This window comes from Heterodontus francisci, chromosome 34, assembly GCF_036365525.1.
Source record: "Heterodontus francisci isolate sHetFra1 chromosome 34, sHetFra1.hap1, whole genome shotgun sequence".
NCBI classification, from domain to species: Eukaryota; Metazoa; Chordata; class Chondrichthyes; order Heterodontiformes; family Heterodontidae; genus Heterodontus; species Heterodontus francisci.
Genome location: NC_090404.1, coordinates 7484241 through 7623711, shown reverse-complemented (window position 1 = coordinate 7623711; position 139471 = coordinate 7484241). Strand labels below are relative to the sequence as shown.

The 139471-nt window shown below is 44.4% G+C and overlaps 3 protein-coding genes across 10 annotated transcripts; all 3 read left to right on the top strand.

Moving 5' to 3' along the window:
• Positions 1–10324: 10324 nt before the first annotated feature.
• On the top strand, positions 10325–17852 carry LOC137348480 (zinc finger protein 664-like). 3 transcript variants are annotated; one of them, XM_068013790.1, is made up of 3 exons: positions 10325–10452; positions 12944–13059; positions 16754–17852. In XM_068013790.1, exon 3 carries the CDS (start codon positions 16966–16968, stop codon positions 17404–17406), a length of 441 nt encoding a protein of 146 aa, XP_067869891.1. In that variant the 5' UTR covers positions 10325–10452; positions 12944–13059; positions 16754–16965; the 3' UTR covers positions 17407–17852. The 3 variants fall into 3 exon arrangements, with proteins under 3 accessions (XP_067869891.1, XP_067869890.1, XP_067869893.1); XM_068013789.1 differs by having other exon boundaries at positions 10325–10470; XM_068013792.1 differs by lacking the exon at positions 10325–10452 and adding an exon at positions 10478–10635.
• A 7139-nt stretch (positions 17853–24991) lies between these two features.
• On the top strand, positions 24992–103833 carry LOC137348994 (protein mono-ADP-ribosyltransferase PARP14-like). Of its 6 annotated transcripts, none has more exons than XM_068014240.1 (13): positions 24992–25558; positions 33394–35142; positions 53761–54006; positions 61052–61276; positions 61918–61984; positions 76604–76735; positions 77618–77677; positions 79572–79748; positions 83657–83863; positions 88233–88838; positions 94379–94515; positions 101038–101212; positions 102281–103833. In XM_068014240.1, the coding sequence occupies exons 2-13, from the start codon at positions 34540–34542 to the stop codon at positions 102565–102567; spliced, it is 2922 nt and encodes a 973-aa protein (XP_067870341.1). In that variant the 5' UTR covers positions 24992–25558; positions 33394–34539; the 3' UTR covers positions 102568–103833. The 6 variants fall into 6 exon arrangements, with proteins under 6 accessions (XP_067870341.1, XP_067870344.1, XP_067870345.1 ...); XM_068014242.1 differs by having other exon boundaries at positions 25271–25331; XM_068014241.1 differs by lacking the exon at positions 24992–25558 and adding an exon at positions 26043–26132.
• A 15964-nt stretch (positions 103834–119797) lies between these two features.
• LOC137348479 (zinc finger protein 229-like) lies at positions 119798–135745 on the top strand. The gene is made up of 2 exons (XM_068013788.1): positions 119798–120196; positions 133551–135745. Exon 2 carries the CDS (start codon positions 133687–133689, stop codon positions 134587–134589), a length of 903 nt encoding a protein of 300 aa, XP_067869889.1. The 5' UTR covers positions 119798–120196; positions 133551–133686; the 3' UTR covers positions 134590–135745.
• Positions 135746–139471: the final 3726 nt, after the last annotated feature.

Genomic DNA, 139471 nt, shown 5'->3' with positions numbered 1-139471 from the left:
GCAGGGATTGGTGCTGGGATCCTTGCTGTTTGTAGTGTACATTGATGATTTAGACATGAATATAAGAGGCATGATCAGTAAGCTCGCAGATGACACGGATATTGGTGGTGTTGTACATAGTGAGGAGGAAAGCCTTAGATTACAGGACGATATAGATGAGCTGGTAAGATGGGCAGAGCAGTGGCAAATGGAATTTAATCCTCAGAAGTGTGAGGTGATGCATTTTTGGAAGACTAACAAGACAAGGGAATATATAATGGATGGTAGGACCCTAGGAAGTGCAGGGGGTCAGAGGGACCTTGGCGTACTTGTCCATAGATCACTGAAGGCAGCAGCACAGATAGATAAGGTGGTTAGGAAAGCATGTGGGATACTTGCCTTTATTAGCCGAGGCATAGAATATAAGAGCAAGGAGGTTATGATGGAGCTGTATAAAACGCTAGTTAGGCACAGCTGGAGTACTGTATGCAGTTCTGGACACCACACTATAGGAAGGATGTGATTGCACTGGAGAAGGTGCAAAGCAGATTCACCAGGATGTTGCCTGGGCTGGAGCATTTCAACTATGAAGAGAGACTGAAGAGGCTGGGGTTGTTTTCCTTAGAGCAGAGAAGGCTGAGGAGGGATCTGATTGAGGTAAACAAAATTATGAGGGGCATTGATAGGTTAGATAGGAAGAAACTTTTTCCCTTAGTGGAAGGGTTAATAACCAGGAGGCATAAGGTAAAGTGCAGGAGGTTCAGAGGAGATTTGAGTAAAAATGTTTTCACCCAGAGAGTGGCTGGAATCTGGAACGCACAGCCTGAAGAGGTGGTAGAGGCAAGAACCCTCACAACATTTAAGAAGTATTTAGATGAGCACTTGAAGCACCATAGCATACAAGGCTACATGCCAAGTGCTGGAAAATGGGATTAGAATAGTTAGATGCTTGATGGCAGGCACAGACACGATGGGCCAAAGGGCCTGTTTCTATGCTGTATAATTCTATAACTCTATGAATGTATAACATAAAAGGGAATTCAAAAGTTTTCTATAATCATATAAATAATAAAAAGGGTGGTAAGTAGATAAAGAGAAACTGTTAGAGTATTTGGTAAGAGAAACAAAAGTGACATCAGGAAAAACTTATTCACACAGCAAGTCGTTAAGATCTGGAATGCGCTGCCTGAGAATATAGTGGAGGCAGGTTCAATTGAAGCATTCAAATGGGATTTGGACAGTTATGTGAAAAGGATGGCCGGTAATGACATGATGGGCCAAATGGCCTCCTTCTGGGCTATAATGATTCTGTAAAAAGGGGAGTGGGGCTGATTAGGAACCAAAAAGGAGATTTATGCATGGAGGCTGGGATGTTATTGAATGAATACTTTGCATCTGTCTTTACCAATGAAAAAGATGCTGCACAGGTCATGGTCAAAAAGGAGGTAGTCCAGACACTTGAAGGGTTTGAAATTGATAAGGAGGAGGTATTGGATAGGCTGTCTGTACCAGTTGAGAAGGCACCAGGACTGGATGAAATGCATCCTCGAACACTGAGTGAAATGAGAGTTGAAATTGCGGAGACACTGGCCATAATTTTGCAATCTTATTTTGACTCGGGTGGTGTCAGAGAACTGGAGAATAACAAGTGTAACACCCTTGTTCAAAAAGGCATGTAAAGATAAGCTCAGGAACTACAGGCCAGTCAGTTTAACATCAGTAGTAGGGAAGCTCCAGAAACAATAATTGGGGACAAAATTAATAGTTATTTGGACAAATGGGGGTTTATTAAGGAAAGCCAACATGGATTTCTTAAGGGCAAATCATGTTTAACTAACTTGCTTGAGTTTTTTTTGAAGAGGTAACAGAGAGGGTTGATGTGTACATGGACTTTCAAAAGGCATTTGATAAAGTGTCACACCACAGGTTTGTGAGCAAATTTATAGCTCATGGAATAAAAGTGACAGTGGCAACGTGGATACGAAATTGGCTGAGTGGCAGGAAACAGACTAGTGGTTAATGGATGTTTTTCAGGCTGGAGTATTGTTTATAGTGGAGTTCCTCAGGGGTTGGTGTTAGGACTTCTGCTCTTCCTGATTATATATTAATGACCTAGACCTTGATGTACAGGGCACAATGTCAAAATTTGCAGACAGTACAAAACTTGGAAGTATTGTGAACTGTGAGGAGGATAGTGTAGAACTTCAAAAGGACATAGTCAAGTTGGTGGAATGGGCAGACAGGTGGCAGATGAGGTTCAATGCGGAGAAATGTGAAGTGATTCATTTTGGTAGGAAGAACATGGTGAGGCAACATAAAATAAAGGGTGCAATTCTAAAGGAGGTGCAGGAGCAGAGAGACCTGGGTGTATATGTGTATAAATCATTGAAGGCAGCAGAACATGTTGAGAGTGCGGTTAACAGGCCATACATCATTCTAGGCTTTATCAATTGGGGGCATTGAGGCATAGGGACATAGAGGGAAAAAACAAGGAAGTTATGTGAAACTTGTAAAATACACTGGTTCAACCTCAACTGGAGTATTGCGCCAGTTCTGGGCACCAAATTTTAGGAAAGATGTGAAGGCATTAGAGGGGATGCAGAAAAGATTCACGAGAATGGTTCCAGGGATGAGGAACTTTGGTTATTGATTGGAGATGTTGGGACTGTTTTCCTTGGAGAAGAGAAGCTTAAGAGGAGGTTTGATAGTGATATTAGAGTCATAGAGTTAAACAGCACAGAAACAGGCCCTTTGGCCCATCGTATCTGTGCCGGCCATTCAAAATCATGAGGGGTTTGGACAGAGTAGATAGGGAGAAACTTCCCATTGGTCGAAGAATCGAGAACAAAAGGGCACAGTTTTAAGGTAACTGGAAATTTGGCGACATGAGGAAAAACTTTTTCATGCAGTGAGTGGTTAGGATCTGGAATGCATTGCCCGAGAGTGTGGTGGAGGTGGGTTTGATCAAAGCATTCAAGAGGGAATTGGATTGTTATCTGTAAAGGAAGGATGTGCAGGGTTATGGGGAGAAGCCACAGGAGTGGCACTAGGTAATTGCTCCTTCAGAGAGCCAGCACAGGCACGATGGGCCCAATGGCCTGCTTCTGTGCTGTAACCATTTGATGATTCTAGATTCAGCCCTGGTTTTAAACAACCTCACTGATGAAGATTTTGCTTCCTGTTGAATAATATTACTTAATAATAAATCATTAACATACACCACAAAAAGCAGAGGCCCCAGTACTGAGCCCTGCGGAACGCCACTGGAAACAGCCCTCCTGTCGCTAAAACAGCTGTCAATAATTACCCTTTGTTTCCTGCCACTGAGCTAATTTTGTATCCACCTTGCTGCTTTTCCCTGGATCCCATGGGGTTTTATTTTTTTAACCAGTCCGCCATGTGGGACCTTGTTAAAAGCCTTGCTAAAATCCATGTAGACCACATCAACTACACGACCCTCAGCTATCTTCCTTGTTACTTCTTCAAAAAATTCGATCAATTTGGTCAAACAAGATTTTCCCTGAACAAATCCATACTTACTATCCTTGATTAACCTGTGCTTTTCTAAGTGACAGTTTATCCTGTCTCAGAATAGATTCCAATAATGTGCCCACTACTGATGTTAGACTGACTAACTAGCCTGTAATCATTCGGTCTATCCTTCACTCCCTTTTTAAACAGAGGTACTACGTTAGCAATTCTCCAATCGTCTGGCACCACACCTATATCCAGTGAGGACTGGAAAATGATGGTCAGACCCTCTGCTATTTCCTCTCTTGCTTCTTTTAACAGCCTAGGATATATTTCATCTGGCCTAGTGATTTATCAACTTTCAAGGATGCTAATCCCATTAATACCACCTCTCTCCCTATGTTCATCACATCCAATACTTCACACTCTTCCTCCTTAACTACAATATCTGAACCGCTCCCTCTTTTGTGAAGATAGACGCCAAATATTCATTGAGAACCATACCAATATCTTCCACTCCTACACATAGGTTACCTTTTTGGTCTTTTATGGGCCCTACTCTTTCCTTCATTATCCTCTTTCCCTTAATGTATTGATAAAACATCTTTGGGTTCACCTTGATTTTGCTTGCCAATATTCTTTAATGCCCTCTCTTCACTTTCTTAATTTCCTAAAAAAAGAGAGGTGCTTAGGACACCAAGAATCTGCTGCAGCTGTTGTTAAATTTAAAAGGATTTTAGCCTCCTTCACATGAGAAGAAATGTTCATGAGGGATAAGTTCCCAGAAATTGGTTACTCCAGAGTTTCTCCAATGAAGCCCAAAGAAAGTTTCACTCTCTCGGGTATTCTGTCAATGCTGCTCAGAGGTTTAGTGTCCGGGATATAATCTGCCTGTGTTTCCCTGTGCTCAGTGTATGGGGAGGTTTGACCTGGGTTGTAGTATCTTGCATCTCAGGGATGGGCAGTAACCCGCTGATTGAGGCTGCAGTCGCCACTTTCTGCTGACAGCGAGTGATTGGAGAGTGTGGGCCTGGAATATTGCTACTTGTCTCTGTCTCACTGACTATGGAGCTGGGGAAGAGCCATCTGCTCTGTGTGTGGAAACAGATTCAATAATTCATCCAGCCTGCTGAGACACCGGCAAATTCACAAGTGACTGTAGGGGTTGGATTCTGCTGTTATTGCTGCTGTTAATCACATCCAGGACAGAACCATGTTCATTCTGACAGTTGATATCTATTTCTGCTGATGTTAATAATCCCTATAACTGGGCTGGAGTTTAATATTCTGGATAAATGTCAAATAAATCAGTTTTATTTCCAACATACAGTGTGTGGAGTATAATTCTCCAGGAAAAGAGAAGACTAATTGAAATTCTGCTGTTGACTGTTCCATTTTTGGGCCTTTTCTCCTCTGCTAAAGAAAGACTTGTATTTTTGTAGCTCCTTTCATGACTACAGGATGTCTCAAAATACTATACAGCCGATGAAGTTTAAAGGGAGCTTTACCCCAAATTGCCAAGTCCAACTCCTATTTCTTATGTTCTCCATATCTTACCCATTTCTTTAAGATGGCCTTTATACCCTAGGCCACATTTATATGCATTTTCAATAAATAACTTTATTTAAAAACAGAACTCAAATTAAAATAGCATTCTTTCCACCTGTGGTGCCCTCCAGCCCCTGCGGTGCCCACTGGTCATGGAAGGCCTCAGGCAAACCGGCGGACACCGCATACTCCTTTTCCAGGACATCGGGGCACGAACATGACCTCGAAAGAGGGGTAGGTGATCAGGGTGGATGGACCCCCCCGGTGGCCCGCAGCCTGGACCTGTGAATTGCCACCTTGGCCAGGCCCTGGAGCAGACCAACAAGGAGATCCTCCTCCTGGCTCACTTCCCCCTCCGCACTGGGTGCCGGAAGATCAGGATTGTGGGGCTGAAGTGCAATCAAAACGTGAGGAGCAGCCCCCGTAAATACTCAAAGAGGGGCTGAAACCTCGTACACTCTATATATACATGGAACATCGACTCATCCAGGTCACAGAAATTACAGACAGCCTGTGGGTCCTACTTAAAAGTCTATTGCACGGAACTGCCCTGTGCAGCACCCTCCACACCAGGTCTCCGATGTAAAGGGGGAGGACTCCCGCGTAGAGCGACCTCCACTGGGGAGGGGTATTCCCTCGCCACCAGATGGCATCATGGACCACCCGGCATATCCAGGTGGCAGACGAGGGCGAGGAAGTGGAGAGTGTACAGGAGCAGCCTGTACAGGAAACTGCTCGGTACAGTATTGAATGGCACGGAGGGCATTTCCGAGAGGTGGCTCAGGTTGTGTGGGACTGGCTGCCGAGGAGGGTTTCGGGGCCTGGGTCCAATGAGCAGTTCCGTTCAAGCGGGGGTCAGCTTGGCCTGGAGTGCTCCACACTCCTGAGTCCCCTTGACACCTGCAGTGAGGGTGCCCTGGAGGCTTCAGCTACTCTTCCACCTTTCAGTTCATCTCCAGAGTCAGTTGCCTGGACAGCCAGAGCCTCTCCTCCACTGGCACAGGGGAATGCCTGACTGGAGGCGACCATGTTCCAGACTCTGAATAGATTCCGGTGAACTCCCTCAGAGAGGTGTGGCCAGGGGTCGGCAACATGTCCAGACACAGACACCAGTTCTCTGTAGTACAGTTTTTGAGATCCGTGACTGGTAATTTCCGGGTTGAGAAATTTCCCATTGGCTTCTTCTTTCCGACCAGACTGGCTTTAAAAAAAATTGCAAGTGCCAGTTTCAGAGCTGACAGGTATTTAGAGCAGATACAGCACTTCCGAATCTCGGATAACTTCATAGTTTTCGGTGGGTTCTGATATTCTCCGAGTCGGGGAGACAGACCGGGGTGGGGGGGGGGGCGGGAACAGAGAGAGAGGGAGGACAGGGAGAGAGAGATGGGGACAGGGAGGGGGGATAGATAGGGCAAGAGAGAAAGGGGGTACAGGGAGGAGAGCAGAGAGATACAGAGAGAGCGAGTAAGAGGTGGGCAGACAGAGGGGGCAGCGAGAGGGGGAAACAACAGAGAGGGGGGGAACAAAGAAGGAGGCGGAGAGAGAGACACACAGAGTGAGAGAGGAGGGACAGCGTGAACAAGATCAGTCCTGGCAGATGGACATCTATCTGGAATACTCCACATCACTACAAGCATGTGGGCAAACATTGACTAATTGTGCAAGCAAAATAAATGCCAGGTATCTCATTAAATCAGTGTCCAACATAGTAACGAGAAAGTAAGTCAATAAATTAGTATTCTCATTTAAAGCTTCTTGACAATGATGCACATTTGTTGTTTTGATTAATGTGACATTAAATTTTAATCTCTTTATCTTTCTGAAATTGTCTCACTGGTTCCCTATGCAAGACAAAAAAATGTAATGTAGCCCCCAGGCGTAAAGGTTGGGCACTCCTGCTTCAACCTAGCAGCTAGGTTATTTTAAAACAAAAGTTTAAAGGCTTGTGTTATGTAAACTCATTTACAATGGAAAAGTCACTCAGGGAATGCCTCTTTCTACACTCCAGCATGCATTACTTTCACCTGGGACACAAGCTCAGTGACATGTTGAAAGTTGCTGTCCTTTTACTTCCATATAAATGTCACAATTCCGCTGCTATCCATTTGGAATCGCATTGTTCCAGAACTTGGATTGAGGGGGAAACAGGCAAGAAACTCAAAGGAATCTCCAGAAGTCAGCATTGTAAGTTCCTCATGAATACAACAGTATGGTGTAATGGAGCTGAGTGATATTAGCAAAAACAGGATGCTGCTGACCCATACACAATAGTTAGTAAATACAGTGTAATGGAGAACTTTAATAATGCTTAATCTATTATGAACTGGTACGATTCCTTAACAAAATTTATGCTGCATTTGCAGGTTTAAAAACTGTCAGGAAAGGCATAGTAAAAATGTATAATGTTTCAATCGCCATGTTAGTGATTAACTGATCTTGTTTGCTGTGAATTGGATTAATGAACAAGTTTTACAAGTATGTCAAAGATCAGTAACTGCAATGTGCATCATTTTACTATCCAGTTTGAGGGCAGATAACCTGAGTGTCCAACGTCATTTGAAAGTTGTCTGTATCATATAATTGCATTACAAGAAAATTGCACCTTTGCTAACAGGTAAGATATTTGGCTTGGACATAAATTGGTTAGTCTGGCGTACAATCTTACAGATAGTGACTAAACATTTTGGAACTGAATAATACATGCACTAACAACCGCTCAACCTCTTGTAGAAAAGCTTTTTGTTAGTAATTATCTTATCAGAGCTGAATGGGGAATGAGAATGATGGACTAAGATATAGACATATGAATTTAAGAGAATTGCTTTATTGGAAGAACTGAAGGGCACTCTTTATTTGTTATTGTTGTTACGACCAGGTGAGAAAGGTGTCTAGGGGTCTTTTACTGTCTTCACCTGGTCTTATTGTAACAGGATTTAATTTTAAACACTGTGTTTTGAGCTCCCCCTTGTGAATCCTTGTTCACGGCTTTCCAATTATAAGGCAAAGAAATAAGCACACCAGATTTTCTTAGGTTTAAAGAAGAAAAGTGAAATTTATTAAACTTACTTAAACTCTAATTTGGTTAACGCCTATGGATATACGATGCACCCACGCTAGCATGCACATGCGATACACACATGCAAATAGGGACAGGAAACAGCAGAAGAAAAATAAAGTAGAGAGGTTTGAGGCAGTCACTGAAGGGGGTTTCTTGCTACTGTTTCTGTGATTCCAGCTCGCCGTACAGTCTTTGATTGTAGACAGCTCTTACTTTTCGTTGGGGCCCAGTATTCTTCTTAAATCTTGTTCACGTAGGAGACTTGTCTCTCTTTGAGTTCACGTGTCATCAATGGGTCTTCCGTTCTGAGAGAAAGAGATGAGAGCAGACCGGAGAGAGGTGTTCTCAGTCCAGGAGAAAAGAGCTTTCTGAGTTTCTTTCTCTCAGCACGTTGAAATTCAAAAAACTGCAACAGTCAGTTAGTCATGTGACTAAAACTGGTCTGACCACTTCTTCTGTGTGCTGTGGAAGCAATGACTGGGTTCCTTGTTCCAACTCTGTCTGCCAGCATGCAAATGTCTTTCCGGTCAGGGGCTTGGAAATTCCTTGTGAACGGCCCTCTTTTCTTCCCAACCACAATTTTAGGTTTCAATGTTCATGTGGCGAAATAATGTGTGCCTCAGTCTTGGCAGGTGGGGGCCTGCATGACATTGTGTTTATCTAATTTTGTCACAAGCTTTGGTGAGCAAATGACATTTTATTGATGAGAGGTTCTGTTGTTTCTGTATTTTAGAATCCAGGACCTGGTTTCACAGCCTGTCTTGGCCACCTACCGTTAATCTCTCTGTCCCATCCTGTCCCACTCTGCTTTTCTGTTTTACATGACTCTTCTGAAGTACTATCTGCTTCACCCCATAAAACTCTCCTGATTTGGGGATCACTACCCTTTCGTTCGTTGCCCTGTTTTCAGATACAATTTACAAGCAGGTGGAGAAGTTGCACCATCAGAGACCATCATGAGTTAAATTGACTTGTGACAGCGACAGTGTGAGAAATGGTCCGTCTTCCTATTGCTGATTTTTCTACTGCCTCACCTCAATGACCACAATAACAATCCTCTCCTTGAGTATCATGGTTTATTGGATGCATTTGCACTCCTGACACAGTGTGAATCCACAGAGGTCATCCAATAAGGTCTATCTATCACCCTGTGATAATGTGCAGATAGCTCTATTCTGTCAATAAAAGTAATTCGCTTTGGCATTGCATACTATTTTGCTTGCTCAGGAGCTGATACAGTTCTGCTGCTCTCCATTGATGTTTGTATGGTTAGCTACTTTACTTATAGGGAGAAATGAGTTTTAAATAGGACTGTGTTTTGATGGCATTAGATTTGCAATAGACTTTATACACAGCTTAATTGCCCCATGTTTGTGGCTGAGACAATAATTTTGTCAAATGTCCGTGGTGCAACATATTGGTGCCTATCCCTGCTCTCAGCCGCTGTGAAAGCATCTCCAGCACTCACACAGCTCTGATCAAAGTGACACTGTGCAAGCTCCAGATACAGTCCAGCACCGCGCCTGTGCGCTGGTCTCCTGTAATGTGAAAAAGGTACATTAACGGGGAATGATCAGATATAGCTGCAGAATGGAAGATGGTCCATGACCAAGGACTTTCTGTATGGTGAGGTGGCCGGGGCCAGATGACCAGTGGGCGTCTAAGGCTCCGCTTCAAGGTTGCTTGCATGTGTGACATGAAGGTCAAATGCTTCACAACAGGCGCCAATGTCAAAAACAACAACTCACACAGTCACTCGGCAGCTTCACCTGCAGCACTTGTGGCAGAACCTGCTTCTTAAGGTTGGCCTTCACAGCATCAGCAAAGGTGAGCCAAGAGAAGACACCCCACTTCAATGGATTATTTGCTGCGAGTCCATCAATCTTTCTGTAGATGGAAGGATGTCAACCAACCCGCCATTGAAAACCCCAAAGGCAGGTTCAGAGATTTCAGACATCTTTGTAAAGAGAGACGAATGAGTACAAGTAAATCAATATCAAAATTAAAATAAACCTGCACCCGAGAAGAACTGAAAATAAGGTTCACCCTAGTTTGGAAAAGATAAATACTTTTTTTTTAACAAAACAAGCAATATTGTGAAATTTCCTTTTTTGGGAGTGACGCCCATCTTTCTCTGGGGCTGCGATGCTTCATTTCTCCTGGTTTGATCGCGCGTTCGTGCAGATTTCCCCGAACAAAGATGGCGACGATGGGGGTGGGGTTTCACATTTCACCCCAAGCGGAGCAGCTGCGCGTGCGCGAACTGCGAGGGGCGAATGTCGGGGGCGCGCGGCGGATTTTTTCCGCATGAGAAGTTTGAACGGGAAACGGTTGACAGACGCCGGCGTTGCCATGGCTGCGGGGGCGGGGCTTGGTAAAGGCGCGCGCCGGCACAGGTGGGCCATCAGCAGCAGGTGAGCGGCCAAGAGCAAGGCCGCGGGGAGAGCCTGGGGCTCGAGTGGCAGCCGGCAGGGCCCGGGTTGTCCTCTCCCCTGGGGAGGACACCACTTTGACTGGGGCCACCCAAAACACTGAAACACAGGATTTTAATGTCACAGCCTTTGAGGCGGAGGCAATAGGTGCGAGAAAACCTGGTTGATAAGGACTGAGCTTGGATGGGTTTTGGTGTCTCCAGTGGGTGGGCTTCAGATTTTCCACCAGTCCCTTTGAGGAAAGGACTGGCTGCAAGTTTTTACTAATTCATTCTTGGGATGTGGCCATCGTTGGCAAAGCTGGTATTTATTACCCTGTCCCTAGTCACCCCTTGAGAAGGTGCTGGGTTTTTTTTTGTTTCCAAAATATACTTTATTGAGAAAAATTTGCAAAAAATACATTACAAAACAGTTCCAAACAGCACCAAGTCAAAAAATACAAACAGTGCAAAGGAGGTCAGTTTCCTTCAATACAGGAATGAGTTGCCTCACAACCCTTCCATTTCATTTTTCATGCCATATACATTTTACAGCAAACAAAAATTTTCCCGATTAAAAGCAAAATACTGCGGATGCTGGAAATCTGAAACAAAAACAAGAAATGCTGGATTCACTCAGCAGGTCTGGCAGCATCTGTGGAAAGAGAAGCAGAGTTAACGTTTCGGGTCAGTGACCCTTCTGTCAGATCAGAAGGGGTGGGGTCAGAGGGAAGTGAAGCGGAAGGAGGATCTGGAGGGGCATTAGTCCCCATCAGCTGCTGGAGCTTCCAGGGCACCTTCCCTTGCAATCGCAGGAGGTGTAATACCTGCCCATTTACCTCCTCTCTCCTCACTGTCCCAGGCCCCAAACACTCCTTTCAGGTGAAGCAGCGATTTACTTGTACTTCTTTCAATGTAGTATACTGTATTCGCTGCTCACAGTGTGGTCTCCTCTACATTGGGGAGACCAAGCGCAGACTGGGTGACCGCTTTGCGGAACATCTCCGCTCAGTCCGCAAGCAGGACCCTGAGCTTCCGGTTGCTTGCCATTTCAACACTCCCCCCTGCTCTCATGCTCACATCTCTGTCCTGGGATTGCTGCAGTGTTCCAGTGAACATCAACGCAAGCTCGAGGAACAGCATCTCATCTACCGATTAGGCACACTACAGCCTGCCGGACTGAACATTGAGTTCAATAATTTCAGAGCATGACAGCCCCCCACTTTACTTTCATTTTTAGTCATTTTTAGTTATTTTTTCTTCCTTTTTTTTTGCATTCCTTTTTACATTTTTTACAATCTTTTTTTGCATTTATTTCATTTCATCTTAGTTTGTTCAGTTTGCTTACCCACTGTTTTTTTCAGGTTGTTTTTCTTCAGGTTTGCACTTGCTGATGTTCATTATTCAGTATATTCACACCTAATCTGTACTAATGCTTTGTCTTTCAACACACCATTAACATATTGTTTGCCTTTGCTCCGTGACCTTTTGGTCAGCTATGTGGCCAGGTCCAATCTGCACCTTCTCCTTTGTTATCTCTTGCCCAACCCCCACCTCACTTGCTTATAATCTGTGACTTTTCTAATATTTGTCAGTTCCGAAGAAGGGTCACTGACCCGAAACGTTAACTCTGCTTCTCTTTCCACAGATGCTGCCAGACCTGCTGAGTGAATCCAGCATTTCTTGTTTTTGTTAAAAATTTTCCCGATACAGTTCGAGGGGTTTTCCATGGATCCAGCCCTTCAGTTCACTTTGGTGGGGGGACCTTACACAGTGGTCTTTCCCCATTGAGCTTTTGCTGCGGCTGCCCCAAGCTTTAGTGCGTCCCTCAGCACGTAGTCCTGGACCTTGGAATGTGCCAGTCTGCAACATTCGGTCGTGGACAACTCTTTGCGCTGGAAGACCAGCAAGTTTCGGGCAGACCAAAGGGCGTCTTTCACTGAATTGATCGTCCTCCAGCAGCAGTTGATGTTTATCTCGGTGTGCGTCCCTGGGAACAGCCCGTAGAGCACAGACTCCTGTGTTACAGAGCTGCTTGGGATGGTGCTGGTGGTGGGCGGCCACCTCCTTGAACTGGTTTCATACAACTGAGTGGCTCGTTCAGCCACTTCAGGGGCAGTTAATAGTCACCCACGTTAATGTAAGACTTGAGTCACATATACAGGCCCAGACCGGGTAAGGACAGAGGTTTCCATCTCTGGAGGGGCATTAATGAACCAATTTTACACTAATTGGGAAAAAGTGGACTATCCAATCCTTTATCTCTTTGTTGTTTGTGGGATCTTGCTGTGCACAGCTTGGGCTGCCCACATTATCCTTCATTACAAGAGTGAGTACACATTTTAAAGGTGTTTAATTGACTGAAAAGTGCTTTGGAACACCCTGAGGCCAGGAAAGGTGCTGTATAAATGAACGTTCTTAGACAATCCAGCCGCTTCATGGTCACTTCTACTGACAACCAGCTTTTTTATTTCCAGATTTCGCCTTCCAATTCTCAAACTGCCATGACAGGATTTGAATTCACGGCCTCTGGATCAATGTAACAGAACCACGACTGCGTGCTGTGTGACAGAGTGCTTAATTTGGGAATTTGGTAAGTGTGGAAATTTTAAGGGTTGATCTGTTTCTAAAATCTAGTCAAATTTGCATTTAGCATTTCACTTGACTTTTAACATTAAATTGTAGTTCCTTTCAGTCTTAGTCATTGGTAAACAAACTGCCTGCTGGTGTCAGCTGTACAGTTAGTTACCTAGCTAGCTAGTTCACAGAATCGTTACAGTGCAGAAGGAGGCCATCCTGCCCATCATGTCCACACTGGCTCTCCAAAAGAACAATTCCCTCAGTTCCATTCCCCTGCCTTCTCCCCATACCTTCTCCCCATACCTCTGTGCATTATTCCTTTTCATATAACTGTTTATTTGCCTTTTGAATGCTTCAATTGAACCTGTCTCCACCACGTTCTCAAGCAGCGCATTCCAGATCTTAATCACTCGCTGCGTGTAAAAGTATTTCCTCTTGTCACTTTTGCTTCTCTTACCAAATACTTTAAATCTGTGCCCTCTCGTTCTTGATCTTTTCACGAGTGGGAACAGTTTCTCTCTATCTACTGTGTCCAGACCCCTCATGATTTTGAATGCCTCTATCAAATCACCTCTCAGCTTTCTCCACCAAGGAAAACAGTCCTAACTCCTCCCATCTATCTTCATAACTTAAGTACCTCGTCCTTGGAACCATTCTCATGAATCTTTTCTGTACTCTCTCCAGTGCCTTCACGTCTTTCCTAAAGTGCGGCGCTCAGAACTGGACTCAGTATTCCAGCTGAGGCCGAACTAGTGTCTTATACAAGTTCAACATAACTTTCTTGCTCTTGTACTCTATGCTCCTATTAATAAATTCCAGGATACTATATGCTTTATTAATTGCTCTCTCAATCTGTTCTGCCACCTGTAATGACATATGCACATATATACCTAGGTCCCTCTGCTCCTGCACCCCCTTTAGAATTGTATCCTTTATTATATATTGTCTCTCCATGTTCTTCCAACCAAAATGAATCACTTCACATTTCTCTGCATTAAACTTCACCTACCACCTGTCTGCCCATTCCACCAACTTGTCTATGTCCTTTTGAAATTCTATACTATCCTCTTCACAGTTCACAATGCTTCCAAATTTCATATCATCTGCAAACTTTGGAATTGTGCCCTTTACACCAAGGTCCAGGTCATTAATTTATAACAGGAAAAGCAAGGGTCCCAACACTGATCCCTGGGGAGATTCCACTACAAACCTTCCTCCAGCCCGATAAACATCCATTAATGTTTCCTGTCATTCAGCCAGTTTTGTATCCATGTTGCTACTGTCCCTTTTATTCCAAGAGCTACAAGTTTGCTCACAAGTCTGTTGTGTGGCACTGTATCAAACGCCTTTTGAAAGTCCATGTACACCACATCAACAACATTGCCCTCATCAACCCTCTCTGTTACCACCTCAAAAAACTCCAGCAAGTTAGTTAAACATGATTTTCCCTTAAGAAATCCTTACTGGCTTTCCTTAATTAACTCGCATTTGTCCGTGTGACTATTCATTTTGTCCCTAATTTTTTCTCGAGGTTTTCCCACCACCAAAGTTAAACTGACTGTCTGTAGTTGCTGGGCTTATCCTTACACGCTTTTTTGAACAAGGGTGTAACGTTTGCAATTCTCCAGTCCTCTGGCACCATCCTCGAGCGTAAGGAAGACTGAAAAGTTATGGCCAGTGCCTCTGTGATTTCTATCCTCACTTCCCTCAGTATTCTTGGATGCATCTCATCTGGTCCTGGTGCTTTATCCATTTTAAGTACGGACAGCCTGTCGAATACTTCCTCTTTATCAATTTTAAACCCCTCCAGTGTCTGACTTACCTCCTCTTTCACCATTGCCTGAGTTGTATCTTCTTCCTTGGTAAAGAACAAATGCAAAGTATTCATTTAATACCTTAACTATGCCTCTGCCTTAATGTGTAAATCCCCTTTCTGGTCCCTAATCAGCCCCACTCCTCCTTTTACCACCATTCCACTATTATATGCCTATAGAAAACTTTGGGATTTCCTTTCATGCTAGCTGCCAGTCTCTCTTCATGTGCTCTCTTTGCTTCTCATATTTGCTTTTTCATTTCCTCTCTGGACCTTTTATATTCAGCCTGGGTCTCAATAGTATTTTCTACCGGGCATCTGTCATAAGCATACTTTTTCTTCTTTATCGTAATTTCTACCTGTTTGGTCATCCAGGGAGCTCTGGATCTGTTTGCCCTACTTTTCCCCTTCAAGGGATCATACCTCGATTGTGACCGAACTATCTCTTCTTTGAGCCTCTACCGGTTTCCTACTAGCTTTTGACTCCAATTTATTCGCCCAGCTCCATTCTTACCCCATTGAAGTTGGCCTTCCCCCAGTTAATTATTCTTACCCTGGATTGCTCTTTGTCCTTTTCCATAGTCAGCCTAAACCTTATGATGCAATGATCACTGTCCCCTAAATGCTCTCCTCCTGATACTTGATCCACTTGGCCCATCTCATTACCAAGAACCAGGTCTAGCAGTGCCTCCTTTCTTGATGGACTGGCAACATACTGTTGTAAACATTTTCCTGAACACACTCTCGGAACTCTTGCCCCTCACTGCCCTTTACACTGCTATTATCCCAGTCTGTGTTTGGATAATTAAAGTCCCCCATTATAACTACCCTATAATTTTTGTACCTCTCTGTAATTTCCTTACAAATTTGTTCCTCCACGCCCTTCCCACTAGCTGGTGGCCTATAGACAACACCGAGCAATGTAACCGCACCTTTTTTGTTCCTTAGCTCTAGCCAAATTGATTCTGTCTTCGACCCCTTTGGGACATCCTTTTTCTCCAGCACTGCAATGCTCTCCTTAATCAATACCACCACCCCTCCCCCATTTTTCCCTTTCCTATCTTTCCTGAACACCTTGTATCCAGGAATATTTAACACCCAGTTCTGCCCTTCTTTGAGCCAGGTCTCTGTTATAGCCACAACATCATATTTCCACATGGCAATCTGCGCCTGTACCTCACCAATCTTATTCACCACACTCTGTGCATTCACATACATGCACATTAACCTTGATTCAGACTTCATTACTTTCTCCCTTACTCTGACCCCACCTAATAATTTACTATTCCCTACACTCGTGCTATCTATCTCCCCCAGTATTCTGTGCACCTTGATATTCCTCTCTTGATACTTGCTCCTGGTTCCCACATTCCTGACAGGTTACCAGTTTTGCTTCCCAGCAATCTGAGCTCCCTCTCAGGTTCCCACTCCCCTGACAATTCAGTTTAAACCCTCCCCAGCAGCTCTAGCAAATCTCCCTGCGAGGATATTCGTCCCAGTCCTGCTAAGATGCAATCCGTCCATCTTGTGCAGGTCCCACCTGCCCCAGAACCGGTCCCAATGTATCAGAAATCTGATGTCCTCCCCCCTACACCGGTTCTCCAGCCACTTGTTCAATCGCTCAATTCTCCTATTCCTTTGCTCACTTGCATGTGAGACTGGGAGTAATCCTGAGATCACTGCTTTTGAGGTCCACTCCTCCCCCACCCTTCTCTCTCTCTCTCCTCCCATAGAGGCTGGAGTCTTGTGTAGGCCTGAAGGACATGGGTGAACCTGTTGGGTTTTTACGACAATCTGGTAGCTTTGATAGTCACTTTTTCCAAGTGCAGCCCCCAAAAAATACCAGATTGATTCAGCTCAGTTTCACAACCTGCTTTTGTATTTTTGCTAATAGATGGGAAACTCACACCAACCTTCACATCAAGATCTGAAAGAGTCACTCAATTTATCGTAACCTGAATATCGTCGGCCTTTGAACATGGAAGCAAAAAGCACTGCTCACAGCTGGGAGAAACCGCACACGTGTTCTGTATGTGGACAGGGTTTCAACCAATCAACCGGCCTGTCGAGACACAAGAGCAGCCACACCAGGGAGAAACCGTGTGAATGTGGGAAGGGATTCCAATGTCTGAGCTGGAAATTCACCGACGCACTCACACTGGAGAAAGGCCATTCACCTGCTCGGACTGTGGGAAGGGATTCACTCGGTCATCCAGCCTCCATACACACCAGCGAACTCATACTGAAGAAAGAGTGTTTAAATGCTCAAGCTGCAACAAAAGCTTAAAAAGTGCATATTCATTGAGGGAGCACCAGCGCATTCACACCAGTTCCACACCGTTCAGCTGCTCTCACTGTGGGAAGATGTTCAGGCGATTGTTCACTGTTCTGCAGCACCAGCAGGTTCACACCCAGGAGAGGCCATTCAACTGCTCTGTGTGTGGGAAGGGATTTACTCAGTCATCCCACCTTACTACACATCAACGTGTTCACACTAATAAGAGACTTTTTAAATGTTCTGACTGTGAGAGGAGATCTAAAAGCTAAAGCAACGTGTGAATTCACATTGGGGAGAGGCCATTTACTTGCTGTTTGTATGGAAAGGGATTCATTGAGTCATCCAACCTGCTGAGGCACCAGCGTGTTCACACTAGGGAAAGGCTGTTCACCTGCACCGAGTGTGGGACGGGATTCACTGAGTTATCTGACCTACAGAAACACCAGTGAGTTCACAAGTGACTGCAGGGGTTAGATTCTGCTGTTATTGCTGCTGTTAATCACATCCTGCACTAACCATGTTCATTCTGACAGTTGAAATTTGTTTCTGCTGATGTTAATAACTCCAATAATTGGGCTGGAGTTTAATATTCTGGGTAAATGCCAAATAAATCAGCTTTGGTTTGAACGCATTGTTGTAGAATTTTGTCTTTCCCACCTGAGTGTTTAGCATTACCAGGCTGGAGCTCAGAAAGGACAATCTGGGGGAGGATCGTAGGGCAGGAACAGAACTTCAGCCTGGACCCAGTCCTTCAGGGCAACACTGAGAGGGACAAACGGCACTTTGGTCTTTCTCGTCTCTCTTCACTGACAGCAAAGTCCCCGTGTGGTTTAAGCCTGAGCCTTCTGTTCCGTGCCTAAGAGCTCTGAACAATGGAAGAGAGCGGTTGGGGCACATTTCTTACAAGCCTCACACTCCTGACCACACGCTGCTGGGTTACCAACTTTATCTTCCACAGTACCTTTCATGGCCAGAATTGTTTTTCCTGTGTTATAGTCCATTTCTCTTCCACTTCTGAGCTTATGTTGGCCATCAAATTCTGCACCATCTTTATTCCCCACAATTCATTCTGCATACCCTGAAATGTTAACTCTGTTTCTCTCTCCACATATACTGCCTGACCTGCTTATTTATTTCCAGCATTTGTTCCTCTTCATTTCAGATTTCCAGCATCCACAGTATTTTACTTTTGTTTCATTGCAACCTTTGCTCCCAGAACCAAGTCTAGAAACACAGACAGACCAATTAAGAGCTGGTTTGTACTGGGTTGCATATTGGATTTTGAAGTCAGTGTATGTCTGTGTGTCTTTTTGCAGCATCAGTTTGAGCTGGAGTGAAGATCGAGGAGAAGCTGCTGGGTTTGAGCCCAGTTGGGCCCAATAATGGTCGACGTGGGACTGTCAAGGGAGGTAGGTTCCAAAGTTGCTAAACGGACATTGTCAGTAGAGTGTAAAGGTAATTGTTTAAGGAATAAACATTTCTGTAGAGGCTTTTAATCCATTTTACACATGCAGATTCTTTTACTTCATTCTCGGGATATGGACGTCACGAGCATTAGATCAAAGGAAGTGGCTTATAAGATTGCGAGAAAAAGTGGTAAGCCCAAGGATTGGGACAATTTAGAATTCAGCAAAGGGTGACCAAGAAACTGATAAAGAAAAGGAAAAGAGTGTAGCGAGAAACATAAAAGCAGACTGTAATAGCTTCTTTAGGTTTTTGAAAAGGAAAGATTAGCAATGACAAATGTGTGTCCATTACAAGTGGAGAAAGGAGAATTTATAATTGAGAATAGTGAAATGGTGGATAAACTAAACAATTACTGTGTCTGTCTTCACAGAGGAAGATACAGAAAATCTCCCAGAAATACTAGCGAACCAAGGGAATTGTGAAAATGCGGAACTGAAAGAAATTAGTATTAATAAAGAGGTAGTACTCAAAATATTAACTGGATTGAAGGTTGATAAATCCCCTGGACCAGATGAGCTACATCCCAGAGTATTGAAGGAGGTGGCTATAGAGATAGTGGTTGCATTGGTTGTTATCTTTCAAAATTCTATAGATTCTGGAAAAGTTCCTGCAGACTGGAATGTAGCAAATGTAGCCCCACTATTTAAGAAAGGATGGAGAGAGAAAACAGGGAACTACAGGCTTGTTAGTTTGATGTCAGTAGTAGCGAAAATGTTAGAATCTGTTATAAAGGACGTGATAACGAGACACTTAGAAAATAATGATCTGATTGGGCAGAGTCAACATGGATTTATTGAGGGGGAATGATGTTCGACAAACCTGTTGGGGTTTTATGTGGCTATTACTTGTAGCATAGATAAAGGAGAACCAGTGGATGTGGTGTATTTGGTTTTTCAGAAGGCTTTTGATAAGGTTCTACACAGGTTAGTGAACAAAATTAGACAACATGGGATTGGGAATATTCTGCAATGGATTGAGAATTGCTTAACAGATAGCAGAGCGTTGGAATAAATGGGCTATTCTCAGGATGGCAGTCTGTTACTAGTGGTGTACCACAAGGATCAGTGCTTGGGCCACAGCTGTTCACAAGCTATGTAAATGATTTGTGTATGGGGACCAATTGTAATATTTCCAAATTTGCTGATGACACAAAACTAGGTGGGAATGTAAGTTTTGAGGAGGATGCAAGGAGGCTTCAAGGAGATTTGGACAGGCTAAGTGAATGGGCAAGAACATGGCAGATGGAATATAATGCGAATAAGTGCTAAGTTATCCACTTTGGTAGAAAAAAGAGAAGACAGTGTTTTCTAAATGGTGATACCTTGGAAAGTGTTGATGTATGAAGGGACCTGGGTGTCCTTGTTCATGAGTCAGTTAAAGCTAGCATGCAGGTGCAGCAAGCAACTAGGAAGGCAAATGGTATTGCGATGACCATGCAGGACAAAGCCCCCAATTAAAATATATGATTCTGATCGCGGTGGGCGCAAAGCATTGTTAATTCAGTCCCATCACTCCACACGTCACAGCATATTTCTTTAAGCTTTCAAAATAGGAAAAAAGCAGCCAAATTGAACAACCAAATGAAGTGGATATCAACAAATTAACCATTTATTTAAAAACTAAAATCTTAAACACTAAGATTTTTTTTTAATCACTCATGGGATGTGGGTGTCGCTGGCTAGGCCAGCCTTTATTGCCCATCCCTAATTGAGAAGGCGGTGGTGAGCTGCCTCCTTGAACTGCTGCAGTCCATGGGAGGTAGGTACACCCACAGTGCTGTTAGGAAGGGAGTTCCAGGATTTTGAACTAGGAACATTGAAGGAACGGCGGCGATATAGTTCCAAGTCAGGATGCTGTGTGACTTGGAGGGAAACTTGCAGCTGGTGGTCTTTCCATGCATTTGCTGCCCTTGTCCTTCTAGTCGGTCGAGGTCGCAGGTTTGAAAGGTATTGTCGAAGGGTCCTTGGTGAGTCGCTGCAATGCATCTTGTAGATGGCATACACTGCTGCCAATGTGTGTCATTGTGCAGGGTGTGAACGTTTGTGGATGGGGTGCCAATCAAGCGGGCTGCTTTGTCCTGGATGGTGTCAAGCTTCTTGAGTGTTGTTGGAGCTGCACCCATCCAGGCAAGTGAAGAGTATTCCATCACACTCCTGACTTGTGCCTTGTAGATGGTGGACAGGCTTTGGGGAGTCAGGAGGTGAGTTACTCACTGCAGGCTTCCTGCCCTCTGACCTGCTCTTGTAGCCACAGTATTTATATGGCTACTCCAGTTCAGTTTCTGGTCAATGGTAACCCCTAGGATCTTGATAGTGGGGGATTCAGTGATCATAATGCCATTGAATGTCGAAGGGAGATGGTTCGATTCTCTCTTCTTGGAGATGGTCATTGCCTGGTACTTGTGTGGCGCGAATGTTACTTGCTACTTATCAGCCCAAGCCTGGATATTGTCCAGGCCTTGCTGTATTTCTACATGGACTGCTTCAGTATCTAAGTAGTCACGAATGGTGCTGAGCATTGTGCAATCATCAGCGAATATCCTCACTTCTGACCTTATGATTGAAGGAAAGTCATTGATGAAGCAGCTGAAGGTGGTTGGGCCTAGCAAGCCACTCAGTTGTATCTAACTGCTACGACGTCAATAAAACAGAAGGAAATGGGACGGACCACCCGGCATTGACCTAGGCACTGGAGATGACAACGGCAAACCCAGCCCTGTCGATCCTGCAAAGTCCTCCTTAGTAACATCAGGGGGCTTGTGCCAAAGTTGGGAGAGCTGTCCCACAGATCAGTCAAGCAACAGTCTGACATAGTTATACTCACGGAATCATACCTTACAGACAATGTCCCAGACACTGCCATCACCATCCCTGGGTATGTCCTGTCCCACTGGCAGGACAGACCCAGCAGAGGTGGCAGCACAGTGGTATACAGTCGAGAGGGAGTTGTCCTGGGAGTCCTCAACATCGATTCTGGACCCCATGAAGTCTCATGGCATCAGGTCAAACATGGGCAAGGAAATCTGCTGCTTACCACCTACTGCCCTCCCTCAGCTGATGAGTCAGTACTCCTCCCCATTGAACACCCCTTGGAGGAAGCACTGAGGGTGGGATGGGTACAGAATGTACTCTGTGTGGGACACTTCAATGTCCATCACCAACAGTGGCTCGGTAGCACCACTACTCACCAGGCTGACCGAGTCCTAAAGGGCATAGCTGCTAGATTGGGTATGCAGCAGGTAGTGAGGGAAAAACATACTTGACCTCGTCCTCACCAATCTATCGCAGATGCATCTGTCCATGAAAGTATTGGTGGGAGTGACCACCACACAGTCCTTGTGGAGACGAAGTCCCACCTTCACATTGAGGGCACTCTCCATCGTGTTGTATGGCACTACCACTGTGCTAAATGGGATAGATTTGGAACAGATCTAGCAATGCAAAACTGGCCATGCATGAGGTGCTGTGGGCCATCAGCAGCAGCAGAATTGTACTCAACCACAATCTGTAACCTCATGGCCCGGCATATTCCCCAATCTACAGTTGCCATCAAGCCAGGAGACCAACCCTGATTTAATGAAGAGTGCAGGCGGGCATGCCATGAGCAGCACCGGGCATAGCTCAAAATGAGGTGTTAACCTGGTGAAGCTATAACACAGGACAATCTGCGTGCCAAACTGCGTAAGCAGCATGCAATAGACAAAACTGAGCAATTCCATAACCAGCAGATCAGATCTAAGCTCTGCAGTCCCGCCACATCCAGCCATGAATGGTGGTGGACAATTGAACAACTAACTGGAGGAGGTGGCTGCACAAATATCCCCATCCTCAATGATGGGGGAGCCCAGCATATCAGTGTGAGAGATAAGGCTGAAGCATTTGCAACAATCTTCAGCCAGAAGTGCCGAGTTGATGATCCATCTCAGCCTCCTCCTGAAGTCCCCAGCATCACAGATGCCAGACTTCAGCCAATTCGATTCACTCCGTGTGATATCAAGAAACGGCTGAAGGCGCTGGATGCTGCAAAAGCTATGGGTCCTGACAATATTCCGGCAATAGTACTGAAGAACTGTGTTCCAGAACTTGCCGTGCCCCTAGCCAAGCTGTTCCAGTATAGCAACAACATTGGCATCTACCCGCAATGTGGAAAATTGCCCAGGTATGTTCTGTACACAAAGAAAAGCAGGACAAGTCCAACCCGACCAATTACCGCCCCATCAGTCTACTCTCAATCATCAGTAAAGTGATGGAAGGTGTCATCGACAGTGCTATCAAGTGGCACTTGCTTAGCAATAACCTGCTCAGTGACACTTAGTTTGGGTTCCGTCAGGGCCACTCATCTCCTGACCTAATTACAGCCTTGGTTCAAACATGGACAAAAGAGCTGAACTCAAGAGGTGAAGTGAGAGTGACTCCCTTGACATCAAGACAACATTTGACTGAGTATGGCATCAAGGAGCTCGAGCAAAATTGAAGTCAATAGGAATCAGGGGGAAAACTCTCCACTGGTTGGAGTCATACCTAGCGCAAAGGCTAAGATAACTCAATATCTAAAGACCTTATAACTACTTATTTAAAATTCTAACTCCTGCATTCGCATACATATACTCAAACTCAAAAGTTTGTTTTTTAATCAGTTGACCAAAAAAAAGTGTGCAATTTACATTCCCGATTAATGGAGTCTTCCAATGTAGAAACAGTCCAAGGTCACTTGACGACTTCATAGTCATCCTTTGGGAAAAGGAAGGTCCTTCAAAGATGGGAATTTAGCAGTTCGGCTGTTGTAGCCTGAACTGTCCCTTCAGTAATGAATACAGCACTGCCAATACTTTAAGAAAGAAAAGCTTTTCTTATTTTCTTAGGGAATTAATTCGGTTTGTTGCTTTGTAGAATCTTCTTCAGAGAAAGAGAAATAAAACTGCTTCCTTCAGTTGCTGGAACAGTCTGAGAACTCTCTGCTTAAAACCATTTTTTGCCAGCTAGTTTCAAAAGACAAATTGCAACATTGAATCACGTGACCTCTCTCTTGCTGCTGTTGCTTGGCAATCAGAATGCACTCTGGCTGACTAAGTCTCCCGAACTTTCTGTCTTAAAGGTGCACTGATCTTTTTACAGTTTTAAAGGCACACACAATATTTCCAAGGACTGGCATTATGTTGGCCTTCATCACAAGAGGTTTTGAGTACAGGAGTAAAGATGTCTTGCTCCAATTGTAAACAGCCTTGGTGAGATTGCACCTGGAGTATTGTGTACAGTTTTGGTCACCACATCAAAGGAAAGATCTACTTGCCTTCGAGGGAGTGCAACAGTGGTTCACCAGATTCATCCCTGGGATAGCGGGATTGTCTTGTGAGGAGAGATTTAACAAACTGGGCCTGTATTCTCTAGAGTTTCAAAGAATGAGTGGTGAATTCATTGAAACTTACAAAATTCTTACAAGGTGTGAGAGCGTGGATGGAGATAGGATATTTCCCCTGGCTGGTGAGTCTAGAGCCAGAGGACGTAGTCTCAGAGTAAGAGGTAGGCCATTTAAGTGTGAGATGAGGAGGAATTCCTTCACTCAGAGGGTGGTGAATATTTGGAATTCTCTACCCCAGGGGGCTGTGGGAGCTCAATCATTGAGCATGTTCAAGATAGAAATTGATAGATTTCTGGATACTAATGATATCAAAGGATATGGGGATGGTGTGGGAAAGTGGCATTGAGGCAGATGATCAGCCATGATCTAACTGAATGGTGGAGAAGGCTCAACGGGTGAATGGCCTACTCCTATATTTCTAAGTTCCTATGTTCCTAAGGTCAGAGAAACCCATCATTCTCTCCTCTGGACACAGATCCGGAGGGACAGTGAGTGTCCTGAACATTTTTGTACAGTCTGCTCGATATTTCATCCCTGGATTTGAGTTTGATGTCCTCTAGTTACTGACTCACCAACTACTGGAACTGGTTTTTCTTCATTTACCTGATGAAGTTTTGGACCTCTCCCTCAGATCTCCAATGATCCTTTGTTCTATAGAAAAGAGCCCCAGTTTCCCAATCTCTCCCATAACTAAAGCCTCTCTTCCTTGGTCTCATCACTGCACAAAAAGCAAAGTACTGCAGATGCTGGAAATCTGAAATAAAAACAGAAAGTGCCAGAAAAATTCAGCAGATCTGGCAGCAGAGTTAACGTTTCAGTTCCAGCATTTTCTGTTTTTGTTTCAGATTTCCCGCATTGGGAGTATTTTGCTTTTGTGACAGGAAGGTCAGAATGGGTGCAAGGTGGAGAATTGAAATGACAAGTGAGAGGAAGCTCCGGGTCGCGCTTGTGGACTGAATGGAGGTGTTCTGCAAAGCATTCACCCAGTCTGTGTTTAGTCTCCCCAGTGTAGAGGACTTTTGAATAGTTCTGGTAATGACCTGGAACTTGCTGCCCACGAGGGTGGTGGAAGCGGAGAGTATGATTTCAAAAGGAAATTGGATGGGCTCTTGAAGGAAATAAACTTGCAGGGCTAAGGGGAGTGGGACTGACTGAATTGCTCCACAGAGAGCCAGCATGGAGTTGATGGGCCGAATGGCTTCCTTCTGTACCATAATGACTCTATGCTTGTTTTTATTGCGGTGATTTCCCAACTGTTTTTGGCCGCCATCTAAGTAGATGCGGAATACTTTCAACAGTCAGAGTGCAGGACAGAGAAAAAAAAAGCGACAGAAGGCGCCGTCCATTAAAGTGGGAACTTTTCACAAAGGTAACCAGAGTGTGTATGAAGAGTGTTCTAATGTCAGGCTACAATTATTGGCACTCTTGAATCAGAAAAAACGGCAGCAGTCAGGAAGAGAACGCGAACAGAGCAAACCAGGAAGTTTAGAGAGAAACAGGGTATCAGGAGAGTCAGCACCCAGGGAATTTCCATCCGTGTCCTTTTGAAATCAGCAGATCAAACACAGTTACAGATCACCCACGCCTCGCTGAAAGGTAAGACGGAGTTTTCATCGTCTCGCTCGTTCTCCTGTATCTTGCAGCAAACAAAATCAATTTTGCAAAGCCCCGAAAACAGTTCATTCATTTTGCTTTGTATCAGATGTTCTGTGGCCTTTGGAGGTTTTTTAAAAAAAAAATACAGTCTCGGGATGTGGCAGTCGCAGGTCAGGCCAGAGTTCATGTCCCAAATTGCCGCCGCCTTCAAATGCGGGTTTGTGCATTTGAAAGCAAACCGTGCCGTACTCACAATGTACCCAAATCGGGATAAAAAGACGTTTGAAAACTTAGTGAGGCAGGAAAACGAAAATAAAACGTTTGCCTTTGGCTGACTTAGAAATTGAAACTGAAAGCGGCAACTGGCGTGATAGTCGATAAAATAACATGGGGAGGCGGGGGTGGGTTGGAAACTCCACCGAACATGAGCCCATTTTCCAAGGCGATGACAGTCTGATAAATACACAGAGGGCAATTCCGAGCGGTTTCCCTGTCTCCGAGTGAGAAGCTATGAGAATTCCCGAGAAAGCCCCAGTGCAGCGTCAGAAAGCAACACATTTACTGGTGGCAAATGGTAAAATTGGACATTTTTTATTCTGTATTGGGTTAATGATAAGACGGGAAATAAGAACAAGAGAAATAGGAGCAGGAGTAGGCCACTCGGCCCCTCGAGCCTGCTCCACCATTCAATAAGTTCATGGCTGAACTGATTACTCCACATTTCCACCGATCTCCGATAACCTTCCACCCCCTTGCTTATCACGAATTTATCCACCTCTGCCTTAAAAATATTCAAAGACTCTGCTTCCACCACCTTTTGAGGAAGAGAATTACAAAGGCTCAGGACCCTCTGAGAGAAAAAAATTCTCCTCATCTCTGTTTTAAATCGGCGACCCCTTATTTTTAATCAGTGACTCCCGAGTTCTAAATTTTCCCACAAGGAGAAACATCATTTCCACATCCACCCTGTCAGGACCCCTCAGGATCTTATATGTTTCAATCAAGTCACCTCTTACTCTTCTAAATTCCAGTGGATACAAGCCCAGCCTGTCCAATCTTTCCTCATAAGACAGTCCGCCCATTCCAGGTATCAGTCTAGTAAACCTTCTCAGACCTGCTTTCAACGCATTTACACCCTTCTTTAAATAAGGAGACCACAACTGTACACAGTACTCCAGATGTGGTCTCACGAATGTCCTGTACAGCTGAAGCATAACTTCCCTACTTTTGTATTCAATTCCCCTCGCGATAAATTATAACATTCTATTAGCTTTCCTAATTATGTGCTGTACCTGCATAGTAACCTTTTGCGATTCATGCACTGAAACAGTGTCCTGTGTTCTAGATTCCACAGCCAGGGGCAACAACCTCTCAGTGTCAAACCCCTTAAGAATCTTGTATATTTCAATAAGATCACCTCTCATTCTTCTAAACCCGAGAGTATAGATCCAATTTACTCAGCCTCTCATCATAAGACAACCCCCTCATCCCAGGGTCAACCTTCACTGTACTGCCTCCAAAGCAAGTATTTCCTTCCTTACTACACGCAATATTCCAGGTGTGGTCTCACCAAAACTCTGTACAATTGTAGCAAGACTTCCTTATTCTTGCACTCCAGGCCCCTTGCAATAAAGGCCAACGTCTTATTTACCTTCATAATAGTCTGCTGTACCTGCATGCTAACTTTCTACGTTCCTTCTACAAGTGCCAGTCTCTCTGAACATCAACATTTACAAGTTTCAAACCTTGAAAAAATTCTGCTCTTCTATTCTTACGACCAAAGTGAATAACCTCACACATCCCCACATTATAATCCACCTGCCACCTTGTTGCCCACACAATTAACCTGTCTATATCCCTTTGCAGCCACTCCGTCTCCGCCGCACAGTTTGCATTTCAACCTGCATTTTTATCATCAGCAAATTTAGCTACATTACTCTTTGTCTCTTCATCTAAGTCATTAATATAGATTGTAAATATTTGAAGCCCCAGCACTGATCATTGTAGCACTCCACTAGTCACAGACTGCAAGTTGAAAGTGCCCTTTTTCTGCCTACTCTTTCCTTCCTGACCATTAACCAATCCCCTATCCATGCTAATATGTTACCCTCAACTCCATGAACCCCTTTCTTCCTTATTAACCTTTTGTGTGGCACCTTATCGAATGCCTTTTGGAAATCCAAGTACATCCACTTTATCTACCCTACCCTACATCCTCAAGAATACTCTGATGAATTTGTCAAACACGGTTTTCCCTTTTGTAAAACCGTGTTGAATTTGTCTGATCATATAATGACTTTCAAAGTGCATTGTTAAGACTTCCTTAATATAGATTGCAGCATATCCCCGATGACTGATGTCAGGCTAACTGGCCTGCAGTTATCTGTTCACTCTCTTCATCCTTTCTTGAATAGTGGTGTACATGTGCTAACTTACCAACTGCTGGGACCGTTCTAAAATCTAGGGAATTGTGGAAAATCATGACTAATGCATCCTTTTTTCATTGGGATGTTCATGGAGTGTGTGGGCGTCGCTGGCTAGGCCAGCATTTATTGCCCATCACCAACTGCCCTGGAGAAGTTGGTGGTAAGCCGCCTTCTTGAAATGCAGCAGTCCACGTGCTGTAGGTACCCCACAGTGCTGTTCGGAAGGGAGTTCCAGGATTTTGACCCCGCAACAGTGAAGAAATGGCGATATAGTTCCAAGTCAGGTATGTGGCTTGGAGGAGAATTTACAGGTTAGGGTTAACCCTAACCCTAACGTGGTGTTCCCATCCATCTGCTGCCCTTGTCCTCTGAGGTGGTAGTGGTCATGGGTTTGGAAGGTGCTGTCAAAGGAGGCTTGTAGAGTTGCTGCAGGGCATCATGTAGATGGTACACACTGCTGCCACTGTGCATCGGTGGTGAAGGCAGTGAATGTTTGTGGATGGGGGTGCCAATCAAGCGGGCTGATTTGTCCTGTATGGTGTCGAGCTCCCCAAGTGTTCATGGAACTGCACTCATCAAGGCAAGTGGAGAATATTCCATCACACTCCTGACTTGTGCCTTGTAGATGGTGGACAGGCATTGGGGAGTCAGGAGATGAGTTACTCGCTGCAAATTCCCAGCCTCTGACCTGCTCTTGTAGCTACAGTATTTATGTTGCTGGTCCAGTTAAGTTTCTGACCAATGGGGACCCCAAGGATGTTGTTGATGGGGAATTCAGCAATGGTAATGTCATTAAACGTCAAGGGGAGATGATTCGATTCTCTCTTGTTGGAGATGGTCATTGCCTGGCACTTGTGTGGCGCAAATGTTACTTGCCACTTATCAGCCCAAGCTGAATGTTGCCCAGCTCTTGCTGCATATGGAAAAGGACTGCTTCAGTATCTGAGGAGTTGGGTATTGTGCTGAACATTGTGCAGTCATCAGCAAACATCCCCACTTCTGACCTTATGATGGAGGGAAGGTCATTGATGATGCAGCTTCAGATGGTTGGTCCTAATTTACTACCCTAAAGAATTCCTGCAGTGATGTCCTGAAGCTGAGATGAGTGGCCTTAAACAACCACAACCACAACCATCTTCCTTTGCGCTAGGTATGACTCCAACCAGAGAATTGTTTCCCCACGATTCCCAATGACTTCAATTTTGCTAAGGGCTCCTTGATGCCATTATCTCCATCCCCACTGTCTCTCTTTTAGAACCATATGTCCTGGGGAGTTGTCGGCTTTTCATCCCTTAAGTTTCTCCAATTCTTTTTTCTCGGCTGATAGTAATTACCTTAATTTCCTCACTCTTATTAGCCCCTAGGTTACCCTCTATTTCTGGTATGTAATTTGTGCTTTCTACTTTGAAGACAGACACAAAATATTTGTTCAACATCTCTGCCATTTCCTTATTCCCCATATTAATTTCTCCTGTCTCGGCATCGAAGGGACCAATGTTTACTTTAGCTACTCTCTCCTTTTTGTATACTTATAAAAACTCTTCTGATCTTGTACGATCTACTGGATAGTTTGCTCTCATTCTATTTTCCCCCTTCTAATCAACGTTTTGGTTGCCCTTTGCTGGTTTCTAAAACAGTCACAATCCTTAGGCTTACTACTAAACTTTGAACACAAGAATTAGAAGCAGAAATAGACCATTCAGCCCTTTGCCATTTGGTAAGATCTGATTGCGGCCTCAATTCCACTTTCCTGTCTGCCCCCCCCCCCCCCCCCCGCCCCCCCACCCCCCCACCACTCCCATAACCCTTGACTCCCTTGTCGATCTAAATATATCCAACTCAGCCTTGAATATATTCAATGACGCAGCCTCCACTGCTCTCTGGGAAGAGAATTCCAAAGACTAGTGACCCTTTGAGTGAAATACTTTCTCCTCATCTCAGTCTTAAATGGGAGAACTCTTATTTTTAAACTGATTCCCCTAGTTCTAGACTCCCCCACAAGGGGAAACATCCTCTCAGCATCCACCCTGTCAAGTACCTTCTGGCTCTTATATGTTTCAATAAGTTCATCCCTCATTCTTCTAAATTTAACCCAACTCGCTCAACATTTGCTCATAAGAAAATATCTTCATCCCAGGAATCAGTCGAGTGAACCTTCTCAGAATTGCTTCTAAAGCAATTATATCCTTTCTTAAGTAAGAAGACTAAAACTGTACACAGTACTGCAGATGGAGTCTCACTAAGACCCTGTACAGTTGTAGCAACACTTGTCAATTTTATACTCCATTCCCCTTGCACTAAACACCAATGTGCCTCCAAAAGCACTTGCTGTACCTCTATATTGACCTTTTGTAATTCCTGTACCAGGACACCCAGATCCCTCTGTACCATCGACTTCAGCAGTCTCTCTCCATTTAAGTAATACAAATTTATTCTTCGTGCCAAAGTGGACAACCCCACATTTTCCCACATTATAGTCCATCTGCCAGATTTTTGCCCACTCACCTAACCTACCTAAATTCATATGTAGACTCTTTATATCCTCTAGACAACTTACTTTCCTACCTACTTTTGTGTCAATCAGCAAATTTAGCAACGTTTTTGGTCCCTTCATCCAAGTCATTTATATAAATTGTAAAAAGTTGAGGCCCCAGCACTGATCCCTGTGGCATACCACGAGTCACATCCTGCCAACCAGAAAATGATCCATTTATGCTTGCTGTCTGTTTCCTGTTAGCTAGCCAATCATCTGTCCGTGCCAAAATGCTATCCCCTACACCATGAGCTTTTATTTTGTGTAGTAACCTTTGATGTGGCACCTTATCGAATGCATTTTGGAAATCCGAGTGCAGCACACCTACAGGTTATTATATTGTATACGACATACTATATAATTGAAAGCAAAATACTGCGAATGCTGGAAATCTGAAATAAAAACAAGAAATGCTGGAAATACTCAGCAGGTCTGGCAGCATCTGTGGAGAGAGAAGCAGAGTTAACGTTTCTGGTCAGTGACCCTTCTTCAGAACTGGCAAATATTAGAAATGTAAAAGGTTATAAGCAAGTAAAGTGGGGGTGGGGAAAGAGATAACAAAGGAGAAGGTGTAGATAGGTCGAGGTCACAGAATAGCTGACCAGAAGGTCATGGAACAAGGAAATGTTAATAGTGTGTTGAAAGACAAAGCATTCGTACAGAAAGGGTGTTAACGGACTGCAAATTGAACAGCCACAAGTACAAACATGAAAGAGAGTGGGTAAGCAAACTGAACAAACTAAGATGGAATAAAATAAAATAAACACAAAAAAAAATTTAAATGAAGGGAAAAGAAAAAATAACTAAAAATAAAAGTAAAGTGGGGGGCCCGTCATGCTCTGAAATTATTGAACTCAATGTTCAGTCCGGCAGGCTGTAGTGTGCCTAATCGGTAAATGAGATGCTGTTCCTCGAGCTTGCGTTGATGTTCACTGGAACACTGCAGCAATCCCAGGACAGAGATGTGAGCATGAGAGCAGGGGGGAGTGTTGAAATGGCAAGTAACCAGAAGCTCGAGGTCATGCTTGCAGACTGAGTGGAGGTGTTCCGCAAAGCGGTCACCCAGTCTGCATTTGGTCTCCCCAATGTAGAGGAGACCACATTGTGAGCAGTGAATACAGTATACTACATTGAAAGAAGTACAAGTAAATCGCTGCTTCACCTGAAAGGAGTGTCTGGGGCCTGGGATAGTGAGGAGAGAGGAGATAAATGGGTAGGTATTACACCTCCTGCGATTGGAGGGGAAAGTGCCGTGGGAAGGGGATGAGGTGGTGGGGGTAATGGAGGAGTGGACCAGGGTGTCACGGAGGGAATGATCCCTTCGGAATGCTGACAGGGGCAGCGAGGGGAAGATGCATTTGGAAGTGGCATCACGCTGGAGGTGGTGGAAATGGCAGAGGATGATCCTTTGGATATGGAGGCTGATGGGGTGGAAAGTGAGGACAAGGGGAACCCTGTCACGGTTCTGGGAGGGAGGTGAAGTGGTGATGGGCCGGACATGGTTGAGGGCTCTGTCAACCACAGTGGGGGGGGGGGGGGGGGGGCATCCTCGGTTGAGGAAAAAGGAAGACATATCAGAAGCGCTGTCATGGAAGGTAGCATCATCAGAGCAGATGCGTCGGAGAGGAGAAACTGGGAGATTGGAATGGTGTCCTTACAGGAGGCAGGGTGTGAAGAAGTGTAGTCGAGGTAGCTGTGGGAGTCGGTGGGTTGATAATGGATATTAGTAGACAGCCTATCCCCAGAGATGGAGACAGAGAAGTCGAGGAAGGGATAGGAAGTGTCGGATGTGGACCATGTAAAGGTGAGAGAAGGGTGTAAATTCGAAGCAAAGTTGATAAAGTTTTCCAGTTCGGGGCAGGAGCAGGAAACGACACCAGTACAGTCGTCAATGTACCAGAAAAAGAGTTGGGAGAGGGGGCCTAAGTAGGACTGGAACAAAGAAGGTTCGACATATCCCACAAAAAGACAGGCATAATTAGGACCCTGCGGGTACCCATAGTAACACCTTTTACTTGAAGGAAGTGAGTGGAGTTGAAGGAGAATTTGTTCAATGTGAGATCAAGTTCAGCCAGGCGGAGGAGGGTGGTGGTGGATGGGGATTGGTTGGGCCTCTGTTCAAGGAAGAAGCGGAGAGCCCTCAAACCGTCCTGGTGGGCGATGGAAGTATAGAGAGATTGGACGTCCATAGTGAAGAGGAAGCGGTTGGGCCCAGGAAACTTGAAATTGTCAAAATGACGTAGGGTATCAGAAGAGTCACGGATGTCGGTGGGAAGAGACTGGACCAGCGGAGAAAATATAGAGTCAAGATAGGAAGAAATAAGTTCAGTGGGGCAGGAGCAGGCTGAAACAATGGGTCTGCCGGGACAGTCCTGTTTGTGGATTTTGGGAAGGTGGTAGAAGCGGGCTGTCAGGGGTTGTGGGACTATGAGGTTGGAAGCTGTTGAGGGAAGATCTCCTGAGCAAATTAAGTCAGTGACAGTTCTGTGGACAGTAGCTTGATGTTCGGTGGTACTATATAATTGACTTTAAGTTCAAAATCCTATTGGGGACTTGAGTATGTTGCTTTCAAACTTAATAAAGGCACTCCCTCAATACTGCACTGAAGTGTCAGCCTAGATTTTGTGTTTAGGTCTGTGGGGTGAAAGTCATCTTGGACGAGAGCACAACATGAGGACAGTGAATTGTTTTACACCCAGCCCCAATTTTTTTTTCATTTCCTTCGGCAGCAAAGAAAATCAGGGTCAGGAGGACAAGGTAAAGGTTCCAATGGAATGGGTGACAGGTGTTTATGAATTAAGGAGACAATGCACCAAATAGGTTTATTTATAATCTTTAAGGAAACATAACTGATGAAAAATATCTTTAATTTTCAGGCATTCTGGGCAATCTTAAATCGTCCTTCATCCTGTTCCCTGTATTTTAATAGCACATCCTTCGAAGGGAAAACACGATGTATCCCAAATGACACTCAATCTCTCTGCCACGTTCCTACTGGTTGACTTCAGAATGTGCCTCACTCAACAGCCTGGTAGAGAAAACCTGAGCGTAGATGGAACTAATCCATCAACTATGTAAATGACATTTCTAGTGTTCGGATTAATCAATCAATATACCAGAGAAAGCATCATAAAGAACCCTTTATGGGCAACTTGCTGCATGTGACCCGATGGGAATGGAAGCAGTTTGCCCCTTACCAAAACAGCACGCTCGGAGAGAGTTTAAGTTACCAAGTTTATCAGTCTAACTCTTCGTGTCAAAGCTCCATTTGAAGAATACTTGGAAAAGTCTTATCTAAGTCTGAAACTTTATGTGAATGAAGATAAGTCCTTGCTTGAGGTGAAAGAGATAGGAGGGAATGTGTGTGCAGCGGAAAATAAATTGGAGGAGCTACTGAAGAAAGTTGAGTAAAACAAGTGCAACTTTCGCTGGCCAAGCCAGAGTTCTTGAAACTAACTGCCTCCCAGGAGATGGTTAACACATTCATATAAAGGCAAAATACTGCGGATGCTGGAAATCTGAAATAAAAGCAGAAAGTGCTGGAAATACTCTGCAGGTTTGGCGGCATCTGTGGAGAGGGAAGAAGAGTTAACGTTTCAGGTCAGTGACCTTTCATCTGAACATTGTCAACACATTGTTCACTGCTTCAGACCTGCCAGTATCTCTTGAAATTGCTAAAAGTGGTATCATTTCTGCCTCTGAATGGGGTGAGGCGCAGGTGATGCTTGAGGTTGAAATTCGTGAGAAAGAGGCGAGAAGAGGGATTTGTCAAAAGTAGTCGCACAATTTCTTGACAGGAATCGGTGCCAAAACATAGCACACATTATTACTGGTCACCGCTGACCATGAAAAAATAAAACCAGACCAAAGATCTTCGCACAATTTCCACAGTCGGGGTCAAACGTTCAGCCCATAGCCTGGTGCAGACAGTAACCCAATTCGTACATGATACGAGATGGACTGAGGAACCTGTGGGGATTTCGCGACTGAAGCACTGTGAGTCCTTCGATTAACTCCTGGAAATGGCCAATATCAAAGATTTGGCAGCAGCTCTGGAGCTGAAAACCGATGATCAAGCAGGGTTTATAATGTTGAAAGGACCGAGTCAAAAAGTAGCAGAAGCGATTACCAAAGGCTTCATTTCAGTGACCTTTGTTATACCAAAACCCGGTGCTGAAGCTTACTTCCGGGATCAGGGCAGAGACTTCCTCAAGGATATTGAACAGTATTCTGGATGTACTATCATGTTAAAGAGTCAAAACCCTCCAGAGTCAATTTCACTCCCAGGGCCGGCAGATGAGCGGAACACTTGTAATGAGGGAAAAGCTGTCTGGGTTGTTCCAATAGAGGACGGGTTCGCTGTCTCTATTTGCAACAACAATATAAGAAGACAGGGAGTTGATGACATAGGTCCCATCGCCAACAGAAATCTGGATGGGAAAGACGGTGTGGCGGAGGATATTTTGAAGGCAGGAAGAGACAGCCAAAGGCAATACAAGGAGAATGAGCAGCACAGGGGAGGCCATGCACTTACTGAGCAGAATCTTGGAAATCCTGTGGGAGGCAGAACCAGTCCTCAGGGGATCGATGTTGAAATCGTATCCGGCTGCATTGAAGATCAGAAGGTACCTCGGGGTGTGTCAGCAGCTCTGGTAGTTTGAATGCATGCTTCTGAAAGAAGGAAAGTCTAGGGAGAGTTGATAGAATGGTTCAGCACAGAGGCAGTCCATTTTGCCTATCGTGCCTGTGATGGCTGTTTGAAAGAGCTATCTAATTAGCCCCACTTCCTCTGCTCTTTCTCTATAATACTGAATTGTTTTGTTTTACAAGTGTTTACCCAATTGCCTTTTGAAAGTTATGATTGAATTTGCTTCCAACAGCCTTTGAGGCAGTGCGTTCCAGATCATAACAACTCACGGAATAAAACAAAAGCTCCACTGTACCGTGCAATTTTTTGCTAATTATTTTCAAGCTGACTTCTGGTTACTAACTCCCTTCCAGCTGAATCAGTTTCTCTCCAACTACTTGATTATATCCCTTTGAGCACCAGTATTTCATCTCCACTTGGCCTTCGCAGATCTACGGAGAACAATTGCTGTGTCTCCACATAACTAAAGTCCCTCTGGAGTTCATAAGAGTGAGGGGGGATCTCATAGAAGCCGATAAAATTCTAACCAGACTTGACAGGGTAGATGCAGGAAGGATGTTCCCGATGGTGGGAGAGTCCAGAACCAGGGGTCATAGTCTCAGGATGCGGGGTAAACCTTTCAGGACTAAGAGGAGGAGAAATTTCTTCACCCAGAGAGTGGTGAGCCTGTGGAATTCGCTACCACAGAAAGCACTTGAGGCCAAAACATTGTATGTTTTCAAGAAGGAGTTAGATATAGATCTTGGGTCGAAAGGGATCAAAGGGTATGGGGCGAAAGCGGGTACAGGTTACTGAGTTGGATGATCAGCCAGGATCATAATGACTGGCGGAGCAGGCTCGAAGGGCCGAATGGCCTACTCCTGCTCCTATTTTCCATGTTTCTATCTACGGCACCATTTTCACAAATCTCCTCTGCACCTTTTCCAAGGCCTTGAAATCCTTTCCAAAGTGTAGTGCCCAGAATTGGACACAGTGTTCCAACTGGGGTCTAATCAGTGATTTATATGGGTTTACCATAAATTAGTTGTTCCCTCCTTGTTGAAAATACTGTTCCAATTTAAGTTGATAATAGTATATTCATTGGAATGAGGTAGAGACAATAGAGGTACCAGTACATAGCTGGGGATATTCTATAGGCCACCAACTAGTGCGAAAGATACAGAGGAACACAGTTGCAAGGAAACTATAGCGAGGTGCAAGAATTATAGAGCAGTTATAATGGGGAACTTTAATTCTCCGAATATAGACTTGGATAGTAACAGTGTAAAGGGCAGAGATGGACAAGAGTTTGTAGGGTATGTTCAGCAGACTTTTCTACATCAATATGTTTCCAGTCCAACGAGGAAGGATGTATTGCTGGATCTGGTTCTGGGGAATGAGGTAGCTCAAGTGATAGCTCAGTAGTAACATCAGTGGTTGGGAAACTATTGGAAAAAATTCTGAGGGACAGGATTAATCTCCACTTGGAGAGGCAGGGGTTAATCAAGGAAAGTCAGCATAGCTTTGTCAGGGGAGATCATGTCTAACTAACTTGACTGAATTTTTCGAGGAGGTGACTAGCTGTGTAGGTGAGGGGAAAGCAGTTGATGTAGTCTACACGCACTTTTGATAAGGTCCCACATGGGAGATTGGTTAAGAAGGTAAGAGCCCATGGGATCCCGAGCAATTTGGCAAATTGGATCCAAAATTGGCTTAGTGGCAGGAGGCAGAGGGTGATGGTCGAGGGTTGCTTTTGCGAGTGGAAGCCTTTGACCAGTGGTATACCAGAAGGATCGGTGCTGGGACCCTTGCTGTTTGCAGTGTACATTAATGATTTAGATGTGAATATAGGAGGCATGGTCAGTAAGTTCGCAGATGACACAAAAATTGGCAGCGTCATAAATAGTGAGGAGGAAACCCTCAGATACAGATTAGCAGAGCAGTGGCAAACGGAATTCATTCCTGAGAAATGTGAGGTTATGAATTTTGGGAGGACTAACAAGGTAAGGGAATATATAATGGATGGTAGGACCCTAGGAAGTACAGAGGGTCAGAGGGACCTGGGTGTACTTGTCCATAGATCACTGAAGGCAGCAGCACAAGTAGATAAGGTGGTTCGGAAAGCATATGGGATACTTGCGTTTATTAGCTGAGGTATAGAATATAAGAGCAGGGAGGTTATGATGGAGCTGTATATAATGCTAGTTAGACCACAGCTGGAGTACTGTGTAGCGTTCTGTTCGCCACACTATAGGAAGGATGTGTTAGCACTGGAGAGGGTGCAGAGGAGATTCACCAGGATGTTGCCTGGGCTGGAGCATTTCAGCTATGAAGGGAGACTGAAAAGGCTAGGGTTGTTTTCCTTCGAGCAGAGAAGGCTGAGGGGGGCATGATTGAGCTGTACAAAATTATGAGGGGCATTGATATTTTAGATAGGAAGAGCATTTTTCCCTTAGCAGAGGGGTTAATAACCAGGGGGCATAGATTTAAGGTAAGGGAAAGGAGGTTTAGAGGGGATTTGAGGAAAATAAAAACCACCCAGAGGGTGGCTGGAATCTGGAACGCACTGCCTGAAGGGGTGGTAGAGGCAAGAAGCTTCACAACATTTAAGAAGTATTTAAATGAACACTTGAAACATCATAGCATACAAGGCTACGGGCCAAGTGCTGGGTAATGGGATTAGAATAGTTAGGTGCTTGATGGCCAGCACAGACACGATGGGCCGAAGGGCCTGTTTCTGTACTGTATTATTCTATGACCCAAGATTCAAGTGAATCAAGCATCATTACGGGAATATATAGGGGATAGTGACCATAGCATCATAAGGTTTAAATTGGCTATGGAAAAGGATAAGGACTTGCAAACGGCATTTGATAAATTGCCACATAACAGGATGTCAGCAAAGTTAGAGCCCATGGAATACAAGGGACAGTGGCTGCATGGATACAAAATTGGCTGAGTGACAGGAAACGGAGAGTAATGATGAATAATTGTTTTTTGGACTGGGGGAATGTATATAGTAGGTTCTGCATTGTTAGGACTATTGCTTTTCTTGATATATATTAATGACCTAGACCTGGGTATACAGGGCTCAATTTCAAAATTTGTGGGTGACACAAAACCTGGAAGAATTGTGAACTGTGAGAAGGAAAGTGATAAACTTCAAGAGGACACAGCCAGGCTGGTGAAATGGGCGGACAAGTGGCAGATGAAATTTAATGCTGAGAAGTGTGAGGTGGTTCATTTTGGTTGGAAGAATGAGGAAAGGCAATATAAAATAAAGGATACAATTCTAAAGGATGTGCAGGAGCAGAGGGACCTGGGGGAATATGTGAATAAATCATTGAAGGTGGCAGGACAGGTTGAGAAAGTGATTAATAAATCTCAAGGGCTTTGTAAATAGGGGCATCAAGTACAAAAGCAAGGAAGTTGTGATAAACCTATATAAAACACTGGTTCGGCCTCAGTTGGAGTATTGTGTGCAATTCTGGGCACCGCACTGTAGGGCGGATGGGAACATAGGAGCAGGAGTAGGCCACTCAGCCCTTCGAGCCTGCTCTGCCATTCAATACGATCATGGCTGATCATTCACTTCAATGCTTTTTTCCCACACTATCACCATAGCCCTTAATATGATTGGTATTTAGAAATCTGTCAATCTCTACTCTAAACATACTGAATAACTGAGCTTCAACAGCCCTTTAGGGTAGAGAATTCCAAAGATTCACAACCCTCTGAGTAAAGAAATTTCTCCTCATCTCTGTCCTAAGTGGCTTCCCCCTTATTTTGAAATTATGTCCCCTGGTTCTAGACTCCCCAAACAGCGGAAACATCTTACCTGCATCTACCCTGTCTGTCCCTTTAAGTATTTTGTCGATTTCAATGAGACCACCTCTCGGTCTTCAAAACTCTAGAGAATACAAGCCCAGTTTCCCCAATCTCTCTTGGTAAGACAGTCCCACCATCCTGGGAACAAATCTGGTGAACCTTCGTTGCCCTCCCTCTATGGCAATAATATCCTTCCTCAGGTAAGGGGACCAAAACTGCATACAGTACAGCAGGTGCAGTCTAACCAAGGTTCTATATAATTGAAGCAAGACTTCGCTACTCCTGTACTCAAATCCTCTTGCAATAAAGGCTAACATACCATTAGCCTTCCTAATTGCTTGCTGCACCTGCATACTAGCTTTCAGTGACTTATTGATGAGGACACCCAGGTCCCTTTGTACATCTACACTTCTTAATCCCTTCCCATTTAAGAAATACTCTGCACATTTGTTCCTCCTACCAAAATGGATAATCTCACATTTTTCCACATTATATTCCATCTGCCACGTTCTTGTCCACTCACTAACTCTGTCCAAATCACCTTGAAGCCGCTTTGCATCTTCCTGACAATATACATTCCCACCTAGTTTTGTGTCATCGGCGAACTTGGAAATATTACATTTGTTCCCCATTTATTACTACTCTCTGTTTTCTGCCTGTTAAGCAATGCTTAATCCATGCCAGTATATTACCTCCTATCCCATGTGCTTTAATTTTGCGAACCAATCTCCTTTGGGAGACTTTATCAAAAGCCTTCTGAAAATCCAAGTATACTGTGTCCACCAACTCTCCTTTATCAATTCTGTTAGTAACATCCTCAAAAAACTCTAACAGGTTCGTCAAACATGATTTCCTATTCATAAATCCATGTTGACTATGCCCAGTCAGATCATTATTATCCAAGTGTCCATTTATCACATCCTTTAGAATAGATTCTAGCATTTTCCCCACTATTGATGTAAGACTAACAGGTTTGTAGTTCCCTGTTTTCTCTCTCCCTCCCATCATAAATAGTGGGGTGACCTTTGCTACCTTTCAATCCGTTCCAGAATCGATAGAATTTTGGAAGATGATCACCAATGCATCCTCCATATCTCCATAGCTACCTCTTTCAACACTCTGGGATGTAGAATATCAGGTCCTGGGTCTTATCAACGTTCAGCCCTATTAATTACTCCAATACAACCTTCTTACTAATACTAATTTCCTTCAATGTCTCATTCGCCCGAGTTCCTCGGATCTCTAAAATTCTGGGAGATTTCTTGTATCTTCCTCAGTGAAGACAGACACAAAGTAATCATTTAGCTTCTCTGCCATTTATTTATTCTCCATTATAAATTCTCCTGACTCTGCCTGTAATGGACCCACATTTTTCTTAGCCAAACATTTCCTTTTTACGTACCTATAGGATGTGAAGGCATTAGAGAGGGTGCAGAAAAGATTCATGAGCATGGTTCCAGGGCTGAGGAATTTTAGTTACATGGATAGGTTGGAGAAGCTGGTACTGTTCTCCTTTGAGAAGAGAAGATTAAGAGCGGATTTGTTTGACATGTTCAAAATCCTGAAGGTTCTGGACAGAATAGATTGGGAGAAACTGTTCCCACTGGCGAATTGATCCAGAACCAAAGGATACCAATTTAAGGCAAAAGAAGCAACAACGACATGAAAAACATTTTTATGTAGGGAGGAAAAAAGACTTGCATTAATATGGCGCCTTTCAAGACCACCAGAGGTCTCAAAGCGCTTTACAGCCAATGAAGTACTTTTTTTGGAAGTGTAGTCACTATTGGAATGCAGGAATTGCAGAGAGCTGATACAGACATGATGGGCCGAATAGCCTCCTTGTGTGCTGTAATCATTCTGCGATTCTGTGAGGTAAATTGAGAATGGTGGATGGATGATCCAGAGCAGTTGGACTGTGTGAACTGCTGCATGGAGATGACTTCCTGATGGTCAAAGAGCACGTGTTTCCAATAACATCAGGATATTAAGTACATTTCATATGCGGGGATTGACCAATGTGGGGAGGATGTGAGCACTGGGAGGAAAAGATCAAAAAAGAAAGATAGGGAAACAGTTCCACAGTGAAAGGCTATTCTCTGTAATTCTTTCTCTACTGTAGATAGTGACTGGGGAAAAGTTCCACAGTGAGGGGCTATTCTCAGTTATTTTCTCTCTCCTGTAGATAGTGACTGGGGAACAGTTGCACAGTGATGGACTATTCTCAGTTATTTTCTCTCTCCTGTAGATAGTGACTGGGGAACAGTTCCACAGTGATGGGCTATTCTCTGTAATTCCCTCTCTCGTAGATAGTGACTGGGGAACAGTTGCACAGTGATAGCTGTTATCTGTAATTCTCTCTCTCCTGTAGATAGTGACTGGGGAACAGTTCCACTGTGATGGACTATTCTCTGTAATTCTCTCTCACCTGTAGATAGTGACTGGGGAACAGTTGCACAGTGATGGACTATTCTCTGTAATTCCCTCTCTCGTAGATAGTGACTGGGGAACAGTTGCACAGTGATAGCTGTTATCTGTAATTCTCTCTCTCCTGTAGATAGTGACTGGGGAACAGTTCCACTGTGATGGACTATTCTCTGTAATTCTCTCTCTCCTGCAGATAGTAACTGGGGAACAGTTGCACAGTGATGGGCTATTTTCTGTAATTCTCTCTCACCTGTAGATAGTGACTGGGGAACAGTTGCATAGTGATGGCCTTCATCTGTAATTCTCTCTCTCTTGTAGATAGTGACTGGGGAACAGTTGCACAGTGATGGGCTATTCTCTGTAATTCTCTCCTGCAGATAGTGTCTGGGGAACAGTTCCACAGTCATAGTCATATAGTGTAGAAACAGGTTCTTCGGCCCACCGCGTCCATGCCAACCATAATGCCTATCTATACTAATCCCACCTGCCTGCATTCATTCCATATCCCTCTATGCCTCGCTCATTCAAGTACCTGTCCAGATGCCTCTTAAGTGTCGCTACTGTTCCTGCCTCCACCAACTCATCAGGCAGCTCATTCCAGATACCTATTCTTTGTGTGAAAAATTTACCCCTTTGATCCCCTTTAAACCTCTTCCCTCTCACCTTAAATCTATGCCTTCTAGTTTTCTTCACCCCTTCCATTGGAAACAGACTCTGGCTATCTACCCTATCTATGCCTCTCATAATTTTATATACCTCTATCATGTCCCCTCTCAGCCTCCTTCACTCCAGCAAAAACAGACCCAGCCTATCCAATCTCTCTGTATAACTCAAGCCCTCCAAACCAGGCAACATTCTTGTGAATCTTTTCTGCACACTCTCTAGCTTAATCACATCTTTCCTGTAGTGCAGCGACCAGAACTACACACAGTACTCCAAATGCGGCCTAACCAATGTTATGTACAACTGTAACATGACGTCCCAACTCTTGTACTCAATGCCTCGACCAATGAAGGCAAGCATGCCATACACCTTCTTCACCACCCTGTCTACCTGTGTTGTCACTTTCAGGAAACGATGTACTTGCACCCCAAGGTCTCTCTGCTCAAGAACATTCCCCAGGGCCCTGTCATTCACTGTATATGTTCTGCCCTGGCTTAACTTCCCAACTTCACACTTGTCTGCATTAAATTCCATTTGCCACTCCCTTGCCCATTTTCCCAGTTGATCTTGTTGTAACCTGACACAATCTTCTTCTCTGTCCACTATACCACCAATTTTGGTGTCTTCTGCAAACTTACTAATCATGCCCCTTACATTCACATCCAAGTCATTAATATATATGACAAACAGCAGAGGGCCAAGCACCGATCCCTGCGGCACACCACTGGTCACCGGCCTCCAATCTGAAAAACAACCCTCCACTACCACCCTCTGCCTCCTATCACCAAGCCAATTTTGTATCCAATTTGCTAGCTCACCCTGGATCCCATGTGTTCGAACCTTCTAGACCAGCCTACCATGCGGGACCTTGCCAAATGCCTTGCTAAAGTCCATGTAGATAATGCCCATTGCCCTGCCCTCGTCAATCCTCTTGGTCACCTCCTCGAAAAACTCATTCAAATTCGTGAGACATGATTTCCCACGCACAAAGCCATGCTGACTATCTCTAATCAGACCATGCCTTTCCAGATGCATATAAACCCTGTCTCAGAATCCCTTCCAATAACTTTCCCACCACTGATGTAAGGCTCACCGGCCTGTAGTTCACTGGCTTATCCCTGCTGCCCTTCTTAAATAAAGGCACAACATTAGCTATCCTCCAGTCTTTCGGTACCTCACCCGTGGCTAATGAGGATACAAAAATCTCTGCCAGGGCCGCAGCAATCTCCTCCCTTGCTTCCCATTGCATCTTAGGATACACCTGGTCAGGCCCTGGGGATTTATCCACCTTAATGTGCTTCAATACCTCCATCACCTCCTCCTTTGTAATGTAGATATCGGTGTTCCCTCCCTTGAACTCAATTGCTTCCATGACCTTCTCCACGGTAAATACGGATGAGAAATATTCATTTAAGACCTCGCCCATTTCCCGTGTCTCCACACATAGATTTCCACACTGATCCTTAAAGGGACCTACTCTCTCCCTAGCTACCCTTTTACTCTTAATAGACTTATAGAACCTTTTAGGATTCTCCTTTATCTTATCTGCCAGGGAAATCTCATGGCTCCTTTTCGCCCTCCTAATTTCCTTCTTCAGTGTACTCCTACATCCCCTTTGCTCCTCGAGGGACTCGCTCGATCCTAGCTGCCTATACCTGACATATGCCTCCTTCTTTGTCCTGAACAAATCCTCAATATCCCTCGTCAACCAAGGTTCCCTAAACTTGCCAGCCTTGCCCTTCCATCTAACAGGAACATGCCGGCCCTGAACTCTTCCTATCTCACTTTTAAAAGCCCTCCACTTGCCAGACGTCCCTTTACCTGTAAACAGCATCTCCCATTCAACTTTTGAGAATTCCTGTCTGATGGCATCGAAATTAGCCTTCCCCCAATTTAGGACTTCAACCTGAGGACCAGTCCTATCTTTTTCCATAACTATCTTGAAGCTAATAGAGTTATGGTCACTGGTCCCAAAGTGCACCCCCACTGATACATCAACCACCTGCCCATCCTCATTTCCTAAGAGGAGGTCGAGTGTAGCCCCTTCTCTAGTAGGGTCATCCACATACTGCTTCAGAAAACTATCCTGGACACACTTAACAAATTCTTCCCCATCTGATCCCTTAGCACTAAGGCAGTCCCTGTCAATATTAGGGAAGTTAAAATCACCTACTATTACAACCCTATAATTCCTAGACCTACATATATGCTCCTCCACTTCCCTTTGACTATTAGGGGGCCTATAGTATAATCCCATTAAAGTGATCACCCCTTTCTTATTTCTAAGTTCTACCCATATGGCCTCGCTGGACGTTCCCCCCGGGATATCCTCTCTAAGTACTGCCGTGATGCTCTCCCTAATCAATAGTGCAACTCCCCCTCCTCTCTTACCTCCACCTCTGTCACGCCGGAAGTATCGGTACCCTGGTACATTGAGCTGCAGGTCCTGCCCATCCCTCAACCACGTTTCCATAATAGCTATAATATCACAATCCCGTGTACCGATCCATGCTTTGAGTTCATCTGCCTTACCTGTAAGGTTTCTTTCATTAAAGTAAATGCAGTTTAGCCTAACAGACCTTCCACGCTCCCTGTCCTGCCCCTGCCCGGCCTGCCTACTGGAATTGTTTGCTTTAACCTCTACATTTGCCTCAACTATCTCATCAGAGAGACTACTGCTTTGGGTCCCACCCCCCCCTGCAAGACTAGCTTAAACCCTTCCGAGTAGTACTAACAAACCTCCCCACAAGGACATTGGTCCCCTTCCAGTTTAGATGTAACCGGTCCTTCTTGTACAGGTGACCTCTGCACTAGAAGAGATCCCAATGATCCAAGTAGCTGAAGCCCTCCCACCTACACCAGTTCTTCAGCCATGCATTCATTTGCCTAATCCTCCTATTCCTACCCTCACCAGCACATGGCACAGGGAGTAATCCTGAGATTACAACCCTGGAGGTCCTGCTTTTTAACCTTCTGCCTAACTCCCTATATTCACTTTGCAGGACCTCATCTCTTTTCCTGCCTATGTCTTTAGTACCAATATGGCCCACGACCTCTGGCTGCTCACACTCCCCTTTCAGAATGTCCTGCAGCTGCTCCGAGACATCCTTGACCCTAGCACCAGGGAGGCAACATACTATCCTGGAGTTTCGTTTGTGGCCGCAGAAACGCTTATCTGCACCCCTTACGATAGAATCCCCTATCACTTATAGCTCTTCCAACCTTTTTCCTCCCCTGCTGTGCAGCAGAGCCCTCCGTGGTGCCACGAACTTGGCTGTTGCTGCTTTGCCCTGGGAGGTCATCCCCCCAACAGTATCCAAAGCGGTATATCTGAGAGGGGGATGGCCACAGGGGACTCCTGCACTACCTGCCTGCGCCTACTACTCCGTCTGGTGGTCACCCATCTCTTTTCTGTCTGTGTAGCCAAAACCTGCGGTGTGCCCACCTTACTAAACATGCTATCCACGACTTCCTCAGCATTGCGCATGCTCCACAGTGAATCCACCCGCAGCTCCAGCTCCGTAATGCGGGTAGCCAGTAGCTGCAGATGGATACACTTCCTGCACACATGGTCACCAGGGACACTGAAAGCGTCCCTGATTTCCCAAATAGTGTAGGAGAAGCATATCACGGGCCTGAGCTCTCCTGCCATGACTTACCCTTAGGTTAGTTAGTTACTCCCTTAATTAAAAAATACTAATTAGACTAGGGGCCTTGTTCTACCCACTTAAACCTAAAGTCCTTAAAACAAAACACTTTAGTAGTACTCACCTGATCACCAGAGATTTTTTCCAACGAAAAAAAACAACTTTCCCCTTTTTAAAAAGATATTCTAACATCTGCCACGCACCAACCAATCACCTTGCAGCTCTCCTCTGATGTCACTGCCCTTTTTTTTCAAACCTCCGGCGCGCTGGAAGAGGTTCGACTGCCCTCCTCTCCGCTCCCCGATGGTAAGATGGGCTATTTTCTGTAATTCTCTCTGTCCTGTCGATAGTGTCTGGGGAACAGTTCCACAGTGATGTGCTATCCTCTGTAATTCTCTCTCTCCTGTAGATAGTGACTGGGGAACAGTTGCACAGTGATGGGCTGCTCTCTCTAATTCTCTCCTGTAGATAGTGACTGGGGAACAGCTCCACAGTGATGGGCTGCTGATTCTAGTTGCTCCTGTAGATCAATCAGTTCATTCACTCAACAGCTTAGCTGGGAATCATTGTTCCATTCCTGTTGTATGTTTATTCAGTGACTCTCAGCCTTGTCACTGCTTGGGAGGCTTTAATCACCTGTTAGTTATAGAACAAAGAACAGTACAATACAGGAACAGGCCATTCGGCCCTCCAAGACTGCGCCGATCTTGATGCCTGCCTAAACTAAAACCTTCTGCACTTCCAGGGACCGTATCCCTCTATTCCCATCCTATTCATGTATTTGTCAATATGCCTCTTAAACGTCGTTATCGTACCTGCTTCCACCGTCTCCCTTGGCAGCAAGTTCCAGGCACTCACCACCCTCTGTGTAAAGAACTTGCCTCGCACATCCCCTCTAAACTTTGCCCCTCTCACCTTAAACCTATGTCCCCTGGTAACTGACTCCTCCACCCTGGGAAAAAGCTTCTGACTATCCACACTGTCCATGCCGCTCATAACTTTGTAAACCTTTATCATGTCGCCCCTCCACCTCCGTCATTCCAGTGAAAACAATCCAGACCAGGCAACATCCTGGTAAACCTCTTCTGTACTCTCTCCAAAGCCTCCACGTCCTTCTGGTAGTGTGGCGACCAGAATTGCACACAATATTCTAAGTGTGGCCGAACTAAAGTTCTGTACAGCTGCAGCATGACTTGCCAATTTTCATACTCTATGCCCCGACCGATGAAGGCAAGTATGCCATATGCCTTCTTGACTACCTTATCCACCTGCATTGCCACTTTCAGTGACCTGTGGACCTGTACGCCCGGACCTTTCTGCCTGTCAATACTTCTAAGGGTTCTGCCATTTACTGTATACTTCCCACCTACATTAGATCTTCCAAAATGCATTACCTCACATTTGTCTGGGGCGGCACAGTGGCGCAGTGGTTAGCACCGCAGCCTCACAGCTCCAGCGACCCGGGTTCAATTCTGGGTTCTGCCTGTGTGGAGTTTGCAAGTTCTCCCTGTGTCTGCGTGGGTTTCCTCCGGGTGCTCCGGTTTCCTCCCATATGCCAAAGAATTGCAGGTTGATAGGTAAATTGGCCATTGTAAATTGCCCCTAGTATAGGTAGGTGGTAGGGAAATATATAGGGACAGGTGGGGATGTGGTAGGAATATGGAATTAGTGTAGGATTAGTATAAATGGGTGGTTGATGGTCGGCACAGACTCGGTGGGCCGAAGGGCCTGTTTCAGTGCTGTATCTCTAAACTAAACTCCATCTGCCATTTCTCCGCCCAAATCTCCAACCGATCTATATCCTGCTGCATCCTCTGACAATCCTCATCACTCCACCAACCTTTGTGTCGTCCGCAAACTTACTAATCAGACCAGCTACATTTTCCTCCAAATCATTTATATATACACAAAGAGCAAAGGTCCCAGCACTGATCCCTGCAGAACACCACTAGTCACATCCCTCCATTCAGAAAAGCATCATTCCACTGCTACCCTCTGTCTTCTATGACCGAGCCAGTTCTGTATCCATCTTGCCAGCTCGCCTCTGATCCCATGTGACTTCACCTTTTCTACCAGTCTGCCATGAGGGACCTTGTCAAAGGCTTTACTGAAGTCCATTTAGATAACATCCACTGCCCTTCCTTCATCAACCATCTTTGTCACTTCCTCAAAAAACTCAATCAAATTAGTAAGACACGACCTCCCCTTCACAAAACCATGCTGCCTCTCGCTAATAAGTTTGTTTGTTTCCAAATGGGAGTAAATGAAGGAAATGATGTCGGTTTCGCAGCGCTGGTCAGTGGCAGTTAACTCTGAACTTGTGCGGAATTTGTATGCGGTCACGGACAGTGAGCAGAGACATCCTGCTGACACTGTCACTCACATACCATGCTGTGATCAGTCACCCCACCTGGTTGTTCCTACAAGCTCTACCGGCGCGAACCGGAAATGATCATGAGAGTTTGATAATTTTTAGGGCTCAGTGCCATATTATGCCAAACAATAGATTTGTTACCTTTCCTTTATCTGTTATAGAATATCATGCTGGAATATGTGTTCCACCAGTTAAAATGATGAGCATAGAAGTCATGATTTAGAATTAATTCTTTCCCTCCTGGTATCCCCCTGTCTCCCACTTCCCCATTGATAGAGAGACATGGTGTATTTTATATCCTGATCTGTCTTGTGACACACGGACTCTGACCATTAGGAAGACTTCTCCATGCAGCATTGGTTCCGTGGTTCTCCATCTCTGTGTCATCCAGTTATCTCAACCCAATCCTATGGGAGTAATTTTTATCTTCATGAAATGCAATAATATTTCAAACAGAAATGGAACAAATTTCCCTGGAGTTTGCTTTTAGTTCATATTACACTCACCCGTTTCCCTCCTCTTCCACTGCATTGTCCACAGCTTAGAATTCAAGCAATCACGCTCCTGGCCTGTGCACACACCCTAATGCGCTTCCACTTCTCTTCCCACCTTCAAAAGCACCCTTCTTCACCACACCTAGTCACCGTTCTCCAAAAGTAACTTTGTATTTTGGATCATTAGTTTGTTCACCACCTTGATGAGTTGCACAATGCTAAGGTGGTATATGGGTACAACTCGATATATTTGCAGTTACCGGAACTATAAATGTGTATTGTGCCGAAGTAGCTACTCGCTCGATTGCTAGAACAATCAGGGAGTGCAGAGTAGATTTACCAGAATGCTACCTGGACTCCAAGAGTTAAATTACAAGGAAAGAATGCACAAATGAAGGTTGTATTCCCTGGAATTTAGAAGGTTAATGGGTGATTTGATCAAGATATTAAGGGGAACCGGGTCAGGAATGAAATTAGGAAACACTTCCACACACAAAGAGTGCTCGACGTTTGGAACATTCTTGCTCAAACTATGGTTGACACGGGGTCAATTGTTAACCAAAAGCATAAAGGGATATTGGAGCAAAGACCACAATTAACCATTGAATGGCAGAACAGGCACAATGGGCTAAATGACCTACTCCTCTTCCTAAGTGTCATAACACTACTGTCCCATAAATTAATCCATAATTAATTCTACTGTCCCCTTCTCTCCTCCTAGATAATCCGCAACTGATCAACAACACCAACGTGTATTTATATAGCGCCTTTAACATAGTAAAACGTCCTAAGGCACTTCACAGGAATGTTGTCCTGGATCCTTGACATGGCCACCAATGGGGATGTGCAACAGGCCAAAACTGGAAGAGTGCAGATGTCTCAGAGGATTGCAGGGCTGGAGGAGATTATAGAGACTGGGAGACACGCGAGGCCCTGGAGGGATTTGAAAACAGGGATGAGAATTTTAAAATGGAGACATTGCCGGACGGGGTATCAATCTGGGTCAGCAAGCACAGGGGTGATGTTTGAACAGGATTTGGTGCAGATTAGGATATGAGCAGCAGAGATTTGGAAGTGTTTAAATTCTTGGAGGATCGAAGATGGAAGATCAGCAAGGAGTGTTTCAGAATAGTCAAGTTTAGAGGTAACAATGGTATGCCTGAGGGTTTTGGCATCAGATGAGTTGAGGCTGGGCTAAGTCAGACAATGCAATGGAGGTGGAAATAGGCGGTTTTAGTGATGGCGCAGATATGTGATCAGAAGCTCATCTCGGGGTCAAATGTGACATCAAGGTTTGTGAACAGTCTTGGTTCAGCCTCAGACAGTTCCCAGAGAGATGGATGGAGTCAGTATCTAGGGAACAAAATTTGTGGCATGGACCAAAGAGAATGGCTCAGTCATTTAAATGGAGGATATTTCTGCTCAACCAGTACTGAATGTCACACAAGCAGTCTGAATCTAGACACAACAGAGGGGTAAAGAAATGTCCCCCATCTATTTAATCTCTTTGTGACAATTTTAAACGAGTTTCTTTATTCACTCATTTTTTTCAGTATTTAGAAACTGCCTGTGAAATTTGTCCTTTGCTTTCTCTGCTCCAGTGGAAATAATCTCAGTATATGAGTTCTCTCCCCACCTTCATTCATTCCGAGCTACGTTCTAGTTTTATTTATGTGGCTGGCGTTCTTTTTTTAGCAAAAGCAGGGTAGTAAATCCAATGGAAATAAATTCTCCTGGCAAAGTTAGCCTGGAGGATGAGTTAATAGAGTGTATTCGGGGCAGTTTCATGGAACAATACGCTCTGGAAACAATCAGGGAGCAGGCTGTTTTAGACCTGTTGCGGTGTAATGATAAAGGATTAATTAATGACCTCATAGTACAGGATCCTCGAGGCAAGAGTGATCATAACATGAAAGAATTTCACATTGAGTTTGAGGGTGAGAAATCTGGGTTTGCAACTGGCGTCTTAGACTTAAATAAAGGCAATTACAAGGGTATGAACACAGAATTGGTTGAAGTGAACTGGGAAAATTGGTTAAAAGGTAAGAGAGTAGAGAATCAGTGGCAGACATTTAAGGAGATATTTCATAACTCTCAACAAAGATGCATGCCATTGAGAAAGAAAGATTCTATGAGAAGGATGCACTATCCGTGGCTAACTAAGGAAGTTAGAATCATGTGACTCCAGACCCACAGCAATGTGGTTGACTCTGAACTGCCCTCTGAAATGGCCTAGTAAACCACTCAGTTGTCAAGGACAGTTAGGGATGGCCAACAAATATTGGCCTTGCTAGCAATGTCCATATTCCATGAAAGAATAACATAAACTAAGCATAGAAGGAGGCCATTATGGCTCTCCACAGAGCTATCCAGTCAGTCGCACTCCCCTGCTCGATCCCTGTAGCCCAGCAAATTTATTTCCTTCAAGTGCCCATCTAATTTCCTTTCAAAATCATCGATTGTCTCCGCTTCCACCACCCTCGTGGGCAGCGAGTTCCAGGTTATTACCACCTTCTGCATAAAAAAAGTTCTTCCTTACATCCCTCCTGCATCTCTTGCCCAACACCTTAAATCTGTATTCCCTAGTCTTTGTACCATCAGTTATTGGGAAAAGTTTTCCTTGTCTAACTTATCTAAGCCTGTTATAATCTTGTACACCTCTATCAAATCTCCCCTCAATCTCCTTTGCTCCAAGGAGAACAAACGAGCTTTTCCAACCTAACCTTGTAACTAAAATCCTCCATCTCTGGAACCATTCGGATAAATCTCCTCTGCACCCTGTCAAGGACCCTCACATCCTTCCTGAAGTGTGGTGACCAGATCTGGATGCAGTACTCCAGTTGGGGCCTAACAAGAGCTTTATAAAGATTCCCTGCTTTTGTACTCTATGCCTCTATTTATGAAGCCCAAGATCCCATATGGTTTACTAATCACTCTCTCAGTATGCCCTGTCACCTTCAAAGATCGATGCACATGTGCCCCCAGGCCCCTCTGTTCCTGCACTCTTTAGAACTGCACCATTAACTTTATATTGCCTCATCATATCCCTTCTGCCAAAATGCATCACCTCATACTTGTCAGTATTAAATTCCATCTGTCACTTCCCTGCCCATCCTGCTAGCCTATCTATGTCCTGTTTCAGGCGGTTCATGTCATTGCTTCTACAAGTCCATAAAAAGGAAGAGAGTAGCTACAGTAAGTGTCAGTCCCTTAGAGGATGAGACTGGGGTGTTAATAATGGGGGGAAAAGGAAATGGAAGCGACTTTGAACAAGTATTTTGTATCTATCTTCACAAAAAGCATCCCAAGAATAGCAGAAAATCAAGAGGCAAAAGTGAGGGAGGAACTTAAAACAATCACTGTCAACAGAGAAAAGTACTAGGAAACTAATGGAACTAAAGGCTGACAAGTCTCTTGGACCTGATGACCTGCATCCTAGGGTGTTAAAGAAAGTGGCTGCAAAGATAATGGATGCATTGGTTTGAATCTTCCAAAAGTTCCTAGATTCTAGAAAGGTCCCAGCGGATTGGGAAACAGCAAATGTAACACCTCTATTCAAGAAAGGCGGTGACAGAAAGCAGGAAACTATAGGCCAGTTCATGTAACATCTGCCATTGGGAAAACGCTAGAATCCATCATTAAGGAAGTAGTAGCAGGACATTTAGAAAATCATAATGCAATCAGGCAGAGTCAACATGGTTTTAAGAAAGGGAAACCATGTTTGACAAATTTATTACAGTTCTTTGAGGATGTAACAAGCAGGGTGAATAAAGGGGAATCAATAGATGCAGTGTATTTGGATTTCAAAACTGCATTCGTTAAGGTGCTGCATCAAAGGTTAGTATACAAAATGAGAGCTCATGATGTTGGGGTTAATATATTAGCATGGATAGAGAAACAGAGATAAAAACAAGAAATGCTGGAACCACTCAGCAGGTCTGGCAGCATCTGTGGAAAGAGAAGCAGAGTTAACGTTTTGGGTCAGTGACCCTTCATCGGAACTAGAGAAACAGAGAGTCGGGATAAATCGGCCATTTTCAGGTTGGCAAACTGTAACTAGGGAGTGCCACAGGGATCAGTGTGGGGACCTCAACTATTTACGATCGAGATTAATGACTTGGATAAAGGGACCGAGTGTATTGTCGACAAATTTGCTGATGATACAAAGATAGGTGGGAAAGCAAATTGTGAGGAGGACACAAACTGTCTACAAAGGGATATCGATCGGTTGAGTGAGTGGGCAAAAAAATGGCAGATAAAGTATAATGTGGGAAAATGTGAGGTAGTCCACTTTGGGGGGAAGAATAGAAAAGCAGAATATTATTTAAATGGAGTGAGGCTGCAGAATTCTGCAACACAGAGTGGTCAGAGTGCTCTTACATGAATCACAAAACATCAACATGTAGGTACAGTAAGTAATCAGGAAGGTAAATGAAATGTTAACCTTTATTGAAATGGAGATGACGTATAAAAGTAGAGAAGTCTTGCTACAACTGTACAGGGCTTTAGTGAGACTGCACTTTGTGTACAGTATTGCTCTCCTTACTTAAGGAGGGACATACTTGCATTGGAAGCAGTTCAGAGAAGGTACACTAGGCTGATTCCTGGGATGACCAGTTAGTCTTATGAGGAAAGGTTGAGAAGGTTGGGCCTATACTCATTGGAGTTTAGAAGAATGAGCGGTAATCTTATTGAAACATACAAGGTTCTGAGGGAGCTTGACAGGGTAGATGCTGACAGGATGTTCCCCTTGTGGGGGAATCTAGAACTAGGGGGAACAGTTTCAAAATAAGGGGTCTCCCATTTAAGGATGGAGATGTGGAGGAATTTCGTCTCTCAGAGGGTCGTTAATGTTCGAAATTCTCTACCCCGGACAGCAGTGGAGTCCTTGAATATATTCAGGGTTGAGTTAGACATATTTTGGATCTACAACAGAGTCGAAGGTTATGGGGGCAGGCAGGACAGTGGAGTCAAGGCCACGATCAGATCAGCCATGATCATATTGAATGGCAGAGCAGGCCCGAGCGGCTGAATGGCCGACTCCTGCTCCTATTTCTTATGATCCTTCACTTTCTCCATTGATGTACGCAGTTGTCCAGGGTAAATCTAATGTTCTGTATATTGAATCTAGCAATGTGATATCTACACGTTGCTCTCAAACTTTATCTTTCATTTGCATTCAGACCGATGTTCTGGTCATCCCTGTTACTTCCGATATGAATCCCACTTCAACAGATGCCTCAAAAGCAGTTCTGGACAAAGCTGAAGAAAAATTGAATTTTGTGTTTGGGACTTACATTGGGAACAGATCAAAACATCCCGGAGAGATTGCAAAGGTCCATGTCAATGCTCACAGTGAATTGGAATGTAGATGTGTGTACCTGGTGGTGTGCGCAGAATATCCTGAATTCCCAGGACGTTCTGATCAGGTAATTTATGACCTGCATTGACGGACAGATTTGGATGAGTAGATCGGCTGCAATGTCTCTGAGCATCTTAAAACAGCAGATTGATGAGTTTAAACAACAATAACTTGCGTCTTTTTTAATTTGTTCATGGGATGTGGGGTCCTTGTCTAGGCCAACATTTATTGCCCATCCCTAATTGCCCTCGAACTGAATGGCTTGCTTGGCCGTTTCAGAATGCATTTAAGAGTCAACAACAATACTGTGGATCTGGAGTCACATGTTGGCCAGACCAGGTAAGGACGACAGATTTCCTTCCTGAAAGGACATTAGTGAACCAGATGGTTTTTTTTACAACAATTGGCAATGGTTTCATGATCCCTATTCGACTAGCTTTTAATCCCAGTTTTTTATTAATTGAATTCAAATTTCACCATCTGACATGGTGGGATTTGAACCCATGTGCCCAGAGCAATAGCCAGGGCCTCTGGATTACTAGTCAAGTGACATTACCACTATCATATAAAAATTATGACACCAGAAGGTGTCAGTCTGTCGTGTCCGTGCCGGCCGGGAAAAAAAAAACTAGCTGCTCAATTTAATCCCACCTTCCAGCACCTGGTCCATAACCTTGCCGGTTACAACATTTCAGGTGCATGTCCAGGTACCTTTTAAAAGAATTGAGGGTTTCTGCCTCCACCACCATTCCTGGCAGTGAATTCCAGACACCCACCACCCTCTGGGTGAAAAAGCTTTCCCTCATGTCCCTTCTAATCCTTCTACCAATCACCTTAAATCTGTGCCCTCTGGTAATTGACTTCTCTGCAAGGGGAAGCAGGTCCTTCCTGTCTACACTATAGAGGCCTCTCACAATTTTGTACACTACGCCGCCACCTCCCTAACAATTTCCTACAGTTAAATATTGGGAAGACTGAAGCCATTGTTTTCAGTCCCTGCTCCAAACTCCGTTCCCTAGCTACTGACTCCATTCCTCTCCCTGGCAACTGTCTGAGATTAAACCAATTTGTTCACAACCTTGGTGTCACATTTGACTCTGAGATGAGCATCGAACCTCACATTCGTGCTATGACTAAGACTATTTCCATCCCTGTAACCTTGCCTTACTTCACCCGTCTCAACTCATCTGCTGCTGAAACCCTCATTCATGCCTTTGTTACCTCTAGACTTGACTATTCCAATGCATTCCTGGCTGGTCTCCCACATCTGCTCTCCGTAAACCTGAGGTCATCCAAGACTCTGCTGCTCATGTCTTAACTCACACCAAGACCCGTTTCACTATCACCCCTGTGTTCATTGACCTACATTGGGTCCTGCTAAAGCAACATCTTGATTTTAAAATTCTCATCCTTGTTTTCAAATCCCTCCATGGCCTCACCCCTCCCTATCTTTGTAATCTCCTCCAGCCCCATAACCCTCCAAGATATCTATGCTCCACTAATTCTGTCCTCTTGTGCATCCCTGATTATAATTGCTTCACCTTTTGTGGCCGTGCCTTCAGTTGCCTCGGCCCCAAGCTCTGAAATACCTTCCCTACACCTCTCTGCCTCTCCACCTCATTTTCTGCTTTAAGACACTCCTTTAAAAACCTACCTCTTTGACCAAGCTTTAGGAATCTGACCTAATAATTCCTTACGTGGCTCGGTGTTTTATAATGCTCCTGTGAAGCACCATGAAACATTTTATTATTTTAAAGGTGCTGTATGCATATAACTAAATATAAATATAATCTGTCTCTCCAGCATGAATGGCAGCAAAGAAGTTGAGCCATTTCCCATGCGACATCATTCATGCAATTAAACATCATGTATATTGGCATGTTAATGATGTCAGTGGTCACATTGGCAAGACTGTAAGGCTTATGATGGAATTGAAAGACACATAATCACTCCATGGTGGAATGTAACTTTCAGACAATAAAGGCTGATGATTGGCAGGAAACTACATTTAAGAGGGCGGCACAGTGGCGCAGTGGTTAGCACCACAGCCTCACAGCTCCAGCGACCCGGGTTCAATTCTGGGTACTGCCTGTGTGGAGTTTGCAAGTTCTCCCTGTGTCTGCGTGGGTTTCCTCCGGGTGCTCCGGTTTCCTCCCACATGCCAAAAGACTTGCAGGTTGATAGGTTAATTGGCCATTATAAATTGCCCCTAGTATAGGGAAATATAGTGGGAATGTGGTAGGAATATGGAATTAGTGTAGGATTAGTATAAAATGGGTGGTTGATGGTCGGCACAGACTCGGTGGGCCGTAGGGCCTGTTTCAGTGCTGTATCTCTAAACTAAACTAAACTAGTAAACATGACATGTCTGTCTCACTCATGAATACCCACATGTATCAAGGTGTCTTTTTAAATAGATTTGCAGATGCTCCTTCATAGTGTTGCCTCTGCGCTGGCAGCTGGACTGGAGACAGCTGCTGATCATGACACCCCTTGGCCTGAGATGACTTCGGCGGCCGTCCTCTGGGTGCCTGAGGCCTGGACGGTCCCGGCTGCCTGAAGGTTTCCTGCACTGGTACAGGGCTGTCCTCAGGTGTCATGGCTGCTGGAGCTGTCTTACTGGTGGAGGGGCTGAGGAGCCGATATCCACACTCGAATTGCCCTGAGGGGAGACCCCAGCTGTGGAGTGCAGCATGTCCACCTCCCTCTCAAGACCTGTTGGAACCTCCCTGCTCTCCAGAGAAGGACCAGGAGCAGGAACACTCTCCATGCTCCTGGTCCTTCTCTCGCCCTACCACTGCTGAATTGAAGTCATGGCCAAGGCGAGTGTTTGAAGGTCATTGCGCATCCATGGAATGTGGCTCTCCATCAGGGTCGCCAACCTTTCTGGGATCTGGCAGCAGCCATGGCATGGATGGATTCCTCTATCATCCACTCAAGGCTGCGCATGGCCACTGGCAGCTCCACCAGATTTTGCCTTACCTCTCCCTGCAACCTGTGCATGCCCTGTGCTTCCGACAACAGAGGCTCATCATCAGCCTGGGGCTCAGCATGGGCCTGGACACCCAAAGTCCTCTGACTGTCAGAGGCTTCAGCTGTCTCAGCCTCAGCCAACTACTCGTGCATGTGTCGTGCTGTCACCAGCTTGTGACCCTGAATCTAATGTCAATCAGATACCCACCGAGGTGAGAGTATCTGCACTGGTGGAAGGTGCAGGAGTATCATGGGCCAGTGCATCCCCTAAGTGTTGCTTGTCCTTAGATTGTTGATGTTTCCTCATTGTCTCTAAGCATTTGTGAGCACTGCCCTACAAAACACAATGTAAAGAACAGATATTTAGATGTTATGGTACACATGTAGCAATGATGACAGCATTGCGTTTCTCTATAAAATATAATTTTGATTCATTGTGTTTGTCAATAATCACTCTCTTCACCTGGAACCCCGATCTCGATGTCCAATATGGTTCTTGCTTCTTGGATCCCGGCTAACTCGAGTGCCTCCTCTTTGGCCTGAGACAGAGGTTGCAGCCCAGGTACCCCATCACGGTCATGGCCGCCTCTCTGCTGTTGTGGGCCCTCTTCTCCTGAAAGATCAAAGATACCATTATTGTTAAGTTCCAAATATCTTTACATAATGTCAATGCTAACATGGGCCCCTCTTCTACACCTGGGGGATGTCGCTGCTCTCAGACTGACTCTATCTCTCATGGGTCTCAATTGGGCTAAAATAGAAACGAGGGAGACTGGTCTCACTTATGCAGTCAGTCATTTGCTGTCATTATACTATGACACAAGAACACAAGAATACAAGAAACAGGAGAAGTAGACCATATGGCCAATCGAGCCTGCTCTGCCATTCAAAACCGCCATGGCTGATCTTAGGATTCAACTCCACTTTCCCACCCACTCCACATATTCCTTGATTCCCTGAGAGAACAAAAATCCATCTATCCCAGCCATAAATGTATTCAACGATGGCGCATCCACAACCATCTGGGATAGCGAATTCCAAAGATTCACAACCCTTTGAGTAAAGCAATTTCTCATCATCTCAGTCCTAAATGATAGGCGCTGTTATCCTGAGACTGTGCCCCCCTGTTTTAGATTCCCAGACCAGCGGAAATAATCTCTGTGCCTACCCCATCCAGCCCTTTTAGAATCTTATATGTTTCAATGAGATCTTCCTATTATTGGAAAGGCTGTGTCAACCGTGCGTCTTTACCGTTGTGGGCAAGCAGATTGCAGCAAGCTATGTGGAACATGTGACTTACCTTGGCTGAGCGTAGGAGATCATTGACCCTCTTCCTACACTGCAACCAGTTACAATGGGTGACCTCACAGCTACTAACCTCCTGTGCAATCCCCATCCAGGCTTGCTTGATCAGCTGGGAAGACCATCGCTGGGGAAGAAGATCTGCCACCTTTCCCTTTCAGCCCGGAGGAGAATCAGCAGGGCGGCATCACTGAACCGTGGGGCCACCCTTGCTCTGACCTCTGACATGGTGAGAAAGATGCCCAGGGGGATGTTTGCTGATGTGCAAAATTATGGCAAACGACTGAAGTGTTGCTGCAGTAAGCTGCTATACAATGCCAGGAGAGTAAGTGCAGGGTAGGCAGCCTTTTAAAGATGGCACCAGCACCTGCTTCAACATCAGGTGACACCGTGAACGTCACCAATGCCGCCCCGCCGCGTGATTGGGGGGGGACAGCCGCCGTCATTATGCACAATGGCCGCCCGCCGCATAATTGTGGTGGCATGGCTGCAAACATCGTAAACGGGACTGCCACCAATTTGCACACCCTCCACCCCAATAATGCCTAGCCCAACATGTCTATTTACTCTGCTTCTCTTTTCACAGATGCTGCCAGACCTGCTGAGTGGTTCCAGCATTTCTTGTTTTTATTTCAGATTTCCAGCATCCGCAGTATTTTGCTTTTATGTCTATTTGTAGATTCTTTGATGATCAAAAATAATACTTGTACCGACTCTACCCACCTAATGGTGGGTGAACCACTGCAATTTCCAATTTTCCATCAACATTTTGCCCTTGTACTCCGAGCCCCTATTTATCAAACTGAACCTGCCAGTGACCTCTCATGCATTTAAGTATCTGCAAGGGAACCTTCTAACGTTTAGGGAACTGAAACTCCAGGTCTTGCTGTAGTCATCAGTCACCACACAACCATCGGCATTGAGCTTCTACACTCATTTTTGTTTTACAATTTGTCACCCTGAAATGTATTACCTCATAACTCAATTCACTTACATCTACATTCTGTCTTCCCGTCCCAGTAACATGTCAATACCATCCTGAAGGTCTTCACAGTCTTCTTCACTTGTTGGAAATTCACATATATTTGTGTCCTCATCAAATTTCGATAGCGTGCTCCCCGTTGCTCAATTCATATTAAATATAAATACTGACTATTAAATCAATCCAGCACTGACATCCATTCTCACGAAGACCCCAACCCGCCAAGAATGAGGCATATTAATTTCGTCACATGAACTTTAATTTTAAACTGTTGCTGGAGTGAAGAAATTACTTGTTTAAAGAGATCACCAGACATTTGGCTGGAGGACATTTTCATACTAAGAGACGGTTCTTGGGAGAGACAAAGCAACTGATCCCTGGTGCAATTACCCCAAATGGATTTTGATCACCAGGCATTGAAGGTTTAAGAAAGCTTACATTCCAGTGTCTGCTAAGATGGAGAATCCACAAACATAGGAGTGGTTAAACCAGCTGGTCGCATGACTAACCTGCTGGACCAAGCTTTTTGAACAAGACACGGGACAGTTTGAAGACAGACTGCAGATTGCAACTGAACCTGAAACAAGAGAGCCTTTCTCCTGGCTGGCTCTCTCTCTCGCTTTCTCACAAACTACCAGACCCACTGAAGTCGTTTTTTTTTAATTCATTCATAGGATGCGGGCGTCACTGGCTATGCCAGCATTTATTGCCCATCCCTAATTGCCCTTGAGAAGGTGGTGGTGAGCTGCCTTCTTGAACTGCTGCAGTTCATTTGGGATAGGTAGACCCACAGTGTTGTTAGGAAGGGAGTTCCAGGATCTTGACCCAGCGACAGTGAAGGAACGGCGATATAGTTCCAAGTCAGGATGGTGTGTGACTTGGAGGCAACTTGCAGGTGGTGGTGTTCCCATGTATTTGCTGCCCTTGTCCTTCTAGTTGGTAGAGGTCGCGGGTTTGGAAGGTGCTGACTAAGGAGCCTTGGTGCATTGCTGCAGTGCATCTTGTAGATGGTACACACTGCTGCCACTGTGCGTCGGTGGTGGAGGGAGTGAATGTTTGTAGATGGTGTGCCAATCAAGCGGTCTGCTTTGTCCTGGATGGTGTCGAGCTTCTTGAGTGTTGTTGGAGCTGCACCCATCCAGGCAAGTGGAGAGTATTCCATCACACTTAAACCTCAAGAGAGAAAAGACTCCTCCACTGAAACAAGTTAAAGCATGCACTGGACCCCAATGAACAGCAAGACTTACCGGCAACCAAAGACTCCACATTGAACTCAAAGGACTGTAAATACACCCAGCTATTGCCTCAAACTTTCCCCCTTTATTCTTCCTACTTTTTCTGTTTCTATCTGCATGTGTTTATCGCGTATGCATGTGAGCCTGGTCGTGTCACGTATTTGTAGTTGTTAACTGGATTAGAGTTTAAGATTAATAAACTTCCACCTTTCTTGTTTAAATCTAAGAAAACCTGTCGGATTGATTTCTTTGCCTTACAATTGGAAAGCAGTGAACAAGGATACACTGAGGGGGAGCTAAAACACCGTGTTCTTAAAATTAAACCCTGTTCTGGTGAAACCAAGCACAGGCTGAGAAGGAACCCCTAGACCCCTTTCTTACCTGGTCGTAAAAATATCATATTCAACTGTTCTGTAATCCAAGCAACAAAATTGTTCCTTCTGCATATGTGTGTTCAGGTATACATGTATGCATATGTCTGACTCTCTGTCTGTCTAGCCATCTGTCTACCTATCTATCTATCTATCTATCTATCTATCTATCTATCTATCTATCTGTCTATCTGTATGCTGACCTATCGATTTACCATATCATCATTTAACAATGTTATTTCACTCCAGCTGTTTAGGAAAGCTGTAAGACAATGCCTCGAAGCTTGCCAGCGTTCAAAATACACATCCATTACTTTTCCTGCGATTGGTGGTGAAAAAGTGCTGCAATTCCCAAGAAAGGAAGCCAGTCTTGCATTGTTGGAAGAAATCTTTCACTTTGAACAAGAAAACAGGCCCACATCGATAAAACATGTGCAAATAGTGGCTTGCCCTACTGATACGGAATCCTTACTGGTAGGCTATGACCTTTTGAGATCACTGGTGTACAAATAGTCCATTATGTTTATAATTCAGAGTCTGTCCTAGTAGGTAGGAGCTATGATATGTGTGGACCAATCAAGTGATAACTTACCCTACTGGTTCACTCTGTTCTCGTAGGTGGATGCTATGAGTGATGTAGACCAGCCATAGATAACTAACTAATTACTCTGCTAATTCAGTCTATTCTAGTAGACAGGCTGTTTGGCGTGTAAAGACCAGTCACGGACAGATGATGACTTACCGTGGTGATTCAGTCTATTCTAGTAGGTGGGCACTATGAATAATGTAGACTAGTCACAGACAGATAAATAGCTATTTAAGCTGGTAATTCAGCCTATTCTAGTAGGTAGATGCTATGACATGCAGAGATCAATTATATACAGATAATGGCTTAAGCCTGGTTATTCAGCTTATTCTAGTGGGTGGACACTATGAATTATAGAGACAAGCAATGTACAGATAATTATTTCACTGCAGAATTCAATTTAATTCGATTTTGTGGCACTATCACAAGGACAGACCAATAATCTGATCGGAGTGTCTAATAATTCCTGCCACCGTTGTCATTGTGGAAAAAAGCCTTCACTCCATTTTGTTGTACATGTCACCTGTAGATACTTGAAGCTGAATTGCAACGCATAAAGGAAACTAAAATATCAGAAGGATTGATAAGACATCCCAGTAAGTACAGCCACGATTTGCATTCATGTAATTCCATTAATATTAAATAGCTGAAGACGCTTTGCAAATATGTGTAAAGGAAATGAATGCCAAGCCAGCAGGAAGAGAGTATGGGCCGGATATACAAAAGGGCGAAGTAGTCAACTTGCAATCAAAATGATGTGTAGAACGTGATGGAGAGGTTTAGAAATGGAGTACAAGGAATCAGTTGAACGGTGTGAAGACTTTACTATCATTGCTTGGACAAAGAAACAGAGATCCAGAAAGGCTGGAGTCAGAGCAATGAAAACTTCTGGAGTAAGTGCGGGAACTGCAGTATATTCTAGAGACAACCTTGTCGAGGCACGGGGAGATTTATAGGGGAGGGCAGTGATTTTGAAAGTTATTCAGTTGAAGGTGAAAAGTCGGTGCATTAGGAAGAATGTATTGAATTAATGTGGAACTGGATATGTACAGCAGAGCCTTGGAAATGTTTATGCTTATAGGTTAGGAAAGATGTGAAGTCAGCGAGAAGGGCATTAATTAAGTTTGGAGGTGACATAAGCATGTAAAATTGTTTCCACAGCAGAGAGGCTGAGGCAGGTAATGTTGTGATGTTAAAAGGAGGTGGTCAGAATAATGGATAGGTATTGCGGTTTTGAGTACGGCTAAGATTGAAACGAGAAGCCAAGGTTTGGTTGGCCTGGCTTGCATCAGGGGAATGGCCAGAGAGGAGAGGGAGTCAGTGGTAAGGGAGTGAAATGCGTTATGGGGGATGAAGACATTGAATTCAGTCTTCCAGGTCTTAGCAGCCGTACATTGTGCTTTTTCCATAACTTGTTATTGGCCGAGAAATCTCGGGTAACAAGGAGGTTGAGTGCATAATTATTCAAAACAAAATGAAGCAGTTTGGTTACAATTCGGAGACTGGCCAAAGCCAGACCTGAGGAATTCAATCAAGGAGTTTCTGGATAGATGAACACTGTGTTACAAGGAGTTTCTGGATAGATGGACACTTCATTAAAAGGAGTTTCTGGATAGATGGATACTGGGATACAAGGAGTTTCTGGATAGATGGACACTGCATTACAAGGAGTTTCTGGATAGATGGATACTGCATTACAAGGAGTTTCTGGATAGATGGACACTGCATTACAAGGAGTTTCTGGATAGATGGATACTGCATTACAAGGAGTTTCTGGATAGATGGACACTGCATTACAAGGAGTTTCTGGATAGATGGACACTGCATTACAAGAAGTTTCTGGATAGATGGATACTGCATTACAAGGAGTTTCTGGATAGATGGATACTGCATTACAAGGAGTTTCTGGATAGATGGATACTGCATTACAAGGAGCTTCTGGATAGATGGATACTGCATTACAAGGAGTTTCTGGATAGATGGATACTGCATTACAAGGAGTTTCTGGACAGATGGATACTGCGTTACAAGGAGTTTCTGGATAGATGGATACTGCATTACAAGGAGTTTCTGGATAGATGGACACTGCATTAAAAGGAGTTTCTGGATAGATGGATACTGGGATACAAGGAGTTTCTGGATAGATGGATACTGCATTAAGAGGAGTTTCTGGATAGATGGACACTGCATTAAAAGGAGTTTCTGGATAGATGGATACTGCATTAAAAGGAGTTTCTGGATAGATGGATACTGCATTACAAGGAGTTTCTGGATAGATGGATACTGCATTAAAAGGAGTTTCTGGATAGATGGACACTGCATTAAAAGGAGTTTCTGGATAGATGGATACTGCATTAAAAGGAGTTTCTGGTTAGATGGATACTGGGATACAAGGAGTTTCTGGACAGATGGACACTGCATTAAGAGGAGTTTCTGGATAGATGGACACTGCATTAAAAAGAGTTTCTGGATAGATGGATACTGGGATACAAGGAGTTTCTGGATAGATGGACACTGCATTACAAGGAGTTTCTGGATAGATGGATACTGCATTACAAGGAGTTTCTGGATAGATGGATACTGCATTACAAGGAGTTTCTGGATAGATGGATACTGCATTGCAAGGAGTTTCCGGATAGATGGATACTGCATTACAAGGAGTTTCCGGATAGATGGATACTGCATTACAAGGAGTTTCTGGATAGATGGATACTGCATTAAAAGGAGTTTCTGGATAGATGGATACTGCATTAAAAGGAGTTTCTGGATATATGGATACTGGGATACAAGGAGTTTCTGGATAGATGGATACTGTGATACAAGGAGTTTCTGGATAGATGGACACTGCATTAAAAGGAGTTTCTGGATATATGGATACTGGGATACAAGGAGTTTCTGGATAGATGTACACTGCATTAAAAGCAGGATCTGGATAGATGGACACTTCATTACAAGGAGTTTCTGGATAGATGGATACTGGGATACAAGGAGTTTCTGGATAGATGGACACTGCATTACAAGGAGTTTCTGGATAGATGGACACTGCATTAAAAGGAGTTTCTGGAGAGATGGACACTTCATTACAAGGAGTTTCCGGATAGATGGATACTGCATTACAAGGAGTTTCTGGATAGATGGATACTGTGATACAAGGAGTTTCTGGATAGATGGACACTGCATTAAAAGGAGTTTCTGGATATATGGATACTGGGATACAAGGAGTTTCTGGATAGATGTACACTGCATTAAAAGCAGTATCTGGATAGATGGACACTTCATTACAAGGAGTTTCTGGATAGATGGATACTGGGATACAAGGAGTTTCTGGATAGATGGACACTGCATTACAAGGAGTTTCTGGATAGATGGACACTGCATTAAAAGGAGTTTCTGGATAGATGGACACTTCATTACAAGGAGTTTCTGGATAGATGGATACTGGGATACAAAGAGTTTCTGGATAGATGGACACTCCATTACAAGGACTTTCTGGATAGATGTACACTGCATTAAAAGGAGTTTCTGGATAGATGGACACTTCATTACAAGGAGTTTCTGGATAGATGGATACTGGGATACAAGGAGTTTCTGGATAGATGGACACTGCATTACAAGGAGTTTCTGGATAGATGGATACTGCATAACAAGGAGTTTCTGGATAGATGGACACTGCATTACAAGGAGTTTCTGGATAGATGGACACTGCATTACAAGGAGTTTCTGGATAGATGGACACTGCATTACAAGGAGTTTCTGGATAGATGGACACTGCATTACAAGGAGTTTCTGGATAGATGGACACTGCATTACAAGGAGTTTCTGGATAGATGGACACTGCATTACAAGGAGTTTCTGGATAGATGGATACTGCATTACAAGGAGTTTCTGGATAGATGGATACTGCATTACAAGGAGTTTCTGGATAGATGGATACTGCGTTACAAGGAGTTTCTGGATAGATGGATACTGCATTACAAGGAGTTTCTGGATAGATGGATACTGCATTACAAGGAGTTTCTGGATAGATGGACACTGCATTAAAAATAGTTTCTGGATAGATGGATACTGCATTACTAGGAGTTTCTGGATAGATGGACACTGCATTAAAAATCGTTTCTGGATAGATGAACACTGCATTAAAAATAGTTTCTGGATAGATGGATACTGCATTACAAGGAGTTTCTGGATAGATGGATACTGCATTACAAGGGGTTTCCGGATAGATGAACACTGCATTCCAAGAAGTTTCTGGATAGATGGACACTGCATTACAAGGAGTTACTGGATAGATGGATACTGCATTCAAAGGAGTTTCTGGATAGATGGACACTGCATTAAAAGGAGTTTCTGGATAGATGGACACTGCATTACAAGGAGTTTCTGGATAGATGGATACTGCATGAAAAGGAGTTTCTGGATAGATGGATACTGCATTAAAAGGAGTTTCTGGATAGATGGACACTGCATTAAAAGGAGTTTCTGGATAGATGGACACTGCATTAAAAGGAGTTTCTGGATAGATGGATACTGGGATACAAGGAGTTTCTGGATAGATGGACACTGCATTAAAAGGAGTTTCTGGTTAGATGGATACTGGGATACAAGGAGTTTCTGGATAGATGGACACTGCATTAAAAGGAGTTTCTGGATAGATGGATACTGCATTACAAGGAGTTTCTGGATAGATGGACACTGCATTAAAAGGAGTTTCTGGATAGATGGATACTGGGATACAAGGAGTTTCTGGATAGATGGATACTGCATTAAGAGGAGTTTCTGGATAGATGGACACTGCATTAAAAGGAGTTTCTGGATAGATGGATACTGCATTACAAGGAGTTTCTGGATAGATGGATACTGCATTAAAAGGGGTTTCTGGATAGATGGACACTGCATTAAAAGGAGTTTCTGGATAGATGGACACTGCATTAAAAGGAGTTTCTGGATAGATGGATACTGGGATACAAGGAGTTTCTGGATAGATGGACACTGCATTAAAAGGAGTTTCTGGTTAGATGGATACTGGGATACAAGGAGTTTCTGGATAGATGGACACTGCATTAAAAGGAATTTCTGGTTAGATGGATACTGGGATACAAGGAGTTTCTGGATAGATGGACACTGCATTAAAAGGAGTTTCTGGATAGATGGATACTGGGATACAAGGAGTTTCTGGATAGATGGATACTGCATTAAGAGGAGTTTCTGGATAGATGGACACTGCATTAAAAGGAGTTTATGGATAGATGGATACTGGGATACAAGGAGTTTCTGGATAGATGGACACTGCATTAAAAGGAGTTTCTGGATAGATGGATACTGGGATACAAGGAGTTTCTGGATAGATGGACACTGCATTACAAGGAGTTTCTGGATAGATGTACACTGCATTAAAAGGAGTTTCTGGATAGATGGACACTTCATTACAAGGAGTTTCTGGATAGATGGACACTGCATTAAAAGGAGTTTCTGGATAGATGGACACTTCATTACAAGGAGTTTCTGGATAGATGGATACTGGGATACAAGGAGTTTCTGGATAGATGGACACTCCATTACAAGGACTTTCTGGATAGATGTACACTGCATTAAAAGGAGTTTCTGGATAGATGGACACTTCATTACAAGGAGTTTCTGGATAGATGGATACTGGGATACAAGGAGTTTCTGGATAGATGGATACTGCATTAAGAGGAGTTTCTGGATAGATGGACACTGCATTAAAAGGAGTTTCTGGATAGATGGATACTGGGATACAAGGAGTTTCTGGATAGATGGACACTGCATTACAAGGAGTTTCTGGATAGATGGATACTGCATTACAAGGAGTTTCTGGATAGATGGATACTGGGATACAAGGAGTTTCTGGATAGATGGACACTGCATTAAAAATAGTTTCTGGATAGATGCATACTGCATTACAAGGAGTTTCTGGATAGATGGACACTGCATTAAAAATAGTTTCTGGATAGATGAACACTGCATTAAAAATAGTTTCTGGATAGATGGATACTGCATTACAAGGAGCTTCTGGATAGATGGATACTGCATTACAAGGGGTTTCTGGATAGATGAACACTGCATTACAAGGAGTTTCTGGATAGATGGATACTGCATTAAAAGGAGTTTCTGGATAGATGGACACTGCATTAAAAGGAGTTTCTGGATAGATGGACACTGCATTACAAGGAGTTTCTGGATAGATGGATACTGCATTAAAAGGAGTTTCTGGTTAGATGGATACTGCATTACAAGGAGTTTCTGGATAGATGGATACTGCATTAAAAGGAGTTTCTGGTTAGATGGATACTGCATTACAAGGAGTTTCTGGTTAGATGGATACTGCATTACAAGGAGTTTCTGGATAGATGGATACTGCATTACAAGGAGTTTCTGGATAGATGGATACTGCATTAAAAGGAGTTACTGGATAGATGGACACTGCATTAAAAGGAGTTTCTGGATAGATGGATACTGCATTACAAGGAGTTTCTGGATAGATGGATACTGCATTAAAAGGAGTTTCTGGATAGATGGACACTGCATTAAAAGGAGTTTCTGGATAGATGGACACTGCATTAAAAGGAGTTTCTGGATAGATGGATACTGGGATACAAGGAGTTTCTGGATAGATGGACACTGCATTAAAATGAGTTTCTGGTTAGATGGATACTGGGATACAAGGAGTTTCTGGATAGATGGACACTTCATTACAAGGAGTTTCTGGATAGATGGATACTGGGATACAAGGAGTTTCTGGATAGATGGACACTCCATTACAAGGACTTTCTGGATAGATGTACACTGCATTAAAAGGAGTTTCTGGATAGATGGACACTTCATTACAAGGAGTTTCTGGATAGATGGATACTGGGATACAAGGAGTTTCTGGATAGATGGATACTGCATTAAGAGGAGTTTCTGGATAGATGGACACTGCATTAAAAGGAGTTTCTGGATAGATGGATACTGGGATACAAGGAGTTTCTGGATAGATGGACACTGCATTACAAGGAGTTTCTGGATAGATGGATACTGCATTACAAGGAGTTTCTGGATAGATGGATACTGGGATACAAGGAGTTTCTGGATAGATGGACACTGCATTAAAAATAGTTTCTGGATAGATGCATACTGCATTACAAGGAGTTTCTGGATAGATGGACACTGCATTAAAAATAGTTTCTGGATAGATGAACACTGCATTAAAAATAGTTTCTGGATAGATGGATACTGCATTACAAGGAGCTTCTGGATAGATGGATACTGCATTACAAGGGGTTTCTGGATAGATGAACACTGCATTACAAGGAGTTTCTGGATAGATGGATACTGCATTAAAAGGAGTTTCTGGATAGATGGACACTGCATTAAAAGGAGTTTCTGGATAGATGGACACTGCATTAAAAGGAGTTTCTGGATAGATGGATACTGAATTAAAAGGAGTTTCTGGTTAGATGGACACTGCATTACAAGGAGTTTCTGGATAGATGGACACTGCATTAAAAGGAGTTTCTGGATAGATGGACACTTCATTACAAGGAGTTTCCGGATAGATGGATACTGCATTACAAGGAGTTTCTGGATAGATGGATACTGTGATACAAGGAGTTTCTGGATAGATGGACACTGCATTAAAAGGAGTTTCTGGATATATGGATACTGGGATACAAGGAGTTTCTGGATAGATGTACACTGCATTAAAAGCAGTATCTGGATAGATGGACACTTCATTACAAGGAGTTTCTGGATAGATGGATACTGGGATACAAGGAGTTTCTGGATAGATGGACACTGCATTACAAGGAGTTTCTGGATAGATGGACACTGCATTAAAAGGAGTTTCTGGATAGATGGACACTTCATTACAAGGAGTTTCTGGATAGATGGATACTGGGATACAAAGAGTTTCTGGATAGATGGACACTCCATTACAAGGACTTTCTGGATAGATGTACACTGCATTAAAAGGAGTTTCTGGATAGATGGACACTTCATTACAAGGAGTTTCTGGATAGATGGATACTGGGATACAAGGAGTTTCTGGATAGATGGACACTGCATTACAAGGAGTTTCTGGATAGATGGATACTGCATAACAAGGAGTTTCTGGATAGATGGACACTGCATTACAAGGAGTTTCTGGATAGATGGACACTGCATTACAAGGAGTTTCTGGATAGATGGACACTGCATTACAAGGAGTTTCTGGATAGATGGACACTGCATTACAAGGAGTTTCTGGATAGATGGACACTGCATTACAAGGAGTTTCTGGATAGATGGACACTGCATTACAAGGAGTTTCTGGATAGATGGATACTGCATTACAAGGAGTTTCTGGATAGATGGATACTGCATTACAAGGAGTTTCTGGATAGATGGATACTGCGTTACAAGGAGTTTCTGGATAGATGGATACTGCATTACAAGGAGTTTCTGGATAGATGGATACTGCATTACAAGGAGTTTCTGGATAGATGGACACTGCATTAAAAATAGTTTCTGGATAGATGGATACTGCATTACTAGGAGTTTCTGGATAGATGGACACTGCATTAAAAATCGTTTCTGGATAGATGAACACTGCATTAAAAATAGTTTCTGGATAGATGGATACTGCATTACAAGGAGTTTCTGGATAGATGGATACTGCATTACAAGGGGTTTCCGGATAGATGAACACTGCATTCCAAGGAGTTTCTGGATAGATGGACACTGCATTACAAGGAGTTACTGGATAGATGGATACTGCATTCAAAGGAGTTTCTGGATAGATGGACACTGCATTAAAAGGAGTTTCTGGATAGATGGACACTGCATTACAAGGAGTTTCTGGATAGATGGATACTGCATGAAAAGGAGTTTCTGGATAGATGGATACTGCATTACAAGGAGTTTCTGGATAGATGGATACTGCATTAAAAGGAGTTTCTGGATAGATGGACACTGCATTAAAAGGAGTTTCTGGATAGATGGACACTGCATTAAAAGGAGTTTCTGGATAGATGGATACTGGGATACAAGGAGTTTCTGGATAGATGGACACTGCATTAAAAGGAGTTTCTGGTTAGATGGATACTGGGATACAAGGAGTTTCTGGATAGATGGACACTGCATTAAAAGGAGTTTCTGGATAGATGGATACTGCATTACAAGGAGTTTCTGGATAGATGGACACTGCATTAAAAGGAGTTTCTGGATAGATGGATACTGGGATACAAGGAGTTTCTGGATAGATGGATACTGCATTAAGAGGAGTTTCTGGATAGATGGACACTGCATTAAAAGGAGTTTCTGGATAGATGGATACTGCATTACAAGGAGTTTCTGGATAGATGGATACTGCATTAAAAGGGGTTTCTGGATAGATGGACACTGCATTAAAAGGAGTTTCTGGATAGATGGACACTGCATTAAAAGGAGTTTCTGGATAGATGGATACTGGGATACAAGGAGTTTCTGGATAGATGGACACTGCATTAAAAGGAGTTTCTGGTTAGATGGATACTGGGATACAAGGAGTTTCTGGATAGATGGACACTGCATTAAAAGGAATTTCTGGTTAGATGGATACTGGGATACAAGGAGTTTCTGGATAGATGGACACTGCATTAAAAGGAGTTTCTGGATAGATGGATACTGGGATACAAGGAGTTTCTGGATAGATGGATACTGCATTAAGAGGAGTTTCTGGATAGATGGACACTGCATTAAAAGGAGTTTATGGATAGATGGATACTGGGATACAAGGAGTTTCTGGATAGATGGACACTGCATTACAAGGAGTTTCTGGATAGATGGATACTGCATTACAAGGAGTTTCTGGATAGATGGATACTGCATTACAAGGAGTTTCTGGATAGATGGATACTGCATTACAAGGAGTTTCTGGATGGATGGATACTGCATTACAAGGGGTTTCTGGATAGATGGATACTGCATTACAAGGAGTTACTGGATAGATGGATACTGCATTACAAGGAGTTTCTGGATAGATGGACACTGCATTACAAGGAGTTTCCGGATAGATGGATACTGCATTAAAAGGAGTTTCTGGATAGATGGATACTGGGATACAAGGAGTTTCTGGATAGATGGATACTGGGATACAAGGAGTTTCTGGATAGATGGACACTGCATTAAAAGGAGTTTCTGGATAGATGGATACTGGGATACAAGGAGTTTCTGGATAGATGGACACTGCATTACAAGGAGTTTCTGGATAGATGTACACTGCATTAAAAGGAGTTTCTGGATAGATGGACACTTCATTACAAGGAGTTTCTGGATAGATGGACACTGCATTAAAAGGAGTTTCTGGATAGATGGACACTTCATTACAAGGAGTTTCTGGATAGATGGATACTGGGATACAAGGAGTTTCTGGATAGATGGACACTCCATTACAAGGACTTTCTGGATAGATGTACACTGCATTAAAAGGAGTTTCTGGATAGATGGACACTTCATTACAAGGAGTTTCTGGATAGATGGATACTGGGATACAAGGAGTTTCTGGATAGATGGATACTGCATTAAGAGGAGTTTCTGGATAGATGGACACTGCATTAAAAGGAGTTTCTGGATAGATGGATACTGGGATACAAGGAGTTTCTGGATAGATGGACACTGCATTACAAGGAGTTTCTGGATAGATGGATACTGCATTACAAGGAGTTTCTGGATAGATGGATACTGGGATACAAGGAGTTTCTGGATAGATGGACACTGCATTAAAAATAGTTTCTGGATAGATGCATACTGCATTACAAGGAGTTTCTGGATAGATGGACACTGCATTAAAAATAGTTTCTGGATAGATGAACACTGCATTAAAAATAGTTTCTGGATAGATGGATACTGCATTACAAGGAGCTTCTGGATAGATGGATACTGCATTACAAGGGGTTTCTGGATAGATGAACACTGCATTACAAGGAGTTTCTGGATAGATGGATACTGCATTAAAAGGAGTTTCTGGATAGATGGACACTGCATTAAAAGGAGTTTCTGGATAGATGGACACTGCATTACAAGGAGTTTCTGGATAGATGGATACTGCATTAAAAGGAGTTTCTGGTTAGATGGATACTGCATTACAAGGAGTTTCTGGATAGATGGATACTGCATTAAAAGGAGTTTCTGGTTAGATGGATACTGCATTACAAGGAGTTTCTGGTTAGATGGATACTGCATTACAAGGAGTTTCTGGATAGATGGATACTGCATTACAAGGAGTTTCTGGATAGATGGATACTGCATTAAAAGGAGTTACTGGATAGATGGACACTGCATTAAAAGGAGTTTCTGGATAGATGGATACTGCATTACAAGGAGTTTCTGGATAGATGGATACTGCATTAAAAGGAGTTTCTGGATAGATGGACACTGCATTAAAAGGAGTTTCTGGATAGATGGACTCTGCATTAAAAGGAGTTTCTGGATAGATGGATACTGGGATACAAGGAGTTTCTGGATAGATGGACACTGCATTAAAATGAGTTTCTGGTTAGATGGATACTGGGATACAAGGAGTTTCTGGATAGATGGACACTTCATTACAAGGAGTTTCTGGATAGATGGATACTGGGATACAAGGAGTTTCTGGATAGATGGACACTCCATTACAAGGACTTTCTGGATAGATGTACACTGCATTAAAAGGAGTTTCTGGATAGATGGACACTTCATTACAAGGAGTTTCTGGATAGATGGATACTGGGATACAAGGAGTTTCTGGATAGATGGATACTGCATTAAGAGGAGTTTCTGGATAGATGGACACTGCATTAAAAGGAGTTTCTGGATAGATGGATACTGGGATACAAGGAGTTTCTGGATAGATGGACACTGCATTACAAGGAGTTTCTGGATAGATGGATACTGCATTACAAGGAGTTTCTGGATAGATGGATACTGGGATACAAGGAGTTTCTGGATAGATGGACACTGCATTAAAAATAGTTTCTGGATAGATGCATACTGCATTACAAGGAGTTTCTGGATAGATGGACACTGCATTAAAAATAGTTTCTGGATAGATGAACACTGCATTAAAAATAGTTTCTGGATAGATGGATACTGCATTACAAGGAGCTTCTGGATAGATGGATACTGCATTACAAGGGGTTTCTGGATAGATGAACACTGCATTACAAGGAGTTTCTGGATAGATGGATACTGCATTAAAAGGAGTTTCTGGATAGATGGACACTGCATTAAAAGGAGTTTCTGGATAGATGGACACTGCATTAAAAGGAGTTTCTGGATAGATGGATACTGAATTAAAAGGAGTTTCTGGTTAGATGGATACTGCATTACAAGGAGTTTCTGGATAGATGGATACTGCATTAAAAGGAGTTTCTGGTTAGATGGATACTGCATTACAAGGAGTTTCTGGTTAGATGGATACTGCATTACAAGGAGTTTCTGGATAGATGGATACTGCATTACAAGGAGTTTCTGGATAGATGGATACTGCATTAAAAGGAGTTACTGGATAGATGGACACTGCATTAAAAGGAGTTTCTGGATAGATGGATACTGCATTACAAGGAGTTTCTGGATAGATGGATACTGCATTAAAAGGAGTTTCTGGATAGATGGACACTGCATTAAAAGGAGTTTCTGGATAGATGGACACTGCATTAAAAGGAGTTTCTGGATAGATGGACACTGCATTAAAAGGAGTTTCTGGATAGATGGATACTGGGATACAAGGAGTTTCTGGATAGATGGACACTGCATTAAAATGAGTTTCTGGTTAGATGGATACTGGGATACAAGGAGTTTCTGGATAGATGGACACTGCATTAAAAGGAGTTTCTGGTTAGATGGATACTGGGATACAAGGAGTTTCTGGATAGATGGACACTGCATTAAAAGGAGTTTCTGGATAGATGGATACTGGGATACAAGGAGTTTCTGGATAGATGGGTACTGCATTAAGAGGAGTTTCTGGATAGATGGACACTGCATTAAAAGGAGTTTCTGGATAGATGGACACTGCATTAAAAGGAGTTTCTGGATAGATGGACACTGCATTAAAAGGAGTTTCTGGATAGATGGATACTGCATTACAAGGAGTTTCTGGTTAGATGGATACTGGGATACAAGGAGTTTCTGGATAGATGGACACTGCATTAAAAGGAGTTTCTGGTTAGATGGATACTGGGATACAAGGAGTTTCTGGATAGATGGACACTGCATTAAAAGGAGTTTCTGGTTAGATGGATACTGGGATACAAGGAGTTTCTGGATAGATGGACACTGCATTAAAAGGAGTTTCTGGATAGATGGATACTGGGATACAAGGAGTTTCTGGATAGATGGATACTGCATTGAGAGGAGTTTCTGGATAGATGGACACTGCATTAAAAGGAGTTTCTGGATCGATGGATACTGGGATACAAGGAATTTCTGGATAGATGGACACTGCATTACAAGGAGTTTCTGGATAGATGGATACTGCATTACAAGGAGTTTCTGGATAGATGGATACTGCATTACAAGGAGTTTCTGGATAGATGGATACTGCATTACAAGGAGTTTCTGGATAGATGGATACTGCATTACAAGGACTTTCTGGATAGATGGATACTGCATTACAAGGAGTTACTGGATAGATGGATACTGCATTACAAGGAGTTTCTGGATAGATGGACACTGCATTACAAGGAGTTTCCGGATAGATGGATACTGCATTAAAAGGAGTTTCTGGATAGATGGATACTGGGATACAAGGAGTTTCTGGATAGATGGACACTGCATTAAAAGGAGTTTCTGGATAGATGGATACTGGGATACAAGGAGTTTCTGGATAGATGGACACTGCATTACAAGGAGTTTCTGGATAGATGTACACTGCATTAAAAGGAGTTTCTGGATAGATGGACACTTCATTACAAGGAGTTTCTGGATAGATGGACACTGCATTAAAAGGAGTTTCTGGATAGATGGACACTTCATTACAAGGAGTTTCTGGATAGATGGATACTGGGATACAAGGAGTTTCTGGATAGATGGACACTCCATTACAAGGACTTTCTGGATAGATGGACACTGCATTAAAAGGAGTTTCTGGATAGATGGATACTGGGATACAAGGAGTTTCTGGATAGATGGATAATGCATTAAGAGGAGTTTCTGGATAGATGGACACTGCATTAAAAGGAGTTTCTGGATAGATGGATACTGGGATACAAGGAGTTTCTGGATAGATGGACACTGCATTACAAGGAGTTTCTGGATAGATGGACACTGCATTACAAGGAGTTTCTGGATAGATGGATACTGGGATACAAGGAGTTTCTGGATAGATGGATACTGCATTAAGAGGAGTTTCTGGATAGATGGATACTGCACTACAAGGAGGTTCTGAATACACACACCATCCTAACTTGGAGCTATATCATTGTTCCTTCACTGCCGCTGAGTCAAAATCTTGGAACTCCCTTCCTAACAGCACTGTGGATGTACTGACCCCACATGGTCTGCAGCGGTTCAAGAAGGCAGCTCACCACCACCTTCTCAAGGGCAATTCGGGATGGGCAATAAATGCTGGCTTGGCCAGCGATTCCCATGTCCATTGAAACGAATAAATAAATAAATAAAATCTGTTCTTTAACTGAATCCTGTTCCTGACGTTTGTCATAAGCCACCTTTTCTATTTTATTCCAAGTTTATTACATTTTTGAATTAGAGTTCGCTAACAGCCCAAGTGGGATTTGAATTTCAGTTCTCTGGATTGTTGTTCCATGTTTCTAGATTACTGAGTCAAAGCAATCCTGTTAATTCTGCTTCCATTTCTTTCTCCACATATCAGACTGTTGCACTCCCACCTTCGCCAACCATCCATGTTTACAATTTGCAGTCTGTTGAAACGTACATTCGAACAACGCCTCTCAATTGCATTCGTCTCTTATCCTGCTCAATGGTTTAATTATTCATTTCGATTTCTCACCACAAAGGACATTGCCAGTAACGAGGTCAGCCTTTTTCAGTTAAATGCTGGGAGTCAGCATTCTGGGTTGAAAATGACACGGTTAACATTGAAGTCACATTGTGTCTACTCGCAAGCAAATGAGTAAAAGATGATTTTTAATGATTGTTTCCGTTTAGATGTTGGTTGTGTTCAGCAGACAGGGGAAAGCTGAAGAAGAAAAGTGTAACATTTCATATCTTCTATTATAATTTAGTGTTTTCTCATTCAGTGAAATCATCAAACAACGTCACCACCATGAAAGTGGGCAGTGTGGACTTCGAAATCGTTTTTGGAAATATTGCTGATGAGACTGTTGATGCTATTGTAAACACAACTGATTTCTACAAGAAAACAACGTCAGGTAAAAATCTGATTCCTGTCATTTTCACTTGTTCTGAAGCTGAATCTGAAAATCATAATTTTAGCAGAAATCCTACCTGCTGCGGGATATTTAAAAAATCGAAATTGTGTGAGTGTCCTCTATCAGTGATTGAAGCCATCCTTCCTATTTCCTAGTGACCTAGAATCATAGAATGATACTGCACAGAAGGACACAATTTGCCTGCGTCTGTTGTTTGAAAGAGCTGCCAATTTTTCCAAGCCGCTGCCCTTTCCCCATAGCCCTGCAAAATTTTCATTTTCAAGTATTTGCCCAATCCCTTTTAAAAGCTAATATTGAATCTACCTCCAACACCCTTTCTTGCAGTGTATTTCTTCTCGAAAATAGATTCCTGTTTCTCCGATGGTTCCATTGTTAAACGAACCTTGTGTGTAGCACTAACCAAGCACCTCAGGAAGATCCCAGTCTTCATGTTGCATTACTTGTGCTGGTTTCCAGTCAACTTCAGAAGAAGAAAACTCCATTAGGTTTCTGTTCCTGATGGCTAGTTACAGACCAGTATAGCAAAGATCAGTCTGCCAATGTGGACTGAGGTACGGTCAGATTTCGGCTATGATCATGGTCCAGTAACATGACAGAGCCCTTGAACGAGTTGACTGACCCTTTCACTTCAGCATGAGCCCCTCTTTTGCAAAATATTCATTGGCATGCGCTAGCTTTCAGATGTCTCCAATAATTGCAGTTGCCAGGAATACTTATCAAACCCAAAGACATTTAACATCAAAATATTCTTTTACAGGTTAGTTAAAGACTTACCTGTAACCATATTACTCTATGACATATCTTGCTAATTTCAGTCTTTGTAATGAAGCTACAATATAAAAAAATGTTTCCTTCTGCTAGGAGTCGCACAAGCAATATTCAGCAGGGCAGGGCCATCAGTCGAACAAGAACTCAGAACAGGTAAAACCACACTCTCCTCTCACTCACTATGTCTAGGTCTCTCTCACTTGCTCTGCCTCTCTCATTCTCGCCCTTCATCCTCCATCTCACTCGGTCTACCCCTACTAGAGTAAAACTCACTCAGAATTCTTTTCCATTACATTCTCGGCCTGCTGGCAGGATAATCAGGCATAGTTTGGGAGTGATGTTCCCTCTGGACAGGCTGACAATCATGATCAAACTTGATGTAATATTATCGGCCACTTGGCCTAGGTAGAGGAACGGAAGCAGTTCAGCCGAACCTGTAATGATGAAATACCTTCAGGAGGGCAGGAACATACATTTGAGAAGAAAAAAAGTGAAGTTCAGCTTAATTCTGCTGCAACAGAATGATGATAATTGTGGTTGTTGGAGGTCAATCATCTCAGCTGCAGGACATCACTGCAGGAGCTCCTCGGGGTAGTATTCTAGGTCCAACCATCTTCAGCCGCTTCATCAATGACCTTCCATCAATCATAAGTGGGGATGTTCGCAGATGATTGCACAATGTTGATCACTACTCGTGACTCCTCAGATACTGAAACAGTCCGTGTAGAAATGCAGCAAGACCTGGACAATATCCAGGTTTGGGATGATAAGTGGCAAGTAACATTCATGCCACACAAGTGCCAGGCAATGACTATCTCCAACCAGAGAGAATCTAACCATTTCCCCTTGACATTCATTGGCATTACAATCGCTGTCTCCCCCACTATCAACATCCTCGGGATTACCACTGACCAGAAACGGAACTGGAGTAGCCATATAAATACCGTCACTACAACAGCAGGTCAGAGGCTAGGAATCCTGTGGCGAGTAACTCACCTCCTGATTCCCCAAAGCCTGTCCACCATCTACGAGACACAAGTCAGGAGTGTGATGGAATACTCTCCACTTGCCTGAATGGGTACAACTCCAACAACACTCAAGAAGCTCGACACCATCCAGGACAAAGCAGCCCGCTTGATTGGCACCACATCCACAAACATTCACTCCCTCCACCACTGATGCAGAGTGGCAGCAGTGTGTACCATCTACAAGATGCACTGCAGCAATGCACCAAGGCTCCTTAGACAGCATTTTACAAACCTGCGATCTCTACTGCCTAGAGGACAAGGGCAGCAAATGCATGGGAACACCACCACCTGCAAGTTCCCCTCCAAGCCACACACCATCCTGACTTGCAACAATATCATTGTTCCTTCACTGTCGGTGGGTCAAAATCCTGGAACTCCCTTCCTGACAGCACTGTGGGTGGACCTACCCCTCATGGACTGCAGCAGTTCAAGAAGGCAGCTCACCACTAACTTCTCAAGAGCCATTAGGGATGGGCAATAAATGCTAGTCCAGCCAGTGACGCCCACATCCTATGAATGAATTAAAAAAACACACCAATAGCGGATGTTCATGGGGATATGATGTTTATAAGGGCAGGGACATTATAACGTGTTACTGCAGCATATTACTGTAATAACGAGTGGAGCTGTGACTGGATCTTTATATCCTTATTGCTGTAAACAATGAGGGAAATTGGACAGCATTTTCTATCCAAGGGAAGTTTATCTGAAATCAGCAACAAAAAGTTATTTCTTTCTCTTTAAAACATCGTCAATATGAGACAATGTGGTTCACTCTTAAAATGCCCTCTGAAATGGCCTAGCAAGCCAATCAGTTCAAGGACAATTAGTGATGGGCAATAAATGCTGGCCGAGCCAGCGACGCCCACATCCCACAAGAAACGAATTTAAAAAAAGACAGGAAGTTGCATTGTGACACAAAGGAAGTGTTGTAGTTGGACTTGAACACCCTTTCTGAAACTCTTATATAGACGATGCATTAGAGTAACAGACGTTGACACTTTTTGGTCTGTTCACAGCTGCTTCTTCGTGTAAATATATGGTGATAACTGGACCAGGAAGACTCAGATGTAAAAATATCATACATATCTGCTGCCACAATGATCTAGTCATCATTCAGGACCTAGTGAACGAAATCTTGTTCCATTGCGAAGAGCAAGAACACACGTCTGTTTCTTTGCCAGCCTTTGGTACAGGTAGGTGAATGCACAAGGCATCCGAGCATTCAGTCCCCAATCTACTAGTGATCCACTATTGTTCTCTTGAGAGTACTGAGTCTTTGTGATGGTTTGTCTGACGGCCATGAAAGCATTGTCTTTTGTTGAGTTTTGATCTGGAGTTAATATAATGTTAATACTTTGGCCAAACATAGGTGTTGATATTCTGGATATTTCTGTGATACAGTGCCTCTCGCCCATCTAATTGTCATCAGATAGACTTTTATACTGATGTATAAACAGAAAGTGCTGGAAATACTCAGCAGGTTAGGCAACATCTGTGGAGAGTGAAGCAGGTCACTGTTCAGGTTTCAGGTCTGTGATCTTTGATCAGAACTATTTTGATGAAAGGTCACTGTATTAAAATGTTAACTCTGCTTCTCTCTCCACAGATGCTGCCTGACCTGCTGAGTATTTCCAACACATTCTGTTTTTATTTCAGATTTCCAGCATCTGCAGTATTTTGCTTTTCTTTTATACTGATGGTTCCACCAGGGCCACTTGGCTCCAGACCTTAGAACCAGGCCTTTGGACAAAATAGCTGAACTCAAGAAGTGAGGTGTGAGTGACTGCCCTTAACATCAAGGCAGCATTTAATCGACTATGGCATCAAGGAGCCCTGGCACAACTGGTGTCAATGGTAATCGGGGGGAAAATTCTCCGCTGGTTGGAGTCATACCTCACACAAAGGAAGATGATTGTGATTGTTGGAGGTCAATCATCTCAGCTCCATGGCATTGATGCAGGAGTTCCTCAGGGTAGTGTCCTAGGCCTAACTATCTTCAGCTGCTTCATCAATGACCTTCCCTCCATCATGAGGTCAGAAGTGGGAAAGTTCGCTGATGATTGCACAATGCTCAGCACCATTCATGACTCCTCAGATACTGAAGCAGCTGTGTCCAGGTGCAGCAAGAGCTGGACAACATTCATTCATAGGCTGATAAATGGCAAGTAACATTCACATCACACAAGTGCCAGGTAATGACGATCTCCAACAACAGAGACTCTAACCATCTCCCTTGACATTCAACGGCATTACCATCGCTGAATTAAAGGCCGACTACCCAACCTGAATCCAAGGGGACCCGACGATATGTGTCAGGGTCGGTCGGGTCACACTTCCGGGTATGGCATTCGGGCTCGGGTCGGGCACACTCTATCACAAACTCACGTAAGTGGCTCCACTGTCAATGTAATTTCTGGACTAGAAAAGTGGTTTTGTTATAATTATTTTAAGCTTGTCCAGATAAGCAACAAAGTGAAAAACGGAAGGTAGGTTAACTTATAGTCGGGTCAGGAGTTGGAAAAAATGGAAGGACTCGGGCCGGGTCAGGTCTGGCTCAGGGTCGGATGTGGTTCTGTCGGTCTCGGGTCAGGTTTAATTTGCAGACCCGAGCCGGCTTTATGCTGAATCCACTACTATCAACAACCTGGGTTTACTATTGACCAGAACCTGAACTGGACCAGCCATATACTGTGGCTCCAAGAGTAGGTCAGAGACTGGGAATTCTGAGGCAAGTAGCTCACCTCCTGACTCCCCAAAGCCTGTTCCCCATCTGCAAGACACAAGTCAGGAGTGCGATGGAATATTCTCCACTTGCCTGGATGGGTGTAGCTCCAACAACACTCAAGATGATCGATACCATTCGGGACAAAGCAGCCCGTTTGATTGGCACCTCACTCACCACCTTCAACATTCACTCCCTCCACCACCAATGCACAGTGGCAGCAGTGTGTACCATCTACAAGATGCACTCCAACAACTCACCAAGACTCCTTCGACAGCATCTTCCAAACCCAAGACCTCTTCCACCAAGGACAAGGGCAGCATATGCATTGGAACACCACCACTTGCAAGTTCCCCTCCAAGCAACACACCATCCTGACTTGGAACTATATCGTCATTCCTTCACTATCGCTGGTTCAATAAAACTCCCTTTCTGACAGCACTTTTGGTGTACCTACACCAGATAGACTGTAGCAGTTGGAGAAGGTGGCTCATCACCACCTTCTCAAGGGCAATTAGAGATGGGCAACAAATGTTGGCCTTGCTAGTGACACTGACATCCCATGAAAGAATGAAAAAATTCGCTAGTACATATTCGAAAAGGGATTTTCATGATCCTGAGCATTTGAAACTCTCTGTTTAGTTGCAGAATTGGAGTAAATGTGCCTCTCCTGACATGATATGACCTGCTTAGCTACTAATGTTTGTTTGACTTCTATTCGTGCAATGAAAGAGCCTGTGAGTCTTCCTTTCATTGAGGGGAAGATTATCTTCCTTATTGTGATTTAGCCCAGCAAAAATAGAGCAGCAGAGCCCAAATTCACCTTCTCTGACCAGCGCATGTTCAAAAGGCACAGGACCGAATTCCTCGTCCGAGTCAATAATTTCTAGATCAATGATTTTAATGGTCCAAAATTTGTCGCTGTGACTATGCAGTTGCGTGCATCTGTCAGGAAATGGAAAGGGCATTGTATAACCCAGAACTTCTGTTTTTTTTTAAAAAGGTCGAATTTGCATGGGTAGCAAATGGAGGTTGGGGAGGGGGTTGCGGGGAGCCTGGAAAGAAACCGATATCACGGCTGAAATTTTTCATTGGGCGGGAGGCCCAGCCCACCAGACAAAAAGTCAGTGGTGAGCCCACCTCTGTCGGACCTGGGGTGGCAGGGCAGCATTTTTTGCTCCCCAGGCCCTGAATTGGTCTTGGGCAGGACTTCCACCTCCTTAAGGCAGGAAGTCCCACCTAATGGAGCTCCCAGCCAATCTGGGGGCTGGCAGCTTTTAGTCCCAGCAGCGTCACTGGCAGTGGTGGCCACGGCTGGGATTACATCCAGCCATCGCAAGAAAGATGAAGGATGGCCCCAGAAGACAGACACGTTTTTAGGGCGTCGCCGGGGCCGGGGAGGGAGGGGGGGGGCGTCGGTTACGGGCCCGGTGGTTTTGTGCGTTGGGTGTGCTTGGGGCTTCAGGGGTGACCCTCTGTGAGGCGCCGGGTGCCTGATCAGGAGGCCACTCTCCCCAGCCCGCAAGAAGGCCGCCTTGTTTTACCAGGCGAGATTCTTGAGGCTTCTGCCATCCGTCTGCCGAGCGTAAAATGCCCGCAGCAGCAGGAGGAGGCCCTTAAGTGCCATTTAATTGGGCACTTAAGGGTCTTGATTGGCCTGGGACAGGTAGGCCGTTTCTCACCAACGCCGCCCTGCATAAAATTGTGGCAGGGTGGGAGGGGGTTGAGAACGACCCCCCCCCCCCACCTCACACTTAAATTTACAACCCCCAACCCCCCACAACTCCGCCATCATACCACTCGTTTGGGGGCCGTAAACTTCCAACCCACATGTAAGTGAAATATCCTCCACGGTTCTCAACACTGACCTCTGTCCAGTGACTTCCACTGGAAGAACCTGGTTTAAGGTAGGATTGAATTGAGTGCGGATTTCATGTCAGTATGGATAGAATTCATTGAGGTCAGTGCATGAACAAGCTGTGGCCTCTCCAACATCAGTGGAAGAATTGTGGGCAACACTCCTGTGTTTTCCTTACACAACCCTCCTGACAATTGTGTTTTTAATGCTCAACTCAGCCTCTGTTTGAGCCCCAGTGGTACAAATAAAAATTCAGTTCACTGCTTTAAATTTCCTCATGCTCTTACCTGGCCTGGCAAACAAGGGGAACCTATCCTATGTTGTATGAGTGACTGTTAATTCGCTGGGACATGTTCTAGCAGGGGTATTAGTTACACACAAAATGGTCAATAAATGGGGCCTTTACCCATCTTCTCCATCTTGAGGACATGGAGATGTGCTCCTTTGCAATGTCCGAGTATGACAGTGTTTTAATATTGTTATCTATTCCCCTTCATTACCTTACTGTTCTAATCCAACAGGACAAGGCAGGGTGGATGCAGAGCTGGTGGCGAATGTCATGGTCGATACAGTGATTGCAGCCCTCATGGGAAACATGTTTACTCATCTGTCTTTAGTCCGGGTGGTTATTCTTCAGCAGAACATTTACGACACGTTTAAGTCACGGTTAGAGAAGCAATATCCAATGGTAACACAGCCAACCAGACATGAGGCTAGCAATCCCAAAGGTAAGGCCTTTACAAACTGTATCACTTCCCACCCTAGGTTAACAGTTAAGATACCTCTGTATGCAGTGTTGGTAAAGTGGGATAAAAGATCAGCCGATGAAATTAAAATCTGGATCCAGCACCCTAGCCTTGTGGGATTGGGTAGGTCTGTGAGTCTGCAATAACCGATTTTTTGAAATTTGTTTATGGGATGTGAGTGTCACTGGCCAGGCCAGCATTTGCTGAACTGAGTGGCTTCCTCGGCCATTTCAGAGGGAATTTAAGAGTCAACCACACTGAACAAAGAACAAAGAACAGTACAGCACAGGAACAGGCCATTCGGCCCTCCAAGTCTGCGCCGATTTTGATGCCTGTCTAAACTAAACCCTTCTGCACTTCCGGGGACCATATCGCTCTATTCCCATCCTATTCAATTATTTCTCAAGATGCCTCTTAAATGTCGCTATCGTACCTGCTTCCACCACCACCCCTGGCAGCAAGTTCCAGGCACTCACCACCCTCTGTGTAAAGAACTTGCCTCGCACATCCCCTCAAAAACTTTGCCCTCACACCTTAAACCTATGTCCCCCAGTAACTGACTCTTCCACCCTGGGAAAAAGCTTCTGACTATCCACTCTGTGCATGCCACTCAAAACTTTGTAAACCTCTATCATGCCGCCCCTCCACCTCCGTCGTTCCAGTGAAAACAATCCGAGTTTATCCAACCTCTCCTGATTGCTAATGCCCTCCAGACCAGGCAACTAGCTGGTAAACCTCTTCTGTACCTTCTCCAAAGCCTCCACGTCCTTCTGGTAGTGTGGCGACCAGAATTGCACGCAATATTCTAAGTGTGGCCTAACTAAAGTTCTGTACAGCTGCAGCATGACTTGCCAATTTTTATACTCTATGCCCCGACTGATGAAGGCAAGCGTGCCGAATGCCTTCTTGACTACCTTATCCACCTGCATTGCCACTTTCAGTGACCTGTGGACCTGTACGCCCAGATCTCTCTGCCTGTCAATACTCCTGAGGGTTCTGCCATTTACTGAATACTTCCCACCTGCATTAGACCTTCCAAAATGCATTACCTCACATTTGTCCAGATTAAACTCCATCTGCTATTTCTCCGCCCAAGTCTCCAACCGATCTATGTGCTGCTGTATCCTCTGACAATCCGCATCACTATCCGCAACTCCACCAACCTCTGTGTTGTCCGCAAACTTACTAATCAGACCAGCTACATTTTCCTCCAAATCATTTATATATACTACAAAGAGCAAAGGTCCCAGCACTGATCCCTGCGGAACACCACCAGTCACATCCCTCCATTCAGAAAAGCACCCTCCCAGTGCTACCCTCTGTCTTCTGTGACCGAGCCAGTTCTGTATCCATCTTGCCAGCTCACCTCTGACCCCGTGTGACTTCACCTTTTGTACCAGTCTGCCATGAGGGACCTTGTCAAAGGCTTTACTGAAGTCCATATAGATAACATCCACTGCCCTTCCTTCATTAATCATCTTCGTCACTTCCTCAAAAAACTCAATCAAGTTAGTGAGACACGACCTCCCCTTCACAACACCATGGTGCCTCTCGCGAATACGTTCATTTGTTTCCAAATGGGAGTAAATCCTGTCCCGAAGAATCCTCTATAATAATTTCCCTACCACTGACGTAAGGCTCACCGGCCTATAATTTCCTAGATTATCCTTGCTACCCTTCTTAAACAAAGGAACAGCATTGGCTATTCTCCAGTCCTCTGGGACCTCACCTGTAGTCAATGAGGATACAAAGATTTCTGTCCCAGAAATTTCTTCCCTTGCCTCCCTCAGTATTCTGGGGTAGATCCCATCAACCCTGGGGACTTATCTACCTTAATGCTTTGCAAGGCGCCCAACACCTCCTCCTTTTTGATAACGACATGACCCAGACTATCTACACTCCCTTCCCTAGACTCATCATCCACCAAGTCCTTCTCTTTGGTGAATATTGATGCAAAGTACTCATTTAGTACCTCACCCATTTCCTCTGGCTGCATACATTCCCTCCTCTGTCCTTGAGTGGGCCAACCCTTTCCCTGGTTACCCTCTTGCTCTTTATATACGTATAAAAAGCCTTGGGATTCTCCTTAATCCTGTTTGCCAATGACTTTTCATGACCCCTTTTAACCCTCCTGACTGCTTCCTTAAGTTCCTTCCTACTTTCTTTATGTTCCTGAAGGGCTTCATCTGTTCCCAGCCTTCCAGCCCTTACAAATGCTTCCTTTTTCTTTTTGACTTGGTTCACAATATCCCTCGTTATCCAAGGTTCCTGAAACTTGCCAAACTTCTCCTTCTTCCTCACAGTAACATTCTGGTCCTGGATTCTAATCAACTGACGTTTGAAAGACTCCCACATGTCAGATGTTGATTTACCCTCAAACAGCTGCCCCCAATCTAAATTCTTCAGTTCCCAACCTAATATTGTTATAATTAGCCTTCCCCCAATTTAGCACCTTCAGCCGAGGCCTGCTCTTATCCTTATCCACAAGTAACTTAAAACTTATGGAATTATGGTCACTGTTCCCGAAATGCTCCCCTACTGAAACCTCGACCACCTGGCCGGGCTCATTTCCCAATACCAGGTCCAGTACTGCCCCATCCCCAGTTGAACTATCTACATATTGTTTCAAGAAGTCCTCCTGGATGCTCCTTACAAATTCTGCCCCATCCAAGCCCCTAGCATGAAGTGAGTCCCAGTCAATATAGGGGAAGTTAAAATCACCCACCATTACAACCCTATTACCTTTACATCTTTCCAAAATCTGTCTACATATCTGCTCCTCTACCTCCCACTGGCTGTTGGGAGGCCTGTAGTAAACCCCCATTATTGTGACTGCACCCTTCCTGTTCCTGAGCTCCACCCATATTGCCTCGCTGCACGATTCCTCCGAGGTGTCCTCCCGCAGTACAGCTGTGATATTCTCCTTAACCAGTAATGCAACTCCCCACCCCTTTTACATCCCCCTCGATCCCACCTGAAGCTTCTAAATCCCGGAACATTTAGCTGCCAATCCTGTCCTTCCCTCAACCAAGTCTCTGTAAAAGGAACAATATCATAGTTCCAAGTACTAATCCAAGCTCTAAGTTCATCTGCCTTACCTGTTATACTTCTTGCATTGAAACAAATGCACTTCAGACCACCAGTCCCGCTGTGCTCCGCAACATCTCCCTGCCTGCTCTTCCTCTTACTGGCCTTATTTACTAATTCCCCCCCATTTATTTCACCTGCTGTCCTCCTGCTCTGGTTCCCACCCCCCTGTAACACTCGTTTAAACCTGCCCGAGTGATGCTAGCAAACTTCGCAGCCAGGATATTTGTGCCCCTCCAGTTTAGATGCAACCCGTTCTTCTTGTACAGGTCCCAGCTGTCCCGGAAGAGATCCCAATGATCCAGATATCTGAAACCCTCCCTCCTACACCAGCTGTTCAGCCACGTGTTTAGCTGTACTATGTTCTTATTTCTCGCCTCACCAGCACATGGCACAGGGAGTAATCCCGAGATTACAACCCAGGAGGTCCTGTTTTTTAAACTTACTACCTAACTCCCTAACCTCCCCCTGCAGGACCTTGTCTATGTTTCCTGCCTATGTCGTTGGTACCGATGTGTACCACAACCTCTGGCTGTTCACTCTCCCCCTTCGGAATGCCCCCTGTCCATTCAGCGACATCCTTGACCCTGGCACCAGGGAGGCAACATACCATCCTGGAGTCTCTTTCACCTCCAGAGAAGCGCCTATCTGTGCTCCTGACTATAGAGTCCCCTATAACTATTACTCTTCTGTGATTTGCTGTGGGTGTGGAGTCATACGTAGGCCTGACCAGGTAAGCACGCCAGATTTCCTTCTCTAAAAGACGTTACTTGAGTTAAAATTTCACCGTCTGCCATGATCGGAATTGAACCCATGGCCTCAGCGCATTAGCCTGGGGGTCAGATTATTAGTCCAGTGACACTCCCACGATGCAACGGCCTCCCCTATAGTTAATGAGTAACTTCCACTGAGTGCACACCAAGGGGAATTTTAACTTTAGGCGCTGGTGTAAAATGGGTGAGATCTCAAACTGGCTGCCATTGACTTCAATGAAAAGGAAAATTCAAGTGTGTGGTTTAATGAATGGTATATTCGACATTGTCGCTTTTACACCACAGCCCGCCGATAAAAATTACCCTCAATTTGCGTCAACTTCGGCAAGTAACTGGATGATTTCCCTGAGGGTCGAAATATCATATGTGTTTTTCTATGTCTGTGTTGAAACCGAAGGGGTTGTCATTAAGAACTGAATGAGAATTGATGATAGAAAGCAGAACCTCTGTTGGTGCTTGTTAATTGCCCCGAATCACTGCACATTTCACAGGAATGGAGGAGAAATTCAGGCCAAGTGAGACGCAATTCTATGACACATATGAAATCTCAGGCGTGTTGCAACCCGCAGTATTTGACATTGTGGGAAGAGACAAGGACAACGTGAAGAAGGCGAACCAAAGGCTCCAGCGATTGTTCGATGCTAATTTCACTGACGATCTCATCTGTGATGATCAAATCTCAAAACTGGAGCCAACTGACCTACAGAAAATATTAGAACTGGGCGCTCGGTACCCTGTGCGAATCACCGTGGAAACTGGTAATGTGCACCGAATCCGGGTCCAAGGAGTGACCAAAGACGTGAAGAATTCATTCCGCCTCATTCAGTTTGTGCTGAAATCCACCCTAAAGAGGGAGCTACAACGCAAGGAAATGGAAAGGATTTTTTCTGCAGTTGAATGGCGATACGAAGACAAGTTTCAGTACGTTCCCTTTGACATGGAAACCAGCTGTCGGCTTGAACTGGAATCCGATTTAAAGAAAGAGACTGTGGTGATCCTGAAAGAGAAGCTTTTTCTGGTTGACTTCTCGTTTAGGGAGGCGACTGCACATCAGACCAATGAAGTCATCAAATTAAAACGACATGAGAAGCTAACTAGTGAGTAAAGCTTTTGATTGGCGATTTCTGTTTGCGGTACACATGAAAGGGTTTTGTAAATGCTGTTCAGTTCTAACATTACTTTCCCCCTTTCTATCCATTCTGCCTTTCATATAGCATGCAGAAATAAATAGAAATTTATCCGCCTTGTAAACTGAACGATTGCTTTCAGAAACACTTTCACTTCGCTCCACGATCAAAGGCAGCCTGAATCCATGTCCTGTCTACAAGGCCTTTGTAAACTGTCTAAGCTCTCCCCCAATTCTTGTTCTTTGCTTTCCACCTCCTGCCTTGGTGACACCTTGTGTGTTCTAGGCATTTTCTCAGAATGGGTGTCAATCTTCCTGTGTGATTGAGTTCCATTTGTGATTCAAATCACTTCACATTCTTCCAGGTTCAACAGGCTTCGCTCTTATGCCACCGACTGAATCCAAAATACGAACATTTCGAAATCTGTCTTATCTAACTGTGACAGTTGACTGTTTGCTACTCGAACAATGTGTTGGCTTCTGAGTTGTCACTGATTTTATGGGTCAGTCAGGTTCTCTGCCCAATTGCCCTTCCATTCCCCCATCTATAGTCCCTCCATCTATGCAATGTAAACTTAGCTCTCGCCTCTGAGATGGAGGATAATGCATTCAGATGTGAGTCAGGGTTTCGCACAGTGTTTAAATGGATGCACCACTGCACCAGAAAGGGGATCCGCCATTCATCAGGGTGCTGGTCTTGTGAATGAGATCTTCAATCTAGACCCGACTGTCTATTCATATTGAATCAATTTCACACATCAGTATTGGAAGAAGAATATGAAGTTATCTCGATACCAAGGGCAATAAGAACACGAGAAATAGCAGGAGTAGATCATATGGCCTGTTCTGACGATCATGGCTGATTTTCTACATCAACTCCCCTTTCCTGCACACTCCCCATATTCCTTGATTTCATACGAGGCCAAAACTTTATCTACCTGGTCCTTTCTGCAACATCACAAACCCAAACTGATCAACCACGGCATAGTGGCGCAGTGGTCATCACCGCAGCCTCACAGCTCCAGCGACCTGGGTTCAATTCTGGGTACTGCCTGTGTGGAGTTTGCAAGTTCTCCCTGTGTCTGCATGGGTTTCCGGTTGAGGACCGGTTTCCTTCCACCACCAAAAGACTTGCAGGTTGATAGGTAAATTGGCCATTATAAATTGCCCCTAGTATAGGTAGGTGGTAGGGGAATATGAGGACAGGTGGGGATGTGGCAGGAATATGGGATTAATGTAGGATTAGTATAAATGGGTGGTTGATGGTCGGCACAGACTCGGTGGGCTGAAGGGCCTGTTTCAGTGCTGTATCTCTAAATTTAAAAAAAAAACACCTACTCATCTCACTACAGTTACAATCTTGTGTGCAAAATCTTTACTGTTTTTACTTACAAGGCAACAGTGGCTGATTGAATGTAAACATATTCATGTTATGTGAAGCATTTAATTCTTTGAGCACCTCCTCAGGTGAAAAAAAAATCTCTGTTCACACAGAATACATCCTCTCTCCCTTGAAACGTTGTATTGTGCACCTTTCTCTCCTTCTTCAATTTGAACTTTTCCTCTATCTTCTACTGAGATATCACCCACTTCAGAGTTGAATGAGCATAAAGGAAAAGAACTTAGAGCTGCGAACGTTAAGGGAAGATTTAATAGAGGTGTTCAAATTTATGAGGGCCTTTGATCGAGCAATAGTGAGAAACTGTTTCTGGTGGCAAGTGGGTCAGTAAATAGAGATTATCGATTTAAACTAAGTGGCAAACCTATTAGAAGAGGAATGAGGTTTTTCACACTGAGGGTTGATAAGATCCAGAATCTACCTGAAAGGATGGTGGAATAAGATTCCATAGTAACTGCTAAAAGGCAACTGGACATAGAATCGGTCTGGGTAGAAATAAGAAATAGCAAGGGAAAGAAGTCCTTGGTGGGAGTAATCTCGGTCCTCAAACAGTAGTTCCGCAGTGGGGCACAGTATAAACCAGGAAATACTGGGGACTTGTAAGAAAGGCATGGCAATAATCATGGATGATTTTAATATACATATAGACTGGATTAATCAAATTGGCAAGGGTAGCCTCGAGGAGAGCTCATTCAATGTATTAGAGATTGTTTTTTGGAGCAATATGTTGTGGAACCAACCAGGGAACAGGCTATTCTAGATTTGGTATTGTGTAATCAGTTGGGATTAATGAATGATCTCATAGTTAAAGATCCTCTAGGGAAGAATGATCATAGCATGCTAGAATTTCAAATTCAGTTTGGGGGCGTAAAACTGGAGTCCCACACGAGTGTTCAGCAGTTAAACAAAAGTAATTACATAGGCATGAGGACAGATTTGGCCCTAGTGGACTGGGGAGGAAGACTAAAATGTGGGACAGTTGATGAGCAGTGGCAGATGTTTAAGGAGATATTCAATTCCTCCAAACTAAAATATATTCCAGAGAGGAAGAAATATTGTAAGGGGGTGGGGTGGGGGGGGGGGGGGGGAATCCATGGCTAAGCAAGGAAGTTAAGGATAACATAAAGACAAAAACTAAGGCATACCATATTGCAAAGGCCAGTGGCAGGCTGGAAGATTGGGAAACTTTTCAAGATCAACAAAGGGTTACTAAAAAAAGTTATAAAAAGAGCAAAGGTAAATTATGAAAGAAAACTAGCGCAACATATAAAAACGGATAGCAAAAGCTTCTATAAGTATATAAAAGGGAAGAGAGTAGCTAAAGTGAATGTTGGTCCCTTGGAGGATGAGACTGTGGAGTTAAAAGAGGGGAACACAGAAATGGCGGAGACACTAAATCAGTATTTTGCCTCAGTTTTCACGGTGGAGGACACCAGTACCATCCCAATAGTAACAGGTAATGCAGATGTTATAGAAAGGAAGGAACTTAGAACAATCATCACTAGGGGAAAAGTACTGAGCAAACTATTGGGATTGAAGGCAGAAAAATCTACAGAGCCTAATGGCCTACATCCTAGGGATTTAAAGGAAGTGGCAGCGGAGATAGTCGATCCATTGGTTCTTCTTTCTTCTTCTTCTTTGGCCTCATTGTCTCGGGAGACAATGGGTAAGCGCCTAGAGGTTTGTGGTTTGTGAAGCAGCGCCTGGAGTGACTATAAAGGCCAATTCTAGAGTGACAGACTCTTCCACAGGTGATTCGTTATAATATCCATTGGTTATAATATTCATTATAACATTATAATATCCATTGGTTATAATATTCCAAAATTCCCTGGATGCGGGAAAGGTTCCAGTGGATTGGAAAAATACTAATATAACGCCCTTATTCAGAAAGGGAGGGAGGCAGAAAGTAGGAAACTATAGGCCAGTTAGTTTAACATCTGTCATTGGGAAATTGTTAGAATCCATTATTAAGGAAGTAATAACAGGACATTTCGAAAGTCAAAACTCAATCCATCAGAGTCAGCATGGTTTTATGAAGGGTAAATTGTGTTTCGTTAATTTGCTAGAGTTCTTCGAAGATGTAACAAGCAATGTGGATAATAGGGATCCTGTAGATGTAGTATATCTGGACTTCCAGAAGGCATTTGATAAGGTGCCACACAAAAGGTTAATACACAAGGCAAGATCACATGTGGTTAGGGGCAATCTATTAGCTTGTATAGAGGATAGGCTAACCAACAGAAAACAGAGAATCGGAATAAATAAGTCATTTTCTGGTTGGCAAGATGTAACTAGTGGGGTTTGGTCCTCGGGCCCCAACTATTTACCATCTATATTAATGACTTGGATGCAGGGATAGAAGGTACAATAGCTAAATTTGCAGATGACACTAAAATAGGTGGGATAGAAAGTTGCAATAAAGAAATATGTAATTTACAAATGGATATGGATAGGTTAGGTGAATGGGCCAAAATTTGGAAGATGGAGTTTAACGTGGATAATTGTGAGGTTATCCATTTTGGTCGGAAGAATGGAAAGGTAAATTATTATCTAAATGGAGAGAAACTTCCGAGTGCTTCGGTGCAGAGGGATCTGGGTGTCCTCGTGTATGAATCGCAGAAAACTAGTTTGCAGGTACAGCAGATAATAAGGAAAGAAAATGGAATTTTGGCATTTATTGCTAAAGGAATAGAGTATAAAAGTAGGGAAGTGTTGCTGCAACTGTAAAAGGCATTATTGAGACTGGAGCTGGAGTTTTGCGTACAGTTTTAGTCCCCTTACTTGTGGAGGGATGTAGTTGCATTGGAGCCATTCAGAGAAGGCTCACTAGATTGATTCCAGAGATGAGGGGTTTGTCTTATGAAGAGAGATTGAGCAGTTTAGGCCTTTACTCTCTAGAGTTTAGAAGAATGAGAGGAGATCTAATTGAGGTACATAAGATGATTAAGGGGATTGACAAAGTAGACATAGGGAGGATTTTCCTCTGGTGGGGCAATCTAGAACAAGAGGTCACAGTTCAAGAGGTCATAGTTTTAGGATAAGGGGTAGCAGATTTAAAACAGAGATGAGGATAAATTACTTCCCTCAAAGGGTTGTGAGTCTGTGGAATTCACTACCCTAGAGTGTGGTGGAGGCCAGAACATTGAGTAAATTTGAGGAGATAGACAGATTTTTAATTAGTATTGGGTTGAAGGGTTATGGAGAACGTTCAGGAAAGTGGAGTTGAGGCCGGGATGAGATCAACCATGACCTCAGGCTCGAGGGGCTGAATTGCCTACTCCTGCTCCGAGTTCTTATGTTCTTGTGGACATCTCCTTGGAGAGAACTAATTTGCTGGGTTATCGGGAAAAGGCTGGCACACGAGACTAATTTGGATGTCGCTCTCGACAAGCCTCCATCTGTACTGTAAGATTATATGTTTCTGGAATCTCTGGTGTGCAACATGGAGACAAACTGTCAGACTGCTGTGTTTAACAGATGCTTTTCTGAAGCTGAAACTGAGGTATATTCCTGAGCCAGTTCAGAGAAAGCTTCGCTTTGCATCTGACTGTGTTACTCATACCCTGGGATTGCTTCACGCTCTAGCTTCCTGAAATAGATGCGGGAAATAGGACGAATACTTCAGCACTGTCATTTCTCATATTGATTAAATGTGATAAGCTGGAGAATATTTTTTCTAACTTTCCTATCGCTATTGCCTTGGTGTGGGTATTATGGGACATGTGGCTTTAGGTGCAGGTGAAGACAAAGTATGGCACCATTAACTTTCACAGTACTGTCAGAGCTCCAACTAAAGTGAGTGGCCATGTCATTGTAGAAATAGGGATACTTTTAATGAGACTTGTTAATACTTGAGCTGTCAATAGAACAAATATTACACACATCATAATTTATAGATACACTGATGAATTAGGATAAATGGAAACAATGGCAGATAAATGTATGGAAGAATGGACTGACAGACTGCATAATCCGATTGCAGGAATATATTCTTATTAAATTCATCTTTGTGTTTATGGTTCTAAGCACTGACAGTCTTCATAGTTAGAGATTTTTTTCTTCATAATTGTGGAAATAGCACATGAATGTGATGTATAATATTTTCTCAGGTAATCCTTTACCAGAACAATGGGATGATTTGAGAGGAAGCCATTGGCTCATGGTGAAGCTGCACCCAGACTCAACAGAATATCAGGAAGTGGAGGGAAACGTCAAGAAAACCTGCATCCATCACACAATTGTCAAAGTGAGAAGTGTTCCTATTTTACAAATTGAAACAGAATAGTTGATGCCCTGGATTGAATTCACCACTTCGATGATAAAATGACAGATACGTGCATGCCAGCCCGATTTTAACCACATAAGCGATGGGTTTTGAGTGAGTTAAAATCGAGCGATGAATAGGAGTGATCCACAGAAACACAATTACTGGCAGGGTGTGATTACCTGGACCAAAATGAGGGCTACACAGCAGTAAGTTACAGACTGTAATCTAATCATGGGGTCAAGATGGTTAAAATATAGCATAATCCACACCCTGAGACCAATTTCAGATAGTCAGTACAATATTGCATGTTATATGTTAGTTAACAGATACCTTGCGAGATTCTAACTGACTATTTTAAATGTATGAACAGTGGTGGGTTAGAATTTAAACTTTTGTTGATACATTCATGATAAGTAATACACCGAACTAACAGTGTCACAAAACCATAAGCATCAAAGAACAAACAAAGAACAAAGAACAGTGTAGCACAGGAACAGGCCATTCGGCCCTCCAAGCCTGTGCCGATCTTGATGCCTGCCTAAACTAAAACCTTCTGCACTTCCAGGGACTGCATCCCTCTATTCCCATCCTATTCATGTATTTGTCTAAATGCCTCTTAAACGTCGCTATTGTACCTGCTTCCACCACCTCCCCTGGCAGCAAGTTCCAGGCACTCACCACCCTCTGTGTAAAGAACTTGCCTCGCACATCCCCTCTAAACTTTGCCCCTCTCACCTTAAACCTATGTCCCCTAGTAACTGACTCTTCCAACCCTGGGAAAAAGCTTCTGACTATCCACTCTGTCCATGCCGCTCATAACTTTGTAAACCTCTATCATGTTGCCCCTCCACCTCCGTCGTTCCAGTGAAAACAATCCGTGTTTATCCAACCTCTCCTCATAGCTAATGCCCTCCAGACCAGGTAACATCCTGGTAAACCTCTTCTGTACCTTCTCCAAAGCCTCCACGTCCTTCTGGTAGTGTGGCGACCAGAATTGCGTGCAATATTATAAGTGTGGCCGAACTAAAGTTCTGTACAACTGCAGCATGACTTGCCAATTATTATACTCTATGCCCCGACCGATGAAGGCAAGCATGCCAAATGCCTTTGTGACTACCTTATCCACCTGCGTTGCCACTTTCAGTGAACTGTGGACCTGTACACCCAGATCTATCTGTCTGTCAATACTCCTAAGGGTTCTGCCATTTACTGTACATTTCCCACCTGTGCTGGACCTTCCAAAATGCATTACCTCACATTTTTCCGGATTAAACTCCATCTGCCATTTCTCTGCCCAAGTCTCCAACCGATCTATATCCTGCTGTATCCTCTGACAATATTCAACACTATCCGCAACTCCACCAACCGTTGTGTCGTCCGCAAACTTACTAATCAGACCAGCTACATTTTCCTCCAAATCATTTATATATACTACAAACAGCAAAGGTCCCAGCACTGATCCCTGCGGAACACCACTAGTCACAGCCCTCCATTCAGTAAAGCATCCTTCCGCTGCTACCCTCTGTCTTCTGTGACCGAGCCAGTTCTGTATCCATCTTGCCAGCTCACCTCTGATCCCGTGTGACTTCACCTTTTGTACCAGTCTGCCATGAGGGACCTTGTCAAAGGCTTTACTGAAGTCTATATAGATAACATCCACTGTCCTTCCTTCATCAATCATCTTCGTCACTTCCTCAAAAAACTCAATCAAATTAGTGAGACACGACCTCCCCTTCACAAAACCATGGTGCCTCTCGCTAATAAGTTCGTTTGTTTCCAAATGGGAGTAAATCCTGTCCCGAAGAATCATCTCTACTAATTTTCCTGCCACTGATGTAAGGTTCACCGGCCTATAATTTCCTAGATTATCCTTGCTACCCTTCTTAAACAAAGGAACAGCATTGGCTATTCTCCAGTCCTCTGGGACCTCACCTGTAGCCAATGAGGATACAAAGATTTCTGTCCCAGCAATTTCTTCCCTTGCCTCCCTCAGTATTCTGGGGTAGATCCCATCAGGTCCTGGGGACTTATCTACCTTAATGCTTTGCAAGACACCCAACACCTCCTCCTTTTTGATAATGAGATGACTGAGACTATCTACACTCCCTTCCCCAGGCTCATCATCCACCAAGTCCTTCTCTTTGGTAAATATTGATGCAAAGTACTCATTTAGTACCTCACCCATTTCCTCTGGCTCCACACGTAGATTCCCTTCTCTATCCTTGAGTGGGCCAATCCTTTCCCTCGTTACCCTCTTGCTCTTTATATACGTATAAAAAGCCTTGGGATTTTCCTTAATCTGTTTGCCAATGACTTTTCATGACCCCTTTTAGCCCTCCTGACTCCTTGCTGAAGTTCATTCCTACTGTCTTTATATTCCACAAGGGATTCGTATGTTCCTAGCCTTCTAGCCCTTATGAATGCTTTCTTTTTCTTTCTGACTAGGCTCACAATATCCCTCGTTATCCAAGCTTCCCGAAACTTGCCAAACTTATCCTTCTTCCTCACAGGAACATGCTGGTCCTGGATTCTAATCAACTGACGTTTGAAAGACTCCCACATGTCAGATGTTGATTTACCCTCAAACAGCCACCCCCAACCTTAATTCTTCAGTTCTTGCCTAATATTGTTATAATTTGCCTTCCCCCAATTTAGCACCTACACCCGAGGACTACTCTTATCCTTATCCACAAGTACCTTAAAACCTACGGAATTATGGTCACTGTTCCCGAAATGCTCCCCTACTGAAACTTCGACCACCTGGCAGGGCTCATTCCCCAATGCCAGGTCCAGTACAGCCCCATCCCTCGTTGGACTATCTACATATTGTTTCAATAAGCCCTCCTGGATGCTCCTTACAAATTCTGCCCCATCCAAGCCCCTAGCACGAAGTGAGTCCCAGTCAATATAGGGGAAGTTAAAATCACCCACCACGACAACCCTGTTACCTTTACATCTTTCCGAAATCTGTCGACATATCTGCTCCTCTACCTGCCACTGGCTGTTGGGAGGCCTGTAGTAAAACCCCAACATCGTGACTGCACCCTTCCTCTTCCTGAGCTCCACCCATATTGCCTCACTGCACGATCCCTCCGAGGTATCCTCCCGCAGTACAGCTGTGATATTCTCCTTAACAAATAATGCAACACCCCCACTCCTTTTACATCCCCCTCTCTCCCGCCTGAAGCTTCTAAATCCTGGAACATTTAGCTGCCAGTCCTGTCTTTCCCTCAACCAAGTCTCTGTAATAGCAACAGCATCATAGTTCCAAGTACTAATCCAAGCTCTAAGTTCATCTGCCTTACCTGTTATACTTCTTGCATTGAAACAAATGCACTTCAGACCACCAGTCCCGCTGTGCTCTGCAACATCTCCCAGCCTGCTCATCCTCTCAGACTTACTGACTTTATTTAGTTTAGAGATACAGCACTGGAACAGGCCCTTCGGCCCACTGAGTCTGTGCCGACCATCAACCACCCATTTATTCTAATTCTACACTAATTCCATACTCCTACCACATCCCCATCTGTCCCTATATTTCCCTACCACCTACCTATACTAGGGGCAATTTATAATGGGCAATTTACTTATCAACCTGCAAGTCTTTGGCATGTGGGAGGAAACCGGAGCACCCGGAGGAAACCCATGCAGACACGGAGAACTTGCAAACTCCACACAGGCAGTACCCAGAATTGAACCCGGGTCGCTGGAGCTGTGAGGCTGCGGTGCTAACCAGTGTGCCACTGTGCCGCCCTAAAATATAAATTTACAAATTGCCAATGGTGGGACTTGAACTCATGTCTTGGATTATTAGTCTCAGCCTCTAGATTACTAAACCAGTATCACAACCACTGCACTACATACCCAATATTACAAGTTACCCCTAATTTATTTCACTTGCTGTCCGACTGCTCTGGTTCCCACCCCCCTGCCACACTAGTTTAAACCCTCCTGAGTGACGCTAGCAAACCTTGCAGCCAGGATATTTGTGCCCCTCCAGTTTAGATGAAACCGGTCCTTCTTGTACAGGTCCCATCTGTCCCTGAAGGGATCCCAATGGTCCAGATATCTGAAACCCTCCCTTTTACACCAGCTGTTCAGCCACATGTTTAGCTGCACTATCTTCCTATTTCTAGCCTCACTGGCACGTAGCACAGGGTGTAATCCCGAGATTACAACCCTAGAGGTCCTGTATTTTAACTTTCTACCTAACTCCCTAAACTCCCCCTATAGGATCTCGTCACTCTTCCTGCCTATGTCATTGGTACCGATGTGTACCACAACCTCTGGCTGCTCCCCCTCCCCCTTCAGAATGTCCCCTGCCTGCTCAGAGACATCCTTGGGAGACCAGGAAGGCAACATACCATCCTGGAGTCTCTTTCACATCCACAGAAGCGCCTATCTGTGCCCCTGACTATAGAGTCCCCTATAACTATTGCTCTTCTGCGCTTTGTCCCTTCCTGCTGAACAACCGTGCCAGCCGTGGTGCCACTGCTCTGGCTGCTGCTGTTTTCCCCTGATAGGCCATCCCCCCCAAAAGTATCCAAAACGGTATACTTGTTAGAGAGGGGGATAGCCACAGGGGATTCCTCACTGACTGCCTACCCCTTCTAGCGGTCACCCATCTATCTGCCTGCACCTTGGGTGTAACCACTTCTCTAAAACTCCTGTCTATGACACTTTCTGCCACCTGCATGCTCCTAAGTGCATCCAGTTGCCGCTCCAACCGATCCATGCGATCTGTGAGGAGCTGCAACTGGGTACACTTCCTGCAGACGTAGTCGTCCGGATCACTTCAGTTCCTGCCTGCAAAACCTTTCAAGTTATCATGATAATGGTCATTGTATATGATTTATAACGCTCACGCCCTCTTGCTTAATGCTAGGTCATAACATTCAGAACATTGCAATATAATGACCGATTTAAAGAGTTAAAAGTGACTAGTGGTGTACTGCAGGGAGCGGTGCTGTGACCCTTGCTGTTTGTTGTGTACATTAATGATTTAGACGTGAATATAGGAGGTATGATCAGTCAGTTCACAGATGACACGAAAATTAGTGGTGTCGTAAATAGTGAGGAGGAAAGCCTTAGATTACAGAACGATATAGATGGGCTGGTAAGATGGGCAGAGCAGTGGCAAATGGAATTTAATCCTGAAAAGTGTGAGGTGATGCATTTTGGGAGGATTAATAAGACAAGGGAATATACAATGGATGGTAGGACCCTAGGAAGTACAGAGGGACCTTGGTGTACTTGCCCATAGATCACTGAAGGCAGCAGCACAGGTAGTTAATGTGGTTAGGAAGGCATATGGGACACTTGCCTTCATTAGTCGAGGCACAGAATATTAGAGCAGGGAGGTGATGATGGAGCTGTATAAAATGATAGCTCGGCCACAGCTGGAATACTGTGTACAGTTCTGGACACCACACTATAGGAAGGATGTGATTGCCCTGGACAGGGTGCAGAGGAGATTCACCAGGTGTTGCCTGGGCTGGAGCATTTCAGCTATGAAGAGAGACTGAAAAGGCTAGGGCTGTTTTCCTTAGCGCAGAGAAGGCTGAGGGGGGACATGATTGAGATATACAAAATTCTGAGGGGCAGTGATAGGTTAGATAGGAAGAAACCTTTTACCCTTGGCGGAGGGGGTCAATAACCAGGGGGTTATTTAAGGTAAGGGGCAGGAGGTTTAGAGGGGATTTGAGGAGAAAACTTTCACCCAGAGGGTGGTTGCAATCTGGAACTCAGTGCCTGAACGGGTGGTAGAGGCAGGAACCCTCACAACATTTAAGAAGTATTTAGATGAGCACTTGAAACGCCGTAGCATGCAAGGCTATGGGCCAAGTGCTGGAAAATGGGATTGGAATAGTTAGGTGCTTGATGGCGGGCACAGACACGATGGGCCGAAGGTCCTGGTTCTGTGCTCTATAACCCTATGACTCTATGATATACATTAGAGGAGAGAAGGATTTGATACCAGCACATTAAGCACTTGTGGCCAAAATCAATTTACAAGTGATAACTGTGAGTTCCTCTCGGAACCTTTATTTGCATTTCTCCAAATCTGGGCTGCTTAGAAATTCTCGACTTTACTTTGATTTTGGATGTCTTACTCGATCAGATAAATTGATGCAAAACACTGAACTCCAATAATTGAGAGTTTTATTCAGAGAGATGCAGCAGAATAAGGACAATTTCACAGTGGAGCGGTATAGTGTCTTACTTTTAGAATGTATTTGTGGCGCTGTGGGGAGCTATGTGTAGTGGCATTGTAAATCTTCCCCATTTGTTTCGAAAGTGCAGGGTGAGCTTTACAGATGCTTCAGCCTGTATCTGAATCCATATTTTCCACACTCTGGGAGCACTGACGTAACACAAAGTTGAAGAACTAACTATGCTCCATTCTTCAGAACACATTGTTTGGCTGGGCCTACATAAATTGAGTTTATTTGTTTACATCTTTTGGCAGCAATAATCCAGAGATTTTACTTTGTATCACAGATCGAAAGGTTACAGAATGTCTACCTTTGGGTAGCCTATGTGAATAAGAGAGAGTCTATGCAGAGCATCAATGGCTCTCAATGGATTAACGAGAAATGTTTATTCCATGGAACCACAGCAAATGCCTCTTTATCCATCAGTAGACATGGATTCAACAGAAACTTTGCTGGACAAGGTGAGGGAACCTGAAGCTTAACAAGTGTAAAGTGTAGGATGATTAATTTTGATTGAAACCGTTACGCTTATTTAAAAGTACCTGGTGTGCTCCTTACTAATATGCTTTTTAATGGGCTCAGAATCCATGTGTCTGACAGATTTTTGTACATTTGCGATGAGAACCAGCAACTGCAATCTATGAAGATTTTAATGAGGACGCACGTCCTACCAAATTAAATGTGTTCTCTTGCAACAATATAAAGGTAATCAAGGGCAGGCAAAATCAATGGAGAGAATAACAAGCCCATTTATATATGATGTAAAGCCCACATACCTGTCTGTCTTCCTGCTTCCCTTTTGAACGACGTCCTGAGACTCTGAAAGCCCTTGATAGATACAGACAAGTGGACTCATGTATTCAGAGAGAACATGCAGCTGTGGCCTAACATATAGCTGTTTAATAAATGTTTCTTGATCTTTGCATCCACTAAGGAACCGGAAGTCCATTCCAGGCTTTGATCATTCTTCCTGCAAAGAATATACTGACATCAATCTTATACTTATCTCACTGTATTGAACCGGTACCCTGTTTGTCCCACTGCCAAGGTTTTGTTTGAGACACTTTTCCGCATTTACATTTTTATGCAACGTTATCTTGAACAAGGCAATGTTGTATACGAATTCTATGGTGCATCTTTCACAATATTTACAGCTAATTGCAGTGAGATTTATACATAATTATGCAGTTCTAAAATTAAGGTACTGTGTGACAGGGTAGGTTAACCCCTAGTCAGGGTTGCTGGGAGCTTGTGGGAAGGGGAATGAGGTGCCACCATAAGTTACATCAGTAGCAGGCCCTCGTCAAAAGGTCTACATCCTAGGTGCGAATTTGCAGTGAAAATTTGCAGACATCAGCCTGGAGCTGCTGACGAGAGAAAACTGCCCAAGACACATCTTGTGTGGTCACACAAAGTCCATACACATTCTCTTCCACACTAATTTATACCCAGAGCTCTTTGTTTGTTCGACAGCTAAATTAGCATTCATTCGACAAATAATTTTGCTGTTTTTCTTTCTCGAATTGCAGGGAAAAATCTCGGGTATGGAGTGTATTTTGCTGTGAATGCTTTGTATTCTGCGCATGAGAACTACTCACTGCCGGACAGCGAGGGTTTCAAATACATGTATCAGGCCCGTGTGCTGACTGGGAAGTATACTATCGGAAGCAAAGGGCTCAGGATGCCTCCTTTACTGCCAACAAGAACTGAAACAAATACCTATGACAGTGTAGTGGACCGACAAAACTGTCCCACAATGTTTGCCATATTCCACGATGATCAAGCTTACCCAGAATATCTGATCACTTTCAGATGACACTTTATATAAGTAGGTAGTAAAATTAAAACTTTTGTTAGCTTAGTTCGGTTATCAAATTTTTGAATCAGACGGTGGAATTTTTTGAAATCCCTACTAGCCTACAGTGCAAAACTGCTCTTAAGTCAATACTTGGCAACCTCCCTCAGTAAAGCCTCAAAGTAGTGATCATGGTAAGAATGTCTATGCTTCTGACTGTACTATGAAGTTGAAATGGATGCTACCGTACTGCAGTACTAGGCGGGTCAAGAAATGGTGGAGGGACAGCAAGAAGTAGATACAAGAAGGGAGAAGAGCAAGAAAGGAGTAAACAAGAAAAAGTAGAGAAAGCAGTGATGTCTGGGACAGTAGCCAAAGCAAAATGTACTGGACACAGAAAAGTGGATTGGAAATGACTTCTGCATGAATCACTTGATGGAGCTTGAAGTGACACTAAGACACCTCAAATCATTCGAATACTCACCTTTCACCACAGGGGAAAAGATGAGGAGAATCAGTCGGAGAATGGTGATGCTGCTGCTTAGGATGAGGAGGAGGAGGTTGAAGAGGAAGATGGTGATGAAGAGGAGGATTAGAATGATGATGAGGAAGATGAAGAAGAGGATAAGAATGATGATGAGGAGGCGGTTGAGGCCGGTGTTGAGGTGGATGATAATGTTGATGAGTATGATGAGGAGGGGCTTGAGGAGGAGGATGAAGATTCTGAAGCTTCTGTGAATGATGATGGTAAAAAGGGGAATGATGATGGCGATGCTGCTGCTGATGATGAGAAGGATTATTACTGATATTTATCAATAAGTTTACCAGCATTATTACTATTAATAATTGCAGAAAACTCCAAATTTTGTAAGACTGTTGAAAGAAAATTGAAAGAATATTTTTCACTAATACTGGACGAGGAGCAGCATTCATTTATTGTACAGAGAATGATTTCAGAAACATTCATTACGTTTGCAGCTGCCCACAGACTTTTCGTGAACTTTTGAGCAGCAACATTCATGATTTAGAGACCTTTTTCAGAGTCGCTCCCTGTGCAGGGGAATCTGGGTATTGTGTGAGTTAGGTAAGCAACAGTGTGTCTCCTCAGCTAATCAGAGACAAGTCTAAACCAGGAAGTATGAATTAGAATATTGCATGTAAAATCATGTATAGAAAGAAACATAGAGAGGGACAGGAATGTGAGATTTAGAGAGAAATAGGAGACAGAAAGTAAAGGTAAAAAAAACTATCATTTTTAACTCCAACAATAAATTACTTCTGAAGGAATGGGACTCTATTCATTGTAAAATTAAATTTTCAGGACCAGAGAGGTTTCTTGGCAGTAATTCGGACTTATTGCGTATTATAAATTCACTTACAGCCAAATGCACCACTCTTAACTTTTCCTGGCCTGTTTTGTAGGTGTCTGATGGGTAAGGACCACAACTTCACACCCTTCATGCATTTGAATGCTCAGTGAGGTACGACTGTTATGAAGCTTGTAGAGGAGCCAGAAAAACTAGAAAGCAACTTTTAGATTTCAGCATTAAACTAAATATGTACATACTCTGGAACTTGCTGTCCGATTTGCGCCATAATAAATGAGCATTGATATCCTCACCGTTACTTCTGTTGTAAAATTCGGGCCTTTGTAGACTCTTTATGTCCTCTTGACAGCTTACTTTTTGACCTATCATTGTGTCATCAGCAAATTTAGCTACCATACATTCGGTCCCTTCATCCAAGTCATAGATGTAGAATGTAACTAGTTGAGGCCACAGCACTGATCCCTGCGGCACTCCATTAATAACAGCTTGCCAGCCCAAAAATGACCCATTTATCCCTAGTCTCTGTTTCCTGTTAGCTAACCAATCCTCTGTCCATGGCAATATGTTACCCCCCTACACCATGAGCTCTTATTTTATGCAGTCCCCTTTGCTGTGGCACCTAATCAAATGCCCTTTGGAAATCCAAGTACACCATATCTACAGGTTCCCCTTTAGCCATGTTGCTTGTTACTTCCTCAAGGAACTGTAATATAGAACCATAGAAAAATTACGGCACGGAAGGAGGCCATTCAGCCCGTCGTGTCCGTGTTGGCTGGAAAAAAAACGAGCCATCCGATCTAATCGCACCTTCCAGCACCTGGTTCACAGCCTTGCCGGTTACAGCACTTCAGGTGCATGTCCAGGTACATTTTAAAAGAATTAAGAGTTTCTGCCTCCACCACCGCTCCTGGCAGTGAATTCCAGACACCCACCACCCTCTGGGTGAAAAGGTTTTTCCTCCTGTCCCCTCTAATCCTTCTACCAATCACCTTAAATCTGTACCCCCTGGTAATTGACTTCTCAGCTAGGGGAAACAGGTACTTCCTGTCTACTCTATCAAATCACCTGTCAGCCTTCTCCTCCATGGACAACAGTCCTAACTTCTCCAATCTATCTTAATAACTGAAATTCCTCATCCCTGGAACCATTCTCGTGAATCTCTTCTGTACTCTGTCCAATGCCCTCATGTCTTTCCTCAAGTGCAGCGTCCAGAATTGGATGCAATACTACAGCTGAGGCAGAACTAGTGTCTTCTACAAGTTCAACATAACTTCCTTGCTCTTGTACTCTATGGCCTTATTAATAAAGCCCAAGATACTGTATGCTTTATTAACTGCTCTCTCAATCTGTCCTGCCACCTGTAATGACATATGCACATATACACCTAGGTCCCTCTGCTCCTGCACCCCCTTTAGAATTGCACCCTTTATTTTACATTGTCTCTCCATGTTCTTCCTACCATCACTTCACATTTCTCTGCATTAAACTTCACCTACCACCTGTCTGCCCATTCCACCAACTTGTCTATGTCCTTTTGAAGTTCTACACTATCCTCCTCACAGTTCACAATGTTTCCAAGTTTCGTATCATCTGCAAAATTTGAAATTGTACCCTGTACATCAAAGTCTAGGTCGTTAATATATATCAGGAAAAGCAAGGATCCCAACACTGATCCCTGGAGAACTCCATTACAAACCTTCCTCCAGGCGTAAAACATTCATTAACCACTACTCTTTGTTTCCTGTCACTCAGCCAATTTCGTATCCATGTTGCTACTGTTCTTTTATTCCATGAGCTACAAGTTTGCTCATAAGTCTATTGTGTGGCATTGTATCAAATGCCTTTTGAAAGTCCAAGTACACCACATCAACAGCATTTCCCTCATCAACCCTCTCTGCTACCTTCTCAAAAAACTCCAGCAAGTTAGTTAAACATGATTTTCCCTTAAGAAATCCACTCTGGCTTTCCTTAATTAACTCACATTTGCCCATGTGACTATTGATTTTGTCCCTAATTATTTTTCTAGAAGTTTTCCCACCATCAAAGTTAAACTAACTGGCCTGTAGTTGCTGGGCTTATCTTTACACCCTTTTTTGAACAAGGGTGTAACGTTTGCCATTCTCTAGTCTTCTTGCATCACTCCCGAGTCTAAGGAAGACTGAAAAATGATGGCCAGTGCCTCTGCAATTTCCACCCTTACTTCTCTCAGTATCCTTGGATGCATCTCATCCAGTCCTGGTGCTTTATCCTCTTTAAGTTCAGACAGCCTATCTAATACTTCCTCTTTATTAATTTTAAGCCCCTCTAGTATCTGACTAACCTCCTCTTTCAAAATTCCCTGGGTTGCCTGTTCTTCCTTGGTAAAGAAAGATGCAAAGTATTCATTTAATACCTCAGCTATGCCCTCTGCCTCCATGTGTAAATCCCCTTTCTGGTCTCTGACCCCACCTAATAACATTCTATTCCCTATTCTCGTGCTGTCTTTCTCCCCCAGTATTCTGTGCACCTTGGTATTCCTAATACTTGCTCTTGGTTCCCACACCCCTGACTAGCTACCAGCTTTGCTTCCCTCCAATCTGAGCTCACTCTCAGGTTCCCATCTCTCAGATAATCTAGTTTAAACCCTCTCCAACAGCACTAGAAAATCTCCCTGCAAGGATATTCGTCCCAGTCCTACAAAGATGCAACCTGTCCCTCTTGTACAGGTCTCACCTGCCCCAGAACCGGTACCAATGTCTTAAAAATCTGATGCCCTCCCTCCTACTCAATTCTCCTGTTCCTATATAAAAACAAGAAACGGTGGAAATATTCAGCAGGTCTGGCAGCATCTGTGAAGAGAGAAGCGGAGTTAATGTTTCATGTCTGTGACCCTTCTTCAGAACTGGCAAATATAAGAAATGTAGAAGATTTTAAGCAAGTAAAGCGGGGGGGTGGGGGGAGGCGGTGGTGCAACAGATAACAAAAGAGGTGTTGATAGGACAAGGTCACAGAATAGCTGACCAGAAGGTCAAGGAGTAAGGGAAACAATATTTTAATGGTGTGTTGAAAACAAAGCATTTGTACAGATAGGGTGTTAATGGATTGAAAACTGAGCAGCCTCAAGCACAAACATGAAAAAAAAACACATTGGGTAGGCACAGTAGAAACAAACTGAACAAACTAAAATAAAATAATCAAATAAAAAAAAATAAAAATAAAAGTAAAATGGGGGGCCCGTCATGCTCCGAAATTATTGAACTCAATGTTCAGTCCGGCAAGCTGTAGTGTGCCTAATCGGTAAATGAGATGCTGCTCCTCGAGCTTGCGTTGATGTCCACTGGAAAACTGCAGCAATCCCAGGACAGAGATGTGAGCATTAGAGCAGAGGGGAGTGTTGAAATGGCCAGCAACCAGAAGCTTGGGGTCATGCTTGCGGACTGAGCGGAGATGTTCTGCAAAGTGGTCACCGAGTTTGCATTTCGTCTCCCAATGCAGAGGAAACCACATTGCGAGCACTGAATACAGTGTACTAAATTGAAAGAAGTACAAGTAAATCGCTGCTTCACCTGAAAGGAGTATTTGGGGCCTTGGATAGTGAGGAGACAGGAGGTAAATGGGCAGGTATTACACCTCCTGTGATTGGAGGGGAAGGTGCCGTGGGAAGGGGACGAGGTGGTGGGGGTAATGGAGGAGTGGACCAGGGTGTCGCGGAGGCAATGATCCCTTCAGAATGCTAACAGGGGAAGGGAGGGGAAGATACGTTTGGTAGTGGCATCACGCTGGAGGTGGCAGAAATGGCGGAGCATGGTCCTTTGGATATGGAGGCTGTTGGATGGAAAGTGAGGACAAGGGGAACCCTGTCGTGGTTCTGGGAGGGAGGGGAAGGGGTGAGGGTAGAGTTGCGGGAAATGGGCCGGACACAGTTGAGGGCCCTGTCAACCAGAGTAGTGGGTGGGGGAGGAATGCTCAGTTGAGGAAAAAGGAAGACATATCAGAAGCGCTGTCAAGAACAAAGAACGAAGAAAATTACAGCACAGGAACAGGCCCTTCGGCCCTCCAAGCCTGTGCCGATCCAGATCCTCTATCTAAACATGTCGCCTATTTTCTAAGGGTCTGTATCTCTTTGCTTCCTGCCCATTCATGTATCTGTCTAGATACGTCTTAAAAGACGCTATCATGCCCGCGTCTACCACCTCTGCTGGCAACACGTTCCAGGCACCCACCACCCCCCTAAACTTTTCCGCTCTCACTTTGAACCCGTGACCCCTAGTAATTGAATCCCCCACTCTGGGAAAAAGCTTCTTGCTATCCACCCTGTCTATACCTCTCATGATTTTGTACACCTCAATCAGGTCCCCCCTCAACCTCCGTCTTTCTAATGAAAATAATCCTAATCTACTCAACCTCTCTTCATAGCTAGCGCCCTCCATACCAGGCAACATCCTGGTGAACCTCCTCTGCACCCTCTCCAAAGCATCTACATCCTTTTGGTAATGTGGCGACCAGAACTGCACGCAGTATTCCAAATGTGGCCGAACCAAAGTCTTATACAACTGTAACATGACCTGCCAACCCTTGCACTCAATACCCCGTCCAATGAAGGAAAGCATGCCGTATGCCTTCTTGACTACTCTATTGACCTGCGTTGCCACCTTCAGGGAACAATGGACCTGAACACCCAAATCTCTCTGTACATCAATTTTCCCCAGGACTTTTCCATTTACTGTATAGTTCACTCTTGAATTGGATCTTCCAAAATGCATCACCTCGCATTTGCCCTGATTGAACTCCATGTGCCATTTCTCTGCCCAACTCTCCAATCTATCTATATTCTGCTGTATTCTCTGACAGTCCCCTTCACTACCTGCTACTCCACCAATCTTAGTGTCGTCTGCAAACTTGCTAATCAGACCACCTATACTTTCCTCCAAATCATTTATGTATATCACAAGCAACAGTGGTCCCAGCACGGATCCCTGTGGAACACCACTGGTCACACGTCTCCATTTTGAGAAACTCCCTTCCACTGCTACTCTCTGTCTCCTGTTGCCCAGCCAGTTCTTTATCCATCTAGCGAGTACACCCTGGACCCCATGCGACTTCACTTTCTCCATCAGCCTACCATGGAGATCCTTATCAAACGCCTTACTGAAGTCCATGTATATGACATCTACAGTCCTTCCCTCATCAATCAACTTTGTCACTTCCTCAAAGAATTCAATTAAGTTGGTAAGACATGACCTTCCCTGCACAAAACCATGTTGCCTATCACTGATAAGCCCATTTTCTTCCAAATGGGAATAGATCCTATCCCTCAGTATCTTCTCCAGCAGCTTCCCTACCACTGACGTCAGGCTCACCGGTCTATAATTACCTGGATTATCCCTGCTACCCTTCGTAAACAAGGGGACAACATTAGCTTTTCTCCAGTCCTCCAGGACCTCACCCGTGTTTAAGAATGCTGCAAAGATATCTGTTAAGGCCCCAACTATTTCCTCTCTCGCTTCCCTCAGTAACCTGGGATAGATCCCATCCGGACCTGGGGACTTGTCCACCTTAATGCCTTTTAGAAAACCCAACACTTCCTCTCTCCTTATGCCGACTTGACCTGGAGTACTCAAACATCTGTCCCTAACCTCAACATCCGTCATTTCCCTCTCCTCGGTGAATACCGATGCAATGTACTCGTTTAGAATCTCACCCATTTTCTCTGACTCCACGCATAATTTTCCTCCTTTGTCCTTGAGTGGGCCAATCTTTTCTCTAGTTACCCTCTTGCTCCTTATATATGAATAAAAGGCTTTGGGATTTTCCTTAACCCTGTTTGCTAAAGATATTTCATGACCCCTTTTAGCCCTCTTAATTCCTCCTTTCAGATTGGTCCTACATTCCCGATATTCTTTCAAAGCTTCATCTTTCTTCAGCCTCCTAGACCTTATGTATGCTTCCTTTTTCCTCTTAGCTAGTCTCACAATTTCACCTGTCATCCAAGGTTCCCTAATCTTGCCATTTCTATCCCTCATTTTCACAGGAACATGTCTCTCCTGCACGCTAATCAACCTCTCTTTAAAAGCCTCCCACATATCAAATGTGGATATATCTTCAAACAGCTGCTCCCAATCTACATTCCCCAGCTCCTGCCGAAGTTTGGTATAGTTGGCCTTCCCCCAATTTAGCACTGTTCCTTTAGGACCACTCTCGTCTTTGTCCATGAGTATTCTAAAACTTACGGAATTGTGATCACTATTCCCAAAGTAGTCCCCTACTGAAACTTCAACCACCTGGCCGGGCTCATTCCTCAACACCAGGTCCAGTATGGCCCCTTCCCGAGTTGGACTATTTACATACTGCTCTGGAAAACCCTCCTGGATGCTCCTTACAAATTCTGCTCCATCTGGACCTCTAACACTTATTGAATCCCACCCTGTTGCTCCTACATCTTTCCATAATCTGTTTACATATTTGTACCTCTATCTCACGCTTGCTGTTGGGAGGCCTGTAGTACAGCCCCAACATTGTTACAGCACCCTTCCTATTTCTGAGTTCTGCCCATATTGCCTCACTGCTCGAGTCCTCCATAGTGCCCTCCTTCAGCACAGCTGTGATATCCTCTTTGACCAGTAATGCAACTCCTCCACCCCTTTTACCTCCCTCTCTATCCCGCCTGAAGCATCGATATCCTGGGATATTTAGTTGCCAATCATGCCCTTCCCTCAACCAAGTCTCAGTAATAGCAATAACATCATACTCCCAGGTACTAATCCAAGCCCTAAGTTCATCTGCCTTACCTACTACACTTCTTGCATTAAAACAAATGCACCTCAGACCACCAGTCCCTTTGCGTTCATCATCTGCTCCCTGTCTACTCTTTCCCTTCGTCACGCTGACTTCATTATCTAGTTCCTTACAGGCTTTAGTTACTACCTCCTTACTGTCCACTGACCTCCTCATTTAGTTCCCATCCCCCTGCCACATACGTTTAAACCCTCCCCAACAGCGTTAGCAAAAGCACCCCCAAGGACATTGGTTCCAGTCCGGCCCAGGTGTAGACTGTCCGATTTGTAATAGTCCCACCTCCCCCAGAACCGGTCCCAATGTCCCAAAAATCTGAACCCCTCCCTCCTGCACCATCTCTCAAGCCACGCATTCATCCTGACTATTCTTTCATTTCTACTCTGACTATCACGTGGCACTGGTAGCAATCCTGAGATTACTACCTCTGAGGTCCTACTTTTTAACTTGGCTCCTTACTCCCTCTATGCTCTCTCTCTCACCTCCCACTGTGCTCTCCCTCTCTCCTCCCGCTGTGCTCTCCCTCTCTCCCCTCCTGCAGTGCTCTGTCTCTCTCCTGCTGTGCTCCCCTCTCTCTCTCTCCCCCCTCCCGCTGTGCTCTCCCACTCTTCGCTCCCACTGTGCTCTCCCTCTCTCCGCTCCCGCAGTGCTCTCCCTCTCTCCGCTCCCGCTGTGCAGTCCCTCTCTCTGTTCTGCTGTGCTCTCTCTCTCTCTCTCCCCTCCCGCTGTGCTCTCCCACTCTTCGCTCCCGCTGTGCTCTCCCTCTCTCCGCTCCCGCTGTGCTCTCCCTCTCTCCGCTCCCGCTGTGCTCTCCATCTCCCTGCTCCCGCTGTGCTCTCCATCTCCCTGCTCCCGCTGTGCTCTCCCACTCTCTCCTCCCAGTGTGATCTCTCTCTCTCCCCCTGCTGTGCTCCAACGCTCTCCGCTCCCACTGTGCTCTCCCTCTCTCTGCTCCCGCTGTGCTCTCTTTCTCCCGCTGTGCTCCCCCTCTCTGCATTCCATGGTGCTCTCCCTCTCTCCGCTACTGCTCTGCTCCACCTCTCTCCGCTCCCGCTGTGCTCCCCCTCTCCTCCCTCCCGCTGTGATCTCCCTCTCTCCGCTCCCGCTGGGCTATCCCTCTCTCCGCTCCCGCTGGGCTATCCCTCTCTCCGCTCCCGCTGGGCTCTCTCTCTCTCTCTCTCCTCCCGCTATGCTCTCTCTCTCTCTCTCCTCCCGCTATGCTCTCTCTCTCTCTCTCTCTCCTCCCGCTATGCTCTCTCTCTCTCTCTCCTCCCGCTATGCTCTATCTCTCTCCTCCCACTATGCTCCACCTTCCTCCCCTCCTACTGTGCTCTCCCGCTTTCCACTCCCGCTGTGCTCTCCCTCTCTCTCTTCCCGCTCTGCTCTATCTCTCCCTCTCATTCCGCTCTGCTCTCACTCTCTCCGCTCCCGCTGCGCGCTCCCACTCTCCGCACGCGCTGTGCTCTCCCTCTTTGGGTTCCACTGTGCTCGCCCTCGCTACATTCCAGCTGTGCCTTCCCCCTCTCCGTTGGCGTTGTTTTTTCCCTCTCTCTGCTCACGCTGTGTTCTCTCTCCATCCTCCCACTATGCTCACCCTCTCTCCGCTCCCGCTTTGCTCTCCCTCTCTCTCATCCGGCTGTGGCACCCACTCTCTCTCCTCCCAGTGTGCTCTCGCTCTCCTCCCAGTGCGCTCTCTCTCTCTCTCCGCTCCAGCTATGCTCTCTCTCTCTCTCTCTCTCAGCTTCCGCTGTGCTCTCTCTCTCTCTCTCTCTCTCTCCGCTCCCGCTGTGCTCTGCTGCCTCCTACTCGAGCCCCAGGCTCTCTCCGCGGCCTTGCTGCTGCTCAGCTCGAGCTCGATGGCCCAACTGTGCCGGCGCGCGCCGTTACCAAGCCCCGCCCCCGCAGCCATGGCAACGCCGGCGACCGTGAAACCGTTTCCCGCTCAAATTTCTCAATATCAAAAGAATCCGCCGCGCGCCTCCGACAACCTCCACTCGCGCACGCGCTGCGTTCGGGGCTGAAACGTCAAACTTCATCGGTGGCATCATTGTTCGGGTCAAAACTCCTCCAACAGCATTAAAGCAGGCGAAATGAAGCGCCACTGACTCGCAGATAGATGGACACCACTCCCGATTACAACATTTCATTTCCGAAGAAGGGTCACTGACCCGAAACGTTAACTCTGCTTCTCTTTCCACAGATGCTGCCAGACCTGCTGAGTGGTTCCAGCATTTCTTGTTTTTATTTCAGATTTCCAGCATCCGCAGTATTTTGCTTTTATACAACATCTCATTGGTTGTTTTGTTTAATAAAAAGTATTTATCCTTTGCAAGGTGAGATGGACCTTATTTGCCGTTCTTCTCCGCCAAAATGAGAACATAAGAAATAAGAGCAGGAGTAGGCCATTCAGCCCCTCAAACCTGCCCCGCCATTCAATAAGATCATGACTGATCTGTCCCAAGACTCAACTCCTCTTTCGGGCTTGCTCCGCCTAACTGTCAACTCCCCGAGATTTCAAAAATCTATCTAGCTACTCCTTAAATACATTTAGTGATATAATCTCCACAACTCTCTGAGGCAGAGAATTCCAGAGATTCACCACCCTCTGAGAGAAGAAATTCCTTCACATCTCAGTTTTAAATGTGTGACCCCTTATTCTGTAACTATGTCCCCTAGTTGGAGATTCCCCCACTAGTGGAAACACCTTCTCAATATCTACCCTGTCAAACCCCCTTAGAATCTTATATGTTTCAATATGATCACCTCTCATTCTTCTAAACTCCAATGAATAAAGGCCTAACTGGGTGGTTGATGGTCGGCACAGACTCGGTGGGCCGAAGGGCCTGTTTCAGTGCTGTATCTCTAAACTAAACTAAACTAACCTGTTTAGCCGTTCTTGACAAGACAACCCCTTCATCCCAGGAATCAGCCTAATGAACCTTTTGAACTGCCTCCAATGTTAGTATATCCTTCCTTAAATACGAGGACAAAAACTGTACACAGTACTCCAGGTGTGGCCTTGCCAACACCCTGTACAGTTGTAACAAGACTTACCTATTTTTAAACTTCAACACCCTCGCAATAAAGGCCAAAATTCCATTTCCCTTCCTAATTACTTGCTGCACCTGCATGCTACCTTTTGTGTTTCATGTACAAGAGCACCCAGATCCCTCGGTACTGCAGTATTTTATAGTTTCTCTCCATTTAAATAATAATCTGCCTTTTTATTCTTCCTACCAAAGTGGATGACCTCACACTTTCCCACATTGAACACCATCTGGCAAGTTTTTGCCCACTCACTTAACCTTTGCAAATTCTTTGTGTCCTCATCACAACATGCCTTCCCATCTATTTTTGTACCGTCAGCAAATTTGGATACACTACACTCTGTCCCTTCCTCCAAGTCATTGATATAGATAGTAAATAGTTGAAGCCCTGGGACCGATCCTTGTGGCACTCCACTAGTTGCGGCTTTCCAACCTGAAAAAAGTACTGTGCAAGTATATTTTAATTTTAATGTTAGTTCGCTTGTACCTATTTCTCTCCCATTATCAAGATGTCCGATATCTTTGAGCCAGCCGTTCGGACTTTCAATGGCGAGGCTATTACCCACCATTCCGCGCGGAAGCGAATCTGCCCGATGCACAATACTGGAGACCAGCGCGCAGGCGCATTGCTGGGATGTATTTGGAGCATGCGCAGTGTCATTTTGATCGGCGTGCTGGAGACGCTGCTGCAGCGGGTGAGAGTCGGACTGAGGCGGAACAGGCGGTTCGGGAGGCGGGAGGAGGAATTGGAGCCGTGAGTGGGCTGGGCAGCTTCATAAACACCGGGGGTAGGCCTGAGGTCCCGGGTTTACCGCGCGGTGACAGACCCGGGGGAGCGGAGTCACTGGCCGCCATCCTGTACAAGTCTTGGTGAGGGACAGTGATGGATTCAATAAACTGAGAGATTACAGCGATTGGGAAAGATTGAACAGGCTGGAGCTTTTATATTCCGAAAACAGAAGAGTTAGCGGTGACATGATAGAGCTCTTTAAAATTATCAATGGGTTGGACAGAGTAGATGTGGAGAGAATGTTTCCACTTGTGAGTGAATCCAAATCCAGGGGCCATGAATACAGTTACTGATAAATCCAATAGGGAAATAAGGAGAGATTTCTTTACTCAGAGAGTGGGTAGAATGTAGAAGTGGTTGAGGCAAATAGTTGAGATACTTTCAAAAGGAAACTGGATGAAAATATGAGAGAAAAGGGAATAAAAAGGTCTGTTGAAAGGCTGAAATGAGGTAGATGGAATGGGAGCAGACACATGAGGTGAATAAACACCTGTACAGACTAGTGGGACTGAATGGCCTGTTTGTGTACTGTATTCTATGTAATCTACTATTATAGGGTATTAGAAGGGGACGATTTGCAGACGGGAAGTTGAGAAACTAAACATCACATCAAGATCTAACAGTCAATTCATCAGGACTAAAATATCATCGGCCTTTGAATGTGGAAGGAGAAATGTTTGTCTGCTCTTTCTGTGGAAAAAGATTTCAAACATCAGTGTGACTGTATAAGCACAAAGCCACACACACCCGAGTGAGAGTGTTCCAGTGCACTGACTGTGGAAAGAACTTTAACCAGTTACACAGCCTGAAAAAACATCACACCATTCACAGTGGGAAAAACTGTACACGTTCTGTGTGTGAACGAGGCTGCAACTGATTGTCCAACCTGGAGAGACACAAGGACACCCGCACCACAGAGAAACTGGGCAAATGTGGGATGGGATTTAATTACCCATCCAAGCAGGAAACACATGGGCGCAGTCACACCGGTGAGAGACTGTTCACCTGTTACTTGTGTGGGAAAGGATTCACAGAGTTATCCAAGCTCCAAGTAGGTGTACAAATTCACACTGGGGAAAAGCCGTTCACCTGTTCCATCTGTGGGAAGGGATTTGCTCAGTTAGCCACCCTGCTGACACACCAGCGAGTTCACACTGATAAGCAACCTTTTAAATGTTCTAAGTGCGCACAAGTGAGGTACTGACACACCAACAACACTCACTGCAGAGAGGCCATTCACTTGCTCCATGTGCGCAAAGGGATTTGCTTGATCATCCCACTTGCTGACAAACCAGCAAGTTCACATTTAACTGCAGGGGTTTGGTTCTGCTGTTAGTTACATCCATTGTTTCTGCTGCTGTTACTAACCGTTATAACTGGCCTGGAGTTTAATATTCTGACTATCTGTTAAATAAATCAGTTTTGGTGGACTCACAGCGTGTTGTGTTCTATATTTCTGCAGGATAGGAAACGACTAATTGATGTCCTGTTCATGACTGCTCCATTTTTGGACCATTTCTTCTTTCTAACTCCAGATTATTTCAGTTTTCATACCTTTGTTTACTCTCATGGACAAGTACCAGCTCCCCATACCTTCCTCTCCTAGTCTTGGGATCCAGGGAATCACTAAGCACAAAATCCAGTCTGTGAATCACTTTCAGCTACTGGACTTAGCGTGTGTCCCACAGCATCTCTCTCACCTTCGATGTGTGAGTGGAGCATCTCGCCTGCAAACCTGGTTTAAATTTAAATTCACTCAGGAAATATATTGAACAGGAGCCTGCAGGGTGAAGCCAGTGTGCTGCTGCACTGCTCTGTATTTTACCTCTAATGGAAACCAACAACCTTTGTCCCAGTGTAACCTTTGCTGTTCTGAAATGTGGGTGTAGATTAATGAGACCCGCGTCCTTACACATGTCTGCTGCAATTGTGTAGAAAGGGGATGTGTAAAGCGATGGTCTTTGTATGGAGATGTGAAACAAGGAAACAGTATCTGTGTGTGATAGTGACACAGACTTGTGCTCACAGTCAGAACAATACACAGATATCCTTGTGGTTATGGTTTGAGGAGGACCAGATCACAAATGTAGTGAACAAGTTAAATATAAATATTGCCAGTGCATTCGCTGCTTGTTCGATCAGATCTGGGGAGAAGAGAGCTCTGAATCCACTGTATTATCTCTGTTCTCTGGATCAGGTAACTATACCCAGTCTGTATTATTGCAGAGCTGTTAATAAAGTCAATAAAAGACAATCTGCTGTTGTGAGCTTGATTATCTGGTGACTGAAACCACAAAATTCAATATTTAGAGACAACAAGTTATCCGTCGCACCCTTTTTAAACAATGGTACAACGTTTGCAGACCTCCAATTGTCTGGTACCTCTCCTGTATCTCGTGAGGATTTGAAGATGATCCTCAGTGCATCTGTTATTACCTCCCTGGCTTCCTTTAACAACCTGGGATGCAATCCATCCGGCCCTGGCAATTTATCCACTTTCAAGGATGTCAGACCCTCTAGTACTTCCTCTCTCATTATGCTTATCGTATCTAATATTTCTCACTCCTCCTCTTTAACTACAATGTCTCCATCAACCCTTTCCTTTGTGAAGACAGAGACAAACAATGAATGGGTGAATCCCTTTCCATACATGGAGCATGTAAACAGTTTTTCTCCCATGTTACAAACAGAATTGAGAGAGAACTGAAACTCTCGTTGCCCTCCCTTTCCTGTCCATAATCGGTGTGTTTTTTGAAAAGGAAGATGTATGTTTCTTAACCTGAGTGTATGGCCAATTTGAATAACCAGCAGCTCACCTTTCGTGGGTTAAATAAAGAGAACTATTTTTATTGACACATTGGGAGGCAGTGGCGTCGTGGTACTGTCACTGAACCAGTAATTCAGAGGTCCAGGATAATACCCTGGGAACACAGGATCAAATCCTATCACAGCAGCTGTAAGAATTTAAATTCAATTAATAAAAATCTGAAATTGAAAACGAGTGGCAGTAATGATGCCATGAAACTATCATCGATTCTCGTAAAAACCCATTTGGTTCACTATTGTCCTTTAGGGAAGGAAATCTGGCCGTCCTTGTCTGCTCTGGCCTACAAGTGACTCCAGACTCACAGCAATGTGGTTGACCTTTAACTGCCCTCTGAAATGATCTAGCAAGCCAGCGACGTCCACATCCTATGAATTAATTTAAAAAAAAAGTTCAACCTGAAAGTCTGACTCTGCACCACTCACATACACACACACACACGAGAAAGAAAGCCGTTAAAAGGATATGCACGTGATTGAGCTTGTCATGGGCAAAATGCATGCGATGCTCGCCCTGTGAAGGAGGAGTTTTCACTCCTGAAGTGTAGTTAGGTTGGATTCCATTGCCAGAGTTGTATATCGAAGTCGTTGCAGGATTCTTTCGAAGAGTTGGATTTTCAGCAGTTCAGGACGTTAGTTGCTTGTAGTCTCATCACTAGGAGGTTGGTTTTCTGTACAGGTGGACTTGAAAAGGAACAGGCTTGGAGAGCTTAAGATGTTACGGCCTCCAGTTCTTTTAAGGCATGATGGTACTGCCTGGTCTGCTTGCTGCTGTTTCGGAATTCTGTATTTTAAAGGATTTTTAGAAGGAGACCAACATGGCCGCCCCACCATGTGACTTCTCAGTTCCTTTTCCAAATATGGTGGGGGTTTAGGTTGTTTAGCCCCATCCTGGTTTTTTGTTGTACGACATTCATCCTGAGGGGGGTTAAGACAATCGCCTTCCCTGTTTCAACGGAAACTATTCAATTCAGGCATGTCCCCTGATGGTTTCAGGATGGGCGTCGATGACACCGCTTGGTATGGAAGGTATCTTTTTGCCTTTTTGAGAGTGAATCCCTTCCCACATACAGAGCAGGTAAACGGTTTCTCCCCAGTGTGAATTCTGGTGCCTCTGTAAGAGGGAGGAGTGAGTGAATCCCTTCCCACACTCGGAACAGGTGAACGGCCTCTCCCCAATGTGGACTTGCTGGTATGTCAGCAGATCCTTTCTGCTTTTAAAGCTCTTCGCACAGTTAGAACATTTAAATGGTCTCTTATCAGTGTGAACTTGCTGGTGTTTGTAGAGGATGGATGACTGCGTGAATCCCTTCCCACGCACAGAGCAGGTGAATGGTCTCTCCCCAGTGTGACTGTGTCAATGAGATTTTAGGTCTGACAGGTCATTGAAATCCTTCCCACAGTCCTCACATTTCTTCATGGTGCAGGTGTCCTTGCATCTCACCAGGTTGGATGATCAGTTGCAGCCTCGTGAATGGTGCAATTATTTTAGGCTGTGTAACTGGTTAAAGCTCTTTCCACAGTCAGTGCATTGAAACACTGTCACTTGGGTATGTGTGTCTCAGTGCTTTTCCAGTCACATTGATGTTTGAAATCTTTTCCTACAGACGGAACAAACAAATATTTTTCCTTCTGCATTCAGGTCCTGATGAATCAAGTGGCTCTATCAGTTTTTTGATGTGATGTTTGCCTTGAGTTTCCTGTCTGCAAATCCTCCCCTTCTAACACCCTGTAGAAGGAGTTTACAAAAGTTGTCACTGTCACTACAGGATAGAAATTCTGAACAGACAATTCTGGTTTCTATGGAAATTTTTTTCCTCTCTTGTTCCCCCAAAGATGTAAATCCCCGACCCACACATTCTCCCTCCTCCCTGTGCTGAAATCCAAACCCATCGCACCATTTCTTTCCTCCACTGCCAGTTTTCTCCCTCCCTCTACTCTGACTGGGTTCAGTTCTCCAACCCCTATTTGCAGAGTGAGAATCAAATCAATGAGTCAATGATTTTCCCTCCTGGGCACTGGATCCCCGCCCATTCTCTGTGTCGTCATCCAGATGGTCGCGCATGCGCTTTGTTGCCCGCTTAACCAAGATGGCGGCTGTTTATGTTGCCCTGCTCCCGGGAGAAAGCCACGGAGCTGTAAACGCGGGACCTGGAGGTTCTTAATAGGGGCCTGCTGCCTGCACCAGGGTGTTTCCTCTCCGCTCATCCGCCGACTCCATTCCTCCCCGGCAACTCTCACCCGTTGCAAAAGCATCTCCTGCATTCTGATCAAAATGACAGAAGGGAACAGGAACCTGAAGCCCCGCCCACCCATTGTCCGTTGCAAGATGGACGCGCATGCGCCATGCCGCACATTGCCCCTTATAAAGATGGCAGCCATTAACTCGGCTGTCACTGGGAGAAATCACGCAGGGCATGCACGTGACCTCTAATGAACCAATGGTTTTCTCTCCCGGATGTCGGGAGCAGTTGGGAAGAGGCACTTGAAGTTGGGCCCACCTGAAGCTGCAGTTTATTCATTGCGGTTTACGGAGCCCTCCGCCGGCTCCATCGCTCTTCGCCGCTGACTGGCTGCAGATGTGACTCACAAGCTCCTCCCTATCGCGCCAAAGGAATATATTAATTACAATAATTGATTTGATGTGAAATAGTTTATTTTATAAATTGAATCCTGTTTCTCTCATTGTTTTTCCCAACTCAGATTCATGGCCTCATTTGTTTTCTTCCTCTGAGCCCCTGAACTCCCTCTGACAGGGTCATGTTACCCAGAGCTGATTGATTGTCCTGGGAAGCAACAGGAAGAAGCTCAGAGGCCGGAGGGCCAAGGGAGCAGCGGCTTCTGGAAGCAATCGCGGCCTTTGAGGGCTGCAACCTGAGGCTGTCAGTCAGGTGAGTCAGTGTGAACCCCTGGTAAACTATTTATCATTTCAAAGTGAAATCAATGTTTCTTTTATCAACAAAACACTTCAACATTTGTCACTATTTTGTTTTCCTGCCCATCGTGTCTGTGCTGGCTGAAAAGCGAGCCACCCAGCCTAATCCCACCTTCCAGCATTTGCTCTGTTGCCCTGCAGATTATGGCACTTGAGAAGCATATCCTCCTTTTGAATGTGTTGAGGGTCTCTGCCTCAACTACCCTTTCAGGCAGTGAGTTCCAGACCCCCACCACCCTCTGGGTGAGAAAATGCTTCCTCATCTCCTGTCTAATCTTTCGACGAACCACTTTAAATCTATGCACCCTACTCGCACCTCTCTGCTAAGGTAAATAGGCCCTTTACATCCATTCTAACCAGGCTCCTCACAATTTTGTACATTTCAATCAAATCTCCCCTCAGCCTTCTCTGTTCCATGGAGAACAATAACAAAGAACAGTACAGCACAGGAACAGGCCATTCGGCTCTCCAAGCCTGCGCTGATCTTGATGCCTGCCGAAACGAACACCTTCTGCGCTTCCGGGGCCCATATCCCTCTATTTACTTCCTATTCATGTATTTGTCAAGATGTCTCTTAACTGTCGCTATCGTATCTGCTTCTAACACCTCCCCCGGCAGCAAGTTCCAGGCACTCACCACCCTCTGCATAAAAAACTTGCCTCGCACATCCCCTTCTAAACTTTGCCCCTCGCACCTTAAACCTATGTCCCCCAGTAACTGACTCTTCCAACCCTGGGAAAAAGCTTCTGACAATCCACTCTGTCCATGCCACTCATTACTTTGTAAACCTCTATCATGTCGCCCCTCCACCTCCATCGTTCCAGTGAAAACAATCCGAGTTTTTCCAACCATTCCTCATAGCTAATGCCCTCCAGACCAGACAACATCCTGGTAAACCTCCTCTGTACCCTCTCAAAAGCCTCCACGTCCTTCTGGTAGTGTGGCGACCAGAATTGCACGCAATATTCTAAGTGTGGCCTAACTAAGGTTCTGTACAGCTGCAGTATGACTTGCCAATTTTTATACTCTGTGCCCCGACCGATGAAGGCAAGCATGCCGTATGCCTTCTTGACTACCTTATCCACCTGCGTTGCCACTTTCAGTGACCCGTGGACCTGTACGCCCAGATCTCTCTGCCTGTCAATACTCCTAAGGGTTCTGCCATTTACTGTATACCTCCCACCTGCATTAGACCTTCCAAAATTCATTACCTCACATTTGTCCGGATTAAACTCCATCTGCCAAAGCTCCGCCCAAGTCTCCAACCGATCTATATCCTGCTGTATCCTCTGACAATCCTCATCATTATCCGCAACTCCACCAACCTTTGTGTTGTCCGCAAACTTACTAATCAGACCAGCTACATTTTCCTCCAAATCATTTATATATACTACAAACAGCAAAGGTCCCAGCACTGATCCCTGCGGAACACCACTAGTCACATCCCTCCATTCAGAAAAACACCCATCCACTGTTACCCTCTGTCTTCTGTGACCGAGCCAGTTCTGTATCCATCTTGCCAGCTCACCTCTGATCCTGTGTGACTTCACCTTTTGCACCAGTCTGCCATGCGGGACCTTGTTGAAGGCTTTACTAAAGTCCATATAGACAACATCCACTGCCCTTCCCTCATCAATCATCTTCGTCACTCCCTCAAAAAACTCAATCAAATTAGTAAGACACGACCTCCCCTTCACAACACCATGCTGTCTCTCGCTAATATGTTTGTTTGTTTCCAAATGGGAGTAAATCCTGTCCCGAAGAATCCTCTCTAATAGTTTCCCTACCACTGACGTAAGGCTCACTGGCCTATAATTTCCTGGATTATCCTTGCCACCCTTCTTAAACAAAGGAACAACATTGGCTATTCTCCATTTCTCTGGGACCTCACCTGTAGCCAATGAGGATGCAAAGATTTCTGTCAAGGCCCCAGCAATTTCTTCCCATGCCTCCCTCAGTATTCTGGGGTAGATCCCATCAGGCCCTGGGGACTTATCTACCTTAATGCTTTGCAAGACACCCAACACCACCTCTTTTTTGATAATGAGACTATCTACACTCCCTTCCCTAGGCTCATCATCCACCAAGTCCTTCTCCTTGGTGAATACTGATGCAAAGTACTCATTTAGCACCTCGCCCATTTCCTCTGGCTCCACACATAGATTCCCACCTCTGTCCTTGAGTGGGCCAACCCTTTCCCTGGTTACCCTCTTGCTCTTTATATATGTATAAAAAGCCTTGGGATTCTCATTAATCCTGTTTGGCAATGACTTTTCATGACCCCTTTTAGCCCTCCTAACTCCTTGCTGAAATTCCTTCCTATTGTCTTTATATTCCTCAAGTGCTTCATCTGTTCCTAGCCTTCCAGCCCTTACGAATGCTACCTTTTTCTTATTGACTATGCTCACAATATCCCGTGTCAGCCAAGCTTCCCAAAACTTGCCAAACTTGCCTTTCTTCCTCACAGGAACACGCTGGTCCTGGATTCTAATCAGCTGACGTTTGAAAGATTCCCACATGTCAGATGTTGATTTACCCTCAAACAACCGCCCCCAATCTAAATTCTTCAGTTCCTGCCTAATATTGTTATAATTAGCCTTCCCCCAATTTAGCACATTCACCCGAGGACTACTCTTATCCTTATCCACAAGTACCTTAAAACTTATGAAATTATGGTCACTGCTCCCGAAATACTCCCCCACTGAAACTTCGACCACCTGGCCGGGCCCATTCCCCAATGCCAGGTCCAACAACCCCAGCCTATCCAATCTTTCCTCATAACTGCATTTCTCCAGTCCCGGGAACATACTTGTAAATCTCCTCTGTACCTTCTCTAGTGCAATAACATCCTTTCTGTAATAAGGTGATCAGAACTGCACACAGTACTCATGTTGTGGCCTAACCAGTGATTTATACAGTTCCAGCATAACCTCCCTGCTCTTGTATTCTATACCATGGCTAATAAAGGAAAGGATTCCATATACCTTCTTAACTGCCTTATTGACCTGTCCTCCTACCTTCAGGAATCTGTGGACATTCACTCCAAGGTGCCTCACTTCAATTCTCCCGTTAATCATGTATTCCTTTGCCTTGTTTGACCTCCCCAAATGCATCGTCTCATACCTCTCTGGGTTGAATTTCATTTGCCACTTTTCCATCCACCTGACCAGTCTATCAATATCTTCCTGCAGCTATCCTCCTCTCTATGTACCACACAGCCAATTTTTGTGTTGTCTGCAAACTTCTTGATCATGCCCCCTACGTTTGCATCCAAATCGTTTATACCACAAAAAGCAGGGGACCCAGTACTGAGACCTGTGAAATGCCACTGGAAACAGCCTTCCAGTCACAAAAACACACATCAACAATCACCCTTTTATTTCTGCTATTGAGCCAATTTTGTATCAACCTTGCAGCATTTCCCTGGATCCCATGGGATTTTTTTTTTTACCAGTCTGCCATATGCGACCTTGTCAAAAGCCTTGCTAAAATCCATGTAGACTGCATCAACTGCACTGCCCTCATCTATCTTCCTTATTACTACTTCAAAAAATTTGATCTAGTTAGTCGAATGACATCTTCCCTTAACAAATCCATACTGACTATCCTGGATTAATCTGTGCCCTTCTAAGCTATTCTGTCTCTCAGAATTGATTCCAGTAATTTTCCCACTACTGAGGTTAAACTGACTGGCCTGTAATTATTTGGTCTATTCCTCGCTCCCTTTTTATGTAGAGGTACAATGTTAGCAGTCCTGCAATCCTCCGGCACCACACCTGTATCCAGTGACGACTGGAAAATGATGGACAGGCCTTCTGCAATTTCCTCTCTGGCTTCTTTTAACAGCCTGGGGTACATTTCATCCGGCCCTGTTGATTTATCAACTTTCAAGGATGCTAATTCCATTAAAGCTTCCTCTCTCTCTCTGTGTTTATCACATCCAGTACTTCACGCCCTTCTTCCTTAACTACAATATCTGCATCGTCCCCCTCGTTTGTGAAGACAGACACCAAGTATTCATTAAGAACCATCTCAGCATCTTCCGCCCCTACACATAGGTTACCTTTTTGATCTTTTATGGGCCCTACTCTTTCCTTAGTTATTCTCTTACTCTTAATGTATTGATAAAACATCTTTGGGTTCACCTAGATTTTGCTTACCAATATTCTTTCATGCCCTCTCTTTGCTTTCCTAATTTCCTTTTTGATTTCACCCCTCCGCTTTCTGTACTCCTCTTGGCTTTCTGTTGTAATGAGATCTCTGTGTCCAACATTACCTTTCCTTTTCTGTTTTATGTTAACCTGTAAGCTCCCTGATGTCCATGGGGTTCTAGATTTGGACATCCCACCCTTTTTCTTTGTGGAAACGTGTTTTCTCTGAATCCCTTGAATCTCCCCTTTGAATGCCTCCCACTGCTGTGACACTGATTTACCTCAAGTAGCTGTTTCCAGTCTACTTTTGCTAAATCACTCCTCAGCTTTGTAAAATTGGCCTTGCCCCAATTGAGAACTCCAGCTCCTGTCCTTTGTCTTTTTCCATAATTATATTAAAACTGACTGAATTATGATCACTACCACCAAAATGCTCTCCCACTGCCACTCCTTCCACCTGACCATCTTCATTTTCTAAACTTAGCCTAAAACTGCGCCCTCTCTTGTTGGACTTGCTACATACTGGCCAAAAAAGTTCTCCTGAATGCACCTCAAGAATTCTGCTCTCTCAATTCCTTTCACACTAAAACGATTCCAGTTAATGTTGGGGTAATTTAAATCTCCAATTATTACTGCCCTATTGTTCCTGCACTTCTCAGAGATTTGCCTACATATCTGCTCCTCTATCTCCCTCTGACTGTTTGGGGTCTATAGTACACTTGCAGCAGTGTGATTGCCCCTTTTTTGTTCCTTAGCTCAATCCATATGGCCTCATTTGATGAACCTTCCAACATATCATCCCTCCTCACAGCTGTAATTGTTTCTTTGACCAAAATTGCTACTCCCCCTCCTTTCTTATCCTCCTCTATATCACGTTTGAAAACCCTGTAACCAGGAACATTGAGTTGCCATTCCTGTCCCTCCTTCAGCCATGTTTCTGTAACAGCTATGATATCATACTGCCATGTGTCTATCTGTGTCCTCAGCTCATCTGCTTTATTTGCTATACTCCTTGCATTGAAATAGATGCCCTTGAGCACTGCCAAACTTTTTTTTCTCACCTCTGCCTTCCAGACTCATCCACTAATTTTCTGCCTTCAACTTTCATTTCTAATTTTGTCCCAACTGAGTCTACTGTCAAGTCCCCACCCCCTTGCCAAACTAGTTTAAACCCTCCCCAACTGCACGAGCAAAACGTCCCGCAAGGAACTCAGTCCTGACTCTTTTCAGGTGCGGCCTATACAGGTCCCATCTTCCCCAGAGCCGGTCCCAATGCCCCGGGAATCAAAAGCCCTCCAACCTGCACCATCTTTCCAGCCATGCATTCATCTGTCTTATCCATCTATTCCTGTACTCACTTGCACGTGGCTGTGGGTGTAATCCGGAGATTACTACTCTTAAGGTCCTGTTTGCTAATTTCTTACCTACCTCCCTAAATTCTGACTGCAAGACCATGTCCCTCTTTCTACCTATGTCATTAGTACCAATGTGGACCACGACTGCTGGCTGTTCACCCTCCACCCTCCTCAGGATACTCTGCAGCTGCTCAGTGACATCCTTGACCCTGGCAACAGGGAGGAAACACACCATCCTGGATTCACGTCTGCGGCCACAGAAACACCTGTCTATTCCCCTGACTATCGAATCTCCTATCACTATCTGTGCTCATCTAATTCTGGAATCTTGTTCATCCCTAATTTTAATTGCTGCACCACTTAGAGTCATAGAGTTATACAGCACAGAAACATGCCCTTCGGCCCATCTTGTCCGTGCCAACCATCAAGCACCTATCTATTCTAATCCCGTTTTCCAGCACTTGGCCTGTAGCCTTGCTTGGTATGGCATTTCAAGTGCTCATCTAAATACTTCTTAAATGTTGTGAGGATTCCAGCCACTACCACCCCTTCAGCCAGTGCGTTCTAGATGCCAACCACCCTCTGGGTGAAAATGTTTTTCCTCAAATCCCCTCGAAACTTGCTCCTTACCTTAAATCTATGTCTCCTGGTTAGTGACACCTCCAGTAAGGGAAAAAGTTTCTTCCTACACAGTGGCGCAGTGGTTAGCACCGCAGCCTCACAGCTCCAGCCACCTGGGTTCAATTCTGGGCACTGCCTGTGTGGAGTTTGCAAGTTCTCCCTGTGTCTGTGTGGGTTTCCTCCGGGTGCTCCGGTTTCCTCCCACAAGCCAAAAGACTTGCAGGTTGGTAGGTAAATTGGCCATTACAAATTGTCCCTAGTATAGGTAAGTGGTAGGGAAATATAGGGACAGGTGGGGATGTGGTAGGAATATGGGATTAGTGTAGGATTAGTATAAATGGGTGGTTGATGGTCGGCACAGACTCGGTGGGCCGAAGGGCCTGTTTCAGTGCTGTATCTCTAAACTAAACTAAAAAACTAAACTAAACTAAACTATCTACCCTATCTATGCCCCTCAATTTTGTATACCTCAATCATATCCCCCCTCAGCCTTCTCTGCTCTAAGGAAAACAACCCGAGCCTTTTCAGTCTCTCTTCATAACATCCTGGTGAATCTCCTCTGCACCCTCTCTAGTGCAATCACATCCTTCCTATAGTGTGGTGCCCAGAACTGTACAGAGTACTCCAGCTATGGCGGAACTAGCGTTTTATACAGCTCCATCATAACCTCCCTGCTCTTATATTCTATGCCTCAGCTAATAAAGGCAAGCATCCCATATGCCTTGCTAACCACCTAATCTATCTGTGCTGCTGCCTTCAGTGATATATGGACAAGTACACCTTTCAGCTGTCTTGTCCCTAAGGTCTGGAATTCCCTCCCGAAACCTTTCGGCATCTCTACCTCGCTTTCCTCCTTCAAGACAATCGATTAAACCTCCCTCTTTGACCAAGCTTTTGGTCATCTGATCTCTTATCATCTAATGTGGCTCGGTGTCAAATTTTGCTTCATAACATTCCTGTGAAGTGCTTTGGGATGTTTTATTACTTTGAAGACTCTATATAAATACAAGTTGTTTGTTGGCTGGATTCATTTGGGCAGAGGATGAGACACAGGTTCAGGTGGTGATGGACATCCTGGAGCATCATCGACCACCAATAATAATTATGTAACATATCGAGGACTCGAAATGGAAACATGCCCCCAATTAGAAGCATAAACAAAATTAATTCTTTTCTGAGGCAGAGAGGTGTGACCCAAGTCAAGTATCACAAGCATGTGTTTAACAAGACCTCATCATGTAGGACGAGTGAGTCCTTACTTGGTGTGAGACGAGGGAAAGTCTTTCCCGTGGTGTGCGGCCTCTATCACAATAATCACATCAGGCTCAGTGTCCTGATAGGTTTTTAAATCAGGTATAACTGGAGTCTGTCGTACTGGTGCCAGCGATTGTGCTTTGGGTGGATCCCATTGAATCCTCTCCACAGCAGCTTTCCTGGTGAGTAAGTCTGCCTGGTTATTACCATCACCCTCTTCACTAACTCCTGCTCCTGATGTACCTTCTCCTTACAAACAGAAATTTGTCCTGGACACTTCCCAGCAATATCCCAGATCATTGGGAGTTGGGAGTGGTGGGTGAGTGGTTTCCTTTCTGCTGTGGAGAAGCTGTGTTTTTGCCAGAGAGGTAGATATTCTGTGAGGGAATTACAACCAAAGGAAACAAAAAGCAGGAAACTATAGGCCAGTCAGCCTAACATCGGTTGTTGGGAAAATGCTAGAGTCCATTATTAAGGAAGAAATAGCAGGAAGTTTAGAAAAGCTTAACACAATCAAACCGATTCAACATGGTTTTGTGAAAGGGAAATCATGTTTGACGAATTTGCTAGAGCTCTTTGAGGATATAACAAACAGAGTTGATAAAGGGGAACTGGTAGATGTAGTGTATTTAAATTTCCAGAAGGCATCTGAACTGGAGGGGCACCCATATCCTGGGTGGGAGATTTGCTAGAGCTCTTTGGGAGGGTTTAAACTAGTTTGGCAGGGGGATGGGAACTGGAGCTACGGATCAGAGGATGGGATAGCTGTTGAACAGGCAGATACAGAGTGCAGAGAGTCTGTGAGGAAGGTTAGACAGTTGACAGGGCAAAGTTGCAGCCAGTATGATGGGTTGAAGTGTGTCTATTTTAATGCAAGAAGTGTCAGGAATAAGGGTGATGAACTTAGAGCATGGATCAGTACTTGGAGCTACAATGTTGTGGCCATTACGGAGACTTGGATATCACAGGGGCAGGAATGGATGTTGGATGTTCCGGGGTTTAGATGTTTCAAAAGGAATAGGGAGGGAGGTAAAAGAGGTGGGGGAGTGGCATTGCTAATCAGGGATAGTATCACAGCTGCAGAAAGGGAGGTCATCGAGGAAGGTTTGTCTACTGAGTCATTATGGGTGGAAGTCAGAAACAGGAAAGGAGCAGTCACTTTATTGGGAGTTTTCTATAGACCCCCCAATAGCAACAGAGACATGGAGGAACAGATTGGGAGGCAGATTTTGGAAAGGTGCAGAAGTAACAGGGTTGTTGTCATGGGTGACTTCAACTTCCCTAATATTGATTGGAACCTCCTTAGTGCAAATAGTTTGGATGGAGCAGTTTTTGTCAGGTGTGTCCAGGAAGGTTTCCTGACTCAATATGTAGATAGGCCGACTAGAGGGGATGCTATGTTGGATTTGGTGCTTGGCAACGAACCAGGCCAGGTGGCAGATCTCTCGGTGGGAGAGCATTTCGGTGATAGTGATCACAACTCCCTGACCTTTACTATAGTCACGGAGAAGGACAGGAGCAGACGGGATGGGAAAATATTTAATTGGGGGAGGGGAATTACAATGCTATTAGGCAGGAACTGGGGAGCATAAATTGGGAACAGATGTTCTCGGGGAAATGCATGACAGAAATGTGGAGGTTGTTTAGGGAGCACTTGCTGCGACTGCTGGATAGGTTTGTCCTGATGAGGCAAGGAAGGGATGGTAGCGTGAAGGAACCTTGGATGACGAGATGTGGAACAGTTAGTCAAGTGGAAGAAGGAAGCTTACTTAAGGTTGAGGAAGCAAGGATCAGACAGGGCTCTAGAGGGTTACAAGGTAGCCAAGAAGGAACTGAAGAATGGATTTAGGGGAGCAAGAAGGGGACATGAAAAAGTCTTGGTGGATAGGATTAAGGAAAATCCCAAGGCGTTCTACACTTATGTGACGAACAAGAGGATGGCCAGAGTGAGGGTTGGGCCGATCAGGGATAGTGGAGGGAACTTGTGCCTGGAGTCGGAGGAGATAGGGGAGGTCCTAAATGAATACTTTGCTTCAGTATTCACTAGTGAGAGGGACCTGGTCGTTTGTGAGGACAGTGTGAAACAGGCTGATATGCTTGAACAGGTTGATGTTAAGAGGGAGGATGTGCTGGAAATTTTGCAAGACATGAGGACAGATAAGTCCCCGGGGCCAGACGGGATATACCCAAGGATATTACGGGAAGCGAGGGAAGAGATTGCCGCACCTTTGAGTTTATATTGAGTTTAGAGATACAGCACTGAAACAGGCCCTTCAGCCCACCGAGTCTGTGCCGACCATCAACCACCCATTTATACTAATCCTACACTAATTCCATATTCCTACCACATCCCCACCTGTCCCTATATTTCCCTACCACCTACCTATACTAGGAGCAATTTATAATGGCCAATTTACCTACCAACCTGCAAGTCTTTTGGCTTGTGGGAGGAAACCGGAGCACCCGGAGGAAACCCACGCAGACACAGGGAGAACTTGCAAACTCCACACAGGCAGTACCCAGAATTGAATCCGGGTCGCTGGAGCTGTGAGGCTGCAGTGCTAACCACTGTGCCGCCCCGATGATCTTTGCGTCCTCACTTTCCACTGGAGTAGTACCAGATGATTCGAGGGTGGCAAATGTTATTCCCTTGTTCAAGAAAGGAAATAGGGATAACCCTGGGAATTATAGACCAGTCAGTCTTACGTCGGTAGTGGGCAAATTATTGGAGAGGATTCTGAGAGACAGGATTTATGATTATTTGGAAAAGCATAGTATGATTAGAGACAGTCAGCATGGCTTTGTGAGGGGCAGGTCATGCCTCACAAGCCTTATTGAATTCTTTGAAGATGTGACAAAACACATTGATGAAGGAAGAGCAGTGGATGTGGTGTATATGGATTTTAGCAAGGCGTTTGATGAGGTTCCCCGTGGTAGGCTCATTAAGAAAGTAAGGAGGCACTGGATACAGAGTAAGTTGGCTGTCTGGATACAGAATTGGCTGGCCCATAGAAGACAGAGGGTGGTAGTAGATGGAAAGTATTCAGCCTGGAGCTCGGTGACCAGTGGTGTTCTGCAGGGATCTGTTCTGGGACCTCTGCTCTTTGTGATTTTTATAAATGACTTGGATGAGGAAGTGGAAGGCTGGGTTAGCAAGTTTGCCGATGACACAAAGGTTGCTGGCGTTGTGGATAGTGTGGAAGGCTGTTGTAGGTTGCAACGGGACATTGACAGGATGCAGAGCTGGGCTGAGAAGTGGCAGATGGAGTTCAACTTGGAAAAGTGTGAAGTGATTCATTTTGGAAGGTCGAATTTTAATGCAGAATACAGGCTTAAAGACAGGATTCTTGGTAGTGTGGAGGAACAGAGGGATCTTGGGGTCCATGTCCGTAGATCGCTCAAAGTTGCCACCCAAGTTGATAGGGTTGTTAAGAAGGTGTATGGTGTGTTGGCTTTCATTAACAGGGGGATTGAGTTTAAGAGCTGCGAGGTTATGCTGCAGCTCTATAAAGCCCTGGTTGGACCACACTTGGAATATTGTGTTCAGTTCTGGTCGCCTCATTATAGGAAGGATGTGGAAGCTTTAGAGAGGGTGCAGAGGAGATTTACCAGGATGCTGCCTGGACTGGAGGGCATGTCTTACGAAGAAAGGTTGAGGGAGCTGGGGCTTTTCTCATTGGAACGAAGAAGGATGAGAGATGACTTGATAGAGGGGTACAAAATGATGAGAGGCATAGATAGAGTAGTAGCCAGAGACTTTTTCCCAGGGCGGAAAGGGCTATCACCAGGGGGCATAATTTTAAGGTGATTGGAGGAAGGTTTCGGGGAGATGTCAGAGGTAGGTTCTTTACACACAGAGTGGTGGGTGCGTGGAATACACTGCCAGCGGTGGTAGTAGAAGCAGATACATTAGGGACATTTAAGCGACTCCTGGATAGGTACATGGATGATAGTAGAATGAAGGGTATGTAGGTAGTTTGATCTTAGAGTAGGTTAAAGGTTCGGCACAACATCGTGGGCCGAAGGGCCTGTACTGTGCTGTACTGTTCTATGTTCCTTCGATAAGGTGCCACATAAAAGATTATTGCACAAGATAGGAGCTCACGGTTTTGGGGGTAATGTATTAGCATGGATTGAGGATTGGTTAGTGCACAGAAGACAGAGAGTCGGGAATAATGGGTCTTTTTCAGGTTGGAAAGACGTAATTAGTGGAGTGTCACAAGGATCAGTACTAGGGCCTCAATTATTTACTATCTATATTAATGACTTTGAAGAGGGGGCAGAGTGTAATGTATACAAATTTGCTTATGATACAAAAATAGGTGGAAGGGCATGTTATTATTTTTATTTAGGGATACAGCAGTGAAACAGGACGAGTCTGTGCCGACCAACAACCACCCATTTATACTCACCCTACAGTAATCCCATATTCCCTATCACCTACCTACACTAGGGGCAATTTACAATGGCCAATTTACCTATCAACCTGCAAGTCTTTGGCTGTGGGAGGAAACCGGAGCACCCGGCGAAAACCCACGCGGTCACAGGGAGAACTTGCAAACTCCGCACAGGCAGTACCCAGAATTGAACCCGGGTCCCTGGAGCTGTGAGGCTGCGGTGCTAACCACTGCGCCGCTCCAGGGCTGACCCTTTTCTCCCTCGGGTGGCCTCAGAAACACTCATGCCTCCCCGTCGGGGAATTGAACCCCGGTCTCCCTCGTGACAGGCGGGGATGCGCAGCACTATACTAACGAGTTGTGATGAGGACATAAGGAATCTGCAAGAGGATATAGATAGGTTGAGTCAGTGGGGAAAAACTTGGCAGATGGAGTTTCATGTAGGAAAGTGTGAAGTCATGTACTTTGGTAGGAAGAATCAATTATTTAAATGGAGAGAGACCCCAAAAAAGTGCAGCACAGAGGGATCTGGGTGTTCTCGTGCATGAAACACAAAAGGTTAGCATGCAGGTGCAGCGAGTAATTAAGAAGGCAAATAGAATTCTGGCCTTTATTGCGAGGGGGTTGGAGTTTAAAAATAGGGAAGTCTTGTTACAACTGTACAGGGTGTTGGTGAGGCTGCACCTGGAATACTGTGTACAGTTTTGGTCCCTGTATTTAAGAAAGGATATACTGGCATTGCAGGCAGTTCAAAAGAGAGTCACTAGGCTGATTCCTGGGATGAAGAGGTTGACTTATCAAGAACGGCTGAACAGGTTAGGCCTTTATTCATTGGAGTTCAGAAGAATCAGAGGTGATCTTATTGAAACGTACAAACGTTAACTCTGCTTCTCTTTCCACAGATGCTGCCAGACCTGCTGAGTGGTTCCAGCATTTCTTGTTTTTATTTCAGATTCTGAGGGGGCTTGACAGGGTAGATGTTGAGATGATGTTTCCACTAGTGGGGGAATCTCAAACTAGGGACATAGTTACAGAATAAGGGGACACTCATTTAGGACTGAGATGCGAAGGAATTTCTTCTCTGAGGGTAGTGAATGTCTGGAATTCTGTACCCGAGAAAGTTGTGGAGACTAGATCACTGAAAGTATTTAAGGAGGAGGTAGATAGATTTTTTAAATATCGGGGAGTTGAGGGCTATGAGGAGCTGGCACAAAAGAGAAGTTGAGGTCTGGGGCAGATCAGCCATGATCTTATTGAATGGCGGGGCATGCTTGAGGGGCTGAATGGCCTCCTCCTGCTCCTATTTCTGCTTCTTATGTTCTTATGTCCGAATAGATGGTGATTCTATCTTATGGTTTGAAGAGCTGTGAGCTAGTTGGATTTTTACGACATTCTGGCAGTTTTCATTGTCACTTTCTGGCATCAGCCCCAAAAATTACCCGATTTCATTCAGCTTAATTTCACAACCTGCTTTTGTGTTTTTATGGTTCTTTCTCACGCTCCCTTTTCCCTGTTTTAAATTCATTTTACAGGTATTAGGGGAGTTTTTGCAGGTGGGAAGCTAAAAACAAATATCACTTCAACATCTGACAGTCATTCACTTCATCGGGATTTGAACTGGAAGGGAAAAGCACCGTTCACAGTGGGGAGAAACCGTACACGTGTTCTATGTGTGGACGAGACTTCAGCCGATCATCTGGTCTGTCGAGACACAAGCACAGCCACACTGGGGAGAAACCTTGTAAATGTGGGGACTGTGGGAAGGGATTCAGTTACCCATTTGAGCTGGAAATTCACCAGCGCATTCACAGCGGGGAAAGGCCATTCACCTGCTCTGTGTGCGGCCAGGGATGCACTCATTTCTCTGCCCTGCTGAAGCATCAGCGAGTTCACACTGATGAGAGACCTTTTAAATGCCTGGACTGTGGGAAGTGTTATAAAAGATCTGGGGAACTGACGTATCATCAACGCGTTCACACTGACGAGAGACCGTTCAGGTGCGCTCACTGCGGGACTGGGTTCAGGCGATCATCTGACCTCACTGTACACCAGCGGAGTCACACTGGGGAGAGGCCGTTCACCTGCTCAGTGTGTGGGAAGGGATTCACTCAGTCATCACAGCTCACAGCACACCAACTTGTTCACACTGATCAGAGACCTTTTAAATGTTCTGACTGTGAGAAAAGCTTCAAAAGCAAAAGGCATCTGGTGACACATCAGCAAGTTCACACTGGGGAGAGACCATTCACCTGCTCTGTTTGTGGGAAGGGATTTGGCCGTTCATGCTACCTGCTGATCCACCAGCGAATTCACACTGGGGAGAAACCGTTCACCTGCTCTGTATGTGGGAAGAGATTCACTTGTTCATCCAACTTGCTGATCCACCAGCGAGTTCACACTGGAGAGAAGCCGTTCACCTGCTCTGTATGTGGGAAGGGATTCACTTTTTCATCCAACTTGCTGACACACCAGCGAGTTCACACTGGAGAGAAGCCGTTCACCTGCTCTGTCTGTGGGAAGGGATTCACTGGGTCATCCAACCTGCAGAAACATCAGCAACTTCACAAGTGACTGGTTGGACTCTGCTGTTATTACTGCTGATGGTGGATGATACGAAACTTGGAAGCAGTGTGAACTGAGGAGGATAGTGTAGAACCTCAAAAGGACACAGACAAGTTGGTGGAATGGGCAGACAGGTGGTAGATGAAGTTGAATGTGAAGAAAAGTGAAGTGATTTATTTTGGTAGGAAGAACATTGAGAGACAATATAGAATAAAGGGAACAGTTCTAATGGGGCTGCAGGAGCAGAGGGATATGGGTGTATATGTGCATAAGTCATTGAAGGTGGCAGAACTGGTTGATAGAGCAGTTAATAAAGGCCAGGTTACTGAATGCTTTATTAATAGGGACATAGAGTACAAGAGCAAGGAGGTTGTGTTGAACATGTATAAGACACTAGTTAGGCTTCAGCTGGAGTACTGTGTCCAATTCTGTGTGCCGCACTTTCTGAAGGGTGTGAAAGCATTAGCGAGGGTGCAGAAAAGATTCATGAGTGGTTCCAGGGATAAGGAACTTTAGTTATGAAGATAGATTGGAGAAGTTAGGACTGTTTTCCTTGGAGAAGAGAAGGCTGAGAGGTGATTTGATAGAGGTATTCAAAATCATGAGGGGTCTGGACAGAGTGGATGGAGAGAAACTGTTCCCACTCATGAAAGGATTGAGATGGAGAGGGCACAGATCTCTTTCATGCAGCGAGTGGTTCGGATCTGGAATGCACTACCTGATGGAGGCAGGTTCAATCGAGGCATTCACAAGGAAATTGGACTGTTATCTGAAAAGAAGAAAGTGCAGGGTTACGGGAGAAGGTGGGGGAATGGCATTGGGTAAATTTCTCATATGGAGAGCTGGTGCGGATAAAATGGGCCGAATGGCCGCCTCCTGCCCCATAACAATTTTGTGATTCTGTCATTACATCCAGGACTGAACCGTGTTCATTCTGACATAGAAATCATTGAAATTTACAGCACAGGAGGAGGCCATTTGGCCCATCATGTCAATCCAACCTAATCCTACTTCCCAGCTGTTGGCTCGCAGCCTTGTAGGTTACGGCACTTCAGGTGTATGTGTAAGTACTTTTTAAATGATCTGAGGGTTTCTGCCTCTACCATCCTGTCAGACAGTCAGAGTTTGTTTCTGCTGATAACCCCTGTAACTGGGCTGGAGTTCAGTCTTCTGGAAAACTGAAATAAATCAGCTTTGTTTTAAACATGCTGTTGCAGATTTTTGTCTTTCCACCCGAGTGTTTAGCATCACCTGGCTGCAGCTAAGAAAAGACAATCTCTGGAGGATTGTACGGCAGGAACAAACCTTCAGGGTCACACTGAGAGGGACAAACAGCATTTTGGTCTTTCTCATCTCTCTACTGAGAGCAAAGTCCCTGTGTGGGTTAATCTGAGGTGTGTAAGAAATGTGTCCTTGCTGCTCTCTTCCATGGTTCAGAGCTCCTGGGCATGGAACAGAAGGCTCCTTTACAACTATGTTTAGAGTCAGGAAGAACAACAGTGAATGCTGGAAATGTGATATCAAATCAGACATTGGTGTAAAACTCTGATCTATTCCTGACTGAAAGTGAAACGGCAGGTTTAAGTTTCCAACCTAAAAATGACTCTTAATCCTATGAAGATGAAACATATTTGTGTGTGAGATCTGTGGCCACCATTTAAATGATTCTTTAAAATAAATTGGTTAAAGTCTGCACTCAAATAGCAGATTGAAAAGTTCACAGGAGCCTGTTAACTAGTGGTACAATAAGACAACGGACATTTGATCTGTAGATAATGAAGAACTTGTAACGTGTTTCCATTAATTACTTGTTGAATCTGCTGAGTCTCTTGCCAGTAATACATTTGTTGAGTGGATTTACATTTAAATTTAAAACCGGTTTGCAGGTTAGATCATTAATGGTGAGAGAGATGCTGTGGGACTTGCCTTGGCGCGGAGTGGGCAGGCAGACCTGGGAGGAGGCGGATCCAGAGCAGGACGTGTACACGAAAGAGTGGGGCTTGAAGCCTACACCTTGGACCGGAGTGGCGGCGGCTCTGTCTGTGTCTCCACGCGCTGAGTTTCAAAGGAGGGCAAAAAAACTTAGTAATGTGGAAGTGAGCAGAAAGGCATGGCACTATGCTTAATGGGAAATATAGCCAAGTTAGGAATAGTAGCTTTGCTGAGCTTTGATTTTAAGTGGCAGAAACCACAATGAGATAGTTAAAAGTAAAGTCTGAGAGTGTGAGATTGCAAAGAATAGCCAACACTGGTAATTGCAAAGACATCTGTTCTTTATGGCCTGATTGTGTGACTCCCTGTGGTTTGGAACAAATGGACTCCTGTGAATCAAATGATGTCCATCCCTGTGTGAGTGATAAGGAATATAGGGCCCCTGTTATCAGTATATACTACCCTGCTTTGGGTAACTGCAGACTGCATGAAACACTCAGGAATGTAAACCTAATAGAGATAGCAGGATGCGCCACAATTACTTGTCACAAGGTAGAAACAGAACTCATGATCACTGTAGGGAGTGAGACCAGGATGTTTATTGATGATTCCTATGCTCTTGCTAATTAGCTTGCTTGTCCGCTTTCTTTTATCTTGCTTGTGCAAAACAATATTATGTTGGTAACAAGTATGTATTGAGAATGGAGTGTATTGTTAACCTCAGTAACAGATGTACTGCATGTTACCACGTGGGTGAAGTCGAATTGTACCGCACTGATCGGTTAAACAAAGAGGTGTAGCATGAATCTTAATCTATAAACAGTAGTACCTGTATCACAAACCTCACTTACTCTGGTGGACCCGACAGACTCTGGGGTGGAGTCAGTGTCGTTGCATTAGAGTAAGTCAGCCAGCTAAATGCGCAAATAAAGTAATTGCTTTTACCTACACATCCGACTCGGTACATTTACTGAACCAGACTGAAGGCAAAAAGAACTCATTAACATTTTGGTGTCAGAAGTGGGATCTCAACAGACGACTGCCGATCATCAGCGAAATCAGAATCAGACTAGTCTTGGACGGAGAGAGGGGAAATGGGCCCCCGATGTGAGTAGTTGATATATGACCATGTCGGTTTTCCCCTGTCTCGTAGTCCGATAAAAGTTTGATCACTCGCTTATGGTCAGGTAAGATCGTCTGGACGAGATCAACGATCAGTCTGGCGGATTAGAAAGACAAAGTTCAGTCGATGTAGGTACGACTGAGGTGTTATATCGTTAGGTCAGGTTTAGTCGGTTAGTTTAGACTGCGGCTGATGGGACTGAGGTTAAAGTTAAAGTTGGTCGCGACTGAAGGCTTAAGCAGGTTGTTTTAGAATGGCTGAGGTTAAGGTTTTATTTGTATTTTTAGGTTTGAATAAGATAATTTGTGAGTAACGTACTGTGTGATAATTATCCGGATAAAGGGAAAGACTTCAGACAATTATCGGCAGCCTTAAATAAGAAACTAGGAGACCAATGGCCCTTAGGGGGGACAAAAGATTTGGAAGTGACTAAAAAAAAAACCCAATAAAAAAAAAAAATCTCTGGAAACAAAATAAAGGCAATAGGGCCAAAGAATTAATTGGATTATGGATACAATATTGTCAGGAAAAAAAAAAATAGAATCCTCCTATCAAGTTGGCAAGAAAACGCCCTAAAATTAAGAATACCGATTAATGAAGGGGGAAACCAAAAGACTCTAAAAATTCTGTTGATCCCAACATTGACTGCGCCTGTTCGTCTCCTTGTGTGTGGCTCGTCCTTTGTTTGTGTTACTGTGTCTATTCGTTTTCTTGTGTCTTGTTTGTTTTCTTTCGTTTTAATGCTGCTTGATTCATAGAAAAGAACTAGGGTTTGAGAAAGTAGAAGGAAGAATGGGCTCGACGGCTTGTAAGGAGGAAGGGTCGCCCCCGGGGACAAGCAAATCATGTCCTCTGGAGAGAGGCGACCCACGTCCGTTTGCCTCCTCGAGAAAGATGCAGAAGCGCCACGGTAAAAATGTGTTTTAAAGATAGCTATGTTTTAGAGTAAAAACAAGTTACTGTGTCTTGGATTTGAATGTGAGAATGTTGGAAGCTTCCGCGAATGAATTGAATGTCTGGGATGTACAGCTTGTGTTCTGTACAGCTTGTGTTCTGTACAACTGACTGTCGTTAACTCTTTGTTGTCTGGCCTTAATGATGAGAGAATGAGTCTGTTACTTTTTCTATTTTTACAAGTGTATATTTTGTGGGAACCTTGAGTCATGTTTTGGTTGTGAATTAGTTGAACCTGTGTGTGTTCCTTGACATCGGGACAGGGAATTTTGAAAGAGATTTGGTATTTTGAATTCGTAACCCATTACAGAAATCAATTTTCGAAGTTGTTTGGAATTGAATGAGTGTGAAAAGTGATTGTTGAGTGTGTTCATTTCGATTTAGTGTTGTACACCCAGGAATGGGATATAAAATTGAATTATATTTTAAGTTAAAATTCTATTTTTATTTTTAATTGCCTTTTCACAGCTGCAAAACCAATGAACAATTTTCTAAGAGATAAGCTTCAGCCTTGAAGGTCTGAAGATGTTCGGCAGAAATCCAATTTGAAGTTTACCACTCCTGCTTTAATTGGAGTTCCAGTTTAAAATCTGTTCTAATTTTTTTGGAGTTTAAATTAATGACATGTTTTACTGACTGTTTTAAGTAGCAAATGTCAGGAATTGGATATTGGTTTAAGGGAGAGAAGGATAAACAAAGGAGATATAGGAAAGATTCTGTCTGTTTAAAGTTTGTTTAAGAAGCTGGTGCTAAATCTATTGTTGTAAGAATGTTAAATAACTTTTTCTTTAGTTTTTGGTTTTATTACAGTCATTTGAAAGGCGCCTGAAGAATGAACAAGAAAATTACGTAATTTACCTATCTTTTAAAATAAGCACGTGC

Coding starts and splice junctions, on each gene's coding strand:
- LOC137348479 (XM_068013788.1), top strand. CDS start 133,687: ATGTGTGGACGAGACTTCAGCCGATCATCTGGTCTGTCGAGACACAAG.
- LOC137348480 (XM_068013790.1), top strand. CDS start 16,966: ATGTGGGAAGGGATTCCAATGTCTGAGCTGGAAATTCACCGACGCACT.
- LOC137348994 (XM_068014240.1), top strand. CDS start 34,540: ATGGCCAATATCAAAGATTTGGCAGCAGCTCTGGAGCTGAAAACCGAT. Junction 77,678..79,571: donor CGAACAAGAACTCAGAACAG/GTAAAACCACAC, acceptor GTCTGTTCACAG/CTGCTTCTTCGTGTAAATAT. Junction 94,516..101,037: donor TCCATCACACAATTGTCAAA/GTGAGAAGTGTT, acceptor TTTGTATCACAG/ATCGAAAGGTTACAGAATGT.